This window comes from Aethalodelphis obliquidens, unplaced genomic scaffold, assembly GCF_003676395.1.
Source record: "Aethalodelphis obliquidens isolate GAN/ISIS:26980383/991018 unplaced genomic scaffold, ASM367639v1 scaffold1, whole genome shotgun sequence".
In the NCBI taxonomy this organism is placed as follows: domain Eukaryota; kingdom Metazoa; phylum Chordata; class Mammalia; order Artiodactyla; family Delphinidae; genus Aethalodelphis; species Aethalodelphis obliquidens.
The window spans coordinates 73,820,870-73,965,048 of NW_020837945.1; the positions used below are offsets into that span (position 1 = coordinate 73,820,870).

Sequence of the window (144,179 nt, forward strand, 5' to 3'; positions counted from 1 at the left end):
AGTAATACACTCTGGCTGCTGTGTAAGAATGGATTGGAGGGTGGTAAGTGTGAAAGTGGGGAAATCAGTTGGGGGCTGAGGTAGTAGTTCCAGGTGAGAGAGAAACTTGAGAGGTGGCTTGGATTATTCTAGTGGAAGTAGAGATGGAGAGAGGTGGAAGGATTTGAAGTGGATTTGATATTGGAATGGAAAGAATGATACCCAGGTTTCTGGCTTGAGCAGCTGGGTAGGTGACAGTGTCTTTTGCTGATGAGAAAGTCTGAGAACGTAGCTGGTTTGGAGAAGAAGGGGAAGAGCTGGGTTTTGGATAAGTGAATTTATGAGGTACCGGTGAGACATGTGAAGATGATATGGACGTATGGCCCAGAGACTCTGAAGTGAGACCTGGGCTGCAGGTATATATATATACGGTTGTGAGTTATTAATGTACATGCAGACAATAGCTACAGCCATGGTATTTGAGGTCATCACAGGGAGTGAATGTGGATCAGGGCTCTCATCCTTTTTTGAGGTTCCAGATGTCTTTGAAAAGCTGATAGACACTATACTTCTTCGTTTAAAGTATTTTCATTCAAGTTTAAGGAATTTATAGACCCCCTGAAGCCCATCCACAACTCCTGTAAGGTCCATAGATGACAAATGGAAAAAAAAAAAAAAGACCCAAGCAATAAGACTTGTATATACAGAAAAACAGGCCCTGGATTGAGCCCTGGAGAGCAGCACCATTTAGAGGTGAGACAGAGGAAGTATCCACAAGAGTCTGGGATGGCGTAGACAAAGACAGAGGAGCAATTCCAAAAGAGACTTATTGAAACTGAGAGAAAAGCCTTTCAAGAATGGGAGATAAGTGTTGCTGAGAGGTCTGAGAGATAAAGACTGAGAAGTGTCCACGGAGGTTGGCAACAGCAGTGACCTTTGGGAGGCCCAGGACTGTACTTATGAAGGGTTAGAGCTCTCGGGAGGAGGCATTGCCTGCTCCTCTGCAAAAACTGGAGTGAGGGAGAGATACTGGATGCAGAGGTGGGTTGATGTGTAGACTTGCAGGTGTTCCCTCTTGATGGCCTGCATTTTTTTCAGTGAACTAGAAGGTAAGGTGATGGTGAGAGAGGAAGACAATTGAGAACAAGGGTGGAAAGTGAGGTTAGAGCTTAGTAAGAGGACTGTTACCTATTTGGGGTTGTGATCAGGGGTTGGGTCTTAAAGAGCGAGTAGGATCAGAGGAGGGAAGGGCTGGGCTCAGTATGAACAGAAGTGTGGGCACGGAATCATCGTGGGCCAAGAGCCAGCCAGGCTTCCAGAACTTCTCAAGGCTTGCTGCACTCCCTTTCTCTTCATCCTGGGCTTCTCTTTTTTCTGGCTTGTCTTTCCCCTCAGCCTATAAACATGCTCAAGCTTTACCCAGTGACTCAGCAACTCCTCTCATCAGTGTCCAAATTCTCTTCTTTCCATACCCAAAACATCTGTAACAGGAAACTTTATGAAATCTTCAATTGCTCTTGTTCTTCCTATAGTTTTCCCTTGCTTGGTTGTGTGTTGACTTATTTTGGGGATGTTGGCTGCTTTTTGAAGTCTGGAGCTCTGCGTGGTCTTTTAAAAGCCTGAGTGCATTGATAAGTTCATGCTGGGTTCCTTGGAGATACAAGCAACAGCCAGATGACGGGGGAACCCCTGCAGGATTTTAGATAGGTATGTGTTTTAGACAGTTCACTCTGGAGGCTGCGTGGAGGATGAATTTGTCTGAAGGAGACTGTTAGGAGGCTGCTGTAATAGTTCAGGCTGGAGAGGATGGCTGGAACTTTTGCCAGTGGGAATGGAGGTAGAGATTTGAGGGTTACTGAGGTGAAATAGAAATGACTGGATGATTGGATAACACAAGAGGCTGAATCCAGGATGACTCACACTCATTCCCAACTTTCTAATTCTGATGGCTGTGGATGGTGGTGCCAACAGCTGAGGGAGGAGCTGCTATGAAGGCAGAGGATGAGTTCGGTTTTGGACAAGCTGAGTTCGGGGCGCCCCTGTGATATCTAGATAGAGCTGCCTGGTAGGCAGTTGGATATTTGGGTCTAACTTTTGTGGAAGAGGTCTGGGCTGGTGATCACTGATTTGGTAATCGAAACTGTGAGGATGGAGGTGATTTCCTAAGAGTGGAATGAGACGAGCTGTGGGCTTGCAGTGGAGTCTTCCATATAAGGTGCAGACTCACAATTGGTGGTAAAACAGGATAGAAAGGGGCAGGGCACAACTTTTTAAAAAAATGACATAGCCATAGTACATGACAAAAACTACTGAGAAGCACCTAGGTCCAAGATGGTGGAGGATTCGACTTCCAGTAGACCTTGCGCCTCATTATACGCTCATTGTAATACCATGCTAAATGACACACCCACAGGCCCATGACAGTTTTGAGGCCAACCATAAAAGGTCAAAAAGTGGAAATCCCCACCCCTTCCCCGAAACAGTTGAAATAATCTTCCCACTCATTCGCTTACGAAATCTATGCCATATTTCAAGGACTCTTGCTTCTTGCCTTCCGAGATGGCCCACACTCTGTCTGTGGAGTGCGTTTCTCTCTAAATAAATCTGATTTTTACCTACCACATCGTCTCCGAATTCTTTCACAATGAAGAAGGAACCTTAAATTCACGGGCAACAGTGGCACTTAAGGTGCCACCCAAGGAGGAAGAGGCTTTATTTACTGATGTGAGAACTGGAAGAGTTCTCACATCTTCTGAAAACCAAGAGAGTATTGAGATTCCAGAGGTGGAAGTCATCTGAGCTGTCAAATGTAGCAGAGAGATTCAGAAAGATAAGGGTCTGCAGGATGCCTGCTAGATTTGGGAAAATGAAGGTCATGGGTTACTCTTGCCCTAACAGGGTGAGGAAAGGTGTTGGGGTGGGGGGAGAAGAGGGGAAGCTTGAGTGCCTAGTGCTGAGAAGGGAGGAAGTGCAGTCAGCAGGATAGACCACCGTTTAAGAGGTCTGTATGAAAGGAAGAGAGATAGTTTTGTTGTTAGAACCTAAGCTTGTTTAAAGGCTGAGGGAAAACAGTGACGAGCCAAGGAGCCCAGAGAGGTGAGGAAGGAGGCTTTAAGGGCTCCACGCCGCCAAGACAGCTTCTTAGAGTTTGCCCAACGCTTCCACGCTCCTTATCTCATTTAATCATTTGAGGGGGAAAACAAACGGTGAGACTGAGCCCAGGAATCGGGGAGTAGAGCTGTAGATCCATCCTGGTCCAGCGCGCAGTCCATGCCACGTGGTACCAGGAAGTGCGCGGAAACCGTCCAGCTCCACACAACCTACGGGCCAGGAGCAGCGTGTTCCTGGCTCCCGGTGAGGTGACATCGGTGCCGCGGACTTGGGGATGTGTGCTGCCCCCAGATGAGGTGTCAATACGTGTCACGGACCAAGGGTGGCAGCCCCCCGCCTAGTGTTATCATGTGCTATGAACCGGAGCATGAACGCTCCCTGCCCTCGGCAAATATGCCCAAGTGCTGTGCACCAGAGGTCGTTGAGTCTCCTCCTTTCTTACGCTCCAGCAGCTGGGAGTTCTGTTAGCCGTAAGGTGAATGACAGTAACAGTGATAGCCGGGCCTTAAGGGCGCGGGCAAGGTAGTCTCACGGCCGACAGATGGCGGGAGCCCGAGGAGGCAGATGGCTGAGCGCGCTCCTCGCGCGAGTCACCGAAGGGACGTCGCGAAAACCAAACTCGCGATTTGTTCATCCGGCCGGGGCCCTTCTCCGAGATAAATCTTCTGCGGAGGGAAGTATTTAATTTGCATCCAGCGCTGTCGGAAGAAACTCCTTACCGCTGGAGGCGGTGTAGTGGGTACGTGGGAGCTTTCTCTTGGGTACGTCTTCCAGTCCTCAGCCCAAGGTCGGGCGAGCCTAGCAGGTTGTTAAATGCAATTTATAGTTTTTGGTTTGTTTTTGGAGGGGGGAGTCTGCTGTTAAGGAATGAAAGGTACCTGGATTGCGAGCCAGGATCTGACCTCCTCTCCATCATTCTAGTACAAGCTACCTCTGTGACCTTGACTCGGCGCAAGTTAAGCTAGGCCCTTCACTGCGACTCAGTTTCCCTGTTCATAAAATGGGGTTTTGGACTATGATCTGGTCTGCAGGGCCAGGATGGCAAATTCCACCTCCTCCCGCCAAAAAAATGAAGTCCTCCATTAGGAACATCCCCTCCCCAACAGCCGGCTCCTCCGTAGTGCCCTCCCTCACCCTTTTTTTTCTCCTCCTGCCTGGGGGGACGGGACCAAACGGGAGGAGGTGGGCGGGGCCGCCCCTCGCCCCGCCCACAACGCCCCTCCCCTCCCGACTTCCCCTCTGCGCCCCTCCGCCTTCGGCGCTGGATGAGGCAATCACGTGACCTCACATCCGGCTCGGGAGTCCCGAGCTCGCCGCGCGCGCTCCCCCGCAGCCCGCCGGCTCTCCCCGCAGCGTGATCCAGGCGCCACCGCGGAGGGGAGGGGGGGTTCGCTACGTCGGTGGCGGCGGAAGGCCGTTTCGGAGTGCAGAACGCCCCCCTCCCCTGCCTACCTCCCCCTGCTGCCCGCCCTTGTTCTCGCCCTGCTCCGGCTACACGCCGCCGCCGCGGGCGCAGAGGAGGAGAGCGCGGACGCTCCTGCGCCCGCCTCGGCCCGGGCCCCGCCGCGGCTCCTCCCTCCCCTCACCCCGAGCCGCAGCGTGCGGCGGCGGCGGCGCCTCGAGCTCGAGCGACCCGCGGCCGCCAGCGCCGGCCGAGGGCGATGGGGCTGGGCTGAGGCGAGGCGGCGGCGGCGGCGGCGGCGGCGACAGCGGTGGGCCCCGGCCCTGCGCGGCCTCTCGGCTGCTCCGGCCGGGAGGCCGCCGAGGAGACGGCGCGGCGGTGCCGGGTGAGTGGCCCCAGCTTCCCCGAGGCGTCGGAGGGCTGGGTGAGCAGGGCGTGGAGCCGGTGGGAGGTTGGAGGAGGTGAATGGTATTGTCGGGGGTGGCGGGTACCAGGTGAGCTCGTGGTCGGCCTCCTCGAGCCGGAATTGGGCATCACTTCTCGGGGAAGGTGTGTGTGGGGTGGGGAGAGTAGCGTTAAGACTGCGGAATGTCTGTCTGGGACAGGTGAGGCGCGGAGGAGGGCACCACGTTGTGGGTGTGAAGGCCTGGTTGGGACACGCCGCTTGGGGGGAAGGCGAGTGTGTTGGGTTTGAGAGTGAGATGGTGGTCCAGCCCTTTCAGAAAGTACGGGAGATGGTGAGATCGAAGGTAGGGGTATTGGCAGGGCGCTTGATGGGTTTGTGCGGGTGCTGACTGAGGAATCTTCATTTTGTCCTTAGCCACGGAGTAGTGGAGCTCCTGGCCAGTCACCGCATTAAGCTAAGTGAGGCCCAGAGAGGAAAAGTGACTTATGACTTGCTTAAGGCCTCTCACTTTGACTCTAGAAAAACCCGGGGCCCTTTCTCCAGTACCTCCATGGCCGCTCTCTTTAGAGCCTTTCCTTCTCCCCACATCATTCGCAAAGTTAGGTTCTGGTGGATATGTGACCTCTTTTTTTTTTGCGGGGGGCGGGAGGAGGGGGAGCGGAGGGAATCTGACTGGGGATTGACAGTAGTAATTCAGAGCTTCCCAGTTTGGAAAGCTTTTGTGACAGGTGTTTATCATTTCCTCTTCCCACAGATCTGACAGAAACATCCTTAGATCTTGGTGTCTGGACATAGGAGGTATGAATCACTCAGATAATTAACTACTTTTTCATCAGTGTTTTAGAGCTGTATTGAATGGTTACATTAGTGCAAAATGAATGGGTATGGAGTTGTAAACCTAGAAACAGAAACCTATGTTTCCTACATGATTCCAAACGAAATGAGTAGAACGTTTATGTATGTAATGACTATTTTAGATCTATGAATCAGGAAGTTAGAATTTTTCAAAAATCTAAGAAATGCAGGGACGTTTAAGATAATTGCAAAATGAATACTTTTCTAAAGACTTTGTTGCTAAAGTGAAGGTGTTCTGATTTGATTGTCTTTTGAAGGGCGATTACTTAGTTAAAAATGCTCTACCGGGCTTCCCTGGTGGCGCAGTGGTTGAGAGTACGCCTGCCGATGCAGGGGACACGGGTTCGTGCCCTGGTCCGGGAAGATCCCACATGCTGTGGAGCAGCTGGGCCCGTGAGCTGTGGCCGCTGAGCCTACGCTCCTCAACAGGAGAGGCCACAACAGTGAGAGGCCCGCGTACCACAGAAAAAAAAAAAAAAAAAGCTCTACCTTTGCTTAGAATTCAGCCTTTTAGTACCAAGGCACATTTATTAATTTTGTTTCACTGGAATATATGTGGTATTCTTTTCTTAGGAGGATTGTTGCTTTGCTGAATAGGCTACAGTTGCCAAAATAAACGTATGCGGGCATCCCATTCTGGTTTAGCGACCCTTTTTAAAGGCAAGTCAGTTCCTGGAAGTTGCTTGAAATAGTAAGCCTATTATTAATAATTGTTAAGAAAGTTTACTTTTGCTGCTATCCTTGTTTTTGCATTATCCACCATTAAAGCAGATGAGGATGAGACGGCTAAGTGAGATTTTTGAACATTATTAGAACAGCAAAGCCTGTTTTTGGTCAGGGGATTGGATAGGAAGAACGTTGACATTGGTTGGTTGCGTTATTTCCGAAGTAGTACAATTACAAAAAAATAAAACTATTAAGTAGCAATAAAGTTGACAGGCTTCACTTTGACTCTGTGTTCAAATTATGTCGTAAGAGGGCAGAGTTCTTCGTCCAGGCTGACCAGGAAGCTTTATTTGGGGTAGCTTTGGTTGTTAAAGTTTTAATTTACAACTGATTTGAGATAAATAGGATAAATTCCTATATAGATAGGAAAATAGTTTCACAGTAGTTAAAACAAAACTCTATAACCTGAATGTCTAAATAGTATTTTCTGATGAGTTTTCTACTTGGTTCTGCTTATTAGTTATTGGAGCTAAAATCCTTCTGTTGGTTTAGTTAGCCCTAAATAGTTATTTCATTTAGGTAACATCAGTTTCCCATCTGTTGTATTTCGAGTATGGATTCTCATGTGGATAATAATGTGTGTTTGCTGCTACAGAATATTGTAGTAGAAGAAGCATGAACTTGGGAATCAGACCTGAGTTTGATCTGACTTTCTTAACTAGCTATTGACTTTGACCAGTGCTGATAGTTATTGAGTAAGCTTACTGTATACTATGCTTTGAATTAAACATGATGTGAATTGTCTCATTTAAACCCCATTTTACAGATGGGGAAACTGAGGTTCAGAGATGTTAAGTTGCTGAAAGTCACATGCAGCTAATCCGGTAAACCTAGAAATAGAAACCTCTATGTCACATACAGTAACAGAGCTAGGATTCTGGCTGTGTTGAAAGTCCCTTATACTGTTGCTTAACTTCCCTGTTCTGCTTTTTCTTTCTTTCTTTTTTTTTAATTAACAAAGGAGAATACTAGTACTTACGTCAGAGAGTTTTGAGGATTAGCTGAGAGCATATGTAAAGAAAGGAGCACTCTTCCTGGCACATAGTAAATATTCCTTTCCCCCTTCCATTCCATATACTGAATCAGGGCTGTGCTTGTTTAGCATGCTGGTTTTGTAACCACTGTGAATATAAGGTTTTAAATGTGAATATACTTTATTGCTGAAATGGATAGCAGTCCTAGGAAGTGGGCAATGATGAATGATAATGGGGCATGCTGTGGAGTTTTGTCTTTAGTTTTTGTATTTTTTCCCACTGGTCTAGGTGATGGTGGAAATAGGAACTTCATGCTTGTGAATGACAATGAGGTGGTGGTTGTAGTTTCTAAAATCTTAGAAGACAGAAGTAGAATTTCAAAATGATATTGATTACTTGGTTCATCTAAAGCTGGCTTTTGTTCACTGGTATACTGGGTAACCTAAGCAGGGGACCTTGTGAACAGACCCTAAGTTGAATAGGAGTTAGCAGCTTATCACTGACTGGACAACATTCTTAAAACAACTCACAGTGGTATGCTAAAGGAAGATAATCTAGTGTCTGATGTCTACCTGGTACATAACCAGAAGGTTTGTTCCAGTGATGGAATGTGTTCTGAATGTGCTGTATAGCTCATCTGGTTAAATCTGGATCTAAGAGTTAGCTGATGGGATTTAGTCTTTGGTTTTAGAACATAGTTTTTCTGTGTGAAATGAAGCCAACTGGCCTGTTGGAGAGAGTAAATCTGTAGTCATCAAAACCGTATTCTAATTAACCCACTTAACTAGTCCAGGTAACAAGCAAGAAGCAAGGAAATTATCATTACAGTCTTACTTGAATGTTGTTGATCTTCATATTTTGAGAGTAGAGAAATGAGAGAGGATTAGGATTGGGCTACATATTTTAAGATTTAGGTTAAAAAGTAAAAGGTTCTAGGCTTATTTAATCTGGAGAAAAGTATGTATCAATTACAAGGTAGAATGTCCTGAAGTTAATGGTAACTAGTAATTATAAAAATTGAGTTAAAAACATTAAAAACATATTAGATTAAAAATAGAGGTAATGTGAAATGTTATGAATAAATGGTAACTGGAAAAAACGATCACTGTTATAATGGTGAGTTGAAAATGATTTTTTGGTCCTCAGTAAGAAGGGAGAAAAGTGGAATGAAGGAAAGGGAGAGTTGTCCAAATAATCAAATATCTGAGACAGAGGAAAGTTGAGGATGAGGATTGCTGAAGAGTTTCCAGAGAGCTATCCCAACACCAGGCCTCATAATATCTTCAACCCACAGGCTTGTATTGGGGCCTTTGCTAGGTCTGAGATTGTAAAATATTAACTCAAATAGCAAACTTTGAGACTGTCCAAATTAAAAAAGGACTTATGTACCTTATGTATGTGTCGCCCCAAGGGAAGGGTCCACATAGATTTATGAAAATGGAGCTTCTCAGAGGCACGTATCTTTGAAGTTACAGGTGAAAATGCATCTTTTATCTTATCTATCACCAAAGGCCACTAATGCTAGTATGAGCTGGGAATGCAGGAAGAAATTAGTACCCTGTGTTTGAAGTCTGTTTTTTTGTATGTAAGATGGGGTGAATGAAGTGAGTTGTAATTAATCTTTTTTTTTTTGTAATTAATCTCTTAATCAAAATTTCTCTCTTGTTGACTCTTTCACTTACTCGCTGTGGATCTTGCTTTTAAATAACCCGTTGAGGGAATTCCCTGGAGGTCCAGTGGTTAGGACTCTGAGCTTCCACTGCCCGGGGCCCGGGTTCGATCCCTGGTCGGGGAACTAAGATCCCACAAGCAGCACAGCGTGGCCAAAAAAATATATATATATCCAATGACACTCAGATACTAGTTAGATTAGAAGCATAATTTCCAGGAAAGGTGAGTTAACTGTAAAGTAGAATTTCTTGATTACATGATGTGGAACACGCTGATATCTATATAATCTTTCTCAGAAATTATTAATAAAATTTATTTATATCTGTTGTTGGGTGATGAGGTGAAAGACAGGTCTGCCTCAGTGATAGCAAGCTAGATTAATTGACTGCTATTTTTTGTTGTTTTTTAATTTTTTCACAAAGGAGTTTATGAGTTGGACATTGAAATAAGGAGGTATGAGATTGGAAAATAATAATGCTGAGTGGTTGTAGGTTATTTAGACTAGCCCCTTCTTTTTATAGAAAAGGAAACTGATGTCTGGAGAGGTAAGTGACAGCATGTTGGTAAAGGAGAAGCTTTCTATTAAGTTGGGTGTTCTTTTCACCCTTGTCTTTAGTTTGTACTCTGTAGTAATGGCATATCTCAAAACTCAATGTATGTTTTGTGGGGTGTTTTTTTTTTTTCTTATTGAGAACCAACTTTAAAGGATTGATTTTGATCACTTGACAGACTTCTATTACATTTTTAGTTTATTTTAAAATAAGTCATGGAACAGCTCCCACATGTGTCTAGCATGGCTTCTTTACAGCATTCCTATTGCTCTCTTTTTCCTATTTGTAAAGTAGGATGAAAAATATGTTAGTAACTTACTTTGATATATAAAAGACAAGTATTTTGGTTCCTAATTCTTTCTGATCTAAACAGCTGAGTAAAATGAAATCCCCTTTTATGTAGGGGCTTTGGGCCTACATTCTCATTTAAGATAAAAATCCTGTGAAGTCAAAATTACCCATGAAAAAGTCATTTAGGAAGGCACCAGTTTGAAAACTGGTTAACTGAGATATGGTTTTTCAATTCTCACAGCTAGTTTTTTCTTCAGCTATTAGTATAGGTCACTTTTTTCTGGAATCATAATTGGTTATGTGCTTTGGATTGACCAAGGAACACCAGATTTAGTCTCCGTTGCATGCTCACTCTGGGACAAGGATGTGAGGGCAAGCGTCCTGCTGCCATTATTTAGAGTATTTTTCTCTCTTGTTTTTCTTTTTTCTTGCAGCACAGATAGTTGAATTGTAATTAAATCCATATGTGATGTGATTCCACAGTGTGAATAATGGAGAAAGAAATTAGGTGTTTAGGAAAATCTGCTATTTCCCTAGGGTTATACTGGGTGTTTTATACCACACAAAAAACCTAGTATAATTAAAGGGCTAAGTAATAAAGTTGGGATTATTGGGGCACTGTTGGTACTTTTTATAATTCTAGATGGATATTCAGCTACTATCAGTGTTTTTTGTTTTTGTTTGTTTTGTTTTTTTTGTTTTGGCTGTGTTGTATCTTTGTTGCTGCTCCCCGGCTCTCTCTAGTTGCCGCGAGTGGGGGCTATTCTTTGTTGCGGTGCGCAGGCTTCTCATTGCAGTGGCTTCTCTTGTTGTGGAGCACGGGCTCTAGGCGCGCGGGCTTCAGTAGTTGTGGCACATGGGCTTAGTTGCTTCGTGACATGTGGGATCTTCCTGGGCCAGGGCTCGAACCCGTGTCCCCTGTATTGGCAGGTGGATTCTTAACCACTACGCCACCAGGGAAGCCCTGACTATCAGTGTTTTTAAGAGTTAATGTCTCCTTACTGCTAGCAAGATTTGCCTTATTTAAAAACAACTCTGTAAGTTGTTAATGCTTTCCATGAAATTTAAAGTATTTGAACTTAAATATCACTCTGGGGATAGCACAGTAAGAAAACACCAGTCGTTAAAGAAATGTTATGGTGACTAAAGATTTAACAGTCCTATGCCCTGGGAGAGGGCATGTGTATTGGTTAAAATGTGGCCTCAGAGCCATATACAAGTGATTTTGAATTCTAGCCTCATCACTTACTAGCTCTGTAGTCCCTTAACCCTATTTAGCTTCTTCATTGGCTGAATGGAGGTAATAAAACATAGAGAATTGTGAGGATAAGAGGCTCAGTAATTGGTAAATTACTATTATTTATTAGTTTAATAACATTTAACATATTCAAAACAAGTCATACTCCTGTGTGTATCTGTGTGTCGTGAGAGAGTGTGTGTGTGGGTTGTGATTGAGGATTGCTTTTTCTCAACTGGAGCAGCAGGCAATAATGACATACTGTTTAATTCCGGCTTTTATAGCAAAAATACCATGATTTTGCATCTTTGGTAGTGACATCCTATAAAGCTCAAGATGTTAATTTCATGGGTCTGTAATGTACATTTGATGTATATTTTTATCTTGATGTTTCTGGGTGTGTTTGCAGTCTCTTTTTCCCCCATCCTCTGTGTTAATGTTACCTGTTGTCTCTCTCCCTGGCTGCATTATAAAATTTAAAAATATGTTTATTTAATAGGATTTTATGTTTCCTTTTTTTTTTTTTTTTTTTTTTGCGGTATGCGGGCCTCTCACTGTTGTTGCCTCTCCCGTTGCGGAGCATGGGCTCCGGACGCGCAGGGTCAGCGGCCATGGCTCACGGGCCCAGCCGCTCCGCGGCATGTGGGATCTTCCCAGACCGGGGCACAAACCCGTGTCCCCTGCATTGGCAGGCAGACTCTCAACCACTGCGCCACCAGGGAAGCCCTATTTTCCCTTATTTTCATTTAGAAATTCTGGTTAGTGAAATGTGTCTACATCTTTTCTTTAAAAAGAAGTCTTGAAATTTTGTTTTACTTCTCTGGCCTTTGGATTGATTAGATGTAGTCACTGGTTCTTTGTAGACCAAATATTTTTTCCTTATTGTTTTCCCAAGCACCTGAGATGGAGTTCTTACTTACATGCTAATTATCCTAATATAATTCAGTTTACTAAGTGAAATGTAAAGTACTGCAGGCAAGTAACCTGAGTAGTACTTAATTATTTGAAACACTAGTCTAGCAAATTGTTAGTTAAAATAGATTTTTATTCCATGGGTCCTATATAAAAATATACTTTTTATAGTTATCACCACTGTCTTAGAGTTAGTTGTTGAATAATTTTGAGCTAATCTACAGTTGTTTTCTGTTCAGTTTTTGGTGAGAAGAGTAGAAAAACTGCTTAATTTTGTCAGGTTCAAGAGCATCTTAATGTGTGTTTTCTCAAAATCCTTTCTAATCTCTGGTGCAGCCCATACCTTTCCCCATGTTACTTTAAAAGTTGTGCCAATTACCAATTGTTGTAGTGCGTAAGAGTTGTGAGTTTTATAGGCAGTAAGGAAGGAGGCTGGGTTAGGGCCACTTAGTTGAGCCCTAAGATTGTGTTGGCACATCTAACTATTGGATACTTTTTTAGTTCCTGTCTGTGCCAAGCACAGGGCTAGATGCTGGGTATATGTTGATGAGTGAGTTCTGCCTTCTTGGAGGTAAACAGTCTAGCAAGGGAACACAGAACTGCTGCTTTGCACACCATTCACATTGTATTCTTTGGGAATGTGGCCTCTTGGCACGTCCTTGGGTCTCTTTCAGTTGAGAAAAGTTCAGAATCTCCATCACGTACAAGTTAATCCATATCTTTATCAAACAAGGTCTTTCATCATAACTTGATTCTGTTCCATCTTTTTTAGCTCCATTTTCAGCCATTCCCCAGAGGCCATCCTGTGCTCCAGCTAGTTCAAGTAACTTGTATTCCTAACATTTTCTGGGATTTCTCACCTTAGCACTTCTGCATATGGTAATTCCTCTACTTGGATTCCATCTCTCTCTTATTTCCCCTTTTTACTGCTTGTTTGCTTGATGAACTTCACACCCGTCAGGTCTTAGATCAAGGGAGAGTTCTTCTCTGAAGACTCTTTTGTCCCTTGCCTGCCTCTTCCTCCCTCCCTGTGCCTCTCCGTGCTCCCAATGCTCGCATGATACTTACTTTACTGCAGTGTGCAACCGCTTTGATAGGTTTGTTTACTTGTCTAGCCTAGGTTTGGCTTCTTGAGGTTAGAAATTTAATCTTTGTAATCTCCAACATTTAGCACGTACTTGGCACGTGTAGACAATGACATTGTAACAAATGATTTTTTATGAAATAGGAAGTAGTGATAAACCATACTGATTCTTTCTAGAATGCTAATTTAATAATTACAGATTTATTTTGAAATATTAAGGGTACTTGGGCAACATCTTGGTTTTCTCAATTAATTTGCCTTTTCCTAAATCAAACAATGGTCTAGGGTTGGATTTTAAGATATTACTTGGTTAGAATAGAGGCATTGGTTTTTTTGTTTTGTTTTTTTGTTTGTTTGTTTTTGCGGTACGAGGGCCTCTCACTGTTGTGGCTTCTCCCGTTGCGGAGGCTCCGGATGCGCAGGCTCAGCGGCCATGGCTCACGGGCCCAGCCACTCCGCGGCATGTGGGATCTTCCCGTACCGGGGCACAAACCTGTGTCCCCTGCATCAGCAGGTGGACTCTCAACCACTGTGCCACCAGGGAAGCCCTAGAGGCACTGTTTTAAGTTCATCGGTGACCGTGTTGGTGAGACTTTCTGTCCATAATAATGAAAAACTGACCGTCACTGGTCTCTAAAGCAAATAAAACTTTTCAACCCAAAAAGAATGGGTGATCCGTAGGATTGCCATAGCACCAGCTCCATCTGTCTCTGCTAGTAGTGCCCACTGCTGCTCCTGGGAAGCAGGGAGACTCAGTCAGGAGGACTCCCAGATTTTTATGGGCCAGCCTCTCTGAGTGGTAGAACTGTAATGCCCACTCCCTGTATCTCCTTCATGCTTAAAGAAAAAATATTTTGGGGACGTCCCTGGCTGTCCAGTGGTTAGGACTCCACGCTTCCACTGCAGGGGGGCACGGGTTCAACCCCTGGTCAGGGAACTAAGATCCTGCATGCTTCATGGTGCAGCCCAAAATAAATAAGTAACTAAATAAATTGTTGCCTAGAGATTCATCTTGGATTTGCCAGCTTTGAGAAGCTGTAACCCATTTATGTATTAACTTCTGAACAGAATAACTCTTGATGAACTGGACGAGGAAGTAGTTGATACTGATGAGCATAGTCTTGTGGCGGCGGTTGTATAGAGTTAGGTGAGGTCACTAAGGACCTGGGGAGAGGGTATTGGGAGAGTCAGGAAGGCGAAAGGGGCATAAGGATGAGATGTGGGAGTGGGGCAAAAACAAAATTTACTTTGTTGTGAAATTTTGCCCAGAAAAAGGAAAGATTTTACCCCTTCCTCACACTCACCTCCTGTCTTGCCCTGTCTGATTCAGTCAGCTATGTTGCTGGGTGCTGGCCTGCTTCCCAACTTTAAGTCTGTAAGCCCAATATTGTGAGACAAGTGCTGACTGCTCTGACACGTGTAGAGGAGGGACAGAGGTGGGACAAGTCTGCTGCGGGGTGGAAGGGACAATCAAAGCTTAGTAGAGAAAATAACTGACCAGGGGCTGGAAGGACTCGCAGGAGCTCTTCAGCCAGCCTAAATTAGGGAACGGCATTCTTAGCAGAAGGAACGATGTATGTAAAAGAATGGAATCAGGAATCAGTAGGGCTCTTTGAGGAACTGCAAGTTGTGTTCTGTATAGATGGGATGTAAGGTTTGTAGGAGGTGAATAATAACCTTTGATGAATGGAAGGTGGTGTTGACAACTAGGCAGGGCCAGGTTCTGAAGGATTTTATGTCTCCCAGTTAGTTGTGACTTTGTCCTTGGAGCCCAGTTGGGTCTCTCTTTTGCACCAGTTTCCCATGGTAGGCAAACACATAATAGTATCGTGTGTTGTAAGACTTTCCAAAGTCTTGCTGGTAAGAGGGCTACTTAACTTTGTTTAATGCAGTACTTTTCTTCAATTTATATGAGCAGTCAATGCCTTTAAAATTTTTTTTTTTTTTTTTTTCAGTACACGGGCCTCTCACTGTTGTGGCCTCTCCCGTTGCGGAGCACAGGCTCCGGACGCGCAGGCTCAGCGGCCATGGCTCACGGGTCCAGCCGCTCCGCGGCATCTGGGATCCTCCCGGACCGGGGCACGAACCCGTGACCCCTGCATTGGCAGGCGGACTCTCAACCACTGCGCCACCAGGGAAGCCCCTAAAATTTTTTTATTTTGGTGCTTCCCTGGTGACGCAGTGGTTGGGAGTCCGCCTGCTGATGCAGGGGACGCGGGTTCGTGCCCCGGTCCGGGAGAATCCCACGTGCTGCGAAGCGGCTGGGCTCGTGAGCCATGGCTGCTGGGCCTGCACGTCTGGGGCCTGTGCTCCGCAGCGGGAGAGGCCACGGCGGTGAGAGGCCCACGTACCGCCAAAAAAAAAAATTATTTTGGAGGGACTTGTACCAGTTGGGAAATGATGCTACAGACAATAGGAAGCCCTTGAAATTTTAAGCAGAGAGAAACGATCACATCAGGTTCGTATATTGATTAGAATGAGGGAGACTGGAGAGGGGATCAGGACCCAAGGTGAGGCATGCCAGTGCAGGTAGGGTGGGGTGAGGTGGGTTTGAGAAAGGTAGGAATGATAAGACTTAGTGCCCAGATGGATGTAGAAGGTGTGGGATAGGAAGGAGTCTAGGATGACTTCCAATTTCCTAGCATGGCTTTTTAGGCAAGTCCTGTTCGTTAAAGGAGTAGAGGGAATTGGTAGTGGCAGCAGCAGGTGAGAGGGCAGGTTTTTGGAAGAAAGTTGAAACAAGCCATTTGAATTTAGCTGTCTGCAAACATGGACTGTAGATGTTTGAATCCGTGGGTCTGGAACTCCTGAGAGAGCAGTGCTGACAATACTGATTGGTGGTTGCCACTGTAGATGGGCCAGTGGTGCCACCCTTTGCCCATGATATTGTTACAGAGAGAGGAGCATGGAGGAATTAATAGTTAAGAAGTAGGCAGAGGAAGTAGAGGCTTGGGGAATATTAATAATTAAGAAGTGGACAGAGGAGGTAGAGGCTTCGTAACCTGGCTACCTGCCTCAACACCCAGGCTAGTGTTATATGAAGTAGATCAGCAGCATTGTGAGAGGTAAAAAGGTCATTTGCGGGCTGTCTTAGGAACCTACGCTGTTTTCCGTATGAAAGCGTGTATTTCAAGTACACGCTGCTTTCAGATGAAGTTTTGGGAAATGAATGGTGCTGTCTACATTAATTTGTTGGCAAGGCTTTTCGGTATAAAGTCACCCCGTGCTTGACTTTCTAGGGAAGGTGAAAAATGCTAATCTTAGTTAAGTGAAGATTATTTTTTTTCCTGTTTTTAAAAGACAGTATTGATTGAAAACTGGTAAATGATAATATTTTGTAAACTAAAAATCCCTTTTCAAATGTCAGTCACTATTATTACGGTTGACATAGTACCCAAATACATTGATTTTTTTTAAATCCTGAATAGTGGATTATAGAATGACCATAGGAAATGAGGAAGTTTAGATTTCTGTGATGGTTGTACCATGAGTAAGGCCATTATCCTCTTCAGTAGTAACTTAAAGTTCTGTATTATTGAAATATTTGCTGAATGAAAATGTTAAGGCCTTTATACTTCCTTTCTATGCTGAATCAGCATGAGTAGGTTTCAAATTGGGGAAAAGGAGTAAAGTGGAAAAAAATTCACGTAACTGAAAAAAGTTGATCCAAGTGCCTGTCAGTTGTAAGTGGAAATTTGCAGGATTGTACTTTTTGTACAGAATGGTTTCCTGGTGATTTTGTGCTTCTTTGAGGTTGAGCCTTTATAATGTTTGGAAAAACGAAATGTGAACCATACTGTAGTATAGATCATGAGTAAAACTAATTTTGTTTTTTTGTAAGCATAATACAATAATCCTGAAGTGACATATGCTGAGTTAGTGAAGAAAAATTATTTTGGAGTTTGTTGTTATAAGAAAAATGAACATATCTGTAGTCTATGTGTGACTCCTTAACATACTGAAGATTTAGAAGTATAATTCTCCGGAAAGTTCTTCTGTTCTTCCTTTTTCCTTCTCTACCTTTCCCTATCCCCCCACCCCTTCTGATCCTAGTTCTTCCTTTCCACTCTGCTGCTCTATTTTGATCCTTTTCTGTGCAAATGATTACTTCTTGTTTCAGTATGCAACTACAGTGTAATCTTTTTGAATATTTTTAATAATCAATTTAAACTCAGCATTGTACTGCCAATAATGCACTTTACTCAACTGAAATGACAATGCTATAACCAGTTGACACCAACTTTGAGTGTGTGCATGCATTGATCACTGCGTCACCATGGTTACCTGTCAACTGCAGCAGTAAGATTTCATCTATAAGTTATATCCCAATTTTAACTATGCTAAAATGTGGAAAATATGAGTCTTAGAATTAATGAATGTTTAAATTTCAAAGACCATCTTTTAAATTGCTGATTGAAATGTCAAACAAGTTATTAGGGATTGGATTAATAGCATTACATTTTAGAAGAAATAGTCACTAATTTGCATTAAAATGGAAGAAACATTCATGTATATATTGCTTAACAAAAACCCTTACCTTACCTCTGAAAAGTGTAACTTTTTTTTAGTTGAAGTATAGTTGATGTACAATATTATATGTTACAGATGTACAATATGGTGATTCAATATAGTGATTATACTTCATTTATAGTTATTATAAAACATTGGCTATATTCCCCATGTTATACAATATACCCTTGTAACTTACTTTATACGTAATAATTTGTACCTCTTAATCCCTTACCCCTAAACGTGTAACTTTTAGTTTGGGGACTTAGGCACAAACAAACAATTTGGTTTATTTATACAGTTGTTATTAGAACTCTTTTTTAAAATAAATAAATAAATTAGGCTGCGTTGGGTCTTAGTTGCGGCACATGGGATCTTCGTTGCGGTGCACGGGCTTTTTGTTGTGGCACGTGGGTTGCAGAGCGCACAGCCTCAGTAGTTGTGGCACATGGGCTCTCTAGTTGTGGCTCGTGGGCTTAGTTGCCCTGCGGCATGTGGGATCTTAGTTCCCCAACCAGGGTTGACCAGGGATCGAAACCCGTGTCCCCTGCATTGGAAGGTGAATTCTTAACCACTGGACCCTGTTACTAGAACTCTTGATTTGTCAATTCTTGTTGTATTAAATGCCCATGGCACACAATTTCTTTTGTGCGTGTTTTAAAATACTCTCATTTGTTTCAGCTAGCCTTGGTTGTTTGTAGGTACCCACTTTCACCCCTAAAGAAAAAAAAAAAGCACAAAACATTTATAGTCTATTTCATAAGTCTAACAATGCAGAGAGGAATTTGAAGAAACTGTTAGTAGTAACATACATGTATAGGTACATGTGACATGGATTTCTAATTGGGATTGTTGGATCAAAGTATGTAGGAAGTTTAAATTTTTGTATACTGTCAGTTGGTTTTCCAAAAAGCTAGTACAGATGCACTCTTAACAGCAGTGTATAAAGGTGCTCTTTTTTGTGTGTGTTTGCCAATTTAATAGGCAAATAATGTTTTATCACGTAATTTCATACTTTACCTCATCTTGTTTTCTAATAGGATCATGTGCTCTTTAATTGTTACTGTTTTCCCCCTCCCTGGTTCTATAGCATTGTAAGATCCCTAAATTCTAGTTTCAGATGATTGTGAATTTGGCAGTAATCTTTATAAAGGGAATAATATACCTGCCTTTCCCTCCCATTATCATGTTTTATGTTTATTGCCATGTCTTATTTTTCCATTGAGACACATGAAATAGAAGTTCTATTATAGGCAACTCCTACTTTCTCTTATTAGTATTTCCATTGGTACTAAAAAAAACTATATAAAATTTCTTACCTTTAATCATTCTTGATCAGTGATTGCCTTGCTGAGGCTTGTGAAAACTGTCAGCCTCTTTTCTTACCAATGTTGGAACGTCACCTAGTGGTGAAAGAGTGCAAGAGAAGGCTGTATACACAGGCGATACTTGTGTAGCTCAGAAGCTTTCATGGTTGGAGTAAATCATGAGTTATTGGGTTGGCCAAAAAGTTCGTACGGGTTTTCTGTAAAATGTTACAGAAAAACCCAAACAAACTTTCTGGCCAACCCAGTATTACAACCGTCTCATTTTAGTGGAGAAGTTGAAACCAAGATGGGTGAAGGAACTTGCAAAATAGTTCGTGTTGAATTAATTGACATTTAAGAACAAATTGAAGCTGATTCTTGAGTTGTGTACTCTTTTCATTTGTTTTTGTTTTGTTTTTTTTGTATTTTGGGATAAAGTTGTATATCTCCTACTGTTCCTAATATAGTAGTGAATATGTCATATATGCTCACTTAATACTTATAGTTGAATTAGTTTGATAAAATAATTTAGAATTTGCTGTTGCTTATGCTGTATCACTGGCTAGTACTTTTCCTCAGTGGAGCCAAAATATGGAGGAGACAGAAAAATAAAAATAGCTAACTGTAGCTTTCTTGAAATATGCTTGTTAAAGGAGCCTTCAAAATGGTACTTTACCTTGTCTGGGGTAAAATAACAATAAGAGTGCATCCAGGCAAAGAGAGTGGAATGGTCTGATAGAGACCATCTGGAGGGTCCTACAAGTTCAGGCCCACAGTTGGCCACGTGTGGTAGAACTAGAATTCTGTACATATGCTCAGTCTTCTTCCTTTACTTTCTTCTTTAACTATTTAAAAATATTATTGCACATAGATGGTGAAAGCATTCAAAGAGCACGAAAGTCTCCCTCATTCCCATCCTGACACACTGTTACCCCTGATAGTTACGTCACCAATTTACAGCTATATTCATCCTTTGGTTGTCTTAGGGGTGGGTGCCAGTTTTCTTTTGAGGCCTTTTTGGTTCTGCCAGTTTTGAATATTCACTCTTTAGGACTGGTCTTATCATAGTGAGCCTTTCTACTGCTTTCAGTTGTCTGCTGTAGCATTTTTCATAATAGATGGTAAGATTTTGAAATCAATCTAGCAATTATAATACTTTCATAACTCTCAGTCCTTGAGTATGGAGTTTTAGAAAGTCACATACATGAGGAAGGTTTAAGGGGAAGTATAAAAGTTTTAAGTTCAAAGTAACTTGAATAAATGAAAAAAATCTCTCATTCATATTAAGTAGACAAACTTAATTATGCTGTATATAAATTATATATTTTACTCATTTCCTTTTTTTAATAATGAGAATAAAGCATAGATACCATTTGTCAGTCCAAAGGTACCTTCTCCCAGTTTTCACTGATTAAATACTATACAATTGACTGTAATACTCAAAGCCATTGTTTTGTCTAATGATAGTCTTACCACATGGGGTTTCTCTGAATAAATGGGTTGATTTCTTTCTTTAAATAGCGAATATAATAAAAGTGATAAAAATGTATGCATGTATGTTATAGTGTAGGTTAGGTTATGACTCTTAATGTTCTTGAATTGACCCTAAGACAGAAAATTGCATTATCTTTCCTAATTATAACTTATTTTGTTACAGCTATCACATTGTTTTATAACTTACAAAAAAAATAATTTTACAAAGACTGCATTTTACAAATGTAAATACAGTTTTAGTTTGGTGTATATTGGATACAATGGTCTTCCTTAAGCCTAAACACAGAAACAAAAGCATGTATTATAAGAGAAAGTTCAAGATGGGAAGTGATAAAATGGGTATTGAGTAGAGCTTTGTTAAGATTTAGCTGGTATCCTCGTAAAATTTCCATGTATTCATTAAATTATATTATGTCATTCTTATTGTTAGGAGCTGACTTGAAGTGTTAAGTTTTGCCCTCATAAAGTTGTCACAATTTGGTTACTGTTGTTGGGAGATTGAGATTTTGTCATTCTTTTTACACAAATATTTGTATAGATACTAAAATTAAGGTTGGACAGTGAGTAGAGTTAGGATTTTATATTAATAGGGCATATTTCAGTTGTAAAGGTAGAACGCTTTTGAATTGCAGAAAGTCATCTTAATTGCTGTGGATGCTACAAATTTGACAATGAAATAATATTGATTGAAATATTGATGAAATAATACAGAATGCTGGCTTTGCTGTTTATACTTCAGAATCTTTGAAACACCCTTTGTTTTGTGGTTCTGAAAGGTGTGTTTATCAAATCTTTATTTAACATGTATAGGTATGTTTAATTCTCAGGAAAAAACCTAGAACTACAAAATAAAGTGGGATGATTCATTTTGTTTTTCAACAATACAAGGTGGCCCAAAAGTTTTAGTGCAGTTTTAATTTTTAAAACTTAAGAAGTACATGTTCCAAACTTACAAAAAATATCATTTGAGAATTTTTAATACTTATTTAGTTTTGCAAATATTGAATAGTACATTTTTAATTTAATTTTGTGTGTGTGTGTGTGTGGTACGCGGGCCTCTCACTGCTGTGGCCTCTCCCGTTGCGGAGCACAGGCTCCGGACGCGCAGGCTCAGCGGCCACAGCTCACGGGCCCAGCCGCTCCGCGGCATGTGGGATCTTCCCGGACCAGGGCACGAACCCGTGTCCCCTGCATTGGCAGGCGGACTCTCAACCACTGCGCCACCAGGGAAGCCCTAATTTTATTTTTTTAACTTCAGTTTCCCTGAAGTTGGCAAATACCAACAGAAGTAAAAAATTAAATTAAAAATATTTATTCAGAATTTGCTTGAGGTTTTACTTGAGTGGCAGATCATTCATTCCCTAATTCACCTCATAAAATTACCTACTTTGGAAATCTAAGCACATACATTGAGTATCCTCAAAGAAAACCCTCCACATATAATACTATAATATTGTTACAGCTTGTGCGAAACTCAGGTTTGAAGCAAAGATGCCTTAGGTGTGGGGATTCTATGCTTGTTAAGTCCAGCTCATCTTGTTTTAGGAAATGAGATCTGACTCTTAACCCTAGGTTTAAGACTGTACCTTAAATGGTTCTTAGTAATTACATAATATGAAAAAATGAGTTAACTTTCACAAAAATTAGCATTAGATTTTGTGTGATTTATTCCTGATAGCTTCACTTTGTCCTGTGCTGCTGTTTTTACTCACACAAAAAAATCAGGTTCATTGTAAATGCAAGGAAGGGTTTGGTTAAGCACAATAGCCTATAAGCTGCTTGCTATTTAGATAACATCAAGGCTCAGTCATGCACCGTGGAATTGGGACTTCAGTATGCTAGCTAGATATGATTTATTCAAGTAATAGGAGCTCTGCAGTGACAGTCAGATGGCAGAAGGTATGTCTTCTGAAAACCCATTTAAAATTGGAGCATTAAAAAATCCTAAATTTTAATGTCTTAGTCATTTTGAAAACAGTTCAAAAAGAACCCAAACAAGTATGTGGCAGAAAATTGTCATTTGAATGGATTTTTATGCTTAGTTTCATTTTATTTTTGTTATTAAGAGCCGGCTTTTGAAAGCTCTGCTAATATCAACAGTTGGAAGGAATGATGATACAGTGCTATTGGTAAGAAAAATTTCTTTGTTTTTTATGATCTAGAAATTGACTTGATTAAAAAGCACATGCCCTCAAGCAAACCACCGGAAGTTATACTTCTGTAAGTTAAATGGATTTTAGAAGTTCGATATTAATGTTTTAAATATCTAATTGGGTAAATGGTAGGATAGTATTTAATATGTATTTTCATCTTGATAAGTAATATATTTTGAAATATGTTATATAGATTTTTATCTTCATGATGTCATAAAAATGTTAAGGGCTTTCTATATATGTACATGTTTTTAAAATTTATACATTTATGATATGTATATGTTTTAAATGTAAGCTGTTGCAGTTGTCTCACTGGGTTTTACTAAAAGTTTATGTGACGAGTGAATTCTTAGTAATTTCCTATGAAGTATAATATGTTTATAGAGAACAATAATTGGTGACTTTTAGAGCAACTTTTAATTTGAATTACTTAAATTATTTTTAACATTTCATCTTTGGTAAAGTTTGGTAAGACTTAAGAACTTTGCCTTAAAAAGTAGAACTTTGCCTCAAAAAGTAAGTTAAATTTCAGAGAAATAACACTTATAAAAAGAGTAATGAGATAATACGGTCAAGAATTGTATTTAGAAAAGTATGAACATAGATTGTTGTAGGCAGTGCACCATGTGTAATGGCTCATTTAAAAATAATTTGAGTATTTTTTTGTTGTGGTCAGTTTTTACCTGTAGAAGATGAGATGAAAATATAGTTATCTTGGACTAATTTGAACTCTGTCAAGAGATATTTGGGGAAAAGATTTTAAATAGTTATGAGCATATGGAATTAAGGAAAACATTGAATTTTAATGATAGTTCTTTTTCTAAAATTATGAAAAGCATGCTTATTTATCTGCAAATATATTCTACATTGAAAACTTAGAATTTACAGAAGTGGGGAAGTACATCTATATTTCTAGGCAATGGATGAAAGACAAGAGTGAAGAAGAGTTAGATTCAAAACCCAGGGGTAAGAGTTTATGGATAATACCTGAACATAATAGGTTGAGTCGGTAGATTTGGGACTCAGAGTCCTCAAGATTCATATCCCTTTGTGCCAGGAATGACTATCCTCTGAAAATTTTCTTTTATTTTCACTTCAGATGGGTGAATTTTTTTTTTAATTCAAGTATATTGATTTACAGTGTTGGGTTAATTTCTGCTGTATAAAAAGTGATTCAATTGTGTGTGTGTGTGTATATATATATATATATATACACATATATATATATATATATATATATATATATACACATACACACACACATTCTTTTTCATATTTTTTCCATTTTGGTTTATCACAGGGTATTGAATATAGTTCCCTGTGCTATACAGTAGGACCTTGTTTATCCATTCTATATATGATAGTTTGCATCTGCTAATCCCAAACTCCCAATCCATCCCTCCCACATACCCTCTCCCCCTTGGCAACCACAAGTCCATTCACTGTGTCTCTGAATCTGTTTCATAGATAAGTTCATTTGTGCCATATTTTAGCAAATGGATGGCTTTTATTTATTTAAGAAAACTTTTCCATTATGGACAATTTATACATATTAAAGAGTAGAAAGATGAGTATAATGAACTCTCATGTACCATCACTCAGCTTTTTTTTTCTTTTTTTCATTTTAATTTTTTTCCATCACTCAGCTTTTAAGTCAGCTTTAGCAGTTATCAACTCACAGCCATCCCCTGACTGATAAAGATTTTTTTTTAAAGTTTTTTTATTGGGAAGTAAGTTCAAACCTGCAGAAAAGTTGGTTTGTTTGTATAAAGTTGCTTGTTGGTTCCTTGATTATCCTTCTGATATCTGCATAATCTATAGCGATGTCTCCTGTTCTATTCCTGATATTGATAATTTGTGCCCCCCCTTTGAGTTTAACTAGAAATGATCAATTTTATTAATGTCAAAGAACCAGATTTTGGTTTCATTGATTTTTTCATCATTTTTCTGTTTTTTAAAATTTCATTTATTTCTTCTCTGAGTTTTAGTCTTTCCCTTAAGTGCCTACACTGGGTATAACTTGCTGTTCTTTTTCTACTTTCTTAAGAGCATTGTAAGAGTGTACTTTCATTTCTCCATGTTCTTTGTGCTTTTGCTGTGTATAGTTACCCTCTTAGTTACCATTTCTGGTGCTCATCAATCCTTTGTGGAGATCCTTATTACCATTGGTTATCTTTTTTTCCCCCATCTGAGGAATTCTCTTAACAATTTTTTTTTTTTAAATAGTGTAGGTTCACTGCTGGTGAATTTTTCCCAGCTTTTGTATCTGAAAAAGACTTTTATTTCACCTTTGATTTGGGAAGATATTTTTGCTGGGTATAGAATTCTCAGAATAGTTTCTTTTTCTCAGTACTTCAGAGATGTTGCCCTACTGTCTTTTCGCCTGCATTGTTTTTAAGCAAGAAATTTAATGTCATTTTTATTTATTTTCCTTTGTATGTGACATGTCTTTTTTCTCTGACTTCTTTCAAGAGATATATATATATATATACACACACACACACACACACACACACACACACATATATACACACACATATATATATATATACATATATACACACATATATATATATACATGTATATATATACGTGTGTGTGTGTGTGTGTGTGTGTGTGTGTGTATTTATATATATAACCCATTTTTCATCATGGGTTTTGATGATGGTATGCCTTGGTTTAATTTCTTATGTTCTTTGGTTAGTGTTAGTTGGACTTCTTGGATCCGTGGGTTTATAGTTTTTCATCTAATCTGGAAATTTTGGGGCCATTATAGAATTACATATTTTTTATTCCCTCCTGCCTTACATGTATATCAGGGTGCTTGAGATTGTCACACAGCTTACTGATGCTGTTATGTTAGCTTTTTTTCCCCTCTAGTCTTTTTTCTCTCCATTTTTCATTTTGGATATTTCTATTACTATGTCTTCAAGTTCATTGATTATTTTTGTGTAATATCGAATCTGCTGTTAATCCCATCTAGTGTGTTTTTCATGTCAGACATTGTACTTTTTATTTTATGTTTGATTTGGTTCTTTTTTATATTTTTCATGTCTCTGCTTCACATGATCAGTCTTTCCTCTTGCTTTTTGAACATATGAACTATAGTGGGGACAGTGTCAGGGCAGAGTTCCTTTGCAGTCATTTTAATGTCCTTGTCTACCAGTTCTATTATCTCTGTCAGTTCTAGGTCCTCTTCTGTCCTTTGATTTTTCTCATTGTGGGTCATATTTTCTTGCTTCTTTGCAAGCCTGTTAAGTTTTTTTGTTTTTATTTATTTATTTATTTATTGCGATACGTGGGCCTCTCACTGTTGTGGCCTCTCCCGTTGCGGAGCACAGGCTCTGGACGCACAGGCTCAGCAGCCATGGCTCACAGGCCCAACTGCTCCGCGGCATGTGGGATCTTCCCGGACCGGGGCACGAACCCATGTCCCCTGCATCAGCAGGCGGACTCTCAACCACTGCGCCACCAGGGAAGCCCAAGCCTGTTAAGTTTTAATTGGATATCAGACATTGTAACTGGATATTTTGTATTCCTGTAAATCTCCTTGGACTGTGTTCTGTGAAGCAGTTAAGTTACTTGGAAACAATTTTATTCTTTCAAGTCTTAAAAGTTTTGTTAGGCAGGAACAGAGTAGCTTTTAGTTTCAGGTTAATTTGAACCCACTACTGAAGCAAAACCCTCTGAGTACTCCGCCTGATTTCATGCAGCTAATGAGGTTTTCCCACTGATTGGTGGGAACAGGTACTCTGCCCAGCCCTGTGTGAGCCCTGATGCATTTTTCCCCTTAAACCTTTTGGGTGGATTTTCCCCTGGTCTTGGTAGTTTCCTCACACACAAGTGCTGATCAGTGTTCAGCTGAAGACTTGAGAAGGGACCACTTTGCAGATTTTCAGTGTTCCTTCTCTGTACATACCTCTTCTCTGGTAATCTGCCCTGCAAACCCAGTCACTTTGGTGCCTCCCCAGACACCCAGCTTCATCTCTTCAACTCAGGAAGATTGCTGGGCTCCCCCTGGGTTTCCTGTCCTACATTTTTTTTTTTTTTTTTTGCATCCTGTAAATTATTCAGTTTGTAAACTGGGACAATTGTAGAGCTCACCCATTTTTGTATCAGTTTCTTTCATTGACGTCCAGCTCCTTGAAGGCTATATAGTTTTATATATTTTATTCATTTTGTTGTTTTAGTTAGGAGGGCTAGTCTTGGTTGGAAGCAGAAGTCTCTCCACTTAAGAATTTGAAGAGGTTCTTCCCCTCGAGAAACATATTTTAGGTGGTGGTGGGAAATGGGGATCAGAATTATATGTTTTGGTTGTTAAAAATGAGTGGTAAATCCTGAGTGATGATCCTGAGACACAGTCCAGAGCTTAAGGAAGAACCACGGATTAAAGGTTAAGAACCCCAGACTGGATTCTTCAGTGGGGACAGTGTCAGGGCAGAGTTCCTTTGCCTTATTACCCTTTGAAGGTAGGCATGTGCACATTTGAAACCTTGCAGGATTGGACTAAACCTTACAGGTTCAGGCAACAACAGCTGATCTTTTCTACAGGGAAAGAGGTTGGACTTGCTAATTCTCCCCCAAAGTCTGTAGCAGCAGGTGTATAGCCCTTGAGAATAACTGCTGCCTCAAGTTGTATTGGTTTGATGGAACAGTCTTACAATGGTGGGATGACTCTAGTACTATACTTTTCAGGGCTCTAACAGTACCCTAGACTGAGAAGAAATTGTTACTAAATTGCCTAAAAGGTTTTGTATGATAATGTGTCTTGTTTTCCTCTGAGAAACAAGATATCTCTGAGTCTTCTTTTCCAAGATGGCACTGAGTCCAATATATTGTGTGTGTATGTGTGTGTTTGTAATCAAACTCTTGCATTTTATTTCTGTGGAAAGCCCTGACTCTACCTAGCCCTAACCCCGTCTTCAGGGCTACCAGAAAGTAGAGAAACTTTGCCCATTCAGGAGGCATCAATATTTTTTATTGGTCATTTTGTTGATGACATAAATCAGGAGATTTCAGTAGTCTTATGGGGGGGGGATTAACTTGAAATCCTGCAGTTGGTTTTACTTTGCTATTAATTCATATCATGTAAACATTACATGTGGCTATTGCTGTCTTAGCACAAATTCTTTATCAGGTCATTCATTCAGCAAGTATTTTTTGAGTGCCTACCATGTGTCAGACTTGTGCTATACACCATATAGATGAGTGGAGGTATGGCGTCTGGAATGAGGGAGGTAATATTCCCACTGTGTTCTGCAGAGATCAGCCTAGTCTAAAGCAGTGGCTCTCAAACTCTTTGGGCTCAGGGCTCAGACCCTTTTACATTCTTGAAAACTGTTGTGAACCCTAAGGAGCTTTTGTTTATGTGTTATACCTGTTATCGCCACATTAGTTTTTATAGATCTTTAAGAATATTAATTTAATAGAACAGTTATAGATACTACATGTTAAGTAACATATTTTCCAAAAATATATATATTTTCCAGAAGCAAAAAAAAAACGAGAAAACTGGCATTGTTTTACATTTTGCAACTCTCTTTAATGTGTGGCTGAATGTCTAATATTTGAATTTAATCTGTTTTTTTAATACAGGAAAAAGATTTTTGTCAGTGGGCTCAATGAATTTTTTCCTACACAAGCATTATGGGTAGTCAGGAACAATAAGATTGCTCAGTGGACTTGGCATCAGAATGACATAGTCAGTTGAGTGGTCTCCAATAGAGGTACACCTGCCTTAGAGATTAACCCAGCAATTGCCATACATGTGATAGGTGCTCAGTAGATGAGTCTGGGGAATGAAAAAGGAAGAGTCTGTAGAAATAGTTTCTCTCAGAATTTAAATGGCTTTGTAGCAAGGCTAGTGCTAGTATAAATTAATTAATGAAATATGCCAAGTTTTGTGATAGTAGTAAGCCAGGCAGTTTCAAGAACTGGCACACCATTGAAAATGTCGCGAGAATCAGCACTTTAATGACTACTTAAATATCAGTTAAACTTGCATCAAAACAAGAAATCTGGTAGTATGAAGTTAGTATCAGATATAGTCTACCAAGATACAAGATAATGTTCTAATATTTGTTCCTCTTTCCCTCAGTTATCTTCAATTGTTCTGAAGCACAAGACCTTTCCAACCACTGCAGATATGGACAAAGAAGAAAGAAAGACTATCAACCAGGGTCAAGAAGATGAAATGGTAACCAGCTTTTATAATATACTTATAAAGTGTGAAGAATTTATATTTCTAGTGAAGTAGAAAAGTATATTTAAAAAACTGCTAAACTAAAATACAGTAAAACAACAGCTAAATCGGTGTGCTGTCGTCTTTCTGACTGTGTTTTTGAGTTGGGATTATGTAACACCTCTGGTTCCAGTATAGTTCCTGCTTCACTTGTGAACTGTTAAAACTTAGAGGAAAGAGATATGTTTTTTCATTTGATAATTTAAGAAGTTACATTAGCTAATGCTTAAATATATCCCAAATGCAAATTTTCTAGTTTTCCATTTATAAAAAATGTTTCAGGTCAGCTTAATAAAACTCAAGTCTTTGTTGGTGGTATGTGGGAGGAAAGATAGGGTTCTCACTTTGAAATTTACCTCTCATGTCACTTGATGTGTAATCACTATGTCCATGCAGGAGATTTATGGCTATAATTTGTGTCGCTGGAAGCTTGCCATAGTTTCTCTCGGAGTGGTGTGTACTGGCGGCTTTCTTCTCCTGCTCCTCTATTGGATGCCCGAGTGGCGGGTAAAGGCAACCTGTATTAGAGCTGCAGTTAAAGACTGTGAAGTGGTGCTGCTGAGGACTACTGTAAGTCCACGTGTTTACTTGTAGCTGATTATTTGAGGAGTAAAATAATGTCTTTGTGTGTATTCAAAATAAAATACGAAGAGAACATCACTGCTAGGATACAATGAGGAATACTAATCCTAGTATTTCTAAAGCATCTGTGTTTGAAGTGACTATTATCCCAGTGATTAGACTTTAAAGGAATCTTGAAAATGATCACATCTACCCTTTTTTATAGTTCTTGATGCACTGAGAGATTGGATCAGTGGTTGGTCTATCAAGGTCTCTTGACAGGACTGTATCCCAGATCTCTTCTACTGTGCAATGCTGTTGCACCCTAGGATTTGTTTTAAAATCCTAATTGGAAACATTTTATAAGAGGCTTTAATATCTAGTCTCAGTATATAGTTGGATAAATTAAGAAATTATGATCTTTTATGAGATCCTCTCAGTGAAGTATGACATATAAAATGGTGAGCAGTTGAAAGCACTTCATGTTTGAATTTATGCATCTTCGTAATTCGAAATGGTTTAACATTTAGTGAGTGAAAAGTGAACTTTCTCAATTAGAGATAAGTAAATAATATATCGTGTAAAGAATGGAAACCAATATATATGGTTATGTAATATGCATAATTGACTCTTTATCCTTATTCCTTTCTCTTCTAAGGATGAATTCAGAATGTGGTTTTGTGCAAAAATTCGCTTGCTTTCTCTGGAAACTCCCCCATTTTCAAGCCCCAAATCTATGGCTAATAAGGTTTCAAATGGCCATGCAGTTCACTTAACTGAAAATCTGGCTGAAGAGAATAGGCTTGAGATGAATAAATATTCACAGCCTCAATCACAACAGGTATTGTGATCTTAGTCTCAAAGTTCCTCTAAGAACCAGAATTGTTACATTTTATACTATTACGGATAGTCTATAATTTTGTACTTGCAGTTTTTTGTTTGAGATTATATGCATATAAAATGCCTATTTATCATTGTATATAACACTTTAGTTATTTACTAGAAGAAATAGATTACATGTCACATGTGATTGCTTTAATTTTAATAGTTGTTACATTATATGCTAAATTTGTGTTAGTAAACTTAATTGTTAACAAGTGATAATAATGCTTTTTGATATAACCTTTATGTATGTTCTACAGATTCGTTATTTCACCCACCATAGTGTAAAATACTTCTGGAATGATACCCTTCACAATTTTGTTTTCTTAAAGTACGTACTTTTCTTTTGTTTGGATTATGAGTATCTTGATAATGTTTTAGCTAGAAAAGAATTCATTTTAGTGTTACATAAAATTGAAGAGGTTTTTGTTACATAACTTTCATTCACTTGTTCATTAATAACTTCTTGGTGTTATTTGAATACTTACTAACCATTTTAGAATAAATCCTATCTGCAGCTTGTACCTTGGCAAAACTTACATAAAAGTTAGAAGCAGTATGCTCCCAAAATCCAGTCTGAGTCCTTTTCTTTTTGAGGATTCATCTAAAGTGAATTTTGAGTATACCTTTATTTATTATTTATTTATTTATTTATATTTTTGTGGTATGCGGGCCTCTCACTGTTGTGGCCTTTCCCGTTGCGGAGCACAGGCTCCGGATGCGCAGGCTCCGCGGCCGTGGCTCATGGGCCCAGCCACTCCGCGGCATGTGGGATCTTCCTGGACCGGGGCACGAACCCGTGTCCCCTGCATTGGCAGGTGGACTCTCAACCACTGCGCCACCAGGGAAGCCCTGAGTATACCTTTTAGTCTTTCAGTTCTTTTTCTTTTTGAGGGTTCACCTCAAAGTGAATTTCGAGTGTACCTTTTAGCCTGTCAGCGTATCTGAATTATCACCTCTCAATTTCCTGACAGTTCCATCCACTTGTACTTGAGGGATGGAGTGATAGACAAACATAAATTTCACTTTAATATGTGGATAAAGATGGGACATCATCAAACAAGTTAAGCCTTGGGTAGGACATATTGGAATAATCCTTTAAAATTTATTTTTTGTGGAGGCTTCAAATGATATAAGTACTAAACTAGGATTCTATTTTTATTGCTGTTAAAGTGATTAAACACTGTTAAGTATCGTTGCTTGAGAGTGGCAAAGGAATTCTTAATATTAGCAGTAAAAAAAGAATCACCTTGTGAACATTTAAAACGTTCATGCCTGGATTTTTTTCCTCAGACACTAAAGAATTGGTATATTCTGGAATGGAGCAGGGCAATTCCACATGCCTACTTCTGAAGACCATTCCTAGTTAAGAACCATTGATTTCTTTATAGAACACTGCCTATAAATTGTCATTTTGTTTTTTAAAAAAATTTTGACTTGGAGCTGATCCCTGCTACCTTTGGAGAAGTAATCCATCTCAGTGGGAAAAAAGAGTCAAACATATTTGCTGTGTAGCCTTTGCCAACCATACCAACTTGTAGAATTTAAACTTATCCCAGTGATAGCAGCTAATCATGGGGCTTGGTTTTTCTATCCGAAAAAAGTAGAAAAGGATTGGAGTTAAATGATGTGTTATATTCTCTTTAGAGTTTTTCTGAATAGCATCTCAGTTAAAATAAGCATAATTAAGACATTTGTGGTGGAAAGTAGATATGCTAGTTGAATCCCAGTTTTAATAGTTACAGATTTTAGACATTGCCTGTGACTCATACAGATTCAGCACTTCTCTTCTCAGTATGTATTAGATGAGGGAAGGATTTAGATGGATGCTTTTGTAGAAAGAAAAATGAGTAGGACTTCTTAGAGTGAAGCTTAAAAATTGAAGAGGGAAAACTAGATAAAAAGTAAAAACTTTTTCATCTTTAGTTTGGAATTCTTGAGTTAGTCATACTTTAATTTTATTAATTATTTGCTCTTAAAACTTTGGCACAGACTTAAAGGATAATAATATTGTTACATAAGCTTGAGTATTGAGAGCCATCTTATTATGTGACACGTTGGATAATTTAGAAGTTGCCATATTTGAGACTTAGACCTTTCATTATTGTTTTATCTTAGGAATTGGAGATTTAAAAATTGTCATCCATATCTCAGTTTTTGTTAGGGGTTTCTATTTGTAAGGAAGTCACACTTTAAAACCAGGAATATAGAAAAATGAGGCATTGAGAAATATGGATATTTTAAACTTTGTTTAAAGTAAAAACTTTGGATTTATTTAGGGGACTGGATGAAGGTGTTTCTTGTACGTCAATTTATGAAAAGCATAGTGCAGGACTGACAAAGGGGATGCATGCCTACAGGTAATTTTTATCCAACTAAAGTTAGACCTATTATCAAAATTCCTAAATAAAGTAGTATATATAGTCTACCCTTTTACCATATAGTTGTAATATTAACAGGTATTTAAGTATTATAGTAGATGACAACTTATTGATATTTTATTTGGGTAACATTGTCTCTCAGTTTAAGAATTATAAAAATGTTGAAGCTGATTTTGAAGTGAATATCCCTGATAATATACTGTATTTCATCAGTTCTAAGGTGCACACTTCCCTGCATTTTAACATCTCTATAAGGAGGGTGTGTCATACAGTGGGTGGAGTGTCATCCTTTACTTGACAGCATTTTTGTCTTTCTTGATAGTACATAAAATCATGGAATGTCTTACAATTCAAATCTTAGATTTACTGAAATGTTGGGAATTGTAAGCATGAGCTCAAATTTACCACAATGAAAATTTGTAAATTGGGAGACATAATCCTTCTTATAGTGTTATTCTTTGCTAAAGTATAAAAGTATACCAGTGTATTACATATCGTAGAGATAAATGCCTTTTTCAACTACACTAGAAATTTTCTTGTACTCCTATAGCATGTTCTTTCAAAGGGTTGGAATATAAATTCATTCATTCAGGCTTCTACTTCATAAAAGGCAAGAATTAATGTATCATATAGGAAGTACTATTATAAGGAATTTAAGTGGAAGGTTTTAAGCAACTTAAGCATTAAAAAAAGCCAAATGTATAATGTTCTGAAATAAACATTTTTAGTACAGTATTCTTATTAGAAAAATAGTACAGGACCCCTCAAATTTACTTACGTAGTCTCTTGCAAAAATTAATTGCAATTCAAAATTGTTGAGATGTATTTTGTTCATGGGTGGAAAAGAAAGTCTTTTGTTGATATGGTTATTATAGACTAGTGGGAAAGGTACTTGTCACACAAAAAGATAAAGTGATAACAGTATAGTTATCCAGTATGGACTACATTGATTTAAATACTGTAGATAGAGAGTTTAAATTGTAGAAGACAGCTGTTTAGAAACATGAACGTTTAAGTTCTGGATTTAAGGAGCAGTCGGTGGTTTGAGCCTTATCTAACGCAATGCCTTCCCTAAATTGTTATTATGATATAATATAATGTAATATTATTATTGTATTTTCCTGTTATAGAAAATTGCTTTATGGAGTAAATGAAATTGCTGTGAAAGTGCCTTCAGTTTTTAAGCTTCTAATTAAGGAGGTAAGACAATTGTACTTGTCTCAACATTTGTGATCAATAGGTTTGCCATTTGAAAAGAGCCAGGATTTAAGTAATGATATCCTTGGTGTTTTGTTTCCTAACTTCTCTTTGCTTATTTTTTTACTTGGAAGGGCAGAAAGATATTCCTCTGATAGATCAGTAATTTGGGAGCATGATTACTTTTTTATTTTGTCTAATTTTTTTCTTTTCGAAGTCTGTTGTTTTTTGTTTTTTTACTCTCAGGAAGTTGCACATCTAAACCTTGCCCTATTTTACAGATGTATACACCTGTCTTTTCTTTTTTCCCGCTAATTTTTTTGGCCACGCTGTGTGGCATGTGGGATCTTAGTTCCCTGACCAGGGATCGAACCTGTGCCCTCTGCAGTGGAAGCGTGGAATCTTAACCACTGGACGACCAGGGAAGTCCCTCCTTCTAATTTTAAAAGCGATTAATCATGTTTTCTTCAGGTGGTACACTCTTAGGAACTAGGCATTGTGCCAGAAGTTTGGAATTAAAAACATGACATGATGAGTAACAATGAGGAGCTTGCACTTTAGCCCAGGAGTAATACATGTCAGTAGTTACTGTGGTGACCCTTCAGTTGTAAGAGCCGTAGAAGCGGTGGGGAATGAGGGATTGCAGGCATGTAAAGGAAGGAGTCAGTGGTTTTGCCGAGGAGAGTGGGTTCTCCAGTCTTTCTGGTTTGGGGCTAAAGTATAGAAGTAGCTGTATTGAGTGAATACTTTTAGTAGAAGGTACAGATTGTTTTCCGTCAGTTCCTGAGAGTGGCCATATAATGCTGCTTTAGAGCATAGCAAAGTGTAATAATGATTAGGAATTAGAAACACTGGTTTATAATGTGACTTCATCAGTAACTAGCTTTGGTCATTAGAAGACCTTTCTCCCTGCTGTTCCTTTATTGGTAAAATTGTAGGAAATCCTTTAATGATCTCATTTGATTTTTTTTTAAGGGAACTTTTATTTATTTATTTATTTGATTTATTTATTTATGGCTGCTTTGGGTCTTCGTTGCTGCGCGGGCTTTCTTTAGTTGCAGTGAGCGGGGGCTACTCTTCATTGCGGTGTGTGGGTTTCTCATTGCAATGGATTCTTTTGTTGCGGAGCACAGGCTCTAGACACATGGGCTTCAGTAGTTGTGGCTCATGGGCTCTAGAGTGCAGGCTGAGTAGTTGTGGCGCACGGGCTTAGTTGCTCCGCGGCATGTAGGGTCTTCCCGGACCAGGGCTCAAACCCGTGTCCCCCTGCATTGGCAGGCGGATTCTTAGCCACTGGGCCACCAGGGAAGCCCATCTCGTTTGATATTGAAGTAAAATGGGACTATATATGTGAAAGTGCTTTAAAAAGTACAGAAGCATCAATTTTAAAACATTGGGGGTTATTAATGAAATTGGTAAAATACTATAAAATTTGGGTAAACAAAGTCCATTGCCAGGACTCCTTATCTTTTTTTTAATTCAGATTTTAATACTTAATTATTTCCTTAGAGAAAGCAAAACTGTAACTTATTTCATGTTTGTCTTCTCTTTGGACTCCAGTGAACCTTTGACTTATAAATAAATTAGTGCTTCGAGTTCATAATAAGTAAACGTTTGTTCCAGTTGGTTAAAAGTTTTTGTATCCTTTAGCAGCACAGTAATTATTGAAAGTAAATGTATTTTATTGCTAAAGCAGAATGAAGAACAGCTAAATTCACACGTGTTAGCTGTTTCTAGCTGAATCTGTATTTGGGTTTGGTATGAACCTAAATGGATGCAAATAAATTAAGCTTATTTAGTCAAACTCTAGTAGTTTGATGGTAAAAAAAAAAAAAAAAAAGTAATATCTTGCCCTGCTCTTTGGGTAGTTACTTGTTACCGTAGGATACTACAGAGCTTATCCTGTAAGTATTCTGTTGGTTATTTCTTAAATCTGTATGCTTATAAATATCTCATTCAATTTGACTTAAAAATCTTGTTTTTTAGGTTCTCAACCCATTTTACATTTTCCAGCTGTTCAGTGTTATACTGTGGAGCACAGATGAATACTATTACTATGCTATAGCCATTGTGATTATGTCTGTAGTATCAATTATAAGCTCCCTATATGCCATTAGAAAGGTAAGTCCAATTTATTATGGGTTTCACAAATGTGTTTGTATTTTGTAATAACACGTAAGGTGTGTAGAATGATGCTTGGTATAACGTAAGTACTCCATACAGTTATTCTTTAGTTATGTGAATATGTACTCCCTTTCCCTCTTTTTTGAGGTGGGGGAAGGCAGCTGCTTTTTAAGAGTCAATGTATCGCTTGACTGCTTTGAGGCTGTAGGATCTATAGTTGCTTATCTAAGACTGGAATACTGGAGGGCTGATTCTGCTGTTTTCAGGGCTGTCTCATTAAAGTGCTTCTTATTTTGTCTAATGTTTTGAGCTAAAATATTGAATGATCTTTGAATCTTTTGGTCTTGACCTTTTCAAAGGCAGAGTGATATGAATTTATTATTTTAGCTTACCTTATTTTATATTACCCTTGCTTTCTAATAGCTTGAAGAGTTAGTTTATATTAACAAGTTAAATTTTTTTTCCCTGATTCAGCAATATATTATGTTGCATGACATGGTGGCAGCTCACAGTACTGTGAGAGTTTCAGTTTGCAGAGTAAATGAAGGTAAGTAAGTACTTCAGTTTACTCTTGGAAAAGTAAATTTAAAAAGATTTCCACTAAACCCTAATGTGTGAAGCAAGCCCAATATATTATACATATACACTTATTTCCATAAGAAATAAAAATGTGTGTTTGGATTTGTACTCATGTTTCTGTATCAAATTCATTCATTTATGTGAAATTGTATTTTTCTATAATGTGACACATACTATACTAGACTCTTGGGATACAGTGGATGGACATAGTCCTTGCCATCATTGAACTTCAGTCTAGTTGGAAAGACATGATAAACAGAAACAGCAACGTGTGATAAATGCTATGATAGGGAGAAGTCAGGGTTAGATATTAGAGCTCATTTACTGTAGGTGTCAGGGATGCCTTCTTTGAAAAGGTATTCTTAAGTGATTGAATTAGACAGATAAAAAGTAGGTGAGAAAGTGGTAAGGTGGGGGTGAGAGAGGGATAGAGGAGGGTTCTAAGTGCCCAGAGGCCTGGGTATTAGAGTTTTGTCATTGTAATAACTGAAAGCAATTCAGTGGCAGCAACTAGATAGTGGACAGCCTTTTAAGGCTTGTTAAGGGATTTGGACTCTCCCAAAAGGCAGTGGAAAGCCATTGAAGAGTTTTAAGTAGGAGAGTGATATGATCATATTTGCCTATTTGAAAAAATCATTCTGGCTGCCATGTTCGAACTTATTTAGAGGGGATTAATATTAAAGGCATGAAATGAATCAGGGTGAGGGTTGTGGAGATGGAGAGTGGTGAGATGGGTTTGAAAGATACTTAAATGTGGGCATTGAAGAAGATTTGATGATTCATTGGATGCAAGGTGATACAGTGGTGTCAGGCTGGGGGCATGGATATTGGTGTCATTTAATTAAATAGGGAACACTGGAGGAGAAGCAGGATTGTAGGGAAGGATAATGTTTTGGACACGTTAGTTTGGTGAGATATTGAAGAGGTAAAGGAGATAAAGGGGAGGCAGCACAGCATCATGGGCCTTGGAGACAGTAGCCGCTTTGATTGATCAGGAAAACCAAATCAGTCTGCATTCTCTTGGCTCAGTATACTGCATCCAGGTGTAAACCCAAGTTGGCCTGGCAGGTTGCTTTCTTCCTTGCGCTTCCTGGTCACTTGCTAGAGTACTAGCTGATAGTTTCTGCCTCCCTAGCTGCAGTCTTAGATGTGTAGCTTATTGGTGCTCCTCCTCTCCCCACTCTGCTGCTGCTGAAGATCCTGGGGATGCTAGGACAGATGCACTGCTCAGTGTTTAGCTTCCTTATCCCCTTTGTATAGTCCAACAGATCATTGATATTTAGTTTCTCAGCGCACCTAAGAGGGTTAGAATTTCACGTGGCATTAAGGCATTGAGTCACGTTTTTAAAATAAGGGATCTTATTAAGAAATGAAGATTATTATACTTACTACATGCAAAATAGCATCAGAATTCTTTAAAAGTTGTTTCCTCATAGCTTAGTAAACTACTTCTACCTTTTTTTAGAAAGGGAAGAGTATTTGTCCTGCAGACTGACATCACAAACAGTAGTTTTCTCCTCACCCATCTTTGCTTAGAAACCAGTGTAAGTCTCTTCTAAGCATAGTTTAATAAAATCTAGGGGTAGGGGAAGAGAGAGAGAATGCCCAAATATAAGGCCACCTTTTACTTGGGAAGATCATTAAAGAAGTGTTTAACTAACTTGAATATAATACATAAATTCCTAAGGAAATAATGAACTAGGTATGACAAAGTTTAATTTATTTTATAAATTGATTTAAAATAATATCTAAGATATTTTGGGACTATTTTAGGAATATTGAGAAAACAATGAGACATTATGGATTATAAATGGTAGCAACAAGAAAAAGAATGCTGTTAAAAAAGAAAGTGCTAAAATTTCAATGCTTTTATCTGTTTCCAAGGGATTACAGAAATCTGAGTTTATTTACCTGTTGCAGGGGGTCTCCTGTGTGGATTCATCATCTGTTTACTCATAGGGCTGATAGCTAAGATTGAGCATCCACCGTTGTAATGAGTGTTGAAGCCCACCTACCTGTTAGCTTAGAGGGGACTTGGCATCAACTCTGTGCAGTTGGCGTCCTATCCAGGGACAAACTAGCTGACACATTTAGACACCATGCTTTGTTAGCTTAAGGAATAATAATCTTATTTGTCAAAACTCTTCATCTATTGGGATTTTTCTATTTAACTCCATTATATTTTTAATGTATTTTTGAGATCAGGTGACCTTTGGATAGATCTTTTGTTTGCTGTATTCTTATTCCAAGTTAAAGAATATTCTTTTCAGACTTTTCTTTCTTTCAATTCAGAAATCGAAGAGATCTTTTCTACAGATCTTGTGCCAGGAGATGTCATGGTCATTCCATTAAATGGAACAGTCATGCCTTGTGATGCAGTACTTATTAATGGTACTTGTATTGTAAATGAAAGCATGTTAACAGGTAAACTAAATTAAATGAGTAAAACCCAGATGAGTTGTTTATAATGATACTAGGATTAAGTAGTTGTTGATTAAGCTATGTCACAATTAACTGTGCTGTTTGTGTCCTTTACTTATGAATGTCATGAATGTGATAGATATTTGTGAAAAGATTTTCTTTTTTTTTATTTTGAGGGAACCAAATTCTGCATTATACTCAGCTGTGATACTAAAGCACAATGCTGCTGTTCACAATATCTCGTCCTTCTTCTGTCCATTCTTTTGACATGAGGAAATGCTTTATAGTAAGGGAAGAGGAAAGAAATCCTTTGCCCACAGCATATTTACTTCTCACTTTGATATGCAAAAAGTGGGACTAGAAGAGTTGATATTTTTATTAAATTGGGGAGAAATAGACTTTAAAATAGCTTCCCTTTGGAAACTCACAATCTGGAGGTAGAGCTTTATATCTTTATTTTTTTAAATTTAATTTAATTAAAAAATTTTTTTTCTTTGAACATTTTTTTAACATCTTTATTGGAGTATAATTGCTTTACATTGTTGTGTTAGTTGCTGCATAACAAAGTGAATCAGCTATGTGTATATATCTTTTTATCATGACTATTTTTTAATTGTCATAGTCAACCTGGCAAGAAAGTGATTCCTATATAATACATTTTTGAACTGTTAAGAATCTTAAAACACACTCATACACATAAATATCCCCACACACCTGTCACCTTTGACATAAGAAGTGTGAATGCTACAGAGCACTACATTTTAATGTTAAAAGAATTTGGCTCTTTTTTACTGTTAGAGAATTACCATACTCCTCTGCCTTGCTCGGATGCTTGTTCTCTTCTTACTCGTGTGTGTGTGGTGTGTGTGTGTGCGTGTGTGTGTGTGCGCGCGTGCGCGCTTGTGGTCTGGGAGTGGGTGGGATTAGGAGTGGATCTTCACATGTTGTGTGTGCTTGGGGTTGCAGAGTACTTCCTAGGTTAGTTCTCAGGGATACCAGAACAGGTGCTGAGGCGACGGTAGCAACCTCGTCTTCTTATTTGAAACTTGGCACAGTTATTTCCAACTGATTACCTTTGAGTCACAGATCACTTTCAGGAATTATTGTGGAAGACAAAATTTGATATTTCTGGGTAAGGAAATTGATAGACCAAAAGCTAATTGATTAAGCTATGTTATTCACATGTGAGAACTGTTAATAACTGTTGTCAACAGTATGATAACATTTAGGATATTTAACAACTCAAGATTTGTGTGTTTGATACTGATTTCTATGCTTTAACTTACGGATTTTTTTTTTAAAGGAGAGAGTGTTCCAGTGACAAAGACTAATTTGCCAAATCCTTCAGTGGACGTAAAAGGAATGGGAGATGAATTATATAGTCCAGAAACACATAGACGACACACTTTGTTTTGTGGGACAACTGTTATTCAAACTCGTTTCTACACTGGAGAGCTTGTCAAAGCCATCGTAGTTAGAACAGGTAGAAAATATTTAATCTTGTCTTGCATGGTTTAGCACATTTGAAGCCTATCGAATGCTTAATAAGAGATTCTGTTTTGAGAGATAATTCTCATTTTCTTATAAAAATACTATATAATCATTTTATTCTTTAATTTTTTTGAAAGGATTTAGTACTTCCAAAGGACAGCTTGTCCGCTCCATATTGTATCCCAAACCAACTGATTTTAAACTCTACAGAGATGCCTACTTATTTCTACTGTGTCTTGTGGCGGTGGCTGGCATTGGGTTTATCTACACTATTATCAATAGCATTTTAAATGAGGTATGTACATGGGACCCTTAATAGAGTTTGATTCTTAGTTTGATTCACATGTGGCTCTTGAAGATTTGAAATGTAGCTAGTGAGACTGAAAAATTAAAATTTTAATTTAATTTAAATGAATTTAACTTTAAAAAAAAGCCATATGAGACTTGTAGCTATTATGTTAGAAGGTACAGATCTAGAACATCACTATAAAAGCAGAAAGTTTTGATCAGCTCTGGTTTAGATGATCTTTTATTTGCTCTCTGGTTACTTTAAAAGAGGGAGGAGTGATCCCATACTCACCAAAAGCTTTATTTTTTCTTTTTTTAACCTCTGGTATATACAGCATTAAAATTATTTGTGATTACTGAATTGAAGGTATTTCTAAGGGACCTTGTCAAATTTCTTTTTTCTATCCCCTATAGAGACTAGCATAGTAGTTAAGAGTCAATATCTGATAATATTTGTTGACTTTGAAGTATGTAGTGTATGAAGTATATGGGGCTATTAAAGTAAGAATTAGCTTTAAAAATAGCTCATTCCCACAGTCCACTGACAATTCATTGAGCTTTCCATTTTGCAGAATGTCTAAAGGGAAAAAAATTATAGATAGTTAATACATGAATATACATACACACTTATAAGATTAAAAATGGTTTATAGACTTTTCACTAAAGAAATACCCCCATTGGGTTAATAAATATTTAATATTGGGGGTCTGACATTTATTTTTATGTTAACTGTAGGTAGAAGTTGGGGATATAATTATCGAGTCTCTTGATATCATTACAATTACTGTGCCGCCTGCACTTCCTGCCGCAATGACTGCTGGCATTGTGTATGCCCAAAGAAGACTGAAAAAAGTGGGCATTTTCTGTATCAGTCCCCAAAGGATAAACATCTGTGGACAACTGAATCTTGTTTGCTTTGACAAGGTTGGTTCAATGTCAATAATCATTGTCAAAGGTCACTTTGTAGCTTTTTAAGTCTAAAGTATTTAGATTAATGGTTTCTGTATTCTTTATCATCTAATTTGCACACGTTTTAAAAGAAATGTTCTTCTCATTTTTCTCTTTTAACTTATTTGGCACATGCATCATTTTTGTATTATTTCTTCTCATTATTTTTTCAATTTTTAATACTTTGGATATTGCTTATTTGCCCAGATCTACCATTCATATCCAGAATTATGCCTTATAGTAGTAGTAGTAAAATTTATCTGCTCTTTCACCTTTTTAACAGAATAGGCTCTATACAGATATAGTTACTGGAATGTTATTGCTGTAAAGTATATACATTTAGTGTTTGCTCTATGATTTCATTGAATGTGTTACAAAATTATGAAAGACACTGATTATATGATTTTATGTGAAAATGACAAATTTTGTACCTGTGTGAAATATACCTTGCCTCTTACAAAGGGTTCTTCTTTCCTCACCTGAAATTAGTTTTCCTAAAAGTTTAGAGAATTAAACCTTGGTCAGAAAACTTTCCATCTGTCTCTTCTGGGTGACTAACATGATAAGAATTTGATTTTTGTGCATCTTCATTATTAAAGAAAAAAATATGAGATGTATTTTATTAAGAGAAAAAAAAAGTCATATCCCATGACTGTGTTTTATATGAATCTGTTCAGAAAATTTTACTTAAAATTTTGCTTAATCTTTTTTGGAAATGTTTTTAAAATTTTTAAGCAGACACAAAAGTGGAGAAAAAGATGCAAGTATAATAAATCCTCGTTTGCCCATTATCCAACTTAAACAGTTACCAACATTTTGTCAGTCTTATTTCACTATCCCCTCATTTTGAAGGTGGCAGCATCAGATATGTTATTTCATCCATATACTTCGGTATATAGCTCTAGAAGATAATGTTTTAACAGAACTTACCACAGTACCATTATCACTGCTTACTACACTTAACAAAATTAACAGTTCCTTAGTATTACCTAATATCCAATTCATATTCAGGTTGCTCTGCCTTTCTCAAAAATATCTCAAATTTTTACAATTTGTGTTTTCAGCCAGAATCCAAATAAGGATTTCATTAGTTATAATTAATCTGTGACCATTGCTTTTCTTGCCTCTCTTTCCCAATCATCTTATTGAGGAAACCAGGTTATTTATATCCTGAATTTGCCTAATTGCACCTCTTGATGTCATTTAACTTGTTCCTCTTCCCTTTTTTGGCTCCCTATGCCCTAATCTCCCCATCTTGTGTTGGCATCCTTCATCGATTGATAGGTCGATTGGTGCATTGTTCCACCATTTAATACTATAAGTACATAAGTATACTATTCCACACATATCTCCCCCTACCCCGCCCCACCCACAAAGAGGAACCGCACCATAGGGAGTGTTCTGCACACTTTTCCTCACTTTTTGTCCTGCAAGTTACTCTGTTAGTACATGCACAGAGATCTTACTTATCCCCCTCCCCATCTTATAGCTGTATTGTACTCCATTATGTAGTTGCAGCATAGCTTTTCATGATTTTGTAAATGTGTGCTTTTTTTTTTTTTTTTAAGACTGGAACTCTTACTGAAGATGGTTTAGATCTTTGGGGGATTCAACGAGTGGAAAATACACGGTAATTATTAGCTAGACTTGATCATTTATTTTAGTTAATTTTAATAAATATTTTAATATATGAAACATTCAAACATATAGAATGTAATATTATAGCTATGTACCCACCACTAAGATTATACAGTTGACATTTTGCCATATTTGCTTCAGATCTCCTAAAAGATTTAAAACATTACAGATATTGCTAAAGTCTTAACCTATCCCTTTTTCTATCCCTACCACCATTTTGAAGTTGTATTGTTATCTTTGCATGTTTTTATATTTTTACTTCATATATATCTACCCATAAACAAGATCTGTTTATAAATAAATATACACAACTGTTATGTACTGTATGTGTTTTGCTGCTTTTTTGCCTCATAACATTGTTTTCAAGATTCATCCATGTTGATATATATAGATCCAATTTATTAATCTTAACTGTTGTTTAGTATGCTGTTATGTGATTAAACCATAATATTTGTTCTTCAGCTAAGGTACAGTTTAACTTTTTCTCCCTTTTTCCTTCCACTTTCACAGTGTCGCAATTAAAATTCTTAGGCATACAACTTCTGTGAGCATGTGGTTGAGTTTCAGTAAACCAGCTTCTTAAAAGTTTCACTGCTGGGTCATACCGCACATGCATGGCCACAGCTCTAGTAGGTACTGTCTACTTGCTCTCTAAGTGATGGTGCTAACCTACACTCTCTCCCTCAGTGGGTAAGAGACCCTTCTGCTCCATATCCTTGCTAAACTTGCCATTGTCAGACTTCTAATTTTCCCAAATGGATAGATATGAAATGGTATTTCATTGTGGCTTTGTTCAGAGTTTCTTTGGAGTTTAAGCGTATTTTCACATTTTTGGAAGGAGGGTCATTTAGCATTCTCTGTATTGTCAGTTTATATCATAATTTTTTTAATGGTGTTGTTTGTCTTTATCTTATTCACTTGGTAGAAGTCCTTTGTATTTTCTGGGTGATCATCTTTTTCAGTACTATACATTAAAAATATTTCACCAGTCTCTGTTTCATCTTTTTACTTTGTTTTTGCTGTCTTTGATGCTTAAAAGTTTTACTACTATAGCTGTGTCTATGCCACTTTTTATTTTTTCTCTCTCAAAAGTCTGTGGGATTTTGGTTTATACAGTCTGAGAGACTATTGTTTGGTTCATGTCATGTCAGAGCTGTCACATCTTCTTGGTAAATAGCGTGTCACATTGTGACCTTACTTATCCCTAGTGATGCATCATGCCTTAAATTCTGTTTCATCTAATATTTGTATAGTTTTACACCAGCTTGCTCTTGCCTGATGTTTGCCTCCTATATCTTTTTTTCTCTCTCTTTACTTTTCAGTCTTTACGTTCACATTTATTGCCATCGTGTTCACATTTATTGTGATTTCAGATATATTTGAAATTATTTCTACCATCCCTCACCCCAATTCCCAAACACATTTTCTCATATTTCTCTCATTTTCTCAGAATTTATACATCCTAATCTTTTACTACTTGTCCTTAAGTTATTAATATTCATATTTAGAGTCTAAAGTCCATGGGTGTCTTTATTAGTTTCTAAACCCCCAAAATCCATGCACTGTACACTACTTTTACTTTCACCTCCCTTTTTATATGTATTTGTTGCATAATGTTTTATGATTATGATTTTGGTTTTATACAGTCTGCATGCAAGGATTTACCTAGGTTTACGGATACCTTTGCTAACCGTTGCTTCATGTATCCCATTCCTCTGGATTAAATTGCCATCTTCTGTAACCACATTCATTAGTAGTTCTTTGTTTCGTTCTCTCTCGTGAATGATGGTGTAACTGTATAGATTCCTAGGTTGACAGCTGTGTTCCCTCAGCACCTTGGAGGTGTTATTCCATTTCTCCTAACTTCTTCTGTTATTGCTACTGAGAAGTCTTAGTCTTCTTTAGTAATTTTTTTTCTACTTTATTTAAAAAAGTACTTCTTTATGCTTGATTTCTGCAGTTTTACCATGATCTTTTTCTTTGTGCGGTACTCATTTTGCTTCTAGATTCCAGATTCATGCTTTTCCTAAATTCTGGAAAATTTGCAGCCTTTTTCTGTTCCATTATGGCTTTTCCCCCATTCTTTGTTTTCTCTCCATCTGGGAATCCTAACCATACCCTGGACAAGAAATTTCATTTGGTTCTTTCCAAATCTGCCTCTCCCCTTTTCCCCGCCATGGTGTCTTGTTCTTTTTCTAAGTCTGTAATTTTAAAATGCCTTCTTTGCATTCTTTCAGATTGCCATTCTATTATCTCAAGTTTATGGGATTCTAATTCGGTCTTTGTTTTGTCTGTTGAGTCGTGAGAATTGTTTCCTGGTTCATTTTTAAATTATGGACTCATCCTTAGCAGGATTTTTCTGTGAGTCTCCTTTGTGGCTGTGTTGTGGGAGCTCCTCTCTAGAGAGTTTAGACTTTGGCCAAAAGTAGTGTCAGTGGTGCCAGACAAGCTGTAATGTTACTTTCATAACTTGGGGATTTCTAGGCCAGGCAGTAACATACATTCAAGCCCAAATGCCATCCTGAGTAGCGTAATGGTTTAGAGTTTACGTACTGACACCAGACCTCTTGTGTTTGAATCCTTGCTTTGCCACTTATATGCTGTGACTTGGCAAGTCACTTAAGCACTCTGCTTCGGTTTTCTCATCTGTAAAATGGGGATAATAAAACACCTTCCTGTGGTATAAGGATGAGAGGAGTCAAATAAATTTAAAGTTCTCGGAACAGTGCCTAACGCATAGTAAATATGTTATATAGATATTAACTGTTTTCTTGAATTTTGGGTGGGGGAAAAGAGGTAAGCTTATTCTTAGTTATGCCTTTGTCTGTGGGTAAATTTTTTCTAGTATACTCTTTTTCCAAGGGTGTAGCTCTTCCAGAGCACTGGCTGTCTTAGGTGAGAGGGATATTCTCCGTTCCAACTCCCCACTTTGTATGTGGCCACAACTTTGTCTCCTGTTCCCCGTGTGGTTATTAAAACCCAAGGCCTTAAGGGTACTGAGATGGCTCTCCTCCCTCTTCCTTTTCCCCCAGACAGTCACAGCATCTGTTTAAGGTCACACCCCTCTGGTTTTCCTTTCACTGTTCCTGGCACTTGAAATTTTCCTTTTCTTTCTTATGAGCCCAGTTTTGCATTTGAAAGGTAATGGCGTTACACATTCATTTTATGTTTTTACAAGAGAGTTTTTATGTGTTCTAATTTGCCATGTGTCCATAGGCAGGAGTTTTAATTATTGTTTAGTATGTAGCATTTTCTATACTGTTAATGTCTGGTCTAGTTATTCAGAATCTAAGGTAATAGTGTATTTTAGTCATGTATAATAATTTTCATGGAAGAAAATGTTTTTGAATGTCAAAATCTATAGTGAAAATTAATACATGCATAAATGCAAACATTTTATTTCTACTTTTTAAAATAATAAAACCTGAAAAGTCCTGTTAGACTATTGTCTTCAGTCTTGGGATTTATGAATCTAATTCAGTGAATTTTCTATATAGTTTTCTTTTGCCAGAAGAAAAGGTTTGCAATGAGATGTTGGTAAAGTCTCAGTTTGTCGCTTGTATGGCTACTTGTCATTCACTTACAAAAATTGAAGGAGTGCTTTCTGGCGATCCACTTGATTTGAAGATGTTTGAAGCCATTGGATGGGTAAGTTCAGTGTTTTAAAGTACAATTAATTAACTTTAGGAAAATAGTAAAAATTAACTTGCAAAGAATTGTTTCTTCACATTGTTTTGACAGTGGTCTGTCTTGTACCATAAAAGGAACTATGTAATTTCTTTTTTTTAATTAATTAATTTATTTTTAAAAATTTGTTTATTTTGGCTGCATTGGGTCTTTGTTGCTGCGCATGGGCTTTCTCCAGCTGCGGCGAGCGGGGGCCACTCTTCATTGCGGTGTGCGGGCTTCTCATTGCGGCAGCTTCTCTTGTTGCAGAGCACAGGCTCCAGGCACGTGGGCTTCAGTAGTTGTGGCTCGCGGGCTCCACAGCGCAGGCTCAGTAGTTGTGGCTCACAGGCTTAGTTGCTCCATGGCATGTGGGATCTTCCCGGACCAGGGATAGAACCCGTGTCCCCTGCATTGGCAGGCAGATTCCCATCCACTGCGCCACCAGGGAAGCCCTGTAATTTCTAAAGTTACATCGCTGGAGAGATATTTATAATTGTCTAAAAAGTCTGTTTTAGTAAAATTGACTCATTCAAACGACCTTTAATAGAGGATGACCTGCTCAGGGCCCCGCTTCATGTTTACAAGAGAAAGCAGGTATCAGTATCTTGAGGCAGTAGGTCTAAGTCAGTAAGAAGATCTCAGTGACACAGTTCGTTGGGCATAGGGCAGAAGTATAGAGTGGGCATGTGTCTTCAGTGCTCTTTTGTCCCCATCCATGTACTACTTCCTGTGTCCTTACTCTCACACACGCACACACGCCTGCGCAGAGGTTTCTGTCTGTTCACTTCTTTCTGTTTGTTCTGTCCTTGATTATTTTAATTTCTCAGTGCTCGCTTGTGTTCTCTGGTTTGTTTTCTCTGTTCTTCTTTTATAGATGTAATAATAGTTTGTTTTTAAAGTTCCTTTCTTGCTTCTGAATTTTTAATTTTCTCTGGGTCAGGTTTTCTTCCCCCGCTTCCTATATTAATCTTCTCCTTTATGCTTTTAGAAAAAATTGAGGTGTCATTGACATCTCCTTCATGCTTTTGGTTTTCATTATGCATCTTGATGGTACTTTTATATTTAAGAATGAGGGTCTGATTTGATAGTTCTGGGTAGCTGCAACAAGGTTTTCATCCTTGTTCATATGTATGTTGGTCTGTTTGCCTGAGAAGTGTCTTCCCTGAATGGGAAGGCTGACTGGGGGAGCCTGTTGTGTACTGAGGGTGGGGCCCCTTCAGCAGGCATTCTTCAGTTTCAGGGGAGCAGAAGTAGTCTTTAGGTTGCTTTCCCCGCCCACTCCCCCAATGCTTGCACATGCAGTACTCTGGAATGCTGCCCCTCATATTAGCAGCCCTTCCTCCTCTCAGGTAGGTAGTTCGTATCTGTAGAGCATGACTCCTGGGTTTTTTGGGGTTTTTTTTTGTTTCTTTTTGCTTTGCTCAGCTATTCTGGCTGATAGGAAATGTTCCCACCTCTCCTGTATGTCCTTTTGTGTTTATTCTGGGCTACTGTTTCCTTCATTGCTGTATCCATCAATATGTTTCAGTCTCCTTGCTTTGCTTTCTGTTTACTTTTACAGGGTTGTTTCTTTTTGTGTGTTTTGTTAGTATTTTGAAAGGGAGGGAGATGAGTGAAGAAGTACTCTGCCACTTTCTGAAAGCCCACAGTAAATACTCATTAAATTTAATTCCTTAAAGGAGACCCACTTCATTTATAAGGAGTAGAACAAAGTACAGCTGATTCATCTCTGATATTCTCTAAAGCCGTTCTCCAACTGCATAGATTTTCAGTAGATTTTTTGTTCTGTATGTGAATCTTTCAAAAAGTGGGTTTAAATAAGTAAGTTTGTATAATAGCATGCTTTTTTGACTCTGAGATGCTTTGATGCTTGATCTTACCACAGAGTATCTATGGAATGTTTTTACATAACTGGGCACTACTATTATTTTATGTGATTAATACCATGTAAGGTGTTAAAATGTTTCTTAAGAACTGTGTAAATTGGACACAGCTCTCTTCCCCTTCATTTTCCCGTTGATGATTCCTTCACTTATAGAGCCAAATTAGTTGTATTGTCATGTGCGTGTATTTAATACAAGTTTTTGATAGAATTTTTCACCAGAAATATTTTAAAATTAAATTTCAAGGAGTTAGGATAGTAGTACTTTAATTAGACATATTCAAGGTGGGGAAACTAAATTCACATCTTTGTTCCTCAGAGTGCTCTTGACCCAGTGGTTCTGCTAACCGTATCTGAGTTCCACATATTTTTGAATCCTCTTCTGTTGGCAGAAAGGAATCCCTGGATGATAGACTGACAATTTTTGGAACTGCAAGGACCTTCTTTATCTTGCAGAAGTAGTCTTTAAACTCAACTGGTTGTAGGAGCAAAATTAGAGAAGTTTTTCTCTATTTCTTTACTAATCTCTGTCTCCCCTCTGCCATGAGTTGCTAGGACTTTAACTAACTAGCTTTGTTTATATATTGTTTTACTTTTTTTTTTTTAACTTAACTGAAGATAGCCGTAATGTTTCATTTTAAAATGGAACCAGTGAATTGAATTTATGAATTTCATGGATCAATACTTTGAATATTTTCCTTTCAGATTCTGGAAGAAGCAACTGAAGAGGAAACAGCACTTCATAATCGAATTATGCCCACTGTGGTTCGTCCCCCAAAACAGCTGCTTCCTGAATCTACACCTGCAGGAAACCAAGAAATGGTGCAGAATTGTTTTAAGCTAGATAATACTGTTGGTGCTCACATTTTGTCCTCATTTTAAAATATTGCTGGAAGATGAAGTCACATGTCCTTTTTCTAACTCTAATAGAGATATGAATATGTTTACTGCATTTATCAGAAACTACACCTGGTGTGTTGCAGGCCTTCTGTGTAAAACATTGAGATTCAATTCTCAGTACTATTACTTTTTTCCTATATACTGAGTGGCTTAGTGCCTTGTGATTTAGATGCATGGTGGTTAAGACTTTTAAATTGCATCTGTATTCCTGGGACTTAATAAAAATAATATGTGAAAGGCTTTATTTTTAGGGTAATTTTTAAATATGTTCCTATTAGTTTATGTTAGAACTTAATATTTTAATATTTCTAGGATAGCAGAATGTTTTAAAATACTCAAGAATATACTTTTTTAAGAAATGGGAGGTGGTAAAGAAGCAATCTTAAAACCTGACTTTGAAATACTCCGAATTCCTTACTGTTTTCCAAATAATGTTTTGTGGATGTGTAGTTAAAATTTTTTTAGCTTGAGTGTGTTAATGGACTTAATTTATACTATTACTTTATTCTTTTCGTCTTGTTTTATTTTTAGGAGCTGTTTGAACTTCCAGTAAGTGAAGAATGTTTACTTGTTACCTAAGTATATCTTTTAAAAAAATTTTTTTTTAAAATTGAGGTATAGTAGATATACTTGTGTATCTGTTTTGATTCTTAAAAAATAATAAATGGTTTGTGCATCTTTTGAAATTACATAGGCTATTTATGAGATAGGAATTGTTCGCCAGTTCCCATTTTCTTCTGCTTTGCAACGTATGAGTGTGGTTGCGAGGGTGCTAGGGGACAGGAAGATGGACGCCTACGTGAAAGGGGCACCGGAGGTCATTGCCAGTCTTTGTAAACCTGAAACAGGTAAGGAAGCAGCTAGGCTTTGAGTGAGATTCTGTTATTTGTGTAAGCTTGTAGTCACAATCCTACTAATGACCTTTATTTTCTCCTTCTTAAAAGTTCCTGTTGATTTTGAAAAAGTTTTAGAAAATTACACCAAACAGGGCTTCCGTGTGATTGCTCTTGCACACAGAAAATTGGAGTCAAAACTGACATGGCATAAAGTGCAGAATATTAGCAGGTAAGGTTGGTGAATGGTTTTTCTACAGCTTTTCCAATAAAGCATCACTTATGTTTATAAAAGTCTTGTACAATAATTTATATTCAATTACTATTTATTTATTAAATATTTATTGGATATATGCAAATATGTAACAGTTCAATGTTTGTTTTAGGCAGTTGAGATAAAAGTACAACTCTCTGGAACTACTTTTATTTTTTTAAAGCTACCTTACCTTTAAAATATTTATTTATTTATTTTTTGGCCGTGTTGGGTCTTCGTTGCTGCGCGCGGGCTTTCTCTAGTCGTGGCGAACGGGGGCTACTCTTCGTTGTGGTGTGCAGGCTTCTCATCATGGTGGCTTCTCTTGTTGGGGAGCACAGGCTCTAGGCACACGGGCTCAGTAGTTGTGGCTTGCGGGCTCTAGAGCGCAGGCTCAGTAGTTGTGAGAACGGGCTTTGTTACTCTGTGGCATGTGGGATCTTCCCAGACCAGGGCTTGAACCTGTGTCTCCTGCATTGGCAGGCGGGTTCTTAACCACTGCGCTACCAGGGAAGTCCCTCTGGAACTACTTTTAGTTTATTTGTTAGATATTTATTGAGTGCCTGCTATGTGTCAGGCATGTTTTAGGAACATAATTATGTTTTTGGTAAACATAATTCTACAGAAGTTTATTTTTCCCCAGTGATCTACAGTTACTCCTTGGTATTTGTAGGGGATTGGCTCCAGGACCTGCCTCACGGATTCAACTGTGAATTTTGTAGTACTGTAGTATTTATTGAAAAAAATCTGTGTGTAAGTGGACCCACACAGTTCAAACTTGTGTTGTTCAAGGGTCACCTGTACTTGCCTTTGCCCAGTAGCTGAAACCAAGTATCATGAGTCACAATAACCACACCCTCCCACCCTCACCCGCAAAGGTCAGATGGCCATTACCAGTGTCACGTTTACTTCCAGTTATAGCTGTGGGTTTCACATTCAAGGATTGTCACTTTTACTATAACTGATAACAGACCGACCTTTTGAAGATAACACTTTTGTTTAGGAATATTTCACGGGGTACCTAGCATTTTGTAAGCAGAAAGAAATATTTATTGGCTATCCTGCTAATTCTGCCTATCAAACAGACTTTTCTTCTCACATCCCTGCCCTGCTGCCATTGTCTCTAATTCAGGGACTCAGCTCTTTAGTCCAGTCTTTCCTATATCTAATCTGTGTACCACACTATATCTACAGAGAGCTCTTTAACATTCAAATCTAATACTAGTCTTCTACCTGGAATTCTTATAAATAGCTCCCCATCATCTACTGGCGGAGTTCACAAGCAAGCATATGAATCAGGAAATAAACAACAGAATACATACTTAGTTAAAAAAAAAAAGTAAATGATTCAAACAGCTAATTATCAGAAAAAGACATGCCACTGAACACATGAAAGTGATAAGACACTTCAGTCTTGGGGAACTACAGAATTAAACCACAGCAAGACATGACTTCTTTCTTAAGGTTTACAGAATTGAAAAGATTGATGATATCAAGTGTTAGAGAAGGCTTGAGAAAATTTTAACAACATACTGCTACTGCACTATTGTAAATAACATGCATAGTACCGATCAAAATCTCAACTTGCTTATACAATTTGACCCAGCAAGTGCAGTTCTAGGAATCCAGCCTAAAGAAATATTTCTATGTGAGCATAAGGTTCAAATTTAAATAGTATAAATAACATGATATGATAGTGGTTAAATCCTGAAGTATTAATACTTCTGTTAATTATTCTAAGCGCATTATGTGAAAAGGGTAGGACAGTGTTTATAGTACAATCCTGTTTTTCTGGATGAGGACTAAAGGAGTGGAGTGGATAGCCAAATAATAACTAAAAGTAAAAACAACTTTAGGAATTCTACCTATTAAAACAGAATACTGGGGGAATTTGGTCTAAGCAGGGACGTTTAAAAAAAAAAAAAAAAGACAGCGGCAACCAAATGATCTGATGCATGCATACGTGTGATTGGGAGCCACACGTGTAAAATATCATACCCTAATTCCTACGAAGGGAACATGAAGGGTTGTCTTTCTCTACGGTTTTGCCTTTTACCACCTCTCCTCCCCCACCTTAAAGACTGAGAACTGAGTTGCCTATGGTTCTTGAGCCTGTCTTTCAGGCATCCTTCTGTGCCTTGGACAGGCTGTTCCGTCTGTGCAGAATACCCTACCCTCCCTATCAACCCTTCTCTCTCTCTACTCCCCTTCCTCATCTTTCAACCAGGATCTTCTCTGTGTTTCCATTCTACCTGTAGGAACAGGTTTTGGCATTTCTCTTACAGCTTGAACCTGTATATCTTGAATTGAATATTGTACTGTTCATTAACTAGAGGGCAAGATTTCCATGACCTGTACCATTCCTAGGAGAGTTAGGAAACCAGCTGCAGCCAGAAACTAGAACCTCAGAGGAAAATGGTTACAGAGCTTTGACCCAGTAGTTTCACATCGGTACAGCTTTGTGCTTTGAATTGCATTTTCAGGCTTCAAGGCTTATTTCTCCTGTTACCACCAGCAGGATAATTCATATTAAGTTTTCTAACTATTCTTTTAATATCTTTACCACTCATTGTGTAATTATATAATTTCAAAGATGTTTAGATTTTGTCGCTGTTTACTTAAGCACCCTTATTTTGAATTTTGTGTAGAAAAACCATTTGGTTATTGCAAGTCTGAAATTTTGGCCCCTATCTTCAAACCCCATTTTCACTATTGAAAAGAATATTTCTGTGATATAATTTTGATAGCTTTAGATTTTTTAAGAATGCAGCTGTCACTGAACAGACTTCATCTCCATTGTAGTGCTGAAGCACATATTATTTTTGCATAATCCCTTTGCTTGCATGTCTGTTTCCCCACAAAAGGGTCTTGAGAGTAGAGATCATGCCTTTTCATCTTTGACCTCCCAGTGATGAGTGTACTACTTGGTGCACAGTAGATGATCAACTATTTGAAGAAATAGCATCTTGATAACTATTGAATATTAATATTCTAAAAGACCCATCTCTGGATCCTGAGTAGATCTCATTGTTGGACTACTAATAGTTTTTGTATCACGCTTCCAGCATCAAGAATTTGATCAAGAGTTTTATAAAATTCCTCAAAGACTTGATAATGAATCCAGTATAACTATTGAATGTGCCTGTGTACAGTTTTTCCTTTTCTCTTAACATTTAAATTAGAGTATATTCGATGGGGAACGGTAAAAAATAGATATATTTTATGGTCATTCATTTTGTAGGTAGGATACAAGATGAATATTCCTTAGTACTAGAAGTATTTAGTGTCTTAGACAAAGGTATACATTTCCTAAGGATCTTTATATGCCCATGTTTCAAGGGTAAAATTTAATTTCAAAATGTATTTCTTGGGAATTGTTTTTTCAGATTTAAGTTCATTGAGATTGAACTCATAAACTTATACATTTATGGTTTATTCAGCATATAAAATGTTTTAATTTATAATTTTTGGCTATTTTAAATTGCCTTATCAACATAAAATGAACAAATACTTGTTCTCTTGACTAAATCATTATGTTAAAATTGCTTTTTCTGCAGAGATGCCATTGAGAACAACATGGATTTTATGGGATTAATTATAATGCAGAACAAATTAAAGCGAGAAACCCCTGCAGTACTTGAAGATTTGCATAAAGCCAACATTCGCACTGTCATGGTCACAGGTTAGACTTTATAAAAGGACACAGAAAAAAATCGAGTATGACTCTTAGAGTTCAGGTTATCTAATATTGAGGAATGATGAGTTAGTTATAAAAGCATACTTATTACTGTTGATATATAGCTCCATCTAATACCACACTATTATCCTATAACTCAGGTAATTAAATTTATTATATAGTTGCTCCATCTTACATTGCCCTATTTCAGCTCTGAATACTTTTCCAAGATAGAGGACAACTTTACAATACACTTTGGAGGTCTAGCAAATCTGTATATAATAAGTATAATACAGTAGTGAAAGGCACACTGTAAATATTTAACTGCTCTTTTTTGTTATCTCTCTTTAATCATATATTTCTTATAGCAGTTGTTCTACTCTGCCTTGTGTTAGTTATTTGTAGATTTGTTTTCTCTATTAGAATATAAGATTCTTGAGGGTTAAGAATATGATTTACTTATTTTGAGACTGTCTGTAATTTTTAGAACTGTGCCACATACATGGAAAATGATTAATAGATATTTGTTATAATTATATTTTTATATATAAGATAGTACATTTATCATTGTTTGTGTGTAACAGTGAAAAGAGCCATTTTTTGGTTTCTTTCTTGACTGCTACATCTAAATGATTCTCCTGGTGTTTATCATACTGTTATGATCAACAGTTTATCATACTGTGGATAATATTAGATAATTCCTTTCTTAGTCATATGAAATTGTGGCAGCTCTTAAAGTGTTTTTTTCTTAGCAAATAATCACATTTAAGATATTCACTTTATGGCATTTACGTGTACAGTAAGACATATGGAAAAAGCTTGTGTACATTTTTATGTTTTAGACTCTGAGATCCATCTAATACCATACTTATTACCAGATAGCTCAAGTAACCAAGTTTATTAGCATCCCAGCAGTTCTTGGTTCTCATGATCCTGCTTCAGAGCACTTTGTCTGTATCACTGGCCCTTGTTTTCCTGCCCCGGACAGAATATGGCATTGTGTCTCAAGGATCTGTCAGGTCATAGGAAGACACGCTTGGAAATAGTGTGTGGGAATTGAAGGAAGAGACAATCGTGCCCTTCCATTCTGGTAGCAGTGGGCTCCCCAGACCTTTGCCTGCTTCTCCTGTACATCTGCATTTTCCTCTCTTGATCTTGTCTTTACAGTGTCTTTAGTTCTTTCCTTTCGTGACTGAGAAGTTGTCTATCTTGCTTCTCTTTATATCTTATAAAGATTGTATTCTTGTTACTTTGCTTATCTTTTTGTTTTGTGTAATCTTACTTTTGTAACTCAGTTTTTTCTGTGATGCTACTCTCATATTCTTGAACAGATTACCAGTCACTCCCAGGTTATTTCAACAATATTTATTGAGCACTGTGCCAGGCGTTGAATGGGTACCACTAGTCCATGACTCAGAAAGATTGAGACTGTATTTGTCTTTAAAAATTGTGGGTGAGAATGTTCTGAATATTTAGTATCTATGTGCTTTTGAATTATTTGAGGCTTCTTTTGATATATATATATATATATCCTGATTTTATTATTTTTAAACTCCAAGAGTAAGGACCATACATTGACTTCATTTTGCCCAGCCCAGTAATGGGGACTGTAGTAGATTCTCAGTAAGATTCTTGTTGTTTAATGCATTCATGTTTCTGTTGTAATGTTAATGTATTTTCAATATTTTGAAAATTAGGTGACAACATGTTGACTGCTGTCTCTGTGGCCAGAGACTGTGGAATGATACTACCTCAGGATAAAGTTATTATTGCTGAAGCATTACCTCCAAAGGATGGGAAAGTTGCCAAGATAAATTGGCATTATGCAGACACCCTAACACAGAGTAGTGATTCATCAGCAATTGACTCAGAGGTAATATCAAGTAGAATTTTCTTTTACAAAACTTGCTTGTTTTAATTTATTCTGAAAAAATGTGCATTAAAAACACAACAAAAACTCAACAAAAACAGAAGCCTGGGCCGTCTCCTCAGAGACTGATTCATTAGGACTGGGGCAGATGTAGGTCTCTCAGTGTTTAAATTTTGATATTTAGCCAAAGTTGAGAAGCACAGTTTTAAAGTATGAGAATCCCAGATACTTATCCTATTTTAAAAGTAGTGGTGAATGATGCAAGTGATCCATAATGTTTAGCTCATGGATCATTTCAAACCGAAGCTGATATTTAGCCTTCCTTAAGTTTTATTTTTTAAATAAACAATATAGACAGATTACCTTAAAACTGAATTTTCTTTTACTTTCAATAAATGTTAAACATTCAGTTGTCTTGTGTAAAACATCAAATGAAAGAATTTAGTTTTGGATCAAATATATTTAAAATAGGATTGTGTTACTTGGTTTGGCTAAATATTGTTCTGAATGTCTTATACACAGGCTATTCCAGTTAAATTGGTCCATGATAACTTAGAGGATCTTCAGGTGACTCGTTATCACTTTGCAATGAATGGAAAATCATTTTCGGTGATACTGGAACATTTTCAAGACCTTGTTCCTAAGGTTAGTGATTTGGGTTATGTATGTGTTCATACAAATACACTGTGAACAGTATTTTAAAGAAATTTATATCTTTTCCAGTTGATGCTACATGGCACTGTGTTTGCTCGTATGGCACCCGATCAGAAGACACAGTTAGTAGAAGCATTGCAAAATGTAGAGTAAGTATTGGTGGATTTTGTTTTTGTTTTGGTTTTTTTGGGGGCCCTGCTGCGAGGCATGCAGGATCTCAGTTCCCTGACCAGGGATCGAACCCGTGCCCCCTGCAGTGGAAGCACAGTGTCCTAACCACTGGATCGCCAGGGAATTCCCTGTTTTTTTTGAATTGTAGTTTTGTTTTCAAAACAAGAAAAGTAACTAATATTTCATGTATATAAACTTGTCACCTGTAAGATAGGTAAGTGCCTCTTTAAAAGAGGCTCATCTGCTTATTTATTTAGGTAAAGTACAATATCCACCATTCCTTTTCTAGGTGATATCCATGAGGATATCCTTCACTCTTGAATGATAGAAGTGATGTTATACTTTTAGTAACTAATTATGTTTCAAGTTTTTAAGGGAGAAATCTTTACTGATAGCCTTAAAAGTAAGCGTACTAAAGACTAGGCAGGCCCAATCTTTGCTCTAAACATTAGGAAACTGAGATGCCAAAATGATAAACTAATGGTTGCCCATCTTGTGACAGTACTGGAGCAGTGACCCAGGTCATTTGACTTGCAGGCTGGTGCTGTTCGCAAAGCAGCATGCCTGTGGTCGTTGTAATGAAAAAATTCATTAGTCCCACTGGGGGAATCGGGGTCTGTCAGCTCTTCAAAATACTGTGTTGGAGGAAATCTTAAGTTAAAAGTTGTATGTTTTTAGAAATTAATCAAAATCTTAACATAATTTTTGTTTCTTAGTTACTTTGTTGGGATGTGCGGTGATGGGGCAAATGATTGTGGTGTAAGTATAGATTTTGTGATTTGTAGTTCTTTCTGTGGCCTAAATCACATGCACAAAACGCAAGTAATTTTATTCTTCAAACCATTAGGCTCTGAAGAGGGCACATGGAGGCATTTCCTTATCAGAGCTCGAGGCTTCGGTGGCATCTCCCTTTACCTCCAAAACTCCTAGTATTTCCTGTGTGCCAAACCTTATCAGGTAGTATACATTGAAAAACTTCCCATTATCTTTTTGTAGCTTGCTCTAAGAATATAGAAAAAAAAAAGTCATAGAAAGTAATTTGAATTTGTTTTAATGGTATGTTAGTGTATTTGATCTATAACTCTTTAGCAACAGATTGATTGCTACTGCTCATTTCTTCCAGTTCTGCTTTGGCTAAGTTCTTTTGGTAGAAAAGTGCTTTGTTGTAACGGTTGAATGTTGATGTTCATCTGTCAAGATATAATTGTGGTTTGGAGGAGGCATTTAGAAAACTTCTGTTCACATGCCAACATTTGTTTTCACAGGGAAGGCCGTGCTGCTTTAATGACTTCCTTCTGTGTGTTTAAATTTATGGCTTTGTACAGCATTATACAGTACTTCAGTGTTACTCTACTGTATTCTGTGAGTACTGACATTGCTAACAGAGATGGTATTTAAATTAAGATATTGAGCATATATATTTCAGTTTGAATGCATCCATTAATTGTGGAACTTAAATAACTAGCATCTGTAAATATTCCTTTAGTTTACTATATTTTGAGTAGCAAATTGAAAATCTCATTAATCTGGAATAGCATTTTCCTTAACTGTGGATTCGGCCTTGTGAATGAAAGATGATTGTATTCTTTTTTTGCCTTTAGTGCAGATTGGACATCTTTTTAAGAACTCTTCAAAATGTCAAGGTGTGACATACTTTAGAATTGCAGTTAACTTTGCTATCCATTTATAAGGAAAGGCCAGAATGAGAAAAGATGTTTCAGCTGTAGTTTTAGGACTTGTATAAACAAGTGATATCCCTAGGTACTCCATAGGTTTTGTAGTTGAAGTGATCTCACTTTAGATTTTTCTCTAAATGAACATTGGTGAGATCCCAAGGAGTCTTTGTGAAACTATCCCCTTTTACCATTTGTGGAAAGTATCAGGCGGGGTGGTGTTAGATATTAAGGAAGCTTCAGGATACTAATTTTCAAGAATGTCTAAATTTTGTGAGTAGAAGTTTGTGTTTTCTTTTTGCCAAAAAACTTTTAAAGTTTTTATTGAATGAATTTTTTGGAGCTACTTTTTATACTAATATATTAAATTGAATTTTGCAAATATGTTATATTTCACTAATTTAAAGGCAAATCTGTTCAATTTTTAAGCATGTCCAAGTGTCATTTTGAAGTTGTCATTTAAAACCAGGGAGGAAAAATCTAATAAAACCAGGGGGAAATGGTATAAAAGTGGTGCTATAAAAATAGTTCCTGAACACTAACTATTTTAAAAAAATCCCTTCTCTAGATCTTAAGTAACCTAGGAGACTTCCAGTTTCTCTTCATTGATCTGGCAATCATTTTGGTAGTGGTATTTACAAGTGAGTATTTTGCTTTGTTATTGTTTTTAAAGCATATGAAATTCTGATGTGGCTTATTAAACTTTGGTAAATTTACATGAACAGTTGTAACACAGTGCATATCTCTCCATTTTCCCTGTAAGTATGTTCTTTTATTAGTGGTTATTTATATTTTGCCCCGTTTGTTTTATTCTTTCTCCATTTTTTTCTGAAATATTTGAGAATATGTTTATGTTATCATGACCCTTTGCCTCTGAATGTTTTAGTATATATTGCCCTAAACAAAGTCATTTTCTTATACAGCTAAACACAGTTATAATGATCAAGAAATTTAACACTGATAGAATTTTACCTAATCCATACCCATATTCAGGTTTTGTTATGTGTTCCGGTAAGGTCCCTTATACCTATTTCGCCCCCCTAGTCCAGGATCTAGTCTAGGCTCATAAATTTCATTTAGTTATCATATCTCTTTCGTCATCTTTAATCCAGAATAGTATGTCAGCCTTTTGTGGGGGGAGCTTCTTGACGTTGACATTTATGAAAGAAGATAATCCAGTTACCCGAGTTTGTCTGATGTATTCTCATTAGACTCAGGCTATGCATTCTTGGCAGGAATACCAAAGAAGTGATGCTGTGTCCTCCTGAGTACATCATATAAGGAGACAAGATGTTGATTTGTTTCAGTATTGGTGATGTTAACATCAAAATAAATAATAATGGTAATGAGATATGATCTATTTAATCAAATGAAAATTCATAAGTCCATAGTGGAAATAAATAAGTGATTGGGAGAGAAGGGAAAGCTCTTCCTTACAGTAAAATGCTAACTAATAATACAGAAGGAATGATTGGCTTATACTATGGAAAGACCCTTGTCTTACTGACATCTTAGGCCGGCTGCGTCTTCACTGTGGGGGACTATTGTGTGTGTCATAGGATGCTTACCAGTATCTCTGGCCTCTACCCACTGGATGCCAGTAACACTCCCCCATTTGTGACACCCAGAAATATCTCCAGACATTCCCATATGTTCTCTGGGGGCCAAAATCACTTTGGTTGAGAACCACTGAGTTTGACAGTCTTTAGTGGATGCTACAACTAGTGAATGAAAGTTGATAAGGAACAGGATTTTTACACAGTCTTAGTATCTTTCTACAAATTACTTATTAATTACAAAGAGAAAAATTAGAAACACTACAGTGGAGAAACTTGGTGGAACACCTTAATAAGCGATCAGAGCCTTTTTTTTTTATGTTACTGTTATGTTTATATAGCTTCAAACCTTTGTTAATATCTTCTTAAGAGGAGGAAATATGTATTATTTTAGCTGTAGCTTTGCAATTAAGATTCAGAAATAAACATACAAGGGTGGTGATGATATATGCTAATATTTACTATTCTTTTTACTTGTACTAGTGTTTCCTTTGAGTTTCAATAGACTAATGTAAAAAGTACTCCTGAGCCATTTTTGAAAAAGCCTAAATTGTTTACTTTTACAGATTATTTAGATATGTATAGCATCTGGCTTGTTTTTTGGACATTTTTCATGCTAAATATTTGTTAGAGAAAAACAGGTTTTTTTTTTCCTAAATGTTCCCAAATGAATCTGACAGATGAATTTAGATATAAACCTTTCCTCTCTTTCTTCTCAATGTAGTGAGTTTAAATCCTGCCTGGAAGGAACTTGTGGCACAAAGACCACCTTCAGGTCTTATATCTGGGGCTCTTCTCTTCTCCGTCTTGTCTCAGATTATCATCTGCATTGGATTTCAATCTTTGGGGTTTTTTTGGGTCAAGCAGCAGACGTGGTATAAGGAATCGCATCCACATTCAGAGTAAGTTGGTCAATCCATTAAAAAGTATGTGTAAAATGTATGTAATATATATGCATGCAAAAATAAGTTTAAAATTTATGTAAAAATTGCATGCAGCTTGACTAAACACTTAAATAATTTGGCCTGTATTTGACTTTATCTGTAGGAAGGTGGTCAGGCCAGGTCCTAATCACTACCAAGATGGGGACATTGGACCAGTTTCTTAATTTGCTGCTGAGCCTTGCTTTCCTTATCTGTAAAATAAGAAAGTTGAAATTAATCACTAGGGTCTGTTCTAAACCCAGAATGTTTGTGTTCCTAACTTCTCTATCCCCAGTTTGGGAAACGACATTTAAAACCTAAAAAAATTTAAGTAAAGCTATTAAGTGGGTCTTTTATTTGTTTATGGGCAGAGTGTTTTCCAGTTCACAAATTATGATAACATTATTTTAATCAATTACACAAGGTCTGTTTACCTTTACTATGCTAATATTACTCCCCAAATTTAAAGAATGGGGAAAGGGTTAAGTAAGAGAGGCTTATTAATTAATGAAGTTTCTTACTTTCTTGTAATTTTTTAATTGATTGGAATGTGACTAGAAAGAAAAACTGGTTTCCTTTGGGAAACATATTGTGTTTACTAACATAAAATCTTTTGTGTGTGTTTTAGTACACAGGAAGCTTTTAATACAACAGGAAGCCTATATGGGAATTCTTCACATTCGTACAATGAAACCAATCCTGATAGACATAATATAGAAAATTATGAAAATACCACAGTGTTTTTTATCTCCAGTTTTCAGTACCTCATAGTGGCAATTGCCTTTTCAAAAGGAAAACCCTTCAGGCAGCCTTGCTACAAGAATTGTAAGTTTGGCATTTATTGTGATTCCCATCCTGCTTCCCTTCTTTAAAAGTAATGCAAGAGTAGAGTTAAAACTGTCCTTTCAAAGTAAAATAGATCTTCACAAATAGAATGAACCTAGTGATTTAGATGTTTACTGTCTTGTTTTATTCTCATGGTAGCTGCCACCCTAAGTTTAAAATTAAAGCCAGCAGTTCTAAACATTCCTGGTTTTCACATCCTATTACTTCTGGCTCCAACTTTTATTTTTACAGCCCATTGCAAGGAGAGTTAGAATTAGAAGCAGGAACAGAGGTTCCTCAGTTGGAACAGTGGGTATTATACTTTCCTTCTGGGTGGTCTGCATAGCACCAGCTGTCTTTTCTCATTTTTGACACTGTTCCAGCCAGTGTTCACCTGGAATTCTTCATTTCTGTCACCTTTGCATCCACCACACTTAAGGGGCCAGTAGAATGGAGGCTTGTGCCTATGTAAGCTTGTCTGCCTGTGGCAATAGGAGATAGCATATTTTGATTGATTACAATTAGGGTTTTAGGGGGGAAAAATTATTCACTATATGTAAATTGCTAGTTTTAAAAATTTGAGACTGTACTAATTAATATATGGAATAACTTAAATTTTTTTTCACATAAAACTGTAGACTTTTGCAGTATCTTGGGATGAGTAGTAGTTATTCTTTTGCTGTAAAGAAATGCCAGTGTTCTAGTTGGCAGAATGTCAGGCCACAGGTTTTGGTGTGTTACAGGGGTGATAGCTACTCACATCTCTCTCTCATGTTAGAGTTAACAAAGCATATTCACATATGTTTTCTTATTTAGTCTTTACTTCTATCCTCTGATTTGTAGGGAAGGTTTTATTACTTTATATTTTGGACAGGTAAGACTGTTTAAAAATGTAAGTGCTGATAATAATTGAAATCTGATTTTTCTCTTTTTTAAAAAGAACTGATATTTCTTATCTAATAAATGGAGGCTGTATGACTGAGAGTCATATTAAAACCATGGGGGACAAAAAGCCTTGCATAGAAGGTTTATCACTGTACTTTTAAGAGAACTTCATAACTTAAGTTACCTTATTATAAGGTGAACTTAAAACATGTATATCAACCTTAATTATTACTTTTAGTTCAATATTTTTAAATTTTAAGGAAATACTGAGCATGCCCAGGGGTAGCTAAAACATCTATCAAAGAACAAAACTTTCTTTACATGAAGAAAACTGGTGTTCAGACTGGTTGATAATAAGTAAGACAAGCTGCACCAGGAAAGTTAATTTAGAGGTCTAAGTAAATCCACCCTATCCATACTTCTCCAATTAAGAAAGAGAAAGAGAATATTAGTTGCCTAGTTTTTAAACACATCTTTTAAGTTATTTTGGGAAACTTCCAAAAAAATTAAAGGCTCAAATATTTTGATTTCCTATTTAATTTCAAATTGATTTAAATAAGCTCAGTTGTTGATGGCTGGACTTTTTTTTTTTTAAACGTGTTAAAACTTATATTTTAGTAGAAATATAGCCACAAAACCTTTGTCTTTACTATAAGCAGCTTGTGCATGTCTGTCAGTGCATACAGAAGTGCATGCTGTCATTAAAACATGCCTCCCGGAAAATACAATAGGAACAGGAAAGTCAACATATACATACTTTGTGATTTTCACATCCTGTCTGTCTGTCTGTCTTTCTGTCATTGACGTCCCCTGATCTTGGAATGTAGTAAAGAAGGAAAAGTAGAGAAGAAAGTAAGAAATGACAGAAATAAAGTATTACTGTATAAAGTGATATACAATGTAAAGTATAAATATAGATGGAAAAGAGTGGGGAAAAGGTTAAGGCTTTCCTAGAGCTGACATTAATTAGCCTTTCCTTTTGTCCTGCACAATAGACAGTTAACAGGTCTTCACTGGGACCTGCTAGTTGCTCTTCTCAATATCTAAACAGTGTAATGTATTCAGTCTATCTTGAGGTGATTATTTTTAAGAATTAACCTCAATCTTAGGCATTTAAGGCATTATAGAGTTTTTTGCTGTCTTCTAGTGGTTCAGATTAATCTAAGTAAAACCTTATTTCAGCCTGTGGTTACCCATTTTTAACTTTAGCTTAGCCCAGTTATATTTTCTTGTTTGACTATGCTATCATTTCAGGGGCCATGATCTTACGGACTTAGTTCTAACACTCTCTCTTAACTAGATGTGATTTCTTGAGATCTGGCTTCAATTTTTGCTACAGTTTTTTTACTTGATCCCTATAATTTACTGCTTGTGAAATCCAGGTTCTTTCTCAGTTTATGAAGGCATTATTACTGACATGCCAGTATCCTTCCTGTTCAGGCCTATGTATCTTTTTTTTTGGCTGTACGCGGGCCTCTCACTGCTGTGGCCTCACCCGTTGCGGAGCACAGGCTCCGGACGCGCAGACTCAGTGGCCATGGCTCACAGGCCCAGCCACTCCGCGGCATGTGGGATCTTCCCAGACCGGGGCACGAACCTGTATCCCCTGCATCGGCAGGCGGACTCCCAACCACTGCGCCACCAGGGAAGCCCAGGCCTATGTATCTTTTGCCTGTTCATCTGCCATGCCTGAATTGGTTGGAGCAGATACCTAGAGGCCCTGCAGGATAAGGTGGCCTTTGAAAGACAAGTAACTGAGTAAGGAAGGAGGGAATAGAAGTACGAAAGACTTGAAATCTGTGTTATAGATCAGGCAGTCCTGGTTAGTATTTTTGAGGAAGGAACAAGAGAGGTATATATCAGAGCCATGGACAAGTATTGCGGATTTATTTACTCCATGTAGGTTTTTATTTTTGAGTCACTTAGCTAAGGGGAATATGAAGGAAATCCTTTATGGTGCCTTATTTTGATGCCATATTCCATCAAAAGGAACTGGTATCATTAGAAGAACAATTCTGTGATGCCATAGCTGGGATGTATGTAATAATAACTTAAATCTACTGTTTCCTCCAGGATCATCACCATATCCCCATTTTATAGTTAAAATAATTTGACTCTGAATGACTCGATGTTCACATAGCTTTGTGGCAGCATCTGAAATAGAAGCTAATTCTTTAACTTGTGGAACATTCTCCCTCAGCCGCCAGTCACCACCAACACAGAATTTGTTTTGCTAGCTGTCTTCTGGTGAAGAGCATTCCTTGCACTTCAGTACGATCACTGAGGAATCACTGACCATGCCAGGAGAATCCCAGAGTTGAGAGCACAGTCTACTAGAAACTCATACCTCTCCAAAATGAATCCCTGAGTTTTCCATTCTTGGTTGAAATCCTTATTGATGTTTTTCATTTTGGTGGTTATCTAAATCTGCTAGCCGTCCACCTCCCCTGTCAGACTCCTTTGAATAGCGCCTCTTTTTCTCCCCTAGCTAAACAAAGGAAAGATTCAATTGTTTATTTTTTCCTTCAAATGGAAATCTTGGCAGATTTTTAGAGGTGTGATCAAAGGGGGTGGTTATAGGAGAAGGACAGATGAAGAGTTGAGAAATACTGTTGAGGTAAGATGTAAGAAGTTTTTGAGCTTGAGGAAAAAAAAAATTTTTTTTCTGGTAACATGTCAGGACTAGATTGCAAGTCTGTTTTTGCTTATCGTTATAAAAATGCAATAGGAGTTGAAAAACATTCAATATGGGCTATTACTTTATTGAAACAAAACCTTTCTGTCTTTCTTTGGGATTTATATTCTGACTTTTTTTTTTTTTTTGGTCCTTTTTCTGATTTAGCCTTTGTGTGTGTGTGCTTGTGTGTGTGTGTTCACGTACTTCCAACTAGCACTTTCCGAACACTTTTTCTTTAACTGACTATATAGATATTTGAATGGCTATATAACATGTATTACTTTCATTGCTGCATTTATTGAATAGAATGTTGTATCCCCGGTTTGAAATTTATTTTTTATTATTTGGTGAAATTTTTATTTTTATTTTTTGGCCACCCCACGCAGCATGTGGGATCTTAGTTCCCTGACCAGGGATCAAACCCACGCCCCCTGCATTGGAAGCGCAGTCTTAACCACTGGACCGCCAGGGAAGTCCCATGTTTGCAATTTAGTAGAATGTTGGAAAAGATAAAAATCTAGAAAAAAATTTCTTTTTTATCTAAGTGGGTTCCAAATTTTTCATCCTGTTGGTCAGTGGCTCATAGTAAAAGAGTTTCCCCACTTTTGGCATGAATGTTAGTATAACTTTCAGTCTAAGCTTCTAGAACAATAAATATATATATAAAACAATAAACATATATATATATATAACACAGTATTGTTTCTATAGAATAATAACTGTTGGCCTATAGTTTTCAACTGATGGATTAACAAATTTCATATTTACAGATGACTCCCACATTTAAAAATATTGAGACCCCTTCCTTCATTTACAATCTGTAAATAGTATATTAAACTTCTTTACTCAGTCTGAAGGCTTCATGATAAAGTTTTGGTTATATGTGGTCATAGTAAAGTTTGAGTTTTGAAGCCATCCTCAAATAGGAACTTAGAAATAAATATCCAGACCAAAGAAAAAAGGGGGGAAAAGTTGGGGTCTGTCAATATAATTGAGACTATTTCTGAGCCCCTCCACTCCCATGGCTTGTTACATAAGGGTGTGCTTGTATACGTGCATGTGAATGCATGTATGTACACAGTTAACAAAATGAGCAGGGAGTTTTATTTTTGAGTTAGGAAAGTGATACAAAGTGCTGATGGATGGAATTTACCATCCCTACCTACCACAGCAAGCCACAGGGTTAGCCCACATTTAAAGTAGCAGATCAACTCAGTTTCTGGGTTTTAGCTAGCGTTTTCTGTGGAAATATTTTCACGGAGGAAATTAATGAAAAAGTGGGATTCACTGAACAGAAATATACTTACGTTCAGCTTAGAGTGCCTCTGTTTAGGATTATAACATAACTAATACTGAGAATAAATGTTATCAGCATTTTTACAATCAGTTGTCTTTGCATGTATGTTTTAAATGATAATCTAATTTTGCCATACGTAGTCTAGTCTCCTGTTTATGAATTATAGATTGGCTTGGTTGTCTTATAAAGTAGCTATCTATCTGTGAGATACACAAATAAATATTCATAAAGGTCTGTCTCTTATTTTTTATAAATGCTGATTATTTTCACATTACATAAATAAATCCTTTGGGCCTGCATGATGTATCATACTCTAGGAAATATCATAGAGCACACATTTTATATACTTCATCAACCTGAATAGAAGTATTTAAAACCAAATTTAAGATCGACAGTATACCAGTATGTGCCTTTTTATTTAAAGGAACTCCCTAATTCAATTGTTTTACTTTCTGTTTCAGATTTTTTTGTTGTGTCTCTGATTATTTTGTATGTTTTCATATTATTCATCATGTTGCATCCAGTTGCCTCTATTGACCAGATTCTTCAGGTAAGGCTTAAGCACATCAATTATTACTGATTGTCTGAGGAGTAATAGGATCTGGGATAGCAGTGGTAAATAAGACAGTAGTGGAAAATGACACATTAGTATCACATAGCCAAATGAGACTTCTGGATGATTGCTAGGGCTTAAGATCTGTCCCCCTCCTCTGCTCTTATGTTACTGGGGAAAGAAACTAAACTGTCTTTGTTTCTTTTTTCCAGGATCTCTTCTTTCCTAATTTTCGAAGATCCAGTTATATTAACCCAAAGGGAGCATAATTAAAACAGCAGCCTTTACTGACTACCTGATATTTTTCTTTCCTGTTTCTTCATTCTTTGCTTCTAGTTCCATTTCCCTTTGTCCACAAACAAATTAAATGTCCCTTGGTCTTTAAAAATAAAAGAACATCGATTCCATTATTTGACCCGTCCCTTACCAACCTACTTCTTGAGTAGTCTGCCTGTGCTGCCTCATCACGTGCTGTCCATTGAGTTCTTATTCTCGTTCTCATTAAAAACTTTATGAAAGATGAAATACTTGTTTTATACAAACGAATATGCATACACGTTTAAGCTGTTAATCATAATAGCAATAAAATAATACCTAGGAGTCCAACATGTAACCTAAAAAAAAGGTAGCATTACCAACACCAGTAAGGCTCTATTGTGCACCTTTCTCCAAACACCCAGAGGGAACCACTACCTCATTGTCTTACTTTTCACTATACCATATATGTATGAAGTCTTAAAAGATAGTTTTGCTTACTTTTGAACTTTATGAAAATGGTATCTGGTGATTGCTGCTTTACTCTGACTTGCTTTTTCCCAAAAGCCTTATTATGATGCTGCATGCATTTCATTTTCATTCTATATAGTATTCCGTTATAGGAATATACCATAATTCACTTCTCAGTTCTCCACTGGTAAATAACTGGATTGTTCATAGACTTTTCCTGAATTAATGGTCCTGATGTAAACATTCTTATACACGTCTCTTAGTGTAAGGGAGTGAGTAACATCAAAGAGTTCATCCCAAGTACAAGCAGCAAGGGGGTGGTACAATGCTGTTGAGAATTTAAAACCAGCAATAAAGCCCACTAAACGTCCATCTGCTAGAAATATCACCTTGTCGTGGGAATTCTAAACAATGTCAGTGGTAAAATACTCCTTCCATTACCACCTGCCCTACCTTGGCATACCACTAGGGCAGACCGTCTTCTGGTGTGTTCTAGTATAAGTTTGAGCATGTGCTCTTTAGCTTTCTGAGGTTCCATTTGTTTTCCAAAGTGATTATACCAATTTATACTTCCATCAGTGTATGAGATCTTTTGTTCCACATCTTTGCCAATGTTTGTCTAGTGGGTGTAAAGTGTGATATGACTTTGTAAGTAATTTTGATATATGGTTGGATAGGACCCCTACCCCACCTCACATTGTTCATCATGATCTTTTTGGCTGTTCCTGAGCTTTTCCTCCTCCGTATACATTTTAAGTTTATACCAGGATAAGCCCTCTTGGAATTTTTATTAGAATTACACTGGGTTTATCAAAAAATTGAGGGGGAGAATATCTCTATTTATTCAGAATATCTTTCTCCCTAAAGGTGTTTTTTTTTTTTTTAAAGAAGATGTTGGGTGGTAGGAGATTATTAATTTATTTATTTTTGCTGTGTTGGGTCTTCGTTTCTGTGCGAGGGCTTTCTCTAGTTGTGGCTTGAGGGGGCCACTCTTCATCGCAGTGCGCGAGCCTCTCACTATCGCGGCCTCTCGTTGCGGAGCACAGGCTCCAGACGCACAGGCTCAGTGGTTGCGGCTCACGGGCCTAGTTGCTCCGCGGCATGTGGGATCCTCCCAGACCAGGGCTCGAACCCGTGTCCCCTGCATTAGCAGGCAGATTCTCAACCACTGTGCCACCAGGGAAGCCCTCCCTAAAGGTTTTTATACACATTTTTGTTAGATTTATTCCTGTAGTATTATGGTTTTTGTTCCTCTGATAAGTATCTGTTTAAAATTGTATTTTATAGTCCTTTTATGCTGGTGGAAACAGTGCAGTTATTTTGGATATTCATCTCGTATCCATCAGCCTTGTCAAACTTTATTCTTAAAATTTTTAGATTCTCTAGGATTTTGTTTTAGACAGTTATCTATAAATAGTGACTTTTTTTGTTTCTGACATTTCAGTCCTTATTCCTTCTATGTGTTTTGCATGTCTGTTAACCACACGAATGTTGGTGTGATAGTGATGTACTTGTCCTGTTCCTGACTCTACAGGGAGTGTTCCTAGTATTTCACCACTGGATATATTGTGGGCTGTAGGTTTCTGGTATATACTCTTTATCGGGTTGAGGAAGCTTATTTCTATGGTGGTGTTAACATAAATAGACGTTTAATTTTATCTAATCCTCTTTCTACAGCTGTTGAAATGATCACATAGTGTTTCTTCCAGGAGAATGTGGTGAATTACAGTTGACTGATATTCAAATGTTAAACCAACACCATTCCTAGAATAAATCCAACTTGGTCATGATGCATCCTTTTTTATATCTGCTGGATTTGGTTGACTATGATTTTGTTTAGGATTTTTGCTTGTGGTTGCATGAGTGAGATCAAACTTGGTTTTCTTTTCTTGATGTATTGACAGGTTTGGGCATCAAGCTTATAAGCACTTTATGGATGAGCATTCCGTTTCATGGACTTTCCATATTTTAACTAATCCCTTTAATGGATATTTAGGTTGTTTCCACTGTTTTGCTATTATAAACAATGCTGTATTTGCAGGTTCTTGCACACTTCATTAAGAAGGACAAACGCATATTTAGAGGTTAATGTCAGAAGTAGAATTGCTTGGCCCAAGGGTATCTAGAATTTGAATTTTTATAAATACTATGTTATTGAACTTTGAAAAGGTTGACAGTTTATAGTCCTACCAACAGTGTATGAGCATCTGTTTCCCCACACACTTCATTCAGGGATTTAGATAAGCACTTCAGGCAAAAGAAGAAAATAAAACACATTTATATAATATTTCTCTCTCACCGCATGCCTTCTACTTCACAGCCAATTAATTTTTTGAAAGAATGCTACATGCAACTCACCTCTCACACACTCATCAACTAATCTAATCTGGCTACTACCCCTGCCAGTCTACTGAAACGGCCCTTGCCAAGGCAATTAACAACCTTCTTGTTAAGTCCAGTGGATTTGTACCCCTGACGTGTGTGTGGTTTTCTTTTTCCCCTCAGTCTTACTTGTCTCCTCAGCAGTATTTGACAAGTTAGCCATGCCATCGTTCTTGAGACATTCTCCCTGGAATTCTATGATGCTTTGCTTTCTTCTGACCTTTTCCTACTTCTTCTGTGACTCCTCATTCTCCATTGTGGTTCCAAACCCTGTGCCTGTGTCTTAAATGTTAGTGTTCCACACATTTGTGTTCTTGTCTTACTCTATCCATTCAGGTGACCTCATCCTTAATTGTGGCTTCCCCTGTAGTTGCCATCTATGTGTTGAAAACTCCTTTTTTTTTTTTTTTTTTTTGCAGTACGCGGGCCTCTCACTGTTGTGGCCTCTCCCGTTGCGGAGCACAGGCTCCAGACGCGGAGGCTCAGCGGCCATGGCTTACGGGCCCAGCTGCTCCGCAGCATATGGGATCTTCCCGGACCAGGGCACAAACCCGTGTCCCCTGCATCGGCAGGCGGACTCTTAACCACTGCGCCACCAGGGAAGCCCGAAAACTCCTGACTTTATACCCTTAGCCTAGTCTCACAACTGAGCTTTAACCTGAATATCCACTAACATACTGAACATTATATGCATGGTTCACCCATCAGTTCTCTCAGTCAACATTTAAAAAACTAAGCTCATCATGTTCTCCCTCAACCCTGCTTCGACTCTGTTTTTTTTTTTTTCGATTCTGTTTCTTGATACTCCCATTTATCCAAGGCAGAAGTATGTGTGTATACTTGTCTTTTCCTTCTCTTTTCATGGCCAGTCTGGTCCTAGATTTTCTCAGGTTTCTTATTCTGTATCCCTGTCTCTCTTCTTTACTCCAATCCCATCTGCCACCTAAAAGGAAACTATTGTTTCCTACTCAAAACACTTCTGACCCCAGATGTGTGGGGTTGTTTCACACCAGCCAGTTCTCTGGACACCAACTGGGTGTCTTGCAGTTCAGTTTTAACACTAACTACCTGGGGCGAGCACAGACCCTGCGAGTTAAGGGCATGGTCCCACAGATTGCCCCCACTCCAGGCACCAGATGCAAGTCGCAGATTGTCACCTGTACTTCTTCTGACCAACCAGCTATAAGTCATGGTTCCCACAACCCTCTTCTCAGCTTTGGTAATTTGCTATAACAGCTCAGTGAAACACTTACGTTTATTGGTTTATTATAAAGAATATAATAAAGGTACAGGATACAGCCAGATGAAGAGGTACATCAGCCAAGGTCTGGAAGGGTCCCGAGCGCAGGAGCTTCTGTCATATGCCATTGGGATGCTTCACCCTCCCAGCACACGGATGTGTTGACCAACCCAGAGGCTCTCCAAACTCTGTAGTTCAGGGATTTTTTTAAAATGGAGGTTTCGTCATATAGACATGATCAATTATTAACTCGATCTTTAGCCCCTCCCCTCTCCCTGGTCTCTCTGGTGACCAGCCCACATCCTAAAGCCCATCAAGAGTAGCCTTATTAGGGCTTTCCTGGTGGCGCAGTGGTGGAGAGTCCGCCTGCCGATGCAGGGGACACGGGTTCGTGCCCCGGTCCGGAAAGATCCCACATGCCGCGGAGCAGCTAGGCCTGTGAGCCATGGCCACTGAGCCTGCGCGTCTGGATCCTGTGCTCCGCAACGGGAGAGGCCACGACAGTGAGAGGCCCGCGTACCACAAAAACAAAAACAAAAAAAAAAAGAGTAGCCTTATTAGAATGAAAACATTCCTGATACCCAGGAAATTCCAGGGGATTTAGAAGCTCTGTTTAAGATATTCCTATCTCTCCCACCACTCAGGAAATTGAGTTTATATATAAACTCAATTTATATATAACTCAACTCTCAGATATAAATATATCTGAGACCAGATATATTTATTTCTCATTATGTCTGCCACCACTGTAGTTCAGGCTACCATCGTCTCTTGCCTGGATCAGTATAGCAGTCTCCACCCCTCAAATCCTTGCTGAGCCGTAAGTGTCTTTCTAAAACATGCTTTATCATGCCACTCCTCGGCACTTGACACAGGTACTAGTGTGTACCTAGGTACTCAGTAAATATTTGCTGACTAAAGAGATGAATGTATGGAGGAGATTTATTTCCTTCTGTCTTCTCTTTTTTTTAGGCCTTAGAAATTAATCACAGGTTTTAAAGTGAAAACTTCCTTCTTAAATTGATCTGCACAGTTCTTTTTATGAATTTGTCTTTAAACAGTGTAGAGTTTTGAGTAGTACTTCATTATTAGATCAGTATCTACTTCATTGTTTAAAGATAGGACTTTATTTTTAAAATAGAGACTTGTTAGAAATTCATGATCTAGTAGAGCATGGGCTTTTGAGTTTGAATAGGATTTGTCTCTTAAGTTCCACCACTTTGAGTTACTTCACTTAGCGTTTTATCATCTGAAAAGTGGGTATAGTATCTACCTTGTGGCATTGTTGAGGATTGAGTAGATAGTGTATGTGAAAGTGTTTGGTGTATAATAGGAATTAAATAAATTTGGAAATTACAATATAATGCTATAATATCAACTACGTACTATATTAACATAATTTTTGTCTTACAGATAGTGTGTGTACCATATCAGTGGCGTGTAACTATGCTCATCATTGTTCTTGTCAATGCCTTTGTTTCAATCATGGTAGAGGTAAGCACTTTACATAATTAAGTGGCTGCCTTGCTGCTTTGCAATTCTTGGTGATTTAATGGTAATGGGGGAAATGGATAGGTAACATTATGGAAGCCCACAAAGAATTTCAGTTTCATTGCAGTTAAATTCATTTAGCCTTCTCTTCTCAACTTTTCCATGAGCTAATAATAGTCATATTGAGAGATAGGACGGAATTCCCTGATGGTCCAGTGGTTAGGACTCCGTGCCTTCACTTTCGAGGGCGTGGGTTCGATCCCTGGTTGGGGAGCTAAGATCCCGCATGCCATGCGACGTGGCCAAAGAAAGAGAGAGATGATTTAGCTGAAGTCATAGGTGGGAGAAAATAAGCAGTTATAAATCAAAAATTAGTGACTGAGAGAAAGGAGAGAAGATTGGTGCTCAGGTGGCCCATAAACTGGTAAACCAGTGGCCATGAAATCAGAGCACCACCCAAGTCCTGTGATGTACAGTAAAATCTCCCATTTAAGGGAGGAAAGGGAGGGGGCTCTCTCCATGAAGTATAGTAAATCTTAATCATTAGAGAGTTTATTGAAATTGTAAAATAGTGACCATGATGAACTTACCCAGTCTCAGCCTGATTGCTGGAACTTCTTCCTTGGTATTTACTTCTAAGTTTTCCTTAGAGGGAAGAGGTCTTAAATACTCTTTGATCCATTTTATACTGTATAGTTATTCTCCTACTAGGATGCCTTTAGGTCAGCTTCTCTAAAAGGAGATAGTAGGTTCTCACTTGCTGCTTATTAATAAAATTTGGTCTGTTCTCAGAGCTACTATTATTCACTGTTACAATAGCAGTATGCCAAATGAAGAAGGAGATACAGTTGTGATTTTTAAGTTAAGGCTTTCATAGAGTAGGCTTTTGAATTAAAATTAGGTAATTTGTGGGAAACATGTATACTTTAAAGATAATGGCTGTAGACTTGGAAATTATGTTTAATTTGATATTTTTCTAAAAGATGACTTGGTATTTAAATTGGGGCCATAGTGGACAGCATGGTTATTACGGTACTGATCTTTTTAAGTTGCCCATTTTAATGTATTTTTGCTGTTTTATGGACAGTAGAAAGCATGTCCAAGATACTGTACTTTAAAAGCTTTCCTTTTTCTATAGTATAAGTTCATCTTTTCACTCAAATGTTATTTAAGATAAAATCTTTTTATAAAACAATTTCTAGGGAATCCTTTCTTAATCTCCCTTAATTTATTCTTGCTTACTATCAAAAGAATTATTTTTCATCATATGCATATAGATATAGTTGTATATAGATAGAGATAACTCAATTCACTGTTAAGAAAAATACTTCAGATTATAAGCATTATTTTAATATGGGAAAGCCCTGAGGATTCATATAAAAGCTATACTTCGTAGAAAATTTATCAAGAATTTTATGATGATTTATATTTGTTACAAAAGTCCTGTTGTTATTCTTTGTCCTTTTGCAATATAAACTGAAATCCTCTATATGAAAGCCAAATCATGTTTTTCACGTATGTCTCAGCATTGTGTGAGCCTTTTTAAATGTACGCATTAATAAACAATGACATAGTCATTTTTAATTCTTAACTCGCTGGACTATCTCTCAGAACTTCTTCCTTGACATGGTCCTTTGGAAAGTTGTGTTCAATCGAGACAAACAAGGAGAATATCGCTTCACCACCACACAGCCACCACAGGTTGGAAATCAGCCCTTACTCTCAATTCTTCACGTCAGTTGTGTACTCTGCATTGTGTAGGGTGGTGTTCTGTTGTGTGTTGCTCAACCTTTTCCTCTATGCCTGGCATTTCATTTTTTTGTAAGGAGTCCTAGAAGATTCATGGCAAATATTTGTTACAGTCTTTTTAGGACTTCAGAAATTTCATAAGTCTCTTTTCCATTCCAATCCGTATCTTCTCTGTGTGTGAAGGTCTTGTTCTCAGTGGTAAATTTTTCCATTTCTGTCTGGCTTAAATTTTATGTTTTCGGTTTTTATGAGTCCCATTAGAGGCTAAATGAGATTCATGTAAATAAAGTTATGGAATGGGAATTGTTTCTTCATGGATCAGAGTCCAAAGGTCAAAATTCTGAGGAATTATTTCTGATTTCTTGTCAGTTACTGTGCCTTAATTTTGGGTGACTTTTTGGTTTTCCCCAGCATATGTCTCTCATCATTTAGAAACATTTTCAGAGAGATAGTGTTCATTTTTATACAAACCATGGTTTAAGGACTTTTGACTTTCTTTGTGGTGAAAAGAAAAGAGAAGCAGATGAATAAAACCCATTTTTTGGTGTTAGGATGTTGAAATTCTTGATAGAAAATATAGGTTAGTCTTGTTTTTTAAACCAGTACCATTGAATCACAGCTCTGAGCAGCTTTTTGAGTATAGAGAACTTGACAGCATAAAGTTCCACTCCCTCATTATTGTGCCCATTGCTGTTTGTAGGTGGGCGATATGCTTTATACACATGAGTTCTAAACCTGTCACTCATCCCAAGCCAGAAAGCAGCTTTCCGAATTCAAGAGGATTCCCTGGCGTGGGTCACTCACTTATTTTTAGCCTTCTTTTACCTGAGTAGCTATGTCCTGAGCTTTGCTTTGGTAGTTCATCAGGCTTGATGCCTGGTGTAGTAGTGTCACAGGATCACTTTATAAGAAGTTCTGTAGAGCACCATTTCCTTTTCTAATGCTTGATGATGAGTAAGGATAGTTTTGTAATGATGTGATAAGTCTGGAATCTGCTTTAGTTTCTTTTTCTCAAAGCAGTGTAAGGCACAGTTGTCCCTAGTAAGTATGACCAGAGCTGTGTTAGAGAGAGGCTCAAGTCCCTGAGCTACATCTCCTCTGTGTCTTGGTTACCTCACTACATTTCTTCAAAGGGTTAACTTTGGGTCCTATCATCAGTCCTCATGTAAAATATTTGTACTGGCAAGGCCTTGGCCAAGGAAAACATTTCCATTGTTTTTAGCTTTTCCAAAGAGATCTCCAACTATTGATCTAAACAGGAAATGCAGGTTCTGAAGAGGAGCTGTACCCTAAGTCAAAAGTGGGTATCATAAAGCTCCTTTAAAACATTTGAATTGGAAAGCCTTCCTTCCTTCTCAACCAAAATTAAATGGCAGAAGATTCTATAATTTGCTACATCTTTTTTCTAAAATTGTGTCCTCATTATTTTTAATAGTTTGTGCCTCTTATGTGAGGTTGTACCTCTGAAGTGTTCTGGGGAGAGAGTGGTCTGAGCAGGGAGGCTCCCACCGGCCCCATGTGTTTACCAGTTCTGAGCACCACTGAGTAGACAAGAAGTTTGGCCTTCAGTTTCTAGGGTCATGTTTTAAGAAAGCATTTTTTAAATCATTGGCTTCAGAAAAGAGAATTCTTATAACCTCTTAGCACAGAATGCTGTGCTTTCATCTTCCAACGCTTCCGTTTGTAGTTTGCTCTCACTGTTCATATTTGTGACCCTTGGAGAGCCCATCCGTTAGTCAGATTACTGTAAGGCTGTAGTTCTCAATTAGGGGTAATGCCCCCCATCCTCCCAGGGACACGTGGCAGTATCTGGAGACATTTTTGTTTGTCACAATTGGCAGGGGTTGGGGGGTGGGGGTGAGGTTGCTCCTAGCATGTGGTGGGTGGAGCCTGAAGATGCTGCTGAGTAAACATCCTACAGCAGCGCCCACGACAAAGACTGTCTGGGCCAACATGTCAGCAGTGCCGAGGCTGAAAAAGCCTGCCATAAGGTGAAAAAGCAAAAGCAAGTGAAGATGAGAGTGACCTGCTACACCTAGGAGCCCATTCTGTGCTCTTTCCTACCAAGAGTCCCATGGGGTCTTCTAAGATCGCAGCTCTCAACCTTCTCTGTTAATGTCGGGGGAAGAACAGCCATATTTCTTCATTCCTTCCTTACCATATAAACCCAGACACCATTGAGTAAGGTTTGAAGTTTCACAGCTAAAGACCCTGGACTAGGCTCCAGGTCTTAATGCAGTTGAGTTATGAAGTCGAGAACCTCACCTAGAAATCTCAAGTAACCACGTCCAAAATATCTGGTGATCTGCAAGACAGCTATGTAACACCTCCAGAATCCTTCCAATCTTAAGGTGTTTCTAACTTCGTTTTATACATAAAGAAACAGCATTCAGTCAACTTGCCGTGGTTATGCAGCTTATGAGTGGCAGAGCTGGGAGTTGAAGCCAAGGTTTCTGATTTCAAGAGGAGTGTTTTTTCCACTGTGCCACACTGTCTCACATTATGAGGCCACAGAGATGCAAACTAATAGAACAATCAAGTGACAAAATGGAGACAAAGAACAGCTACTGTTTTCAAAACCTACTTTTTATGGTAGATACTGTGAGGCATTTTGTATAAATTCTCTCTAGTTGTTACAACCACCTAAGAGGTTAGGGTAGAGAAACTGAAGATATCCCTGTCTTCACAGATGAGGAAACAGCGTTAGAACTGGAATTCAGGTTCAGTTTTATCTGGGCCCAGGACGTAATATTTCTGTAACAGAAAGCCTCCATCTGTTCTTTAAAAACGAAATAAACCTTTAGGTGTCATTTTATTTAACAGTAGACATTTTAGATATTATGTTTATTTGGCCCACTGAACATACATACAGCTGATCTAATTTAGATACAGAAAGATTTTTATATAATAGTCACTTATTTCCTACAGTGGTTCTTTTTCTTATTAATGCACAGTGGCCTCAGTAAATGTCCATTGAATCAAATTGAAAACAGGTTAAATAAACCATTTGTAAATAATCAAAGCTAAAACTTTTATGTAACTAATTATTTGTTTTTCTGTAGTGATCTTTAGCAGCTCCAGATGTTAATACTTATTCTCTGACAAAAAAAAAAGAAAAAAAAAAACATTCTTGAGATGCAGTGATTTTCAAGTAAGGATACTCATCACAAATGCCTTGAGCTCCACCTTTGATCTACTGAATGAGAAGTCTTCAGTGGAGGGGCCCATCACCTGTGTTTTTCTGTACAGCTTTACCCGTGTTTGAGATCTGTGCTTCATATTCTCTTTCGAAGAAGCGTTTGTGCCTACCCTGTGTCTGGTAAACTGAGGCTGCTTAGTGGTTAGATGTGGAACTGGAGTCATACCGTCATGTATTTTGATAATGCCTGAGAATGTGTCCTGATTATGTTTCCCTTTTGGGGGAAAAATCCAGATGTTAGCTGTAGTTTTTATGCCACTTAGGATATTATTCGAGTTTATTTAGATAGAATGCTCATTCTGATTGTGTTTGTCTTATATTCAGGATTGGTATGGAAGAAGAGTTTTATGGAAACCACAGCACCATTACAACATTTTCCCCATAAGCATGGCTTTATATCTTACATACTGCCTATGAAAACATTTCCTAAAAGACACTGCTAGTAGTTAGCTGGCATTGGGGTTCTGGAATGAGCAGCTTGGACTGGTCTAAAAAGCAGGAGAATTTTAGCTGTAGATCTTTTTCAAAGTTCTTTGTGTTTTTTCTGCTGGGCTGTGGTAGCCACTTTGCCTTCTCTGAGGGATACACTTGGTTATTTAACCACTCCTTTCAGGAGCAAATCACAAGATCCAGTTGCTGGGGCTCCTGTGTTCTGCTTCAGAGACTTACCCTAGATGTTAGGCGAGGCCTTGGTGCTCATTCTAAGCCCCGTGACGCTTCATCTCTTCCCTCTCCTTGTGCAGTGCTTGCCTTTGTCCTGTTGCCACTGTCTTTTCTCCCTCGATTTAGTTCTATTCTAGCATGCCTGTAGCACTGTTTATTTTCTGTACCAGTGAATTATGTTGTTTAAGAATGTCTGTGGTATGCTTGTGTTTGTAAATGAACAAGCCTATGCTTGCTTATAGTGTATTTTTTGTGTATGCTGTTTGGGGGAGGTGAGGGTACAAGAACAAAATATGAGTCTAATTGTAGTGGAGGGGGGATCCCTAGTGTTCCTTGTGACTGAATTTATTTTTAAAATTATAACAGGTGTATGTTGCTTTTAATAGGGACATGAGGATCTTTGTTTAAAAAAGCATGCACATTAATGTGAAAAGAATTGTGATTCAATTGTGATTCTGTTTGCAGTGGATTTCATTTTAATTTTATTGCTTGCCTCATTGTCCACAGGTGGGGAAATGATGGATTTTATTATTTTGTGTGTGTGTGTGTATGTCTTACATTTGAATACACTTGGCTGTGACTTTCCTTAACTCAGCCTGTTTTGCATTGCTTTCAGCCCAGCTGGCTCATCTGGACAGACAAGGCTTATATGTTTCTGCCTTTTTTTTTTTTTTAAAGTCAGCATTCACCATTCGCCCTTTTCTGTGATCCTTTAACAATGCTACTTGCTGTAAAATAAAAAGTGACAGCTTTCACATTGATTTAGGAACAATGAATTTTTTTTCCCCTGCAATTAGACGGAAGAATTTAAACACCTTGGGGAAGAGATAGGTCCAAGTAGTGAACTGTCGCCTCAGATTAAATATTAAGGTTTGTCATGTATACACCTGTACCGAAAAGGAATTCTTTGTTATTTGGATCACCTGAAGAGTCCTATAGCTAACCTCTTCTATATTCTAATGCTAAATGTTTTCTTGTGGACTTCCTTTGAGGTGATGGTAATAACTCTGCTTTTAGCTATGACAATAAAGAGGCTACTAGATGAATAATCCTCAAATCTGTATCCCCACTAACCCACCCCACCCCTAATCTGTATCCCCACTAACCCACCCCACCCCTAATCTGTATCCCCACTAACCCACCCCACCCCTGATCTAATATAGCTTACTTGTGACAAACCACAGTCTTTGCCTTTAAATTCTTGGTAATGGTGCAGCTTACACTGTTTTGTCGACAGAGTAAACTAGAAGGCCTTCAAAAGCATGTCGTTATTGTGTATCACGCTCCCTGCCGCATGCCCACCCCCAGTTTTGAAGAAGGAGAGAGTAGTAGGTTCCTGGTGGTTGTCTCAGTACGATGAGACCTACCAAGTCAAAGTATGAAAAAGTTTTAAAGAGTTTTCATTTTAAAGTATTTTTGCTATTCTCCATTGGCCAATTTAGAAACCTGTGTTTCAGGGTCTGTGTTATAGCAAATTTGCCTTTCTTGATCATGAAGATATTTTGAGAGTTAACATTAGAATGCTTCCGGAATTTTGTGAGATTACAGCTGACCCTTGAATAATGCCAGGGTTAGGGTTGCTGACCCTCCCCACAGCCAAGAATCTGCTATGATTTATATAGTTTATAGGCCTTCTGTATACAGGGTTCCTCCATATCTGCAGATTCAGCCAACTGTGGATCATGTACTACTGTAGTATTTGCTAAAAAAATCCACATGTAAGTGAACCTGCACAGTTCAAACCCGGTGTTGCTCAAGGGTCATCTTTACTTCAGTTGAGCTTAGACCTGGTTGTAGCCTAGGTTATATGTTGATGGCAAAACAAAACAACCTGGGATTTAAATTTTGCTTTGTAGAAGAAACATCCAAAATAGTTAAGAATTGACTGTTCTTCAGAGGTGAATATAACTACAGGTCTCAGTATAGTCATTTAGTTTTATTTCATTTATTTCCGGTTCCAATTAAGACAAATTCTGAGGGCCTGTATTGAATTTACATTTTTGTACAATAACCAGGGACTCTGCTTTCTTGTTCTTCAAGAACTATTTATCTAAGATCACATCCAGTAAAAACACTGGGATTGATCCGAAGGAATTCTGTGACAGCAGAGCTTTTTATAATGAAATAATACTAAGAATTAGTACTTGCTTTATAGTTTTGTATGTACCTCTTTCCAGTTGTGGAGCACCAAGGGGAAACCATCATTATAAAATAAAATTGTTTTTATGTTAATGAGAATGTGGTTTTAAAAGAAGTGATTGACATTAAGCATGATCTAAGTTCTGATTTTGACCTAACAGTATTTACATAATGCTTTGAAAGGTGATATTAACAGTAGCAGTGGTATCTTTACAGTGTTTTCTTTCAAAAATGATCAGGTGGTTAAGTTGCTAGAAGCAGTAGTACCAAAAGATAGTTTAGGATAGAACGAGGGTTTTCATATTAAATATTAAAAATTTTTTCTCTGAATAGTTCGAAGTTATTCTTAATACATCAGATGTTTTATGTTATGGAATCACAGACTCCAGATATACAAGTTATTTTTAAAATGTATCTGCATACAGGAGGAAGTAGGACCATAGAACTAAATAAAATGAAGTATAAATTACATGGATACTTTAGAAATATAATCTTAAAAAAATAATGTTCCTAAATAATGGAAAGCTGACTGTTTTTTAAGCGTGGATTTTTTTTTCTTTCCTTCATGTATTTGTTGTGCCCAGAAGTAATTTCCTCTTATTTTTCTGTGCTGATGAACTGTGCTTTAACAAACTTGTTAAAAACAACAGCTCTTAATCTACTGGGTGTTCCTCTTTTTCCTTATTTTCTTAGGAGTCAGTGGATTGGTGGGGAAAATGCTGCTTGTCCTGGGCCCTGAACTGTAGGAAGAAGATGCCAAAGGCCAAGTACATGTATCTGGCCCAGGAGCTCTTGGTTGACCCGGAATGGCCACCAAAACCTCAGACAACAACAGAAGCGAAAGCTTTAGTAAAGGAGAATGGATCGTGTCAGATCATCACCATAACGTAGCAGTGAAGCCGTCTCAGTGGCATTCTAGTAGCAGTATTGAGGAGAATGTAAACGTAGGACTTAACCTGATCCTGTGCGTCAGAATGGCACCCCTTCAATTTATGTCCCTTCCAATATAGTAGCTGATTTGAGGGGTTTTTTAAAAACAAAACAAACAAAAAGAGATTAGCCTGTCAGTTAAATTAATAATCAAACTTCAAAGTCCTATCCCTTCATTCAGTAACTCTAAATATTATATATATTTCCAGAACTGGCTTGATTGTTATCCTCAGTGATACTCTTTATAGGGTACAGAAGAAAGTTGGTATCTGGAAGGTGTTTAGATATTAGCTTCTAAGACTTTAGTTTATGCCTTTAAATTTATTTTCACAGCCCCCTTATTAGAAAAAGTCATCATTTATTTACAGGCCCTAAATTTGTGGTTGATAAATAAAATGGGTGTTAATTAGCCTCCAATGAAAATAGGTACAAAGCCTGTTTTTATTTGATTTCAGTATTTCTCCCAAAGAAGACTTAGTATGCATACCACCAGTTCCCTTTAATAGCATAGAGTTAGGAGTGAGTTTTATGGTGTTGCAACTCAGGTAATTTCCATTTATGGTTTTATATTTTCTGTACAAACTGCCTGGGTTTTATTTTTTCTAATCAGCAAGGTGCTTCACTGCCTTCTTGAGATGTCCCTCAAAGCTATTAAATGGATCTTGTGCTACGTCTGGTGTCAGTAGTATAATTTGCTTTAGTTAAATGTTGTTGAAGCCTTTTCAGTAGGAAAAAAGCTGATTTCTTTTGGCAGTAGATGTAGATCTCCCTTTCTAATATCTCTTCATACCTATTTTTTTCAACTCTCAGGCTTTATATTATTTTAAATGTCTTTTTATTTTCTCCTACGTCTTTAATTACCTAAAGACATAGGATAATAGTTTTTTGGTTTTTAGTTTTTTGAGTTAGAATTTTACCTCCTAAAATTTTAAAGGTTTGATGTATGTCTCTCCTGTTAATAATGAGGCTTAAAAAAATGAGTGGTTTTGAATGACTGCTATTTTTTCAAAGCTGTATGAACCTGGCGAGTTTGTTTTATGCCATTAGGTGGCGCCAGAGGTCAGAGTTTACCTATTTTGGATTGGGTGTTTACGAATGAGCATATTTGGTTGTGGAAATTTCTGGGAGAAAAAAAAAATGAAATAAAGTTTAAAAGAAAAGTCATTCATTGAGCCAAAAGAAATGTGGAAGATATTTTTCACCTTTCTGTTTTGCCTGGTTAATGTTTAAATTCTAAACAAAATTAAGATGATTTAAAAATGCCTTTATAGGTAAGATCCAGCAGTTTGGCAAAGACCAAAGTTCTGATAAACAAGAAAACTGATACTGCTGTAAAGTGGACACTAAACTACTAAGACTGTGTGATCTTATCCTGTGCTCTTCCTTGACCGGTAGCATGCTTGTGCTTTCTACTTCTAGCTGATCATTATTTTCCTGATACATATTTACCAATTTGGTCAAATGTTACCCAGAACCATAAAACCACATGGTTCTCATTTTTTATGCTGCAGAGACCTGATGATTTTTGGTTAACTGTAGAAAAATGTATGTTACACTCAGGATCACTGTTAACTGCTGTGGCCACTGATGATTCTTACAAAAATATAATCAAAGTTTTCCATCAAAAAAGTATGATACTATATTAATACACATTAGATGATAAGAACAATTATTCCATGAATGATTCTATGAAGCTATGCATCTTAGACCTCTTGAGCTGTGATTAGCACTGTTTTTATAGTTACTTACTCTCTTTATCATTTTATAATTTCCACATTCAGTTCACTTCCAATACATACGAGTGATAGTCCTCAGTGATCTCCCACAATTGTAAATTTTATTCTCTGATTTAAATACTGAAGCATATAATTAAAGTAATTGCTAAGTAGCAGCTTAAAAATCCAGCTGTCAGATTGTATTTAACATCTTTAAGAGCATGATCATAAAGAGCTATATTTTTGACAACCTCCCCCCCTTTTTAACATTTAGATTTTATAAGGGTTTTATATCACATCTGTCCATATTGTTTTCAAAGGAATGAGGTTTTTAGGTAGGTGGACAAAGCATTTGTAGGAGGTTAGATTTGAACATAGACAAGGTGGGTTGTTCAGGTTGAAATGGATGGCTTCCAGAATGTGATTTGAAGAACGCCTGTGAGTCCAGGTGTGGGTCCTACTTAGTGCCATAGATAGATGAGTCCTCTCTCTGTAGGTCACCATTACATAGTAATCTTGATTCTGAATTTCACATTAAATTATTTGAGTGTATACAGATCTAAATTTTAAAATCTGTACATATGTTATTTTGACGTATTAAGATGAATAAATATTGCTGATTTAAATTTTATTTATGCACATACCTAAAGGACAGAAATGTCCAGGAAAGTAATTGTTAAATAATATGTAACTTTTTAACTTTTTAAATAAATAACAAGATTTTTAATGTGTGTCTCCCTCAGGGTTGTTTAAAGGTTTTTTTCCTCCCTCAGATATAAATAGTGGTAACTATATGTTTTGTATCTTCTAGCACCAACTGCTGTAAAGCAATGCTGCAAATAATGCTTGAATAAAAGTGGCTAAGCCAACAACAAAGTAAAACCTTTTTATATTAGTTTTATAATCCCTACATTCGAAAGCTTTCCAAATTGTACTTGCATTTAAATAAAACTGTTGCAGTTTTTACTATTCATTTTGTTTCCCATGTTTATGAAACTACTGCACAGTTTCAAAGGCATGGAAAATTATATCAGTGTTTATGTACTCTGTTCCCCCAAACGGCTATGGATCCAATGTCCAGAGAAGAGCAAAATTCCAGCTTTAGAAAACATTCTAAGATTTCATGCATGCAGTTTTGACATATCTGAAAATAGGCTTTTTGTATATTTATGGTGGGAGGTGGTTGGGAACTTTTAACAAAATGTTAATTTTTGTACAGTCTGTAGGCATTTACACATATTTTTAATGTATTAAGATTTGGTAATTATGTGCACATTAAATTAATAAAATAATTACTTCCTGTTATGATTTGTGAATTCCCTAAGACTTTGGATTTTTTTAAGTAACTTTATATCAGAAATGATACTGCATCTTTATATTTTTTAAATAGTATTGCTGCTCAAGAATGGTACCCTGATGTCAAAAAGGCATACGTTCAGAATTGTACATTCAGCACTGTAAATAACCTTATGAAAAATTTTTGATTGAAGCTGTTCAAAATAAAGATTTGAATAATATATATAACATTTCTTTTCTCTGTGTCTTTATATACGTTTGTTTGCTCTTTAGTTGCATGAATACTGCCCAAATACTCTGGATTTATTTTCCTGCTTAATACTTCCCCCATTTCTCTCTTTTTTTTTAACTTTGAATTTTTCAAGAAAATAATGCAACTTTCCACACACCACGTCATGTCTGTGACCGGCCCGTGGAAACCCATCAGTCAGATACAGTGTAGAGCCAAATGTTAAGCCTCAGGAGGTCTGAGGGAAATGGTGAAATAGAAGACTAGGGGCTTAGAATTTATTAGTAGTTGGGAAGATCAGACGGAAAGCTAATGCCATGTAAGCCATGTAAGTTTGAGGGGAAGCGGCATCCGTGGATGCAAAAAGAGCGCTCCATGGTACAGGAGACCTTGGAGCTGACTACTGGCCATAGGAATCCCGGAGAGGGCAGGATGTGCTGGGCCTTGTGCTTGGGTGGGAGGGCTTTCCTTGTGTCACAGGTTCTGCAGGAGCCATGTGTCCTCTGCTGTGGGCCATGTGGATGGTTGGCTGGTGTGAGACCTAGTTTGAGCCCAAGTTCCTTCCATTCTCTGTGGGTTGTGTAGCAAATGATCGTGTCCCTTGCACCACAGCCTGCAGGTGGCAATACAGTTCTGCATGTCTCTCCTTCCTTTTCCCCCTCCATCACTGCCAGGTGCTTTACTCTGGGTATATACTTACTGCAGGGAAGGACAGAGGGAGTTCTAGGAGTTTGAATGAGATTGTCCCCGTACCAAGTTGGGGTTGTGGTTACTCTACAAGTACAGAGAGATCGCTGCTGTGCCCTGGCCTTGGAGTCTCTCCCACGGAGGAAGAAAAGCATATCTCCTTCGGTAGATACCTGGTTTTGAATGGCCAAACCCTGTAAGCCAGGGTTCTGCGACTGATACAGAAGCTGCCACTTAGGACAGCAGATTCCCGACTTGTTTCGTGGATCCAAAATCCAAAGGACTTGAAACACTGGTGCCGTCATTACTTCAGTGCTCAAAGTACTTCTCAGTACCTCATCAGTTTGCTCATTGGATCAACTCTGCTCCTCCACTGTCTGCAACTTCCGTGCCCAGTGTTCCCTTCTTGGCCCATCATAATGTCCTCTCTTCAAAATAAAACTTGGAGGTAATTCTCACAGGAGATCTTCCTGGGGAAATGGGCTAAAGAAGCTTCACCCGAACTTGACTCGAAGTCGTACTCTGATTATCCCACAGTGCCTTTTCCCAGGCCTCTGTCATGCTGGCTTCTGGCATCTGATGGGCAAGGGGCCTTTCACTTGGTCTGCCTGTGTGACTGGCTCACTGGTCACCAGGGGAGCTGTTCCAGGCTCTGGAGCTTCTTCCCTTGATGTAAGCGGAAAGACCGCTCAGTGGCTTTCCCTGTGTTTTAGGACTGCATATGCTTAGAAGATCATTTCAGTCCCTTCAGCATTTAATGGGCTTCGACTGCATTTGGCTACACTAAAGGCTGAATAGATTTCAGTTCCTTTTCTATAACACCTGACAATGTCGATTTGGGGGACTTTTTTCCCAACGATAAAATAATTTAAGAACCACTTCTGTTGTACCACTGCCCTCAGATTCCAGAGGTTAATGTTTATTCTTTTGCAATTCAAGCATTGACTTTTCCCAGTATTTTAAAATACCTATATTCCTACCTTTTTTCTTAAATAATGCCATTTTCCCTTCCAAATCACTTTATATTTGCATTAAAAAAATTTTAAGTGACATTAGCACATTTGATAAAATTTCAAAGCTCACAGAAAGGTATATAAGGAAGTCACCTTTTTCCTGGTTTCTCCCCCGAAGGGGGAATACTAAAGTTTCTTGGGTGTATTGTTCTAGAAGAAATATATATGCACATATGTTTTAAAAAATCCTACACACATAGAACCCCATGTTATATGCTATGCTGCCCTTGATTTATGTCATTCAGTGTGTTTTAGAAAGTTATGTCAGGGACTTCCCTGGTGGTACAGTGGTTAAGAATCCGCCTGCCAATGCAGGGGACCCGGTTTCGAGCCCTGGTCCGGGAAGATCCCACATGCCGCGGAGCAAATAAGCCCGTGCACCACAACTACTGAGCCTGGGCTCTAGAGCCCACGAGCCACAACTACTGAGCCCGTGTGCCACAGCTACTGAAACCCGCGTGCCTAGAGCCCGTGCTCCACAACAAGAGAAGCCACCGCAATGAGAAGCCCGCGCACCGCAACGTAGTCCCCGCTCGCCGCAACTAAAGCCCACGCGCACCAACAAAGACCCAACGCAGCCAAAAATAATTTTTGAAAGTTATGTCAGTACTTGCAGCTCAAATCCATTCTTTTCAAAGTCTGCAAGGCATCCTATTGCATGGATATACTATAATTTAAACGACTACTTCCCTATTGATGGTCATTTAGATTTTCTTTTTTTTCTATTAAAATCCTGCAAATAAGTTTTTGTGTACATGTCTTAATGAGCATTCCCATAGGATATATTTTTAGCAGTGGAACTGCTGGACAAAGAATATGTATGTTTAAAATTTGGTTGATACTACTAAATTTTCCTCCCCAAAGTTTGCTACCATTTATATTCCCACCAATGTAGTATAAGAATATCTACTTCTTCACACTTCATAAAACACTGGATATTTTCAGACTTTATATTTCAGTGTGGTGTTGGTATAGGGATTATCAAATAGCCCAGAAACAGACCCACACAACACTCATCAGATGTTGATTTATGACAGTGCTGACATTGTAGCTCTGAGGGAAGAAGGGATATACATATATAGGAAAGCTGGTTATCCTAATGGAAAAAAATAAAATTGTACTTACATCATACACAAAAATCAATTCTAGACAGATTAAAGACCTAAATGCGAAGGACAAAATTCTAAAATATAATAATAAGGTGTTATAGGAGAATATTTTTTGGCTTGAGAGGAGAGGAGGAATTATTTTAATAGACATAAAAAAACAAATCTTAAAGATTAATAACTCTGCCTATATTAAGACTTCTGTCCATCAAAAGACAGAAAGCAGGTGGAAAGGCAAAGCACAAACTAGATGAAATATCTGTAACACCTACAGTTGACAAAGGATTAGTATCCAGAATACATAAATAATGCCTACAATTCAGTTTTTTAAAGACACAATCATACATACTTTGCATATAGAAAAATGGTCAAAAGAACCCAAATTTCTCAGAAGATGAGGCACAACTGTCCCTTAGAAATATGAAAAGATGCTCAAGTTCATAATTCAATAGGGAAATGAAAAATTAAAACCATACCGAGACAATTATTTCACACGAATGGCAAAAATTAAATTTAAAAAATCAATTCCAAGGCGTGGGTGGAGATGTACGGGAACTGTCATACACAGCAGGTGGCAGCATACATTGGCACAACTACTTTGCAAAGCAGTTTGACATCCCTATGTTCAATTGAACATGTGGACACCCTTCCTTCAACCCAGCAAGGCCATTATGGAACATATTTGAGAATGTTTTTAGCTTTACTACTCCTAAAATGAAAAAAAAAAAAAAAATGAGTAGGGCACTTGAGAATGTCCTTAGCCTTATTCCTAAAAGGGGGAGAGGGGAACTGGAGTAGAACTGGAGCGAAAGGGCAGAAAAAGGAACACCCAGAGGAAGTGTAGCCCAACCAGGGGGGCGGTTGCTGCAGTGGCCCAGCTGTGTCACTACTGGACACACATCACAGAGTCATATTGTGCCTCCTGCTCTTATCATTCGGCTTTGGCCATAGGACTTGGGTGATATATGGTCTCTTTTTCAAAGTTTGAAGAGATTCGTCATTAAAAACCAGAATATGCCCTCTGAGATAGGGTCCTTAACGTGACTTTTATTCTGGGAAAGCCTTTATCCTCAGGATGCAAGGATACTTCCCTCTTCCTCTGGAAAGTGCCCGATCACATGCAAAGCTCTAAGCCTTTCAGTTGCTTTGGGGTGCAGCAGCATTTCAGGTAAGGCCAAATATTTTAAAAATTAGTATGGGCAACTGGAGGGCTCGGTTAGTCTGTACGGATAAGAAATAAAATTTAGTACAAGAAGCAATTCGTTTAAAATTACGTGTAGGAAACATTGTTTTGGCCGATTAGTATTGCTGTATTTCACAGATAATTCAGTGCCACGAGTACTCATTTTTATTTAAGCATCTTAGAAGTGATAGCTCCTTATTTATGGCTCAATCAGAGATACTACTCTCAAATTCTAGCTCTGGGACCCTGGTTAAGTTACTTAACCTTTCTGTGCCTTAGTTGCGTCATCCTTTAATTGGGGATAATATTAGTACCTAACTCATAGGGTTATTGTAAGGATTAAGTGAATTAATTTAAATAAAGTGCTGAGAACAATGCGTGGTGTAAAGTGATAGGTACTATTACCTACTTTTCTCAGTGTGGTTCACTATGATGGGGTGGTCCTGTTTTAGAGTAAGTTGGCACTGAAGATACAGCATGACTGTGATAAAAGGAATCAGGTGATGGTCGCTGCTGTTTTAACAGACTTTGCTGTTCCCTTCAGGGCTGTAGGTCATAGCCACCCCAGGCTAAGTCATGAAGTCAGGAGCAGGGCTATGTTCACAATGCACACTGCTCTGTGATGTCTGTGAGCTTGACTGTGAGAAAGATTATTTTAATTAGTTCTCTCTATGTAAAGGTTTAAAGGTGTTGACTTTTCCATTGCTTGAAAACGCTTTCATTTCAACGATTTGAACTAAGAGTGGAAAATCAGTAAAACGAACGAGGCCTCGTAGTGTAGGATGAACGCCTTTTCACCACCCAGGAAAATCAGCACTCCTAAGAGGGAGACTTAACTTGTACCTGGGTAACATTCAAAGTCAGTGATAATCCTGGCGAAAGGATCATGCAGGGTTACAAGACTGAAATTCGAGCGTTTGTCCTTTGTGTGCTGCCCACAGATCTGCCGCGGTCGCCTTTCCAGACATGCTGAGGAGCGCTCTGCTGTGCGCCGCGCTCGGGCTCCTGCGCGCCCAGCCCTTCCCCTGCCCACCCACCTGCAGGTGCATTTTCCGCGACGCCGCGCAGTGCTCGCAGGGTAGCGTGGCGCGCATCGCGGCGCTCGGCTTGCCCACCAACCTTACGCACATCCTGCTTTTCCGAATGGGCCCCGGCGCCTTGCTGAACAGCAGCTTCAGTGGCATGACCGTCCTGCAGCGCCTAATGCTGTCCGACACCCACGTTTCGGCCATTGCTCCCGGCACTTTCAACGATCTGATAAAACTTAAAACCCTGAGGTTATCGCACAACAAGATCACTCATCTTCCAGGCGCGCTGTTGGATAAGCTGGTGCTCTTGGAACAGTTGTTTCTGGACGGCAATGAACTAAAGAGCCTTGACCAAAACATGTTTCAGAAACTGGTTAACCTGCAGGAGCTCTTTTTGAACCAAAACCAGCTCGCTTTCCTCCCTGCCAGCCTCTTCACACACCTGGGGAACCTGAAATTGTTGGATTTATCGGGAAATAATTTGACCCACCTGCCCGAGGGATTGTTTGGGGTCCAGGTTAAGCTTGAGAAGCTTCTGCTCCACTCGAACCAGCTCGTGTCTCTGGATTCGGGGCTGTTGGATAGCCTGCGCGCCCTGATGGAGCTGCAGCTCGACAGAAATCACATCCGTTCCGTCGCACCTGGCGCCTTCGACCGTCTGCGAAGCCTGAGCTCTTTGACTCTTTCCAGAAACCGCCTCGAGTTTCTGCCCTCTGCCCTCTTTCTTCATTCGCACAATTTGACCTACCTGACACTGTTCGAGAACCCGCTGGAGGAACTCCCCGAGGTGCTCTTCGGGGTGATGGGCGGCCTGCGGGAGCTGTGGCTGAACGCCACCCAGCTGCGCACCCTGCCTGCCGCCGCCTTTCGCAACCTGAGCGGCCTGCGGGTCCTGGGGGTGACGCTGAGCCCGCGACTGAGCGCGCTCCCGGAGGACGCCTTTCGGGGCCTCGGCGAGCTGCGGGTGCTCGCCCTGCGCTCCACCGGCCTGGCTTCCCTCCCCGCCGGCTTGCTCCGCGGCCTCGGCGGGCTGCGCCACTTGTCGCTGCGCCGCAACCGGCTGCGGACCCTGCCCCGCGAGCTCTTCCGCAACCTCAGCAGCCTGGAGGAGGTCCAGCTTGACCACAACCAGCTGGAGACACTGCCCGGAGACGTTTTTGAGGCTCTGCCCCGGCTGGCGAAGGTCCTGCTGGGGCACAATCCCTGGCGCTGCGACTGTGGCCTGGGGCCATTCCTGGCGTGGCTGCGGCGGCACGCGGGCCTCGTGGGTCGAGCCGAGGCCCCGCTGTGTCACGGCCCCGGGCCGCACGCCGGCCTGTCGCTCTGGGCCCTGCCCCTCAGCGACCCCGGCTGCCCGCGCCCCGGGAGCACGCCTTCCCGCCGCCTTGCCCTCGGCTCTTCCGAAGGCCCCCAGCAGCCCACCCTGCCCGCCGCCCCTGCCCGCGCTTCCTTGGGACCCAAGCGCTCCGAGTCCTGGGCGTGGGCCCGGCCGGTGGCCGAAGGCAAAAGTCAGGACCAGAGCCTGTTCTGGGGTCTCTATTTTCTGCTTTTAGCTGCTCAGGCCATAATAACCGGGATCATAGTGTTTGCGATGATTCGACTCGGCAGGCTCTTTCGGAAATTAATCAGAGAGAGAGCTCTGGTTTGAGGCAATGGTAAAACCTTGCAATTAATTAAAACGTGACCAGGGTATTGTCAGACGTGGCTCTGGAGAGAGTCCCGACGGGCTGCCGCTGTCTTCCTCCTGCTTCCTCTTCCTCTTCTCCCATCTCCCTCCCTCCCTCTCTCCCTCTCTCCCTCTCTCTTCCCCTTTCAGTCTCACCTCCCATTCCCGCCCCCGCCCCATACCATTTACAGTCAGAAATTGTGGCTGCCTGCTGTGCCTTTGTCTCCTCCGTCGTGTGCATCAGGGCGCGCGGGCAGTGAAGGCCCCTCCCAGTGCCCGCCGTGCCAGCAGGAAGGAGGGTTCTCTCCACTGTTTTCGGAGGGAAGGTGCAAAGGAGGCAGCCACCTTCGGTCCAGGGCCCGCCTCCCGCACCTGGCAGGTGTCTGGTAAATGTTTGTGAAATGAATGAATAACATGAATACAGGGGAATCCAGTGATAATGGCTTTTCCTAGCGGAGAAGATGGAGTGCTCGCTTTATCTACTTTTATTTGAAAAGCAGAATTCTTCCAGTTCTTGGACTTCCCTGGTGGCGCGGTGGTTAAGAATCCGCCTGCCAATGCAGGGTACACGGGTTCAAGCCCTGGTCTGGGAAGATCCCACATGCCGCGGAGCACCTAAGCCCGTGAGCCACAACTACTGAGCCTGCGCTCTAGAGCCCGTGAGCCACAACTACTGTAGCCCGCGCGCCTAGAGCCTGTGCTCCACAACAAGAGAAGCCACCACAATGAGAAGCCTGCGCACGGCAAGGACGAGTAGCCCCCGCTCGCCACAACTAGAGAAAACCCGCACGCAGCAACGAAGACCAAACACAGCCAAAAATAAATAAATAAACAAATTTATCTTAAAAGAACTTTTCAAAACAAAAAAAAAGAATTTTTCCAGTTCTTTTTCTGTCCTGTTTCTTCTCACTTTATGTATGTCTGACCTGTGGGGTTTTGGGGAGAGCGCTGAACTCCATCCACACAAAAGTATATTTTCAGAGCAGGTCCGCTGTGTGATAGGCTGAGAGAGAGAAAACCCAGCCTTCCCTCTGGGAGCTCGGTGCCCAGAGCAGAGCCCTTACAGCAGGGTCCGGGCTGAGCGCCGAGGAGCGGGGGAGGGGCGGGCATGAGAGCAGGTGGGACGGGGGTTAGGGGAGGAGCGGGGACGTTCGGGACGTCTAAGTGTGGGGCTGGGAGCGCCCAGTGTCCACGGATGCGTGCCCGTGAAGCGCTGCTCTGCTTGTTCACGGGGCCTGTGAGTTACTACTTGCTTCCTACAGGGGTGAAGACTGTCATTTTGACACTGGGTTGGTTTTCATTTCCTGAAACTAAACGCTACCTCATTTCACAAGCATTTACGGAGCACCTGACAGTGACAGGTGTTCATGAATGTAATGATAAGCTTGGGTTTTAGTTTATTATGCTCGGATCACGTTCTCATTTATTACAATTGAAGGCAGTAAAACTCTTGTTGCTTTCATTGGGTGTCTGCTTGTGAGAAGCAGTGGTTAAAACGCAGGCTGGAGAGTCGGAAGGGTTCAGATCCCACCTAACTAACTCCATAGGACTGTGGGCAAGGCACCTGAATTCTCAAAGCCTTGGTTTCCTCAAAGGTATAAATAGTACGTGCCTCTTAGAGTTGTTGTGAGAACTAAAGGCAATAAAGCATCTGATGACAGCCCAGTGCCCTGCATACAGTAAATGCTCAGTAAATGGTAGCTCTTATTATTAAAGGGCAAGCAATTATTACTGCTGTCATCATTTCAAAAGAAGAGCTTTGAGCTGTTCCCCCGCCCACCATGTATATAAAGATGAGAGCAAACATCCTCAAACTGGAGATAACATTCAAGTGAGTCTTCACTTGTGGGTGGTCTCAGCCCTGTGTGGTCAGGCTCTGTGCTCAGGGTCCAGAGAAATAGGTCCTCCAACAACCACTGGATGTGGAGCAGAAAGAGCTGGGCTCCTGGCATTGTAGGTGCACTTCTCTTTCAAGGCCAAGTTCACATGTCTCCTCCTGGTGAAGCCTTCCCTGACTGTCCTAGCAGATTAAAGCATTCCCTTCTGTGGGCCCCCGTCTCAGGCTCTCTGGCACTAGGCACCCTCCCACTCCAACTGGTTCTGCTCACCCTTCGCTCTAGGGGTTGTGTGTGTGTTTATGTGCCTCCTTGGCTTATTTATTTACATTGCTGCAAATTTTGAAACTACCTACAGCATAAAACTCGTCCTCTGCATATAGTATTCTTCAACTCTTCTTTCTGGGCTAACACATTTTTGAGATTTAGCCACATGAAGCATTTGGCTCTAGTTCATTCATTTTAGTAGCTACATAATATTCTATTGAATGAATATACCGCGGTTTATCTGTTCTCTTGTTGATGGACATTTACTCCCAGTGTTTTTTCTTTTCTTTTTATGGCCCATTACTCTACATCCTTACCACCTCTTGATAATGTCAGAATTTTTAATTTTTGTCAATCTGATAGGTAGGAAATTGTATTTCATTGTTGTTTTATCTTATATTTCCCTGATAACTAGTGAAGTTGAACTTATTTTTAAATGTCTATTGAACGTTCAGATTTATTCTTAGAATCATCTGTGCATATCTGTCAACCAACTTATAATGGGGCATTTTGTCTTTTTGGTATTGATTTCTAGGAACTCTTTACATATCCTGGACACTAATCTTCTGTAAATTATATGCTTTGCAGGTACCTTTTTTCTGTTCTTATTTCACTTTATTCATACTATCTTTTGGGGAGCAGAAACTTTAATTTTAATTTAGTCAAGTTTAACAATAAAACTTTATAGTTTGGGCTTTTGAAAAAAAACTCTTGTCTTAAGAAAATCTTCCTGGGGCTTCCCTGGTGGCGCAGTGGTTAAGAATCCTGCTGCTAGTGCAGGGGACCTGGGTTCGAGCCCTTGTCTGGAAAGATCCCACGTGCCAAGGAGCAACTAAGCCCGGGTGCCAGAGCTACTGAGCCTGCACTCTAGAGCCTGCGAGCCACAACTACTGAAGCCTGCAAGACTAGAGCCCATGCTCCACAACAAGAGAAGCCACCGCAATGAGAATTGAGAAGACTTCACACCTCAAGGAAGAGTAGCCCCCGCTCGCTGCAGCTAGAGAAAGCCTGTGCGCGGCAATGAAGACCCAACGCAGCCAAAAATAAGTAAATAAAATGGATCAATTTATATATAAAAAAAGAAAATCTTCCTACTCTCAAGCCATGAAACTACTCTCCTTTATTTTCTTCTAAAAGTTGTAAAGTTTTTTGCATTTAGATCTTTAGTCCACATGGCATTTATTTTAGTATACGGTGAGATGTAGGGAGCCGACTGTATTTTTTGCAAACATACATCCTATTGTCCCAGACCATTAATCACACAGTCCATTCTCTCCCCGCTGGTTTGCAAAGCTGTCATTTATCAAGTTTCCTTATATGCATGGGTTGGTTTCTGGGTCCTGTAGCCTAAACCATTGGCCTATGTATCTAGTCTTATACTCACTGTCTTCATTGTTGTAGCTCTGATAATTCTCGGTAGAATCACCACCCCACCTTGTTTATCATCAGAAAAGTTTCATCTATTCTGGGCCCTTGGCAGTTCTATGCATATTTTAAGGTCAGCATGTCAAGCTCCACTGAGAAACCCTGCTGGAATTCTGATAGGCAACTGGCATCCCCCAGATCGAGTGTTCAAGAGAGAGATATCAAGACAGAAGCCAGTGTCTTTTATAGCTTAGCCTTGCTAGCCACATTTCGTCAGTTCCTCAGTAACCTACTGGTATACACAGGTCAGCCTCGTCAGGGCACCAGCTGGAGTGAGAACACCCGGAGGCAGGGATCACCGGGGCCATGTTGGAGCCTGGCTACCATGGGTGTGTAAGTTTGTGTGGTTTACTCTTAACTACTGATTTAATTTCAATGGTCATAAATCTGTTCAATTTTCTGTTTCCTCACTTTTGTTACATTATATATTTTTTGTTTTTTGTTTTTTGTGGTACGCGGGCCTCTCACTGTCGTGGCCTCTCCCGCTGCGGAGCACAGGCTCCGGACGTGCAGGCTCAGCGGCCATGGTCCACGGGCCCAGCCGCTCCGCGGCATGTGGGATCCTCCCAGACCGGGGCACGAACCCGTGTCCCCTGCATCGGCAGGCGGACTCTCAACCACTGCGCCACCAGGGAAGCCCACATTATATATTTTTAAGGAAATTGTTCATTTTGTCCCCACATTTTCAAATTTGTTAGCCTAACATTTTCCATAATATTTAATTTCTCTGTTGTATCTGTTGTTGTCGTCCCCCTTTTATTCATTCTTAATATTGTTTATATCCATCTTCTTTTTTTTCTAGATAAACTTCACGAGTGTTTTTTCTATTTTCCTACTTTTACTGAGAACAGACTTGGGGTTTTGCTGCTCCTCTCTACTGTATCATTGTTTTCTATTTCATTCATTGTTGGCTTTATTATTTCCTTCCTCCATTTCCTTTGAGTCTATTTAGTTGTTTTTCTCTGCATGACTTCTTAGGTCAGATACTTAGCCCATTAATTTTCACTCTTTCTTCTTTTTCGGGGTGTAAATTTCCCTTAAGGACTATGTCGAGGTTGATGACTTTTATGTTCTCTTACTGTAATTAACATTTTGGTGGTTGTTGAAAATGAATAAAAAGGAGTTGATGTTATTGTTTCTTTGGAAATATTGTTTACTATAGCGTCAAGTAGTACATTGTAACTACATTTCCTTTCTAACACTTCCTTCATCTTTCTAGAATTTGTGGAAACCGCCCTGGACCTCTACCCAGCTGCCTCTGGGAACTCCTCTCCATGGCTTTCATTGGTTGCATCCACTATCTCCTAAATTCCATGTCTTCCTCTTTCTAGTGTGCTCTCCCATCTTATAACTTCCTAGGAGAAGGGATACAGAGGGTATCCTTTTTTCTGAGTCCTTACCCGAAATTTTCTTTATTCTCCCCTCATATTTGGTTGCTAGTTTAGCTGGGAATAGAATTCTACATTCAAATTGTCTTTTGCACCAAGATTACTGGTAAGAATTCATTGTCATTATTTACAGCTGACTCATTTTTTTCTTTTTGGGAGCCTTTAAGATCTTCTCTATGTCTTTTGTGTTCTGCTGTCACTATGATGTGCTATGGATTCCTCTTTATTTCATTCACACAGCTGGAAACATCCAGGGTCCTCTGGAGACTTATGTCCTTAAGTTTTGTGAAATTATCATACACTACTTCCTTGATAATTTTTTGCCTCTCTTTTAATCCTTTATTTATTTATTTATTTATTTTTATCTTCTCTTGTGTCTTGTCTTTGAAATCTCTCCTACTTTCCGGAGACTTCTCAACTCTGTCTGCCAACACTTTAATTAACATTTTAATTTCTGCAGTTGTATTTTTAATTTCTGTGGTGCCTGTTCTTTACTTGTTCCTTTTTATAGATTCTTACTCTTGTTTAATAGATGCAGTCTCTTTTGGATTTCTCTTAGGATGCTAGGGTTTAAAATTTTGTAGTTTTTAAAGTTACCTTTTCCTTTCTGAGCTATGTCTATTTTCTCTGGGATTTGTTGTTGATTGTTGTTTGCTTCCCTTAAATCCATGGTTGTTGGCTCATATTTTAAAAGGGAGGCAATAAAAGTCACTATCAGAGAGCTCTGTACGCATGGCAAGTTTCATGTTTGGGTTCTGGGGTAGCAGGCTGAGTATTATACTGGGAACCTCTACAAGCCAGAATGTTCGTGGAGGGTTGTTTTCTCTAGAACATTGTAATTTAAAAAAATAACTTGTTTGTTTTCCTAGGTGTGGGAGCAAAGGCAAATGTTCTATATAGTAGCTTTCAAATGACGCCCTGGTTTTTACTCCCCGTCTCACACACGCCTGTCCTGCATTGTACCTGGTGTAATCAATTTTCAAACCTCTCTGGGGCTCTGTTAAGAAAATGAGATCTCTCTGCTCAGCTACCTTCAACTGTTCTGTTCCATAAATGTGTTGAAATCTCTAGTCCAGTGATAATCCTCTTCCCTTCCCTGTGATGTAGTGGGCTTATCATTTCAATTCCTTTGTTACCATCTAAGTGGGGTCCTTGGAGGGAGAGGAGATAATTGGGGACAAGCAATTTGCATGTTTAACTGCAAGTCTTTCCATTTCTATTCTCCAAGTTTCCAGTCTCTCTGCACCACCAACCCCCCCCCCCACCCCACCCCAGCATGTTGTAATTGGCTTCTCTTTCTGGAACAACTGCAGGTTGGGCTCTGAATCTCTGCTGACATGGGGACTGACCAAGTTTGTTTTGGGAGAAGTCACTTTGGGCTTCCCAGCTTTTAAAAATCACCATTACTACCAGGGCGTGCCGAAGGCAGGGAGACTCCAGGACTCGCTGTGCAGTAGCTGTGCCCACCCTCATTAGGCATCTGGAATGTTACAAGATGATTTCATCGCATCATGAAGAGACAAGCATTAATTGAATTCAGTGGCTGGATCCAGGGTACTGGGGAGGCTGAGATGCCCAGGGGGAAAAACAATGAGCAGCTTCTTCCCAGTGACACTCTTCCTCCATTCCCTTCCACCTCTCTGTTGATGCTTCCAGGTGCTTCCTGGCTTTTATTACCCCAACACAGATACTGATATTTTCAAGTCCACTGCTTGGGATGGTTTTGTGTTCCAGCTGCTGCCGCATTCAACCAAACTTTATTAAATATATAATACATGCCTGGTACCATGAAATCAATTTTCCTAACCTTTACAACTGTCCTGGGAGGTAGCATTTATTATCCCATTTTATCAATGAGAAAACTGAGGTCCAGAGTGGAGCAGTAATGTACCTAATGTTATGATCGGCAGAGCTGTCTGTGAGCTCAAGCCAGAGCTGGCTCCTGGCTTCTGGCCTAGACTATTCCAAGCCCCCTCCCCCACTGCTTCTCCTGGTGTGGACGGGTTACCTGCTCAAACCAGGACCTACTGATCGGGGGAGGCAAGCACCAGGAGGACACTCATTCGTGGTGGTAGACATCCTGACCTCAGCATTCTAGTCCCTTAAGCCTATTAAGGGCTACCGAGAGCTGAGAGTTATTTGTAGGGGCTTTGGTTGCTAAGAAGGAGAAAAGAAGAGAGAATAAAGAGAGAGAAAGAGGGAAGAAAAAAGGCTGGGAGAGAGGTAGTTGAGAGGGGAAGGGAACGAGAGGAAGGAGGTAGAAATCCAAGGGCAGGTCATTCTGACAGTGGCTGTGAGCATGGCCCTGACCCAGCAGGAGCTGTCCAGAGCCCACGGGAGGCACCGTTGTGTGGTGGGAAAGACAGAGAGTTGGTCTGAGATATGGGTCTGAGCAATGCCACTGACTGAGTTTCCGCATCCTCCTGGGGTGGTGTAGGAGTCAAATGGATGTAAAAGTGCACTGTACGCTGGAGCTCTGTCCCGAAGGGTCCCCTGTTTTTGACACACCGTGGGGGCAGGGTGGTTCTCGATCTACCACCTCCGCATCCCGGAGCCAAACCCAGAACAGTCCCACTTGGCACAAAGAAGACCCACAAATGCAAAACATCAACAGAAGGTGCAAAGAGATAAAGGGATGCAGGATGTGTTTTCTGCACAAGCCTTTCCCATGGTCCTGTCTTCCCTCCACAGGCCCCGCAGCCCAGAGCTCCCACGCTCTCCCCTTAACCGCCACAGCAGGAGCTGCCAGATTGAGGCCTGCCAGAACCCCAGCTTGACAGAAGGCAGAGAGTTGGGCCTCTTCCCTGGCTCCAATCCCCTAGCAATTCATGGCCACAGTGACATCAAAAGAGAAACAGAAAATGTCGCTATTTCTGAGTTTTTGCCCCCTTCAAGCTCAAGGTCAAAGTCAACCTCAGTTTAAACTCTTTTGAGTTGATTTGTAGGACAGGAGTAGAGTAGATGGCATCAGTGAAACTCTGCAGCCCACCCAGCTCTGGGAATGCTATCATTCTAATAAGGTATTGGCCCGATGACCTGCCCAGGAGCATTTAGGTGGAACACAGTCTATCTGAAGATGAACCTCAGAGAACCTCCTGGCTGCCTCAGACCCCTGTGTGCCATGACCCTCCCACTGCCCAGCATCCTTTCTGGTTCAATTAAAGTAACTCCTGGGCACCGTAAGATCTGTTAACATTTCCAGTGATGATGAAAATGTCAGGGTCCTCTGTTCAGATCTGTCAATAGGAAGAAACAAGCTGCCTTGACAGGTAATGTATCACACAACCCTAGAGGCAATCAGGCTCTTTCTGGAAAAGAAAAAAGAAAAGCAATCTAAAAAAAGTTGGGGAAGGGCACAAAAACTAGCCAGGCTATCCTGTCCCCATGCCTTGTGCAAGCACATTTTTGTAAATCTCTTTTCCCTTTTATGCCAGGGTGCTCCTGCGAAACTACAAAGCCGTAAAGGACCCACTCCCACAGGCAGAGTTAGTTGTTCTCTGTGGAACATAATGGCCCAAATAGCGGCCACCAAAGATGTCCATGTTTTAGTCCCCTATGAATGTGTGAATAGGTTACCTTCCACGGCAAAAGGGACTCTGCAGAAGTGATTAGGTTTAGGACCTTGAGATGGGAAGACTATCCAGGTGAGCCCAATGTAATCACAAGGGTTCTTATAAGTGAAAAGAGGCAGGAGGCTGGAGAGAGATTTGAAGATGTGACAATGATGCTATTGGCTTTGAAGATGGAGAAAGGGGGCCATGAGCCAAGGAATGTGGGCAGCCTTCAGAAGTTGGAAAAGGCGAGGAAGTGGATCATCTCCTAGTTCCTCCTGAAGGAACCCAGCCCTGCTGACACCTTGATTTTAGTCTAGTGAGACCCATTTTGGGTTGGTGGTCATTTGGTATAAGAGCAACAGGAAACCAACTTTTCCCACTTCCATGCCTCAATTCCAACATCTAGCACATTTTACTATAATTCTACATGTATGGATCTGCTCAACTGGGCTCCTTGGGGTCAAAGCTATACATTAAGTAGCCTCTCTGTCATGGTGCTACTGTGCTCAGAGTTAGCTCTCCTGAATGAATATGTCATATCTACGCTGGCCCGCAGAATCAGACCTGACAGAGGTCAGCCGCGGCCCATGCTGTGCTATTAAGGGAGCTCACCTTTGACCCCACTGCCTTTAGAGAGTTCAATGTTCTTCCTTTTTAAGGTTTTGTAAAGTCGGGATTTGCCACACATTTAATTATGAGCGCAGGTTCCCATAACTGTTCTCTGAGCAAGTGTGGCCTTCGTGTGTGTCTCTCTGAAGCTTGGAACAGAGGGTCTAAACCCGAGGTAACAGGAAGGAGAAAGGGCACGTGGATGAGGTCTCTAGGAGGGTGCTTTGAGATGTTGACCTTCACCTTGAATGTTATGTTCAATCCTGGGGAACCAGGATTCATAATTAACCTAGTAGAGAGAGTGTAGAAGAAAATGACTAGGGTGAAGTGTGGGAGGGAGAGCTGATGAAGGGCTGGAACCCAGTCACGGGGAAGCTGGTTGAGAGAACCGGGGTGTTCAGCCTGGAAAGGAGAGGATTTGGGGGGCTGATCGCTGTGTTTAGCCAGTTCAAGGGTTGGTATGGGGAAGAGGAAGGGATTTGTTCCATGGGGTCTCAAGAGACAGAACGAGGCCCACTTGGCAGGAAACACAGGGTGGGTGGTGGAGGAGACGCTTGGTCCCAGGGTTGGCATGGCCATCACGTGGGACCACGAGCTGTCTCTGTGAACTCCTCAAGCTGTGCCCGTGCAGCCCCGAGATGGAAGGAATTCCAGTGTTTGATGGAGACGGATGTGAGGCTGCTACGTGCCCTTTAAGGCCCCTTCTCCCTCACACGGCCTGTGAGTACTCGACCCTGCCCTGGGTTGAACTGGGTGGATATGAGTGTACCCTGCTGCCCAGACTCTGGCCGCTGGAGACACTGGCCGTGGCCTTGTTGAGCTGATCTGCACAGAGAGGAAGAGCAATTTGCAGGCTCTGTGTCAGCTCGGGTCCTTAATGCCCTGGGGTCAATCCACATCCTCAAACATAAAACCAGCCATCCCAACAGCAGGCTTTTTGCAGTTTGCTCTTTCCGGGGAGGAGACCTCTCACTGGCCAGCAGGGCCTCCCAGGGGTTTATATTCCCAGATTGCTTTGGAAAAGCTCAATCCTAGGTTCCCACACAGTCCTTAGAGGGCTGGTCCCCGGCCAAAGTGTGTGTCTGCTTTTCTCCTCTCTTTCTATGCCTCTTCTAGATACTCAGCCCCCCGCCTAGGGATCAGGTCCTCACTCTGCTACTGACCAGCTATGTGACTGTAAGTGAGTTCTTTTCCCTCCTTGGGCTGTAGTGTCCGCATCTGTAAAATGGGGGTCTGGACCAGGAGGTCACTCCCACTCTGATGCTACAGAAACCCAGAGTCCAGGACCTGAAAAAAATCACTTCCCTTCCTTGTACCTTTACCTCTGTCCTTTCAAAGACACATCCCTGTCCCCTCCTCCCCGCCCACCTCAGGCTGCCCTTGAATGACTGACCCTGCTCGTCTCCCTCCTAACACTTAATCAGCTACAGAAAGGGCCTTTTCCCAGAACGAGTGGAGAATCAGTGTAAGTGCCTGTCCAGGTGTCCCCGTGCCCACGTTTGTTCCTACTGCCGGCACCGCACTTTGTAGAAACGCATTTTGGCTGGTGGTGCTCATGACTCGTGGTTGGAGGGCACCCTGGCGAGGCCCCCTCTGAGCCCCAGGTCCAGTCCATGCTGTGGTGGAGTCCAAGGCTCCCCGCTAACTAGGAACACAGCAGCAGCTACCTGCTGCCCAGTCCCTCCCACAGAGAGAAGGCTCATCCTCTGGCACGAAGCCTGGAATCTCACTCATCCTGTGCGATGGCCGGACATCCCCTGGGTTACCGTGGCCCTGCTCCTACGCCCGCCGCCGATGGCTGGGAGTAGACGTTCTTGGAACCATCATGGTGAGACATGGGTGAGAAAGTGCTTTGTGATTTGAAGAGCTCCATGCGAGGAATGACTACATCTGGGAGGTCCACTGGGCACCCATGGGACAGTGAGGTAGGGCCTCCCCAGGACTTGGGTTCTCCGTGGTAGCATCTGGGGAGGCGTGTTAGGTCAGCAGATGCTACTGTACGTAGGCTTAGACGTGTTGAGTCAGGTGCTTCCTGGAAAAAGAGTGCGACCCAGAACAAGAGCAAGACAGAGAGAGAGAGAGAGAGAGAGAGACGGAGAGAGTGAGAGTACGCGTGGACCCCATCTTGGCTGTGCCCCTCACTGCACGGCCCTCGGCAAGTTCTCCTTCTCTCTAAAATCAGTTCCTTCAACTGTAAAGCAAGTAGGTTGCTTTCAATGCCAGACATCCACACGCCCCCTATCGGTGAAGCTCTGTGAACCCAAGCCTCTTCTTCGCCTCCTTGGGACTCCTGGACCACACAGCTCCTGAGCTGTCACCAAGGCTGAGGCAATAGGGAGACCAGAGTGGTCTGGGTAGCTCAGTGGTTGGAGGAGGGAGCCAGTGGGGCCATGGAGATCCCTGCTTGGGCTGCATCCTCCACAGGCCTCCCTCACCGAGCGGGAGTCAGGGGGAGAAGTGAGGCTGATTCCCAGGGGCCCGCCCGCATGGTGGATGGTATGGCTTCCCGGGCACATCATTCTCCTGACAGGCCTGCAGTGCCAGCCTCCTAAACAGAGCCCAGCCCTTTGGACTTGGTTTATAGATTGAGTTATGGGACATCACATAAACGCCCAGTGGAAAGCCAGTTCCTGCATCTTCCTTTCTTCCTGAGGAATTCCCGCTTCTGCTCAGATTAACCAGGTGGTCCCTTTGTTGGGTATTTAAAGACTCTCCCTTTTAAAAACGCTTGATTTCATAAGAAGTCAACTCGAAGATGGGCAGGTCTGGATTTTCTGGAGGGAAGCCCTGCACTTCAACACTTGGCCGAGAGAGCAGGGTCAGCCTCACGGCCCCTTGATGTTGTTTCGAAGCTCAGGTGAGAGGAGCAATATTTAGGGCGAGTTGCTGGAAAGAGAAGACTGGGAAGTGGCTCATACACTCCCCCAGGTACCCTAAAAGATGTCTCTCAGACAAGCCAGAGGTGTAGAGAGCTGTAAATGTATTTTAAAAATTCCCATCCATAAATCCATACAGAAAAGGACATAAATCCCATGTGTGCCACTGGATGAATGATCACAAAATGAATTTTGAAGTATTCACTTTTGGTCGCATTCCTGAATACCTTTGAGTCCTTCACTTTTGTTTTTCCTCCTTCTTTCCTTCTTGGTTTTTTTTTTTTTTAATTAAAAATTTATTTTTCTTTTTGGCTGCCCCGAGTGGCATGTGGGAATCTTAGCTCCCTGACCAGGGATCGAACCCGTGCCTCCTGCAGTGGAAGTGCAGAGTCCTAACCACTGGACCGCCAGGGAAGTCCCCTTTCCTGCTTTTAACTTAGGTTATTTTGTTACATTTTATTTGAGCTACCTCAAATCCTTTCTGGAACCAGGAGGGATGAGAGTAAATACACAGAAAGATGAATGGGTTGATGGATGAAAACACGGTTCTCTGAGATGACTGGGAAGCTGATCCACCCGGAGCCACCAGTCCTGAGGGCCATGACTCCATCCTAGACATGAGGAAGTGCCTCCCAGCAGGGATGGGGTGGTGATTTTAGCAGGGGAGAGCCCGGGGTCATCCTTGTTCTGCCCTGACGCCAGCTCTCTCCTCCGCGTCACTTGTCACCTGGGTCGCCATCCATCCTGTTAACCACTTCCTGCCTACCTTCCAGGTTCCCAGTTGTAATAAGCACTATCACTGCATTCCTGTCTTCAAAATCCTCTGCTGTCAGCAGCAAAGCTTAGTCATTTCCCTTAATTTGCCAGCAGGGAAATGGCCGATGCCAGAGAAGACAGCCTGTCATTCCAAGGACTCAGGTGACAGCTCTGACAGTGGAACCCAGGCACCACGGTCATTTAGCCTTGTTTTCCCCTCAGAGCAATAACCACCAGCTTCATTTATGAGGAGCCGCAGCTCTTTCAGCTGTCTCATTTCTTATGCAAAGGCTGACCAGAAGGCAGTCTTCAGGAATAATATGTTGCTCCTCTGAAGAACAGAAACTGATAGTCAAAGGTGTGGTGTATGGGGCTTCCCTGGTGGTGCAGTGGTTGAAGAGTCCGCTTGCCGATGCAGGAGACGCGGGTTCGTGCCTCGGTCCAGGAAGGTCCCACATGCCGCGCAGCGGCTGGGTCCGTGAGCCATGGCCGCTGAGCCTGCGCGTCCGGAGCCTGTGCTCCGCAACGGGAGAGGCCACAACAGTGAGAGGCCTGCGTATCGCAAAAAAATAAAAAGGTGTGGTGTAACGCAGAGAATGCTGGATTCTAATCCCAGCCTTTGACTGAGACTTCTCTAGAATTCAGTTTCCTTTTCTAGAAGAGCATAGATTTAAACTAGATGAAGTCTGGGCTCCTTTCCGGGCCCCACCCTCCTCCAACCCCTCCCCCAAAGCACATGGTTTGGGTGGGTAGTGGTGTGAGAACCCTGACCACTTTTAGGTGCCAAAAATGGTTCTGGATAATAACACATGTATAAGCAACTGTTTGAACAAAAGAAGAAACCCCAATTCCTTCTGATACCGATTTTATTTAGAAAACTTTGCTAGACATATCTTTTTTGGACAAGTCCTTAAAAAAGGGAATAGGGGCCAAAGGCCTGAGATGAACCTTGCTATGAGAATGTCTCACTTTCTGAACTGCAGATGCTGCAACCTTTCAAGGTACTGGATTGAATAAATGGCCTAAAAGCACAGGTTGGAGTTTTTCAAAGCAAATGAGGGGGCAGAATTACAGAGGCCTCAGCTCAGGCAAGCCGTCTGAAGGGGCTCCAATCTGAAACGCTCTTTTCAGGCCTTTCGATGGAACTGAGTCGCTGAAGGCTCCAAGTGCAACGAAACCTCTGAAGGAGTTGGTCACAACTTATCCAGACCCAGCCCAGCCGATTTCCATCCTGCAAGAGCCGCTGCCCCCCAGCCCAGCCTGGGGAGGAGCCTGGGTCACTCTATGCACCTGTGCGGTGAGAGAACGCCAGAAAAACGTTTACCATTTATACGTAATAAATGATAATAATAACAATAATAATAAATAAAGCTGGAAGCTGTCGGGTCTGGGCACTGATGTGTGCGGTGGGCAGTGCAGAGTCAAGACAGTGTGAAATTAGTCAAGGCGAATGCAAATAAACTGTGAACAAAATTTGCCCACCTCCCTCCATCACTTCCCTCCTCCCTCCCTCCTTCCTTTCTTCCCCTTTATCAGATGAGATAGGGGGAAAAGTTATGATTTTTTTCATAGAATAACAGACTGTCATAAATAGTTAGCTCGTGGAATGTCCCCACTTTATGGATGGGAAAACTGATACCCAGAAGGGGAAGTGACTTGCTAAGGTCCATGTTCTGGGCTCCCAGCTGTCGTCCATGCCTTTCTTGAACCTGTTGGTTTAGCTAACTGCGTTTTCTTGCTCCTTTTTGGGTTGTATACTGAGAGGAATCTGTAGAGAGTGTGCTGATCAAGGCAGGTTTCTCAGAGTGGGGAGCAGGGGAAGAACGAGGCTCCTTGGATTGCACGCAGGTGCCCCTGTGTTTCTGTGCAAACTTCAGTCATCTAGGGCATTCAAAACAGACTTGTTCATTCATGTAATAATTAAGGAAAACACGGCAGCTCTTACAGCGCTCATCTCTGACCTTTAATTAGGTGTGGTGACGCGCTGGAAGCTGCTCTAGCCGTGAGGACCACGAAGTTGCTAGTTTAATCATTTCAAAGGCTGCTCTGTTTTATGGTGGCATAAAATTTGGAAGTCTCATATTAAAATGTACAATTAAATGTAACTCGAATAAATTGCTTTAGGCCAAAGAGAACTTCTCCCTTCTTCCTGTGATCAGCCCTGTCCCCTTCCCACCCCCATCTGTTAACTGTCTATTTTCAAACTCCCTGAATCCCTTTGAGGTAACTAGATGATTGGGCTCTTTGAAAAACAGTGTTTAAAAAGACATTTGGCAAGCTTGCCAGAGTCAGTCTGTAGATTCAGAGATAGCTACTGGTTAGGCTCAAACTGTCCTTCCTGCTTGATTTGAGGCTGCTGGGACGAGAAAGCAGACTCTGAGGCCTCTTGATCTACATGGGCTGGTCTCTTGATAAAGTAAATGAAACCATAACAACCACTACCCTTCCTGGTTTGCAGTCAACTATGGAAAAAAGTCCAAAAAAGTCTCTCAGCCTGGCATACAAGGGCTTCACAATCCAGTTACCTATAAAAGCTCACACCCTCAAACAAGTACCCTTTCTTGCCTTTGGACCTTTGCTCACCCCATGGCCCTTGTCTGGAATGTCCACCCACCCCCTTCAAACCCTTTCAAAATCCCATTCATCCCTGAAAGCCCTGCATCCACCCTGCCATACCTTCCTTGATCTATCTCGGCTGGAGAACGGTCCCCTCCTCTGTCCCTTCTGGACACAATGCTTGCATGAGGTCAGGACCTGTTTTTAGTTTGGGATGCTTTATGTTGGTTGTTTATGTGTCTCAGGCCCCTGAGACTGAGCTCTGAGGATGGGGGCTGAAGGTCATTCCAGTTGGTCTCTGCAGACAGTTTGTCCCTAGCAGAGCGCCTACCTGGAGCCCAGCTGATGGCCACAAAGGTTTGCGGGGACATTTGTCCATCTGGACTGTGAGCCTAGCCCATCCCTATGACCCTACCTGCATGACTCACTTAGGAAAACAGCATTTCACTTGGGGGCTGGTCCTAGGCAGTGGAGGTCCCTCCTGAGAAACACTGAGCCCTCCTCGCTCACAGGGGTTGGCATGGAGGATGAGGTCTTTAAAATACGAGGAATTTCAGGAATGTTTTCTTCATTATAAAAATCATTTCAGAAAATGTGGAAAAAGTATAAAAGACAAAATTATAGGGAAGGGAAAGATGGTTCTTATTCCCGTCACCTAGAGGCAGGCCAGTCTTCCTCCAAGGCTCAGACATGTCTGCTGGGCGAGGGGAGCTGAGTTCAGGCCAGAGCAGAGGGGTGGGTTCTGTGACCTGTCTGCGTCTGGGTGAACCAGGAACCAGCTCACTTAGACTGGGTTTCTGTGTTCTTTATTTCGGATAATGTTTTCAGAAAGGCTTAATTTTTAAGTTCATAGAAAAAACATTTCACCAGTTAAATAATCTTCTTCAACTCTGTCTAGCATACCATTTTTAAGGGTACACTTCAGTGGCATTAAGCATATTCATACGTAACCATCCATATCCAACCATCTCTAGAACTTTTTAATTGTCCCAAACTGAAACTCTATACCCATCAAGCATTAGCTCCCCATTTCTCCCTCCCTCAGCCCCGGACAGCCACCATTCTACTTTCTGTCTCTGTGAATATGAATACTTTAGGCACTTCGTATAAGTTGTATCATACAGTATTTGTCCTTTTGGACACTTGGGTTGCTTCTCCCTTTCGGCTATTATGAATAATGCTGCTATTAACATGGGTGTACACTTATCTATCTATATCTACCTATCTGTCTATCTATATGTACATATACGTACATACACCCGGAAGTGGCATTGTTGGGTCATATGGTAATGCTATGTCAAAGTTTTTAAATTTTTATTTTATATTGGAGTATAGTTGATTTACAATGTTGTGTTAGTTTCAGGTTTCTACAAAGTGACTCAGTTATACATATATATATATATCTATTCTTTTTCAGATTCTTTTCCCATATAGGTTATTACAGAGCATTGACTAGAATTCCCTGGCTATGTTTAATTTTTGAGGAACCAACATACTGTTCTCCATAACAGTTGCACCATTTTACATTCTCACCAGCAACACAACAGTGTTCCAATTTCTCCACATCCTCTTCAACATTTACTAGGTTCTATTTTGGGCATAGAAGCCATCCTAATGGGTGTGAAGTAATATCTTATTATGGTTTTGGTTTGCAATTCTCTGATGACTAGTTATGTTGAGCATCTATTCATGTGCTTATTGGCCATTTGTATATCTTCCTGGAGAAATGTACACTCAAGTCCTTTGTCTTTGTTTTAATTGGGTTGTTTGTTTAAAGATTGCTTTTTCACGTGTGAAATCCTCTCTGCTCCCAGGCTTGACAACCTCTGACCAAACAGCCTCCTTGGGACACTCATGACTCAAAACACATCACCATCATCATCAGGAACAGAATTCTAGGATGAAAAACCATCTCATGACACCTGCCTTTGGAGAAACACCATTAATAACCTGGTATAGGTGGAGATGAGTCTGGGAGCTGTCACTGGGGATTTTAAGAAGGTGACTTTCAGAACCCTCCTACACTGCTGGTGGGAACATAAATTGGTGCAGCCACTATGGAGAACAGTATGGAAGTTCCTTAAAAAACTAAAAATAGAGCTACCATATGATCCAGCAATCCCACGGGCATATATCTAGACAAAACTCTAATTTGAAAAGATACATACACCCCTATGTTCATAGCAGCACTATTTACAATAGCCAAGACATGGAAACAACCTAAATGTCCATCAACAGAGGAACGGATAAAGAAGATGTGGTGTATATATATGCAATGGAATATTACTCAGCCATTAAAAAAAGAATGAAATAATGCCATTTGCAGCAACATGGATGGACCTAGAGATTATCATACTAAGTGAAGTAAGTCAGACAAAGACAAATATCATATGATATCATTTATATGTGGAATCTTAAAAAGTGATACAAATGAGCTTATTTGTACAGAATAAGCTCAGACAGAAACACACTCACAGAAACAGACTCACAGACATAGAAAACAAAGTTACAGTTACCAAAAGGGAAAGGGTGGGGAGGGATAAGTTAGGAGTTTGGGATTCACAGATACACACTACTATATATAAAATAGATAAACAGTAAGGACCTACTGTATAGCACAGGGAACTATATTCAGTATCTTGTAAAAAACTTTGATGGAAAAGAAAAAAGAAGGTGACTTTCTGCTTGTTTGTTCCATTAATATTATTCTGCATATTTTAAGTGTTTCATTCTTCCCTCATGAGGCTGGTGTGCAATACTTTACATGGCCCAAATCGTGCCACTTTGGGACAAGTAGGAAGATTAGAAAGTCATTTTTTCAAAAACTGCCCTTTTCCTGAGAAGTCAAAAGCAGCCCTCCTATAAGAAGAGGAGGGTGGGGAAGCGAGAAGGGTCCGCCCACCTACTGAGCATCTACTGCCATCAGGACTGAGCTGCGCCCTTCACACATGATTTTTCTTCTCATCCTTTAGTCATGTCAGGCAAGTTGTTACTGAGTTCACACACGGGGACAGGGAGGCTTGGAGAGGTGACGAACTCACCAAGGACCCAGCCAGAGACAGGTAAAGGTGGCAAGCGCCCCAGAAGCCTAAGCCCTTTCTGTGACAGCAGGTACTTCTGCTCCTGGTGCTGGGACCACACCTGAATTTGGTGTCAGGAACCTGTTTCAAGAAAATATCGTTCGCTCTATCTCTTCACAATTCCTCCCTCTCTGCTGGACCTTTCCACTCAACCTCTGACATGTTGAATCTTGTCACCCCAAAGCCCGGTGTCCCCTCCAGGATGAGGCTTCTCTCCCATCCCTCGCTCCGGGACCCTGCCTCCTTCGCCTGCTCATTCTACTGCCCCCATAGCACCGCCACGCCCACGGGCTCCCCACCACCGCCACGCCCACGGGCTCCCCACAGCACCGCCACTCCCACGGGCTCCCCACAGCACTGCCACACCCACGTGCTCCTCCGTCAGCCACCACATTGTCGTAAACGCTGCCCCACCCCTCAAACGCTGCATCATACTGCTCCTACCACCTCCCTCACTGCTCTTTTTGGTCCCTGCCGTTGGCTACTCTGCCTTTGTCTGCCTCAGTAATATTGGGAAGCCCCAGGCTGCCTTTCTGAACCCTCTTTTTAGCTCACTCTGCACCCAGACCCGTTGAGAATCTGACGAAAGTCATGAGATTTTTTTTTTTCTCTAGAAAATCGCCCATGCACAGCACATGCACTGACATGCTATCTCACGGAGTTGCTCGCTGCCTCTCCCTCTCATCCTTCAGGTGTAGAGCCTGCTTTAATCAGTGAGGTTCTTGGACTCCAGATTAACACCATTTCTGGACAATGTCCTCATCTATGGCTCCTTAGACCTCCATCAGCATCCCGACCCTTTCCTGAGCTCAGACCCTGATTTCAGACTCCTCTGGACGGTCTACATTATGGTCGCATGAGGCTCAAATGCAGCCTGTCCAGGTGAGTCTGCCATCGTGCTCCCACTGCCCTCCCCTGTGTCTTCTCCCCCTCCTAATGGTACGCACCATGCTGAAAACCTGGTTGCTTTCCTTCATGAGTTTTTTCTCTTTCATCACCAGTGGCGTGGACTGCTAAGAGCCCCCCAGTGACTGTGCACACCTACTTTCATAGTTATAAGTGTTTTACTTTTGTACATGGCGTTCAGCTCAAGACTACATTTCCCTTGCAGGAAGGGGCAGCCATACGACTAAGTTCTGACCGATAGAAAGTGAACAGAAATGATATGTATAGCTCCTAGGTCATGCCTTGAAAAAGAAGGACTGAGCCCTTCCTCCTTTCCTTTGGCTGGAATATGAATGTGAAGGCAGGAGATGGAGCAGCTGTTTCAGCCATGAGATGGCAACCATGGATTGAGATGGCAGAGCAATTAGACAGATGGGATCTCAGTCCCTGCTATACCACCCTTCCAGCTCGAGATGGAAAATAAACCTTCATCTTATTTAAGCTCTTGCTTTTTGGGGCTCACTTTGTTGTGACCTAACCCATATAGTGACAGCCCCATTGTGTTACCCCACTTACCAGTGTAATCAATCCATCACCATGTTTTACCAGTTTTACTCCTTACATAACTTATGATGCAGTCTCCTCTTTCAGTCCTCACTGTCTGGTCTTAGCTCAGGCTTTCATCATCTCCCATCTGAGCTATTGCTATACTTTTTTTATTAGGTCTCCGTACCCACACCTCCTCCTCCCAAGCAGTCCATCTTCCGTACTGCTGCCAGAACCATCCATCCTCTACACCAGTGTTCCTCAACCTCAGCACTCTTGACATCTCAGCCCAGATTACTCTTTGTCGTGGAGGGCTGTCCTGGGCACTGGAAGCTACGTAGCAACATCTCTGGCCTGTGCTCACTTAACGCTACTTGCATTCTCCAAGTTGTGACAACCAAAAATGTCTTCAGTCATTACCAAATGTCCCCTGAGAGGGTGGCAAAATCACCCTTGGTTGAAAACCACTGCCCTACACCAACCTGACCACATCTCTCCTTGGCTGTACCCTTCCATGGCCCTTCATTGCCTGCAGAATGAGTCCAGCTGGTGGGACCCTTCATACAGTACCTCCTGCATTCCCCCGGCTGGTGTTCCTGCAGAGCCCTCACACACACCCTGCCCTCTGGTTATCTGCAACTGTTTGACACATGCTCGATGTGCCATGGTCCTTGGTGCCTTTTAGCTTTTGCAAATGCTACTTGTTCTTCCCAGTGTGCCCAAATGCCTGCTCATCCTACCAGGCTTAGACCAAGGGTCACCTCCTTGGGGAAGCCTTCCTCCCATGGCTCAGGCAGGCTGAGCGGCTCCCTTGTGTGGCCCCATCTCATACATGCCTTACCCTTGAATATGACTGTTCATGTGTTTGAGTCCCCTTCAGACAAATTCGCTTCTGTATACGGGCTCTGGGCTGGGCCTGACCTTTAATGAACGCTTGGCTTGCTGAGCTGGGGCTCCGAGCTGAGCAACCAGGATGGTGGAGGGAAGGAACTATATGATGTGTCCAAAGGTGCAGGAGAGGAAGGGGCTTGGAATGAGGTGAGCCTGTTCATGGATCCCAAATGTCTGAGGGGCTGGCCTGTGGGCGAGGGCAGGGACGATGGGGCCTGAAGTGGGGAAGAGAACCATCTGTAGAGGGTCCAGGGAGCCAGGATTCAGTGTAATAAAAAGAAACATTAAAAAAAATAGAATTTTGTTTTTTGTCTTAAAATAGTTGTCCTAATGATCAATTAGATGAAATTCAGGAATGTATGTTTCTTTATTTAAAATTTTTTAAAATTATAGTTGGATTTACAATATTGTATAAGTTTCAGGTGTACAGCACAGTGATTCAGTTATATACATATTCTTTTTCAGATTCTTTTCCCTTACAGGTTATTACAAAATATTAAGAATAGTTCCCTGTGCTGTATAGTAGGTCCCTGTTGGTTATCTATTTTATACATAGTAGTGTGTATATGTTAATCCCAGCCTCTTAATTTATTCCCCCCCCAACCCCTCTTTCCCGTTTGGTAACCATAAGTTTGTTTTCTGTGTTTGTGAGTCTTTCTGTTTTGGAAATAAGTTCATTTTTGTCTTTTTTTTTTTTTTTTAATGAAACATAAAGCAACAGATAGTTCTAAAAAATCCTCATTCATCGCTGCTCCCTACCCCCACTGCTGGAGCAGTTTTTTGTGTATCCTTCTAGATCTTTTTCTGTGCATTTATAATAATAGGTATAGACAAAGATATACTTGTGTGTACATGTAAACACACACACACACACACACACACACACACACAGATGTATAGCTGTTTGAAATTTTCTCTCACCTGCACTCTTCTCTCTTGTTCCTCCTTATCTGTGTTGGGAAAGGTTTTTTATAAAACGGAGTAAGTGGACAGAGACTTAGGTGGCAGCCACATCCCAGTCCTGTTATGAGAGGCTGTCTACGTGAGCACAAGGGATGCCTGTGTGTCTTTGAGATTCACTGCTCTGAGGAACCACCTAAAATTCCTCCTTCAGAGAACAGCTGGGGCTGTGGGAATGAGCTGGGAACCACAGCCATACACCTGGAGCTCAGGGGTGTGGCCTTCTCTGCCTCCGAGACAGCTGGGCCACTGGGAGGGGAGCAGCAGGTGAAGGCAGAACAGGGCCACCTGGGGAAGGTGAGAAGTTGGGGGACAGGCAGAGACAAGGGCCCTGGGTGCCCATCTCAGGCTGACTCCATGGGCACTCAAAGGGCCTTGCGATGGGAAAACTGAAGTTTTGTACCATCTGGCTTTTTGTGTGATCGTGATCAACACATAGAAAGAGTGCTTTCCTAAAACCAATAAGTGAGATCATATTATATATATTAGCCTGCTTAAAACATCATATACATTTTTCTTTCTCAGCAAATAAAGGTGAACCCCCTCTTTTAAATTAGCTACTTGGTGTGGGTTTTCACGATGCAGGGAATCATTGTGTTATGGATGGACAACTGCATTGTTTACAAAGATCTGTTATTGCCAACAATGCTTGAACATATAGCTTCATGCCCACATGATCCTGTCAGTGAATGTGGCACTGACGCTGGTTTACATGTTTTGAATTTTGATATCTACGGCTCCACCAGTTTATATTCCCATTAACAGTGCGTGAGACCACCAGCATCCTTGCCGAGCCTGGGTGTCTCCATCTTTTTTATTCTGCCAATCTACCAGAGGACCTCATTGTGCAGTACTGACAGCCCCATCCTGGAAGTAGACCAAGTGGGTCATAACTTCACCCCTTGAGGGTGAGGTGGAGGGGCTTCCTCCCCAGTGGGGAGGCTGGATGGTATGGTTTGCAGTTCCCCAGATTCTGTGCTTATTCACCAAACTAGAGAAACATGTGTGGGTGGGAGTGCTGAGGTCTCTGAACCCCGAGGCAACCTGGTCCTTCTGGTACTCCCAGAGGGGCTGGAAGGTGACCCCTGAGGTTTACAGGACCTACGGGTAGTGAATCAGCCTTTTACTTTCACCAATAGTAGATTTCACTTCTGGGGACTAAGTGGGGTCATTTTGCTTTCTCTGTAGCAGAGAGTATGCTTCTCCGTGCAAGAGAGGGGCTCAGTGAGCGGAAGCTCTGAGGTCCTATAGCTGGATCCCGACAAACACTCTTTTTTATTTTTTTAATTGAAGTATAGTTGATTTACAATGTTGTGTTACTTTCAATTGTATATAGCAAAGTGATTCAGTTATACACATATATATGTATATATCTATATTCTCTTTTTTTCAATTCTTTTCCATTATCAGTTAGTACAAGATATTAAATTTAGTTCCCTGTGCCATACAATAAATCTTTACACTCTTAACCTGGGGAAGGGACCTTCCTGCACAGCCTGGTTACTGTATTGAAACCCGTGTCTTTTCATGAGGACCAAAGAAAATGATAGAAGTGCTTTGAAAACTGCAAGCACCCATGGGTCCTCCATGAAACCTGGAAACCCTGTGTTACTGCACCTCCTGCAGCGTGGCTCTGACTGTGCCTCTCGCCTCCTCCAAAACCTTCGGTGACTCCCTCCTGCCTGCAGAGAGACATCCGACTCCTCAGGGAGGCATCCCAGCCCTCCCAGCTGGGTCTGTCACCCACCCTGGGCTCTAGCCACACACAGTGTTTGGTTGTGAGCTCTCTCGCCTTCTTGCTCTGACTCCGTGATTTTCCTTAACTCCCCCCCTCATTTCCAGATCCTGTTCATCTTTTTTTTTTTTAATTTAAAAAATTTCTTTCTTTCTTTCTTTTGGCTGTGCCACGTGGCTTGCAGGATCTTATTTCCCCAACCAAGGATTGAACCTGGGCCACGGCAGTGAGAGTGCCCAGTCCTAACCACTGGACCGCCAGGGAATTCCCCCTGCTCATCTTTTCAAGCCAGCTTTTACATGAAACTCAAGCCCTATCCCTTCAAATGCACCCACAGGTATCAACCTTACCTCAAGGAAGCTTCTGTCAGTGACTTCACTCCCCTCATCCCCGCCTAATCCTTCCTCTCCACCAATCCCAACACAACCGCACTTCCATCTACAGTATTATGTGTGTCTGCGCACACAATGTGGTGGAAATAGCATACAATCCACAGTCTAAGATTTGAATCCTAGTTCTGCCACCTAGTGTGTGATCTTGGGGAAATTAGTTAACTGCCCAGGGCCTCAGTTATTCTATCTGTAAAGTGGGGGCAATTACTCCCACTCGCAGGATTATTTGGTAATCAGTGGTTCTCAGTTGTGTGTGTGTGTGTGTGTGTGTGTGTGTGTGTGTGTGTGTGTGTGTGTGTGTGTGTGTGCTGACTCCCCAGGAGACATTTGGCCCTGTGTAGAGACATTTTTGGCTGTCACAACTTGGGAGGGATGCTACTGGCATCTAGTGGGTAGAGGCCAGGGATGCTCTAAGTATCCTATGATATATAGGACAGCTCCCTACGACAAAGAATCCTTTGGCCCAAAATGTCAATAGTAGTGAGGCTGAGAAAGCCGGTGTAGATGAAGGAAAGTAATAAGGTGCTCTGGGCTTTCTGGCTCACAGTAGGTGCTTCCTGAACAGCCTTTCTTTCTTCCTGCCCGCTGAGTGTCAGCTCTTTATGGGCAGGAAACGTGTCTGATTCATCCCTGTGTTGTCTGGAGCTCCCAGCATAAGGCCTGGAACAGGGCGGCTGAACGTCAGGATTGGGAAGGAAGGAAAGAAGGTAAAGAGGGAATATTCTTATTCTTGCAGGTTCTATGGAAAGGCAGTTGAAGACCCGAATGTGGGGATATGAAGGCTCCAGGGGAGTAAGAGGGAGGGAGTTTTCCACGTGGACTATTATTTGGAAGGAAGGCTGGTGGCTGAAGAGATGGGCTGGGTGCTGTGTGGAGACCCCCTCCAAGTACCCTGCCCCTTTTGGGCCAGCATCACTTAATGGACAGGGCACTTTTTGTTTCTGCCTCTGAATCATGGGGCCACGGTGAGGAGGAATGTGGCATGATTCAGGCTGAAGGGCTTGACCATGGCAAGCTCCCCAAATGACTATTTCAGTAATAACACTACGCACTTTTATGTTTTCCTTTCATCACAGCTCTCAAAGCACAGTGCAAACGTTAATTAAGGCTTTCAGCATGGCATGAGGCACTGTGTGTAAATGTTACTCTCCCCACTTGGCTGAGGGTAAACTGAGGCAGGGCAGGGCAGGTGGCTCAATCCAGTGTGGCTCATACCTTGTTGAGGCTCCACCTTGGAGAAGTTGGGGTTTAACAGCCTCCCTGCCTCTCCAACTATGACTTCTTTCTCTCCTTCCCAGGCCCTCTTGGTGATACCATGAGTAGAAATGGTTTCTCATTTGCCACTGGGGCAGCAGGATGACAGCTCCAATGCAGAGGTGCAGGGCATAGGGGGCTCCTCATTCAGATATATCCCTTCACTGCCATGTGTCACCACTTCTGGTTGGGGGGGGGCAGTGAGGGGACAGAGGATGATGTCAGAAGGCAATCGAAACATTGTGGTTTTTTGGGGGGTTTTTTTTTTTGTTGTTGTTTTTTGTGGTACGGGGGCCTCTCACTGTTGTGGCCTCTCCTGTTGAGGAGCACAGGCTCCGGACGCGCAGGCTCAGCGGCCATGGCTCACGGGCCCAGCCGCTCCGCGGCATGTGGGATCCTCCCGGACTGGGGCACGTACCCGTGTCCCCTGCATCGGCAGGCGGACTCCCAACCAATGGGCCACTGGGGAAGCCCGAAACATTGTTTTTACGGACTTCCCTGGCAGTCCAGTGGTTAAAACTCCAGGCTTCCTCTGGAGGGGGCACAGGTTTGATCCCTGGTGGTGGAACTAAGATCCCACATGCCCCGTGGCAGGGCCAAAAAATTAAAAAATAAATGAAGAAAAGAAAAGAAACATTGTTTTTAGGAGGGACACTGGGGGTAACTTTAACTTTCCTCGGAATTTTTCCAAAACCTTAACAACAGGTGAATCGGGTTAAGCAAATAAGAGAGTTCCTTGTATTGTTCCTGCAAATGTTCTTTAAATTTGAAATTACTTCCGAATAGAAAGTTTAAAAGGAAAAGAACGGATATCTTTTCTAGAACCGCAGCGGCCAATGCAGCAGAGTCTCCAAAAGAAACACTGGAGGAAAAGAGACAAGAGGAAAATGTGTTCTTAAAAAAGAAAAACAAAATCCAAAACACTGGCAGAAGGAAACCCCTTCCGCTGAGCGCACAGGCTTGCCTCCTTGGGTGACACCGCACCTCTCTGTCCTCGCACGTCGGGGTGCTGCAGTGGCGCGCGTGCCCCTCCCCGCCACCGCGCCGACACTGCCCCTGGCGGTGACTCACGCCGGGCATCCTTTAAATACGGGGAGGGACAGGCGAGCCGCACTCATGCAGCAGCAGTGAGCCGTCCCACGTCCTCCTCTCTGGCTCCCTCTGGTTGACGGCCGCCGGGCGGGCTCTGAGCTGCTGGTAAGTAGGAGGGCTGGCCTCCTGCCTCCTCCCTCCCTCCCACCGGCCTGGAAGGACCCGGCTAGCCTCCCCCTCCTTTTTTGCTGACCCCGCTCCCCGGGGAAGAGCGTCCAGAAGGGGCAGGGCTGGCGCGGTGCCTGGGGATGCTCTCAGAACGCGGCCGGTGGAGCCTGCGCTGGAGGGGCACGTGGCCGCACCCAGGTGCCTGGGGCCACAGCCCCTCTTTGCGGGTCCCTGACCAGCCTCTTACTCTTTTTGTCCTGACTCGTCCTGGATGTCGACCTGGGACACTGAGAAGATGTTTTAGACCGGCAAAAAGTTGACTTTGAAAGTTGACTTTCAAATTATCACACCAGTTACCCATCGAGCTTACCTCTTACGGGATACTAGCTCCACTGGGAGAAGAGTTTCTCTTTTTAAGATCCAGGTTATTTGAACCCAAGTCCTCTTCCCCAGCACTTACTATGGTGGCCACCAGCGGCCTGTCCTGTATTTGGGTCTGTTGAGGACCAATGGTGGTATCCCAAGTGACAGAGCTGTCCTCTTTTCATAGACTGACTTCTAGTTGCTACAAAAGTGGCTTCAGCAGATGTGCTGGCGCCTGGTTTGGATTTCCAATTTGGAATTCGGCTGTGGACTCAGGGTTGTTCCAGATTCTAAGTTTGTGTGTGGCTTAGGCGACTCCATCATTCTGGCGGCTTTCCCCTCTTGCCTTGGCCACTAACGGCTTTGGGAAGGGAGAGTCAGGGCTGGAGATGGATTTGTGTTGAAGCTGGTTTGCATTTAAAATTGTGACTGTTGAACCTTTACCAGATTCTCTGCTCAAATGTAGAGGCAGGAGCGGGGCCAAGGAACCACCTGTGGAAAACCAGGACTTTTCTAGAGCTTCCCACCGTGCCAAGTGTGAGAGAGCCAGTCTACCTCCAGGGCCAAGTGTGTGACCTCAGGGCAGGTTGCCACTCTCTCTTGGATGACATGTCCCTCAGGCTGAAGGTGCTGGATGCCTGTCTGTCACGCTCTGGCTTCTCCTTCAGGATTATATCACCATATCAACCAGTGTTGGTGCCACTGGCTCTGTAATTTAGAAATTCTCTAATGGCTGTCACTTCTTATACTCTGAATTGATTGAACATCTGGGGTACATTCAGGGCCAGACAGTCCTATTTGCCTGTGGTCTTGAGTCAGCTGGGCGGGCTTTGCAGGGATGAGACAAGAATGTGAGAGAGGTCGGGGTGCGGGGAAGGGTTCTGAACAGACCCTGCAGCAAGTCAGGGCACGGAAAGGCTCTCGCAGGGCTGGGGACACTACCTGGGCTTGCTCAGTAAATGGAGGGGGGTGGGCTGCCACTGGAAGTAGGTCCAGATGTGGAGAAATAAGGAGAGCTGGGAGAGAAGCTGTCCCTGCTCGGTCTTGCCAGCAAACACTCCCACGGCTGTGACTACACGTGGCAGTTTTCTTCCCTAAATCCTGACCGCGAAAGACTGACAGCAGCTTCTGGTTTCACTGCCTCCCTGGGCTTTGGGGACACAGGATTTAGAAACTTCTGTCAAGATGCTTTGATGAGGGACTGGTCCATTTTATCTAAGTTGGGCCCCCCAGGTGTTACCCTGAGAAGGGGGCTGTAGCCCATGGCTTTTAAAATAAAAGCCCCAAGTGGAAGCGTCTCCCTGCTCAGCTGGCGAGTTTGTCAGTATGTCCTGCCACTTCTGCCAAGCTAATTCCAGCCCTGCTCTGGCCTCTGCCAGAAGCCCTACCTCCCCTAACCCCAGGGCTGGAAAGGACTTGTTTCCTCGTACTCATTTCCTTTTCTAAACAAATGGACTGAACTTTGACCTTGATGGGCCACGAGAGATGGGGTCAGTGACTGAGGCAGGTGGAGGATGAGGGTGCGGCTGCTCTTCCCTTGGGGCTCCAGGATGTGTTTGGGGTGGAGCCCTGAACCGGGCTGTGTGTTGAGACGATGGGATCACCCCCTTATGGTTGAACAACCTCTTCTGTTCTTCCATCCACTCCTCCAAGCCACTCAGGTGAAACTGAGCAAACACGAGCATCAGAGCAGCCTTGAGGAAGAACATCTCTCAAACCATGCAGCCTGGGAGTTGGGAGAGGCACTTGACCTTGACTAATCATGCTGGGCGCCTGGAGAGTGGATTGTAGGTGAGCCTGAGATCATTTTAGAATGGAGGGAGAGAAGCCACCTCTTCCCCGAATCCAGGCACAGCTGGACACGTGGTTGATGAGGTCCTAAAGCCTCATGATAAGGTTCAGGGGGACCACCAAGCTCTATGGTTAGTTAGAGCCCTGATCTGGGTGTCTGGAATCTTCCACTGACTGTGTGAGCCCAGGCAAGGCTCCTACCTCCTCTGGGCCCCTTAGTTTTCCCATCTACAAAATGACCGGATGGTTTGACCAGATGGGCTCAAAAGGCCTTGGCATCTCTGATGCCCTGGGCTCTAAGTGCTGCTTCTGGGAGCAGCCTCTACTGCTGGGTTCAACTTAGCTCAGACCCCAGGTTTCTGACAGGGATGGAGAAAGGGCCACTGAAGGAAGTATCGATAGAGGGGGCTGGACCTGTCTATGGCCCGACTTTTAGCCTCCCCAATCCAGGGTTCAATCTCTCTGTCTTGGCAGTAAAAGACATAGGTCAGGAGCATGGGGTCCCAGCTGGTCTAGGCCTCCAGTGGTGCTTCCGAGTGTGGGCTGTGGACCCCTGCATCAGAGCCACTTGGGGAGTCTATTAAATGTGCAGGGTCCTGGGCTGTTCCCCCTGCCTCCCGGACCTAGGGATCAGGAGCTCTGTGGGTCGAGCCTCCAGAGATTCTGATTTTACTCAACAAGATGAACAATGATTGTAAGTAACATTTATCGGGTACTCATTTTGGGCCAAGAACAAGTGCTTCACATGCATTAATTTGTGCAGTCCTCATCACTGCAGTGCTGTGAGTTCGGTTCTATTAAGCGAGTTTCCCAGGCACTTCCAGGTGACATTTATGTACTGATCTGGGGAACACAGCGGTTACCCCCTTCAAGCGAGACGTGGAGGTCAGGATACAGTGAGCCTCTCATTCAGACAGTGGCTTCAGACCCGCTGGACCACGCAGAGAGGAGCGCCTTGGTTGGGGCTGACGCCGGCTGTGTGCAGGGGAGACAACACAGCCCCATGCCTGGCATCTCCCTCGGAGGACGGGGCCACGTCTCAACGCTGATGAGGCCATGTTTTGGGAGATCTCTGTGCGGGGAGGGCACAGGGCACGGAGGGAGATTTCCTGTCTGGGCTTCAGTTTCCCCAGGTGTGCTGGGAGGGGGCCTCCCTAAGGCCCCCCTCTCAGCTCCCTGATCCATGAAATGGCTCTTGGCCGTGTGAAGATGCGCCAGTTAACAAGTGGGATTGCCCTGCCTGGAAAACTTTGGAAGCAAGGTGGGCCTGAAAAGATGGATGCAATGTCCTCAAGCCTCCATGTGAAGGTGGCACTGCTGGTGGTTCCACGTGACCTATAGGGGGTGGTGGGAATGGCGGGGCTTCAGGCCAAATCTCCTTTCTGTCTCTGGTAAGATATCAGAGCTGCCAAGGGCCCCTGGGAGTCTTTGCAATGGGGGAAACTGAGGTCTGGAGAATTTACCTAAACTCACACTCCAACTTAGAGTTAAGACAGAGTAGCACATCCGTCTCTGAGGTTCTTTCCGAAAGCTTTGCTCCATGGCATTGAAATAAGAAGGCGTCTCCTCTGAGGGAACCTCGTGTTTCAGGAATGTGATGATGGTATTAAACCCAAAAGTCCCAACCCACCAACCAACAAAGCTCAGGGCTTCGAGGCTAATTACGTGTTTGCCCATGAGTCATAGAGGCTGTTTTTGCTAAAGAGACCAGAGCCAGAGCCTCGTCCAAGCGCTTCCATTCCTGGGGAGGGACCACGTCAGAGTGCCCAGGTGAGCTGTCTGTCTGTCCTTCTGTGTGTCTGCGGGCTCAGTGAATTCCCTGGGCCAGCGACAGACGCCAGGCTGCTCCCCCTCCCAAGACAGGGGCTGGACCAAGTCGCTGCAGTGACTAAGGAGGCGTTTGGCTGCCTGGAGGAGGAGGGTGTAATTAGGGTAGCTTTGTGGGTCTTTAACTGTCATGGCTGCCAAGCGGCACAGGGCAGCGTGGACTATTAGTCCACTGTGTGCTGGGCTCCTGAGGGCCTCAGGCTGCCGTGGACGCCGGCCACACTTGCTGGAAATCCAAGGGCCCCGCTGGTTATCCAGCCTGCTCCTGCGGCCCCTCCCTCCCCTGAGGGCTCTGCAGCTGGGTTTGGGGTAGGCTCCCTGGAGGTCCTTTGCAGCAGTCAGTGCCAGCCCTGGCGGTAACAAGTGCTGGAAAGTAGGAAAGCAGTGCGTGTGGTGCTGGAGTGGGCTCTGCAGACACGAGGATTTATAAAAGGGAAAATCTGCAAATTCTTGCAATATTCGTTAAGCTGAGTGTGGTTCGTTTTAAACAGCAGTGGCTCTGTTCCCATAAGGGAGTTGTTCCCATAAGGGAGTTATCTTTTTCCTCCTCTTCCCAAGACGTGAGGCACCACCCCTGGCCGTGGGCCCTTCCTGGGGCTGGCTTGATGCCCCCTCCCCAGCTGGGGAGTGCAAACTCAGAGAGGTCTGAGACGGGTCTTCAGAGGGTTCCTTGGCCCACACCCTCATTTATGGATGGGGAAACTAGACAGAGACGGCCCTGGGCTTTCCAGGTTACGGGCACTTTAATTTAGTCCCTAATACTTGTGCTGCAACACCACTTTGAAGCATCCTGGGCATAGGAGTGTACATCGAAATTAAGCGCTAGACGGCTCATCACCAGGAGAGACGCTTCCCATTTTGTAAGTCAGTCCAGTGGGTAGATCTCTCTCACACATATATCAAGGGGATGGGCAAACACCCACAACTGTCTGCGTGGACCCCCTGGGAGCACAGGCACAATTGTCCTGGTTGATGGCTCTCATATCCTTGCCCTGGGACTCAGCCTTAGAATCCTAAAGTCTTGGTGATGGACAGCTGTCATCTAGTCCAATACTCTACCAGGTGTAGAATCTTCTCTCCAGGTTCCTTACCATGTTTCTGCTTAGTTTCTGCTTGAACACTTTCAGGGATGGGGAGCTTACTGCCTTATGAGGTTGTCCATTCTGGTTCAGACAAGCTGTCTTCGGTGAAGAACTAAAATGCATGTGACCCCATAGCTTCTGTGTACTAGTTTCGACCTCGAGAGCCACACTGAGGCTGTTTGCTTTATCCCAGGGCAGCCCTTCACTTGCAGGCTCATCACATCTTCTCTTCTTTCTGCTATTCATCCACAGTTCCTTCAACGGATGCTCAGATGTTCTGGTTTCTGCATCCCCTCACCATCCTCTTACCGTTCTCTAGAAGGCCTTCAATAGACCAGTTTGTCTTTGGCCTTCTTGAAGTTCAGGGTGAAACTGAGAACAGCATTATAGGCGTGGACTGATGAGCGTGGTGTAAAGTAAGACTATCACCTCCTTTGTTCCATACTTAATACTTCTATTAATGCAGCCTAAGATCACATTAGCTTTTGTGAGCAGTCTTCTTTCTCCGCTACCATCCATAAAACGCCCTCACACCTAAGGGTGGATGTTAAGTCACTTTTTCAGTGCCTCCTTTCTAAGCTGTTCATTTTCTGCTCTCAAGTTCTGGATCCCACATTTATCTATACAAGTTCATTCTTTTAGATGTGTCCATAGCTTAATCTGGTCCCCTTCCTTTGAATCTAGACTCCATTGTCAAGTTGTTGTTTTTCTTTCATTTCTCCACAGTTCTACATACTTATCTGAGTCTTGATGGAAAGTACAGCAGGTCAGGGCTTGGATGGGCTGTAACTAGGGCAACAATCAAGGCCTGGGTGGGTGGGGGATGAACTTGGGTTCTGTCCTCAGAGTAAGCTTGTTGGGAGCAGGGGAGGGGTGCATTGAGTTGAGGCCAGGTGGGGAAGCCTGGATTATTCTGAGTTATGGGCCAGACTCAGGACTCCATGAGTTCAGGGGAACAAAGAAATGCCAGAGAAGTACCTTCTCCACCCAGCCAGTTTATGCCTTATAGGCCATCATTTGAAATTCCTTCTTCTGACTCAGGACTTTTGCTCATTAAAAGGACAGGCACTGCAGTAACACTCACGGTTCTCATCCAGGAATCTGGAGATGCTGGCTTTAAGCTCTGAGCCTCAGTTTCCCAGCTTCCTGCATTCCCCCAAAATGATGGGCATGCATGATCAGCAGGTCTTAACCCTTTGGGAGTTAGAGACCCCTTTGAATCTCAGATGGAAGTTACAGGTGTCCTACACACACACAGAAATCTATAGTCCCTTGACTAAGAATGCCAAGATTAAAAGCACCTTGAGGCCTTCCTGCCTCCAAGAGTCTGCAAGGGCCATTGTAGGGGAGCTTGGCACATGCTCACACGTTTGCACAGAACACACCCTCACAGCCTTTCTTCAATTTGCTCCTCACGGAGGCCTCAGGAGGGGGCAGAGGTTATCACTGTCACTTAACAGATGAGGAAGCTGAGCCTGGAGGCCTCAAGCTTCATTCGAGTCAAACAGCTAATCTGTGGTCCTTAAATATTGATGTAGGGCCCAGTTCCCATGCCCCCCATCTCCACTTTCTGTTTGTATAGACCTGATCTCAAACACCAAACGTTCCATGACTTTGACTCCATTCCCACATCAGCACCATGTCTGCGGGAGCGTCTGGGCCTACCAGCTTTCAGCTCAAAGTACATCCTAAGTTTTCTGGGACTTACTCAAGGCCACCCAATGTTTCTTCTGGAAACTGGGACTGGTACCCAGAAGGCAGACCCCAGACGTCGGCCGACCCACAGCAGCCCCTTCCGGAGAGACAGGAAGTGGTGTGGATAGTTTCCTTTTATTGGGAAGGTGGTTTGGATTAAACCTAGATGAAGCCCCTGTGAAAGGGTTAACACAGGGGCAGGTTGGTGGTGGCGGTGATGGGGCAGTGCTGGTCGCTGTGCGGCGGGGCCCAGGGAGACGGAAGGCTGAGCTTCCCCGCAGTCTTTTCCACCTGATCGCAGTGTGGTCCTGCTCTGCTGGCTGCTGCTGCTTCTCCCCGCAGGTGTTCATATCTGTGGCCTCAGCATCTTCCCCCAGGTTCAGGCCCTGTTTATTTAATCTCGTGTCCTATCTGTTCCTCCTGAGGAAGCCACGTTCAACTAGCAAGTCCAGGTGCTCTGAGAGACACAGAGGTGGATAAGATACTGCTCCTGACTTAAGGAGCTCACAGGGACGGGACACAAACATCCCTGCCCTTGCAAAGCCTATAGACTAGTGAAGGAGACAGACGGGGACACAGTGAATGCCATGTGTGGCTGCTATGGCTTAGGCCGTAATGGAAGTTGGGAAAATCGCCTGCATGGGAGGGTAACTAAAGCTGACTCATGGAATCCTGGAAAGCTTCCTGGAGGTGACTGCCTGTGAGCTAGACTTAGAAGTGTGGGGAAGATTTGGATGAGGATGAAGAGCCCTCCAAGTGGGGCGAATGGCTTGGGCAAAGGCATGGAAATAGGAAGGCCTGGGGGAAGACGAAGAGGCTGCAGACCAGACCACAGGTAGCATGAGATGCGTATGTGGTGATGGGGTTCAGAGGCAAGCCAGCGTTTGGCACCCAAGGTTGACGTTGGCTTAAAAACAGCTGAAGCGTCAGTGAGGCAGTCCTGACTCGTGCCCTTTCTCTCCTTGCAGAGGCCATGCCGCTGAAACATTATCTCCTTTTGCTGGTGGGCTGCCACGCCTGGGCTGTGGGCTGGGCCGACCATGGCTGCCCTAGAGAGTGCACCTGCTCCAGGGCCTCCCAGGTGGAGTGCACGGGGGCGCACATCGTGGTGGTACCCACCCCGCTGCCCTGGAACGCCATGAGCCTGCAGATCCTCAACACACACATCACCGAACTCAACGAATCCCCGTTCCTCAACGTCTCGGCCCTGATCGCCCTGCGGATTGAGAAGAATGAGCTGTCCCACATCGCGCCCAGTGCCTTCCGTAACCTGGGCTCGCTGCGCTACCTCAGCCTCGCCAACAACAAGCTTCAGGTTCTGCCCGTCAGCCTCTTCCAGGGCCTGGACAACCTAGAGTCGCTCCTTTTGTCCAGCAACCAGCTGGTGCAGATCCAGCCGACTCACTTCGCCCACTTCAGCAACCTCAAGGAGCTGCAGCTGCACGGCAACCACCTGGAGTTCATCCCCGATGGGGTCTTCGACCACCTGGTGGGCCTCGTCAAGCTGAATCTGGGCAAGAATAGCCTCACCCACCTCTCACCCAGGGTCTTCCAGCACCTGAGCAACCTCCAGGTCCTCCGGCTGTATGAGAACAGGATTTCAGACATCCCCATGGGCTGTTTTGACGGGCTTGGCAACCTCCAGGAGCTGGCCCTGCAGCAGAACCAGATTAGTATGCTGTCTCCTGGCCTCTTCCACAACAACCGTAACCTCCAGAAGCTCTATCTGTCCAACAACCACATCTCCCAGCTGCCCTCCGGCATCTTCATGCAGCTGCCCCAGCTCAACCGGCTCACGCTCTTCGGGAATTCCCTGAAGGAGCTCTCTCCGGGCATCTTTGGACCCATGCACAACCTGCATGAGCTTTGGCTCTATGACAACCACATCGCCTCCCTCCCAGACAATGTCTTCAGCAGCCTCCGCCAGTTGCAGGCCCTGGTCCTCAGCCACAACCAGATCAGCTACATCTCTCCGGATGCCTTCAATGGGCTGGTGGAGATGCGGGAGCTGTCCCTCCACACCAATGTGCTGCAGGAGCTGGATGGGAGTGTCTTCCGCACGTTGGCCAATCTGCAGAACATCTCCCTGCAGAACAACCGCCTCAGACAGCTCCCGAGCAACATCTTCGCCAACGCCAATGAACTCAGGACCATCCAGCTGCAGAACAACCAGCTAGAGAACCTGCCCTTGGGCATCTTCGATCACCTGGGGAAGCTGTGTGAGCTGCGGCTCTATGACAACCCCTGGAGGTGTGACTCAGACATCCTTCCGCTCCACAATTGGCTCCTACTCAACAAGGCCAGGCTGGGGACAGACACTCCCCCGGTGTGTTTCAGCCCAGCCAATGTCCGAGGCCAGTCCCTCATCATCATCGATGACAATGTTGTCTCCAGTGTTCAGGGTTCAGTGGTCCCCAAGGTGTCCAGCCACCCAGAGACACCCAGCTACTCCGACACCACCTGCGTCTCCTCCACCACTGACTTCACCAGTCTGACCACCATCGAGACCACCGATAGCCGTGACACGGGGGGCATGACCCAGGCCCAGAGCGGGCTGACCATTGCTGCCATTGTGATTGGCATCATCGCCCTGGCCTGCTCCTTGGCTGCCTGCATCTGCTGTTGCTTCTGCAAGAAGAGGAACCATGCAGTCCTGATGCAGATGAAGGCGCCCAATGAGTGTTAAGAGAGGCAGAGGCTGGAGACAGGGCTGGGGAACCATGGGACCCCCAGAGGATCCGGGATTTCATTGTTCCGCCTCCACCCCTGGGTCCACAGAGCCATCCCCTGCTCCCCCTCTCTCTGAGAGAAAGGTGTCCCCACCTTTTCCTGACCTGCCTGGTTCTCCTATAGAAGAGGTTCTTTCAGAGCCTTCTTACCAACAGGGAGAACTAACCCACTGTGGCAAAAACCCTGCGGTGTTCCCAATTCACATCCCTGGGCTTCTCTCAAGAAAGCCCCTCCTCTAAAGCCTCACCAGCTCTCCTCCAAAAACCACCTTCCCTGCGTCTGTACCCCTGCCAACCTCTATAGACGCAGTTATTACACACCTGCCACTTTGTGGCAATGGTTCTCCACCGGGACAGCCCCGCTCCCAAGTATTATGTAAGTTGATTCCCCTTCTTCGCTCCTCTTGTTTGCGACATGGCTCTACCCTGTCCCCTCAATGAAAGGTCTCCCTTCACTTCCTATTCCTGAAGGCAAGGTGACTTCTCTCCTCGAAGAAGGCTTCAAACCATTTAGCTGATCTCTTAAGAACTGCCAAGTGCCCTGGCTTTCAGGATGGTATGCAAGAGAGAAGGGAAAAATGAGGCTGTTCAGGTCCTGGAGGCCGGACTACCCTCAGCATCTCTTGTGATTTTTATCTGGAAAAGGAAGAAAGGCACCGGTGCAACAAGTTTAGCCGCTTAGAGAATGATATTTCTGAACTGCAAACTTTGCTTTGAAAATTTCAGTCCTTTAAGGAATAAAATCATGTAGAATTTCTCACCGCCCCGCAGGAAAACTTGAAAATCAGCTTATTGGTACTGGACGGAGAAAGCAATTTCGTGTCTGGGGGTCCTCGTGTTCACCCCCAGGATTTTTCTCTTTTAACTTTTTATGGAAGTGTAATATACATACAGAAAAGCATGATAGTGTATAGTTTGATGGATTTTCACAAACTTTACACACCTGTGTAACCAGCACCCAAATTAAGAAACGAGACATCGCCAGGATCCTCCATCCTGAGCTGTTACTGGAGGAGACTGGGGCCTGTGGAGGTGGCATGACCTTACCTGGGAACTGGCTCCCCATGGGTCAGGATGAGCCCCTCACTGCCCTCCCCCTGCAGCCAGCCCTTGCAAAGGCCCAGCTGCCAGGGTTGGAGGAGACGATGTAGGTACACTCTGGCCTGGACGGGAAATTGTATTAAATCCCAGACCTTGAAGCACCAGGCTTGGCCAGGTCAGAGGCATCTCAACTAGAGAGGCCCGTGCAACCACACACCCTACCCTGCCAACAAGCTGTCTGTTGCTCATTGGAGGCTCCTCTGCCTGGGCCTTTTATGGGCATGATATGCCTATATCTGTTTTTAATTTTCACTCTCCGTTTGGGAAAGTGAAATAGCTCAGAGATGAGATCCTTTAATTGGACAGCCAAGTGTAATGGAACCCGGCAATCCCTCTGGTTGTGGTAAAATTCTCCATCGACATTACAGTCAGCTAGACACTGAATTTCAGCATTCTCATACACAGCAGGCAACATGGGTACACAGATAGGTCACACTGGGTCAGGGCCCTCTGTGGAGCCTCTCCCTGCCTGTGGTCTGGTTACAAGAGTTGAGTTGTTTGGTCCAGAGTTGCAGTCACATGAATGCCTGCCCTCGCCATCCTTCCTGCTACATATATATTCACACTGGTAAAGAAAGTACACCCAGGACAATGCAGGTCTTTCTCTGGACAACTGGTATACCAGTTTAGAAGCAGAAACAGTGAAATGGAGAATTTCCCGTATCTGTGTCTGCCCAGGAAAGAGCTGCATCAAACACTACAGGGATCTGGAAATCTGCTCTCAATCCTGACTGGCCTTTACTAGTTCCCTCTGCCCCACGAGACAAATAAGAAATTCCCTTGGGCCTTAACAGCATGATGCCGAAAGGTCCCAACAAAATGTGTGTGTAAGAACTTGTGCATTTTGTAGCTTTTCACTCTCTGTCACAGGGAATCTGGGAGAGCTGGGGCCTGTTAAGGCAAAAGACATAGTATCCCCAAGGTGAATCTGGGTCTCCAAAATGTTTTCAAATTATTTATAGCACCTGGCGGACATGTATCAAGGCTTGCCAGGGTCCAAAATGATGTGAGTCCAGAACCTGGGGCACGGGCACCATTCCACTGATGGTGGCCTGCCATATTGATCCTGGGGCCCAAAGGGGAAGCTTGGCTTGCTCTCCTCCAGACAGGAAGCATGCTTTGGCACTGCATTCCTCAAGATGCTCCTTGTAACTAGGCTCCAACGTCTCCTTGTGCAAGGGTACAAGTGGGCCAGAGATGGCAGAGAGGTGAAGAAGGAGTCCTCTTCATCCAGCGTGCCCTGCCAAGCGGAACCCAGAACCCCTGGGTATTGATGGCATTGGCCATGACCTTGGAATATCTTCCTCTCTGGCCCAGGGTATCACACGTGGCCTGAGGGCAGCTGTCCTCAGATGACTCCCCACAGGAGCATCCTGGGTGGGGGTGGTGGGCCCTTTGCCTGACCTTCTGAGCTTGCCTGTTCCTTTCTCCCATCAGCATGGACCGGAAGGAGCCACGGGGCCTCCTCTTCCTTGGCAGGCGTTTTGGTCTTTCTGAACCACGTTGTCCGGTCAGGGAGCTGCCAGAAAATGTGGGTGGAGTTTCCTTTCCAACAGGATGATGCATTTGCTCACTTCTTGGGGCTGGAGTGAGCTGCTTGGTCCCCCAAAAGTTGAGTTCACTTTCCCCCTTTGCTCATTGGCTTCTAGTTCCCCTTGCCAGTACTCCATTTGGAGTGGTGGGTCAATGTTGGAGGAAAGATAATAAAAGCCCATTAGAACCACTGTTTTTCAAAAATGCTTGCTGTGCATGGATACCCTTCAAAGCACCTAACAGCCATTTTCTTTTTAACCCTCACAGCACCCCTGTGCATGAGTAGTACATGTGAGAGGGTCTAAAACCACTTGTCTTCCGCAACATTATTCAGTAGGCTGTGGCTTTACCTTCTCTCTTTAAGCTTTGTACAACCAAAGAAAATGGGAGTCACCGTCCTCTTGCTCCCCATACCATAGTCTTAGCCATTGGAACCTCACCTGGTACTGTGTGGATCCAACGCTTTGTGAATACAGGAAAAAATTAAACTCATCCACCCGTTAAAGAAAAACTGGCTTTTCTCAAAGGAACTGTTGGGCTGAGTGTATATTGTTCCTCCTCGTTAGAATTTAAAGGCAAAACACCCTTCTCAGAACTCTTCCTGGGAACCAATACAATTGTCTCAGATGTCTGTGTAGTGCAGTGATGGGGATCATTTCCAAACTCAGGAAGCTTGTGGCGAGCAGACAGCTAGAGATAACTAGATAACTAGAGTTGCTAAAGGGACACTGGAGATAGCCCGGCCTTTAGCTATGAATCACTCAAAGAATTCAGCCTACAGATCCCACAGTCGGAACTGAATCGGGGCTGCTGGAGAGCCGGTGGTGGTCTTGGGGAGCAGGTCTTCGCTGTGGTTCAGAGAGGGATGGGGCAGACACTCCTCCAGGCCAAACTCCTCCCAGTGTGAGCTCTCTCCTTGACCTAAGGAGAGATTGTTCTCACAAACCTGTTGCCTTCGTGCTACCTTCAAAAGTAGATCAATTTTGCCTCGCTTAAAGAATCATTGCAAATAGTCCCAGGTGCTTGGTGATGCGTTTAGAGCTTTCTAGGCCCCCGAGGTTTTATAGAGTGTGAGCCCTGGTGGGCAAGGTTGGGGGGTCTGTCTTTCCTGGATGCTGCTTGTAACAGATTTGGTGCGCAGAATCAGCAATAAACGGTATACACAAGACACGTGTGATACTGTGGGCGCCTTGGCTAGGGGATCTCACTGTTGATGCTACGCTTGTCACACGAATGCAAGGCTGACCTGGACAGCCCCCCACAGAGACCAATTCCAGGCTGGGAAAGGTCTTTGGAAAGTGAGTGGGGACCACAATGATGTCTATAGGTCACTGTGGCCAGAAGGGGCCTTAAGAATAGGTTCAACCCATTTTATAGATGAAGAAGGTAAGATTGGGACAGGAAATGTCCCAATCGTATTTCCCCTAGTCACCTAGGGAACTAGTGGCTGAGCTTGCAAGACAACCAGGCCTCCAGACTCCCAGGCTGGAGTTTCTTCTATGTCTCAGAAAGGCAGTGAGGTTCACTCAGCGTTCATTAAAGTGCCTGCATGTGCGCGTGCACACACACGCACACACACACACACACACACACACACACACACACACACACTCTTCACTTTGTTCTGAAGCCCCTGGATGAACACCTTCAGGGCTGTTCACTCTCTCCTCAAGCAACTGCTTTCATCCTTGGATATCCCAGTGGTTAAAGCTTCTCTCTCCATATTGGGCCAAAATTCACCCTCCTATATCATTTCCCCCTTTTAACTCAGAAAGCATTTACAAACTTAAATAAGCATTAAATAAAGAAACAAACACAAAAGGACAGCAAACCCACAACCCTCTTAGAATTTCTCCTGGCACTGAGAGCCCACGGGTGCGTGTGGCCGGCTGCCCAGCTGCGGTCTGTCTGACCTTGCACTGGAGGGGATGTGAATGTGGAGCCCTCAGCCCAGAGCAGCTTACCAGAAACTTTCTAGGGCCTAATGGCTGCCCTTAGGGTCCTAAAGTTGCCAAGACCATAACCTTAGCTGGATTTTGGCCCCAACCTGGATCCATCCATGCGAACAGTTCAGGGTCATTTTGTAATCTGCAGAGGCCTTGCCTAGATTCTCTTCTGCTGTCCTGTGACCCTGGTGACATTCCGGGAACGCTCAGGCCACGTGAGGGGAGGAACCACTGCCTGGAACTTTGATCAGCAGCAGGACTGCTGGGTTCAGGCTGACCACTGACCACACCAGAAGTCCTTCTGCTCCTGAGGAACAGCCAGGGCAGCTGGTCCCCAACCGTGAGCCCCTCGCGGTAGGTTTCCTGGGGTCACTACAGGGCTCTAGGGTCTGTGGGGACGTGGGAGGAATCTGGCCTGGGATCCCAGCTTGGGGGCAGGAGATGGGCTGGCCACTCGTCCCAGGTTTCAGAGCACGTCCCCAACTCCATGTAGGCTGCACCTTCTGTGTCCCCTTGCCCGGGCAGGAGAAGCCCCTGAGGTACTCAGCCAGGGTGGTGCTGGGCTGGGGCTGGAGGCAGGTCACGGTGTGGGATTCTGAGATGAAGGTGACCCAGTCCCTGGGCACAGACAACTCCTAGTGGACGGTGGGGATAAAGCAGTGTGACCATATGTGTAGGTTTTCCCGGTCCCACCCTTGTTCATGCCTGTCATCCTGGCATAATTATCAAGAGCTCTCCTTTTATTCTCAGAAGTGTCCGGGTTTCGATGATAAAGTAGGAATAAAACATGTATGTGGCTACGTTTTAGCAAACATTTATTATTTGCCAGGCACTGCATTAAGTCCTTTATTATTTACCATCTCATTTAGCGTATTTATCATCCAATTGAGTGCTAATTTTAACACTAAGGGATGGGGTAATGACCAGGTATTGGGAAACTGAGGCTTAGAGAGGGAGTGACTTGCCCAATCCCACACAGCTAGTAGGTAGCCGGGTCAGAATCTAAACCCAGGGTACAGCAATGACAGAGCCCTAACCCATGAAGCAGGATGAAGGATAAGACCCTGGATACAGGCTCACGAGAGCCACAAATACATCCTGTTCAATTCGGCACCCAGGGCCTGAGCACCTCTCTGGCTCAGCCCTGGGCCAGGTGCTGGGGTGCACGGCCAGGTAAGAGATGCTGCGGTCACGGGACCGCCACCTCCCAGGGGCTCCTAGTCAGGTGGCGCAACTGACTAGAAGGCAGAGCAGAAGGACCCACATGTTCAACAGAAGACAAGTCCCTGCAGGGTCCAAAAGAGGCGCAGTCCAGAAAGGCTTCCCAGGGGACGTGTGACGTGCTGGCCTGGAGGGTAGGGAGAATGGGGACAGGTAGCAACAGGGAAAGGTCAGCAAGGGCATTCTCGTGGAGGGGGCTGCCTAAGAGAGGGCTAGAGGTGGGGCCCATGGGGAGCATTTGGAGAAAGGACAGTGCCCGCTTCACAACCTCCTATTTCAGAATGTTAGTTCCCTTCAGGAAGCTATGACAGTGGATGAAGTTTCCTTGAGCCTCTGCAGTGTAATTGCAAGGAAGGAAAGGAGTCAAGGAAGCCCCTGTTAGGTACTCGGAACTGTGCTGTGTGTTTTACATGATCTAAAAAGTTTTTTTAATTGTTTAAATTTTTTGGCTGTGCTGTGCAGCAGGCAGGATCTTAGTTCCCTGACCAGGGATCGAACCTGTGCCCACTGGACTGCCCGGGAATTCCCTACATTATTTTTATACCTTATAAAAACAACAACCTTATTACAACAGTGACACCTATTTATTATTTTTAAAAGTTGAAAATACATTATTAAGCCAAAGGAAAAAATTAAAATCACCCGCAATTAATTCTGTTCTTCAGAGATAACCACTGCAAATATTTTGTGTACCGTCTGAAGCTCTCTAGGGGACCATCAAAGTCACTTCAGTGACATAAACTCAGGTGTGGGTTGAAAGGAGCTTATTACGAATAACAAAAGACGTTCCTCTTATCACTCAGGATATTCCAAGGGTTTTTGGAGCTCTGTGCCAGGAACCAGGAAGACCAAATATAAATTTATTATATCAGAGTATCATAAACCCATGGCCAGTTATTTCATTTAATTGCCACGATGACCCTAATGCGCGGTAATGCGGGTGTTATTATTATTATCATGATTATCATGATTGTTCTCAATCTACAAATGCGGAAACTGGGACTCTGAGGGATTACTTCACTGCTTGGGACACGCTGGGCAGCAGGGAGGGTGGGGAGGGCGGGCTGGCTGGGAAGGGAGCCAGCGCAGGTCCCACTGCCTCAGCCACTTGGCTTACTTCCCTGATTGAGAGGAAAGGAGACCGGGGTCCTGAGACTTGGGTGAGGCAGTCAGGGGCTCCAGATAAGCCTTGGAAGCCCCTCTTCCTGCTCGCAGATGTACTAGAGCCCGAGGGGCAAAATCCAGCCACGTTGGTGAGACAGATCCTGATGTGGATACCCCAGGTCCAGGGACAAGTCCCCCGGGGGTGTCGGGCCGGGCTCTGGGCTCCCATCACCCTCTGGAAGGAGTGAGGGTTGGCTCTGTGGTGGATGACAGATGGGCTTGTGGTACACACACAAATGTGCCAATCCAGAAGTAATCTGAGAAGAGGAAAGAGTCCATTCGCAGCCAGTCACCCCTCCCCCCCTCCTCCACAAAAAGCCGGGCTTCCTTGGCTTGCTGAAGGCATGGAACATTTTTGTGGGCATTTGCTTGTCTCTGCGCAAATGCAGAGGTGGTTTCTTAGATGACGAGTTGGAATCTTCTGGCTGCCGCCCCACTGTCCCCTCTGCTGCCGTCCTCCACGGTACCTAGGCGGGGATGCTCCCGGTCTCCAGAGCCTGTGGAGACCTGCTCTTGAGGGTGGCTCGGGGAAGAGGCCCAAGTCCAGGGCATCCTGGCCACATCAGAATCTGAGCTCCACTAAACCAAGGACAAAACAATGACCCGTTTCCCTTGGCCAGAAGAGCCAGAAGGTGCTGTAGCGAGACATCCGGCTGGCCCGTAAATGAGGTGCTTGGATGAGCTCACCAGTCTTTCCTTAGCTGACTCCTGTGACTGCTTTACCACAGAGCTGGGGCTGGCCTGGGCTGATGGAGCTGAGTGCTCTCTGTGTACACGGCTCTGGGTTTGGAGCCTTTAATGCATTTTCTCATTCACCCTTCGGAACCACCCCTTGAGGAAGGTAGTATTGAACCTTGCTGTTTTGAAGGTGAGGAAATTGAAGCACGGAGAGGTTAAGTAATTCAGCCAAAGCCACACAGCTAGTAAGGGATGGAGACAAGATTTGAACCCAGACTCTCTGACACCACAGCACAAACTCTTAGCCATTCTAGAGTGATGTGAGAGTGAGTCTTGGGCTGGGAGCGGAACATTTGGAAATGATACGTGTTCCATACCCTCACTGTGAGTACCAACTATCACTTCCTTTGCCCCAGTGGACTGGGACAAGAGGGTCTTGCACTGAACTTTAGAGGCCCTGTTCTGGTTCCCCTCCCACCATGACACCCCCAAGGGGTGAGAAGTTTGCATGATCAAAGGGACATGCCCATCTGGAGGCTGTGTCCCCATCTCAAATCCTGATTCAGGTACCCAGGACCCAGGGCTTGTGTGGCATGCCTCCCAAGGTCCATCTTCTCTAGGCTGACCCCGTCACAGAAGTGCGTTCCCTTAGGCTTGTGAGGTGCGGGGACACAGCTGTGCGAGGGATCTCTACTCACAGTACCGGAGAGAGGCCGGTGGGAAGAGAAGGGGACAGGCGGTAGACAAGGTCCCTTGTGTATGTTCACCTTGGGTCCTGAAAATGTGGGCATGGGTCTTCCTGTTCCAGAAGCCTTGTGGTGTTGCTGCAAGCACGTTGCTGACAGCTCAGGCCATCAGGACGGATCCTAGCCCCACACTTCTTAGTCGTGTGCCCTTAGACCCGTTGCTGTAGCTCTGGGTCCCCCAGTTTCCCTGTCCTGGAACTTTCTCGATGTGCTCTGAGGATCAAGATGTAGGTGTGAGAGCTTTGGGAGCTGGCAGGTGGGTCTCGCCCCCTAGCTCAGCCCCCCACACCAGAGAAGCTCCGCCCACCTCTCCCATCAACCACTGCCTGAGCCTAAGCTGATTTCTCTACACTTGATTTTCTGTGCCATTGATGCCATAGTTTTGACTCAAGTCCTGAATTCTCCAGTTACATCCCTTTGTTGGAAAATTCTAAAGTATATTATTTCTTTTTTTTTTCTGTATAACTACAATTTTTTTTATTAGTTATCTATTTTATACATATTAGTGTATATATGTAAGTCCCAATCTCTCAATTCATCCCACCACCATCCCCTGCCCCCGCTTTCCCACCTTGGTGTCCATATATTTGTTCTCTACATCTGTGTCTCAATTTCTGCCTTGCAAACCAGTTCATCTGTACCATTTTTCTAGATTCCACATATATGCGTTAATATACGATATTTGTTTTCCTCTTTCTGACTTACTTCACTCTGTATGACAGTCTCTAGGTCCATCCACGTCTCTCCAAATGACCCAATTTCATTCCTTTTTATGGCTGAGTAATATTCCATTGTATATATGTACCACATCTTCTTTATCCATTCGTCTGTTGATGGGCACTTAGGTTGCTTCCATGACCTGGCTATTGTAAATAGTGCTGCAGTGAACATTGGGGTGCGTGTGTCTTTTTGAATTATGGTTTTCTCTGTGTATATGCTGGGTCATATGGTAGTTCTACTTTTAGTTTGTTTTGGTTTTTTGCGGTACGTGGGCCTCTCACTGTTGTGGCCTCTCCCGTTGCGGAGCACAGGCTCTAGACGCGCAGGCTCAGCGGCCATGGCTCACGGGCTCAGCCGCTCCGCGGCACGTGGGATCTTCCCGGACCAGGGCACAAACCCATGTCCCCTGCATCAGCAGGTGGACTCTCAACCACTGCGCCACCAGGGAAGCCCTACTTTTAGTTTTTTAAGGAACCTCCATACTGTTCTCCATAGTGGCTGTATCAATTCATATTCCCACCAACAGTGCAAGAAGATTTCCTTTTCTCTACACTCTCTCCAGCATTTGTTGTTTGTAGATTTTCTGATGATGCCCATTCTAACTGGTGTGAGGTGATACCTCACGGTAGTTTTGATTAGCATTTCTCTAATAATTAGTGATGTTGAGCAGCTTTTCATGTGCTGCTTGGCCATCTGTATGTCTTCTTTGGATAAATGTTTATTTAGGTCTTCTGCCCATTTTTTGATTAGGTTGTTTTTTTACTATTGAGCTGCATGAGCTGTTTATATATTTTGGAGATTAATCCTTTGTCCGTTGATTCATTTGCAAATATTTTCTTCCATTCTGAGGGTTGTCTTTTTGTCTTGTTTATAGTTTCCTTTGCTGTGCAAAAGCTTTTAAGTTTCATTAGGTCCCATTTGTTTATTTTTGTTTTTCTGTCCATTACTCTAGGAGGTGGGTCAAAGAAGATCTTGCTGTGATTTATGTCAAAGAGTGTTCTTCCTATGTTTTCCGCCAAGAGTTTTATAGTGTCTGGTCTTACATTTAGGTCTTTAATCCATTTTGAGTTTATTTTTGTGTGTGGTGTTAGGGAGTGTTTTAATTTCATTCATTTACATGTAGCTGCCCAGTTTTCCCAGCACCACTTATTGAAGAGACTGTTTTTTCTCCATTGTATATCCTTGTCTCCTGTGTCATAGATTAGTTGACCGTAGGTGTGTGGGTTTATCTCTGGGCTTTCTGTCCTGTTCCATTGATCTATATTTCTGTTTTTGTGCCAGTACCATATTGTTTTGATTACTGTAGCTTTGTAGTATAGTCTGCAGTCAGGGAGTCTGATTCCTCCAGCTCCATTTTTTTCCCTAAGATTGCTTTGGCTATTCGGGGTCTTTTGTGTGTCCATGCAAATTTTAAGATTTTTGTTCTAGTTCTGTAAAAACTGCCATTGGTAATATGATAGGGATTGCATTGAATCTGTAGACTGCTTCTAGAGTATATTATTTCCAAGTGACATTGGGTTAGAAGTTAGAGGTACAGCAGGGGCGGGTGAGGCACAGTGTCCCCATGAGGCTTTTCCTTTCGCCTGCCCCTCTTGCTTTGGTCCCAGCTCTCCCAGCAGGAGTGATCAAGGAAACCAGGAGATCTGCGTTCTAACCCAGGCCCCACTGCAGACACCTGGGGGCCTGGCCTCACCCTCTCAATGAGGCTGGCCAGATGGTCCCTAGGGTCCTCATGTCCCTTCTAGTGGGATTTCTTCTGGAAACTGCCTTTGAGAACCAAGGACCAAAGGGGTTAGCAGGAAGGGGGCTGGCATGTTGATAATATTATGGCGCTTTACAAATAGGAATTGCTCCTCTCTTACTCTAGGTGGGGGAAGGAGGAGGGAGGGCTCAAGGCCGTGCTCATGCCTGGCTACGGTCATTCACTCCGGGCTGGAATCATTCCAGGGAAGGGCAGCTCTGCCTCTCAAGCTGCTCATCTCAGCCACGGACGGTTCAGTTCAACAGACCCTATCATGAATCAAGACGAGCGTAGAGAGGATCACACCCACCTTCTCGCAGAAAGGACAGCTGTGAGAACCCATCATCTGGAGGACGATGCCAGGTGCTAAGATAGAGAAACATATCAGGAGGCAGAGAAGGCTTCTGTCAGGATGCCCAGGGGTTTCGTGTAGGAGCCTAGGGACAGCCCAGGTAGCAGGTATGGGTGGGACCATGGCTACGTCATCCTTCTTCAGCCAGGCCCTCTTCTTCTTATCTGTATTCTGTGCAAGCAATCTCAAGAGAATAAAGTCTCACGCTAAAGCTGAACTCTGTAAGCTGGTCTATGGGATGGCAGGACCAGGCTTGTCCTTTGCCCTAGTGTGTCCTGAGTGGCAGCAAGACCCTCACTGTTAGAGACCTTCCCAACCATGGTGTTTAATCCACCTCCTGTGGTTTACCTATGTGGCCATCAGAGGAGCCTCAAGGGAGCGGCAGCGCTTTTTCAGGGAGAAATTGTTCCTTCTGTATTGATTAGGCAGAAAAATTCCTGGAAAAACTGAGAGTTATTGAGCGTCTGAATGGGAAGAGGGTACAGGGGCCTTTTTGTAAGCACTGTGCTTGCATGTGGAGCCTTTTGGCTGAAGCTGAATCTTGCGATGGAGGAAGCAGCCAGCAGAGAGCAGCAGAGAGGCAGGGTGCAGAAGGGGTGCTTGGGGCCAAGAGTCCCCAACAGGGAGCCAGCTGAGTTCTTGCTGAGGACAGGTAAATTGAGAAAAATTACGATTATATTGCATGAGAATTTTCCCTTTCTTTCTGACTTTCCTTCTTTCCGTCTGTCTTCTTTCTTTCTTTAAAGCTAAATATATTCTAGCTAAAGGGCATTTTGTTCTTCCTACTTCTTTCATGTTCAAATAATCTTTTCTGTAATGACGGTGGTTTGCAACCTTTAACAATGGTTAACATAGCTTATTAATTGCTCACACTATGTCAGACACTGTTCTAAGAATTTTACCTCTATTTACTCATTTAATCCTGCAATTACCCCAACAAGGTTAGCACTAATATTATCGTCATTTTACAGATAAGAAAATTGAAGCACAGCCCAAGGTCACATAGCGAGAACGTGATGGAGCTGGTATTCCAACTCATGGAACTCGAACCACTAGAAGCCATGTAAATGATGACGTGGGTGGGAGCAGTAGAGATGTGGGGGGTACAGACCCCCTAATGGGACAATTAAGACCCCGTTGATCTCGTTATGTGGGAATGTGAACCCAATGTCCCTAAATCATCCTGAAGTCTGGAAACATTTAATGTGCTATTTCTCAGTTTCTACATGCCAGCTAGTGGTTCAGACATAAAAAAGACTGAGTGGTAAGTAAAATGTGCTTGTTAGCTGTGTCACCAATTTGTGACCTGTGGTAGATGCTGGCATTAAAAAAATTTAATATTTAGTGAACTAAAAACTTGGTCCCCTTCCCTTATTTAAAACAAAAACCTACAGGTCTGTGGAATCCCCTCATCTGGGACCCACCTGTCCACACAGTGTTGGAAGTTCCGTGGGCTCCAGGCTGGTGATAGGGGTGGCGGGCAGGAGGGGAGCGTTTTGGCAGCAGCACTGAAGAGAAGGCGGACTCATTCCAAGATAAGAGCCCGTCTTGTCCCTGTGTCTGCTCTCAGCCTCAGCGGTGCAAAGAGCTGAGGGTAAGATCTCCTCATAATTAGGCTCTGCAATGTGCTGAGATTTGAAAACTCAGGAAGAGTTACGGTTAAAAGACTTTCCAACTCAGGAATAATCTGCCCATACTTTACATATTATCTTAAAAATTCCACAGTACCCATGGTCTCCCTTTATGCCCCTGTTCCATGCCTTTTGGTCTCGGTCCCACCTCTTTCTCCAATCTGGAAAGAACACGTCAGGTCCACGAGACCAGGGTCTTGGTCCTGCCACTAACCTGCAGGGTGGGACTGTGGACTGGCCACGAGACACCCTTGCTGTCAGAAGGTTAGAACTCTGGTCCTATTGACCTTGCAAGGCTGCTGTGAGGTGGTATGAAAACAACTATTAGAAACATAAACTAGCTTCCCATCTCCTGGCTCTCTGAACAGTGTGCTGGTCACTGGGCTGCCTGCCCTTGACGAAGGTGCCACTTCTGTTTTCGCTTCCCACTCAGATCTAGGAGATGCTGCCCAGAGCCTGGCTGCGCTGGGCCTGCCTCTTGCTCCTGGCCACGCCTACCCAGCCCTGCCCCAAGGGGTGTGACTGCTTCATCCGGGAGGTCTTTTGCTCCGACGAGGAGTTGGCCGCCATCCCGCTGGACATCCCACCACACGCCACAGACATCATCTTCGTGGAGACCTCATTCACCGAGGTGGGAGCCAGGACCTTCAGTGGCAGCCCCAACCTGACCAAGGTGGTCTTCCTCAACACCCAGGTGTGCCACTTCGGGCCGGATGCCTTCGGGGGGCTGCCGGGGCTCCAGGACCTGGAGATCACTGGCGGTGCCTTCTCCAACCTCAGCACTGACATCTTCTCCAACCTGACCTCGCTGGGCAAGTTCACCCTCAACTTCAACATGCTGGAGGCTCTGCCCGAGGGCCTCTTCCAGCACATGGATGTCCTGGAGTCCCTCCAGCTGCAGGGCAATCGGCTCCAGACGCTGCCCGGGAGGCTCTTCCAGCCTCTGAGACGTCTGAAGACCCTCAACCTCGCTCAGAACCTCCTGGCCCAGCTGCCCGAGGAACTGTTCGCCCCCCTCTGCAGCCTGCAGACCCTGAGGCTGAGCAACAACGCACTGGCCGGCCTGCCCCGAGGGCTGTTCAGCCACCTGGGCGGCCTGCGGGAACTCTTCCTGGACGGCAACTCCATCTCCGAGCTGCCCGCACAGGCGTTCGCGGGGCTCTCCCGCCTGGAGAAGCTATGGCTGCAGCGCAACACCATCAGCCACCTGCCCCGGTCCATCTTCTCCTCCCTGGGCAACCTGACCTTCCTGAGCTTGCAGGGCAACGCACTGCGGACGCTGCCCGCCAGCCTCTTCGCCCATTCCCCGGGCCTGGTCAGCCTGTCCCTGTCCCACAACCAGCTGGAGACCATCCCCGAGGGAGCCTTTGCCAACCTGTCCAGCCTCGGGTCCCTCACGCTCTCACACAACGCCCTCACCCATCTGCCGGCTGGCATCTTCAGGGGCCTTGAGGGGCTGGTCAAGCTCTATCTGGGCAGCAACAACCTGACGGCCCTGCACCCAGCCCTCTTCCAGAACCTGTCCATGCTTGAGGTGCTCAGCCTTTCCAGGAACCTCCTGACCACGCTCCCCCAGGGCATCTTTGACACCAATTACAACCTGTTCAACCTGGCCCTGCACGGCAACCCCTGGCAGTGCGACTGCCACCTGGCCTATCTCTTCGGGTGGCTGTACCAGTATAGCGACCGGCTCTTCAACAGCCAGACCTACTGTGCCGGCCCCGCCTACCTGAAGGGTCAGGTGGTGCCCGCCCTGAGGGAGGAGCAGCTGGTGTGCCCGGTCACCCAGGACCACCTGGGCTTCCAGGCCCCGGGGCCGGAGGACAGGGAGCCAGGGGGCGGCTGGGATCTGGGTTGCATCTACAGCAACCCCGAGGGCACCGTGGTGCTGGCTTGTGACGAGGCCCGGTGTCGCTGGATGAACGTCCAGCTGTCTCCCAGGCAGGGCTCGGCCTCCCCGGGACTGACGTTCAATGGCAGTCAGGAGTGGGACTTGAAGTCCAGCTGCGGCTCTGTGAGGGTCACTGTGTCGATCGAGGCTCTGGCAGGGGAGCCCTAGGTGCAGAGCAGATGGGCTGGGAGCCTGGGCAGACAGCCTCCGGGCCCAGCCAGGCGAAGCCGGCGAGGGGAGCTGAAGCTTTGGTTCTTCAGATGCAAGGGATGGGGCTGCATCTCCCCGGGTGGAGTGTGGGGGGGCTCACCCCCCGAGTCTCTGCCGCCCCTTCCTCCTTCATCCCCCCAGTCTCTGAGTCTGAGACCTAATGGGGCCTTCCTCAAGCTTTGCAAAGCATCCGTTAAATCTGCATCGTGGTCCGGAGAATAAACTGATGGCGTTGCCCTGGTGTTTTTCTGTTATTGAATACCCACCCTAATCTCATCCCCACCCTGAGATACCCTCTTACCCCTGCTCCATTTCCGCCAAGTGGAGGCCACCCGCTCTTGACATCCAGTTCAAAGCCAATGTCTGTTTCTATTTCTCTGCCTGGAACTGTGGTTTTAATTGATAAAGACAAATAGGGGAGAGGATAAAAGCAGAGGTGACCAGAAAGATGAGGGGCGGGGCTCTGACTCCACATTCAGGGACTCATGCCGTTTGTGCCCCGCCTCCAGCGCTTCCAGGAGAAGTCAGGTGACAGGGGCTCTGGAGGGGAAACGCTTTGCCCGCTCAGCCATGGGATGGCTGCTCCCCGAGGGGAGGGGGGAGGAGGGAGCTGGGTGGCTGGGACCGACGCCCTGCAGTTGTAAGTGTCGGCCTCTGTGGGCTGCTCACTCACTGAAATGGTCCTCTCTTGGTTCTGGGGACACCACCCTCTTACCCAAGCCCAGCTGCTCTCCCCGTTTTACACAGTCACCTCTTGCACGCTGGTCTCCTCGGGGCTGGCTGTCATTCAGGCTCTCTGGGTAATCCCTGTGCAGGCCCTTGGGGTCAGTTGCCGCCTCTACGCTAATGACCTCAAATCTCCAAAGACCTGAGCCAAATCTCGGACTCGGGTTTCTGGCTCCATGATGAGACATCCGCCTGCTCTGCCTGCAGCCCCGTGTTTTATCATGACGGCCACAAACACGTCCAAACCAGACTCCGACCCCAGCTCCTCCTGGGTCCCAGCAAATCGCCAAGTCCAGGAGCTGGGAGTGGTCTTCAATCTCTCCTCCCCTTATTCCTCTTGGCCAACCAGTCGCTGAATGCTTCTGAGTGCTGCTCTGTCCATTTCTCCTTTCCCGTTCCCAGCCCAGGGAAGCTCTTTGTCTCCCTGGATTGAACCGTGACCCAGCCCCCTTCCTGGTTTCCCAGCCTGCGGTGCGGACTGGCTTGGGTGAAGTGCTGGGGTAGGGGAGGGAGAAATAAATCAGATGTACAGCAGGTCCTCCAGGGCCTCATAGTCTGGTGGAGAGATCAGAAAAGAATGCATGGGATGAAAACATAAGTAAGACGGGGTGGGCACCAAGAAGGTGCTGGGGAGTTCAGGGGAGGTGGATGTCTGGGTGAGCACAGACCTC

At 42.5% G+C, this 144,179-nt stretch overlaps 4 protein-coding genes across 12 annotated transcripts; all 4 read left to right on the plus strand.

Annotated features, from left to right (window-relative positions):
* Positions 1–4,448: 4,448 nt before the first annotated feature.
* ATP13A3 (ATPase 13A3) lies at positions 4,449–85,470 on the plus strand. 9 transcript variants are annotated; one of them, XM_027108522.1, is made up of 36 exons: positions 4,452–4,877; positions 5,653–5,696; positions 22,576–22,638; positions 28,760–28,858; positions 29,300–29,473; positions 30,123–30,305; positions 30,607–30,677; positions 32,626–32,706; positions 33,858–33,927; positions 35,911–36,045; positions 36,523–36,595; positions 38,920–39,051; positions 40,352–40,531; positions 40,677–40,834; positions 41,563–41,751; positions 43,344–43,405; positions 46,911–47,061; positions 49,670–49,786; positions 50,396–50,413; positions 50,559–50,712; positions 50,809–50,929; positions 54,508–54,632; positions 56,324–56,499; positions 57,019–57,141; positions 57,220–57,299; positions 58,038–58,080; positions 58,169–58,278; positions 58,587–58,683; positions 58,923–58,964; positions 59,563–59,635; positions 61,275–61,452; positions 62,102–62,298; positions 67,619–67,707; positions 73,472–73,552; positions 75,161–75,250; positions 81,993–85,470. In XM_027108522.1, exons 4-36 carry the CDS (start codon positions 28,808–28,810, stop codon positions 82,188–82,190), a joined length of 3,822 nt encoding a protein of 1,273 aa, XP_026964323.1. In that variant the 5' UTR covers positions 4,452–4,877; positions 5,653–5,696; positions 22,576–22,638; positions 28,760–28,807; the 3' UTR covers positions 82,191–85,470. The 9 variants fall into 9 exon arrangements, with proteins under 9 accessions (XP_026964388.1, XP_026964323.1, XP_026964331.1 ...); XM_027108530.1 differs by lacking the exon at positions 22,576–22,638 and adding an exon at positions 22,672–22,729; XM_027108512.1 differs by lacking the exon at positions 22,576–22,638.
* A 4,941-nt stretch (positions 85,471–90,411) lies between these two features.
* Positions 90,412–92,731, plus strand: GP5 (glycoprotein V platelet). The gene has a single exon (XM_027106758.1). The coding sequence runs from the start codon at positions 90,425–90,427 to the stop codon at positions 92,132–92,134; it is 1,710 nt and encodes a 569-aa protein (XP_026962559.1). The 5' UTR covers positions 90,412–90,424; the 3' UTR covers positions 92,135–92,731.
* Positions 92,732–126,092: 33,361 nt separating this feature from the next.
* Positions 126,093–127,987, plus strand: LRRC15 (leucine rich repeat containing 15). The gene has a single exon (XM_027106876.1). The coding sequence runs from the start codon at positions 126,093–126,095 to the stop codon at positions 127,803–127,805; it is 1,713 nt and encodes a 570-aa protein (XP_026962677.1). The 3' UTR covers positions 127,806–127,987.
* Positions 127,988–141,123: 13,136 nt separating this feature from the next.
* CPN2 (carboxypeptidase N subunit 2) lies at positions 141,124–142,740 on the plus strand. Its single transcript, XM_027106985.1, has one exon. It carries the CDS (start codon positions 141,124–141,126, stop codon positions 142,738–142,740), a length of 1,617 nt encoding a protein of 538 aa, XP_026962786.1.
* The last annotated feature ends 1,439 nt before the right edge of the window (positions 142,741–144,179 follow it).

Bases quoted from the DNA above. Each gene is read 5' to 3' on its own strand.
- ATP13A3 (XM_027108522.1), top strand. From the start codon at position 28,808: ATGGACAAAGAAGAAAGAAAGACTATCAACCAGGGTCAAGAAGATGAA. The intron at 36,046-36,522 runs GTAAGTCCAATT...TCCCTGATTCAG, and splicing joins CCCTATATGCCATTAGAAAG to CAATATATTATGTTGCATGA. The intron at 43,406-46,910 runs GTAATTATTAGC...TTTTCTATATAG, and splicing joins CAACGAGTGGAAAATACACG to TTTTCTTTTGCCAGAAGAAA.
- LRRC15 (XM_027106876.1), top strand. From the start codon at position 126,093: ATGCCGCTGAAACATTATCTCCTTTTGCTGGTGGGCTGCCACGCCTGG.
- CPN2 (XM_027106985.1), top strand. From the start codon at position 141,124: ATGCTGCCCAGAGCCTGGCTGCGCTGGGCCTGCCTCTTGCTCCTGGCC.
- GP5 (XM_027106758.1), top strand. From the start codon at position 90,425: ATGCTGAGGAGCGCTCTGCTGTGCGCCGCGCTCGGGCTCCTGCGCGCC.